Consider the following 144,179-nt stretch of genomic DNA (forward strand, 5'->3'; position numbering starts at 1 on the left):
ATGATGTCCAGTCTGGTGGTACCAAACTCTGCTGAAAGTTTCATGATGTCCAAATGATGTCCAGTCTGGTGGTACCAAACTCTGCTGAAAGTTTCATGATGTCCAAATGATGTCCAGTCTGGTGGTACCAAATTCTGCTGAAAGTTTCATGATGTCCAGATGATGTCCAGTCTGGTGGTACCAAACTCTGCTGAAAGTTTCATGATGTCCAAATGATGTCCAGTCTGGTGGTACCAAACTCTGCTGAAAGTTTCATGATGTCCAAATGATGTCCAGTCTGGTGGTACCAAATTCTGCTGAAAGTTTCATGATGTCCAGATGATGTCCAGTCTGGTGGTACCAAACTCTGCTGAAAGTTTCATGATGTCCAGATGATGTCCAGTCTGGTGGTACCAAATTCTGCTGAAAGTTTCATGATGTCCAGATGATGTCCAGTCTGGTGGTACCAAACTCTGCTGAAAGTTTCATGATGTCCAGATGATGTCCAGTCTGGTGGTACCAAACTCTGCTGAAAGTTTCATGATGTCCAAAAGATGTCCAGACTGGTGGTACCAAACTCTGCTGAAAGTTTCATGATGTCCAAATGATGTCCAGTCTGGTGGTACCAAACTCTGCTGAAAGTTTCATGATGTCCAGATGATGTCCAGTCTGGTGGTACCAAACTCTGCTGAAAGTTTCATGATGTCCAGATGATGTCCAGTCTGGTGGTACCAAACTCTGCTGAAAGTTTCATGATGTCCAAAAGATGTCCAGTCTGGTGGTACCAAACTCTGCTGAAAGTTTCATGATGTCCAGATGATGTCCAGTCTGGTGGTACCAAACTCTGCTGAAAGTTTCATGATGTCCAAATGATGTCCAGTCTGGTGGTACCAAACTCTGCTGAAAGTTTCATGATGTCCAGATGATGTCCAGTCTGGTGGTACCAAACACAATTGGAATTTTCATGAACTCCACGCCACTAGTTCATCCAACAAGATACCACAGATCCAGTTTGTCACCAGTCATGGCTCTAGAAATATTTTTAGGCCTGCACTGATTCCTCGTTTAGAAAATAAAGTGCCAATTTATGATCCGACGTAAAAGAATGGGAAATCCATTATAAAACCGCGGATAATGACTTCTGCGATTAACAGCATGAAAATTTAATTGGAGTATGACGCTAAGAAATTAACGGAAATTTTCTCCTCAGGTGCCAGAGTTTTTGGGCAAACAATTTCCTGGTCACGACGGAGGCGCCGTTTGTAAGGGGCGACACAGCATCGCAGACATACGATCTTCAATTAAAGAGTTATTTTTTAATTACTGCGAGAAGTGAACTCATGCAAAAGTAGGAGATGTTAGCGATGTTTTGATTGGATGTAAAATATTTGTAATACTTGTGTTTGTGCTGGTTGTGTGTGTTTATGATGCATATAGCTCTTATAGTTGTTTGCGCTTGTTGTTGAAAAAAAAAACAACATAATGGCATTTTATCCGACACAGTAACATTTGCTAGTAAAATCTCTTAGGGAAATTAAATATAATTTGCTTTAAAATATTGATACAACTAAAACTTAGTAAATAATTATCTCAGACTAATAACAGTCAAGTAAACGTCTAAGATTTATGTCAGACAGTTAGATGCATATGTCGTACAGATAATCAGAGGTAATTAAGTTTAATTAAAAACTTATTATCTCGTTTAGTTTGACAACTGGTGTGCTTCTTAAACAATCGGCTATAAGATTTGTGTCCACGCCCCCTATTAGTGTAATGATTACATTATTACAGCCTACACGGCTGTATGTTAAGCTATTACATTATGCCAGCTGCCGTCATTTCACACGGCTGTAGAACTATGACTGCTCACACAAGGGGAGCCACCACTACAAGCAGTAGCGTAGCGAGGGGGGGGGGGGCGGGATGGGGGGACATATGTCCCAAAATGGGTTGGAAAAATAAATTGAAAGGTTGAGGACGGTTCAAATCGAAAGTTTGTCCCCAGGCGCCGGGAAGGGTCGCTACGCCTCTGACTGCAAGGGGAGCCACCCTACAAGGGGAGCCACCACTACAAGGTGAGCCACCACTACAAGGGGGGCCACCACTACAAGGGGAGCCACCACTACAAGGGGGGGGGGCACCACTACAAGGAGTCTTGAAAAAATAGAAGTTGGTATATGATTAAGAAGGAACAGTGTGGTCGAACGGTAGAGCGTTCGACTGTTAGCCAAAAGGTTTTGAGTTCGGATCTCGGGCTAGAGTCTGTACGAAGTACTCGAGTTTACCCGCGTCTAATGGGTACCTGACTCACGTTAGGGGAGTTAAAGCCTGTTGTACATAGTGATGACCACACTATCAGATGAAATGCTAGGGCACTGACACAGGTCAACTCTACTTCACCTGCCCCATAAACCGTAAGGTGCGAAAGGGTAATTTACTCTACGTATATGAATTAGAACTTTGTTACGATTAAGAAATTTTTTTTTAGTAAAATGTTTGTTGAGACACCGAAAGGTGAGCATGCGCAGAGGCAGGTCACGTGGGACGCTCGCGCACGTGCATCGATCTAGTTTATATTTCAACATGGGTGAGTTGTGCAAACTCTGGGGGGGGGAGGGGGGACTTGTCATGTGGGGTGGTTTTTGGCTTGTGGGGTGGGACGAGGAGGCTAATGGTATGGGGCGGAGGAAGCTAAAGGGGGGGGGGGATTGGCGTATGGGGTGGTTCTTGTCATGTGGGGTGGTTCTCGCCTTGTGGGGTGGTTTGTGGCTTGTGGGATGGGTCGAGGAGGCTAATGATATGGGGCGGAGGAAGCGAAAGGGGGGGAGGGGCTGACTAAAACAATGGGTAGCTATTTTAAGTCATTCACTGATGTTCGATGTTGTAAGTCAACATGATGTTTCAAGTTAACATTATGTTTCAAGTTAACGTTGATGTTTTAAGTCCTCAACCGATTTCGTAAGTCAACATTGATACTTGATGTTTGAAGTGACATCAAGTGATGTTTAATTATGTAAGCCAACACCAATGTTTGTAGACGTACAAACACAACACCAATGTTCGTAGACGTACAAACACAAACTCCCCTCTCGGGTTTGTATTTGCAGACGTCGTAAGTTTGTTGTCCCCAGCATCCGACACCACGTGACACCACGTGACACCACGTGACGACTCGAAGAAAAACCTGCGCGCGACTTTCTGGATCGACGCCAATTGAAGAGCGGGTGCTGGTGCCAGATCGAGGCTGAGACTCGGCTAGTCGTCTTCTGATTGGCTTAGCCCCGGGGTGTTCCCGGCGTTCTGACTTCCCTCCCGCGCGCTCTATAAAATTGTCGCGCGGGGCCACGGGAAAATATTCCCAGCGTACCCCTGCCACGGTAGAACTCTGAAGAACTTTCGAATTTCTGGCTGGCTTTTTTTAAATTTTGGAACTTTTAAATTTTGGAACAACCGTACAAAAAGGTAACTGCACGCATTTTTATTTAAACTATTTTTTATTGCCTGTTTGTTTTTGTTTTTACTTGTATATGCGCGATGTTGAAATCTTTGAAAAATTTATGACACTAGAAGTTTCTAAACATTACTGAGCGAGTCAGATTAAGATTACGCTGTTTAAACTTTAGATTAATTTTGTAGTTGTCTCCCTTGGTCATGTGAAAATTTATATAGCTAGCTTAAATTAACAGCTATTTTCGAATATATGAATCAAAACGATGTTTTATGAAGCTATTGAGAGAAATATTTCGCGTGAGAAAAATCTGGCTCATCAAAGTTAGCATTGTAACATGTATTCATGTAATCACGCCGGCACAAAATTCACGTTAGTTTACATACATAGTGTTAAAAGTTTTGTGCTTTGAAAACTTGTCATATTTTTTATAGTTTGGTTCATTGAGAAATTTCACAACAAAAACCTAATACAGGCTCGTCAGTGTTTCTTTCAGACATTTTTCTCCGGGGTGGGGGCGGATTCAAATTTCCTGGGGTTGAGGTTAACTTTTGTATTATTTTTCTTTCGTTCGCGGGGATGTCTGAAAGAAACTTCGCTGCACGTGTATTGTGAAACAATCTTGCAAATGTTGGGATACATTTTCTTTTCCCGTTCGTACCCGATACATGGGGCAGATGAAGTAGAGTTTATATGTTTCTTTGACCTCTACTTACATGGGGATAGTGTGGTCAACACTGTGCCCTGCCACCTTTGTTTCCCTAACGTGGGTCAGGAACCAGTTAGAGCTGGGTGGGCTCAGGGATGACTTACAGACCGGGGTCCGAACTCCAGACTTTCATGTTAGCAGTCTACCTCTCTACCGCTAGGCCACGCCTTCCCCAATTATGTTATTTCTAAATGTAACCGTTTCTTGTACTCCATTGACACATTCAGTAAAAACCTTTTAAACGGGAAACATTACAATACAAACAAAGTATATCTACGTGCGCAGTGGTGGTCGGGTAATTGAACGCTCGATTGTTTACCCTAAAGTCTCGAGTTCGGAGACGCCTTAGTTCACCTAAAGTGAGTCAGGTACTAATCATAGCTTGGTGGACTACAGACCCGAGCCAGGAATCTGAATTCCAGACACTCTGGTTTGCTGTTCTGATCTCTACCATCTGAACACGCTGTCCATAGCAACAAGTTATTCTCATGGACTAACTTCTACCTCTCCACACCGCCGTCTGCTTTAACCCGAACACTGGACATAAACGTCTGCTTTAACCCGAACACTGGACATAAACGTCTGCTTTAACCCGAACACTGGCCATAAACGTCTGCTTTAACCCGAACACTGGCCATAAACGTCTGCTTTAACCCGAACACTGGCCATAAACGTCTGCTTTAACCCGAACACTGGCCATAAACGTCTGCTTTAACCCGAACACTGGCCATAAACGTCTGCTTTAACCCGAACACTGGCCATAAACGTCTGCTTTAACCCGAACACTGGCCATAAACGTCTGCTTTAACCCGAACACTGGCCATAAACGTCTGCTTTAACCCGAACACTGGCCATAAACGTCTGCTTTAACCCGAACACTGGCCATAAACGTCTGCTTTAACCCGAACACTGGCCATAAACGTCTGCTTTAACCCGAACACTGGCCATAAACGTCTGCTTTAACCCGAACACTGGCCATAAACGTCTGCTTTAACCCGAACACTGGCCATAAACGTCTGCTTTAACCCGAACACTGGCCATAAACGTCTGCTTTAACCCGAACACTGGCCATAAACGTCTGCTTTAACCCGAACACTGGCCATAAACGTCTGCTTTAACCCGAACACTGGCCATAAACGTCTGCTTTAACCCGAACACTGGCCATAAACGTCTGCTTTAACCCGAACACTGGCCATAAACGTCTGCTTTAACCCGAACACTGGCCATAAACGTCTGCTTTAACCCGAACACTGGCCATAAACGTCTGCTTTAACCCGAACACTGGCCATAAACGTCTGCTTTAACCCGAACACTGGCCATAAACGTCTGCTTTAACCCGAACACTGGCCATAAACGTCTGCTTTAACCCGAACACTGGCCATAAACGTCTGCTTTAACCCGAACACTGGCCATAAACGTCTGCTTTAACCCGAACACTGGCCATAAACGTCTGCTTTAACCCGAACACTGGCCATAAACGTCTGCTTTAACCCGAACACTGGCCATAAACGTCTGCTTTAACCCGAACACTGGCCATAAACGTCTGCTTTAACCCGAACACTGGCCATAAACGTCTGCTTTAACCCGAACACTGGCCATAAACGTCTGCTTTAACCCGAACACTGGCCATAAACGTCTGCTTTAACCCGAACACCGGCTACAAACAATGACGCTAGGGGGCGTTGGTGCCCATTGGGATCCGGCTAAATGGCGTTGGTGCCCATTGGGATCCGGCTAAATGGCGTTGGTACCTATTGGGATCCGGCTAAATGGCGTTGGTACCTATTGGGATCCGGCTAAATGGCGTTGGTACCTATTGGGATCCGGCTAAATGGCGTTGGTACCTATTGGGATCCGGCTAAATGGCGTTGGTACCTATTGGGATCCGGCTAAATGGCGTTGGTACCTATTGGGATCCGGCTAAATGGCGTTGGTACCTATTGGGATCCGGCTAAATGGCGTTGGTACCTATTGGGATCCGGCTAAATGGCGTTGGTACCTATTGGGATCCGGCTAAATGGCGTTGGTACCTATTGGAGTCCTGAAAAGGGTTGATGTACCCTTCGGGGTCCGACTTTTGGTTAACTTTGTTATCAGCTCTTTGCTGGATGACATTTGCTTACGATCATACCCAGTGGTTTAACTAAGATATGAAGGGGGGGGGGGGGGAGCGTTTAGCCTGGGGTAGTAACTTTGTCCTGAAAATGTATTTCATGTAAATCCATCACATATTTATCTACAGCTATTTATTTTTAGAAACTCTGGTAAAACTTACCAGCTGTAAAGTACTTACCCGTTAAGACCCTCAATGTTAACACATTAAGACGGGTCTAATGAGGCCCCAGCACAAAACACAATGTCTTTGGGGAGACGCTCAAAGGACCAACACACAACTACCCAAAACCTCCGAAAAACCACCCGAAACCACCATACCCACACTCATACATACACACACACATAACTATCTAAAACCGCCCAAAACCATCTGTACACTTTGAACAATTAGAACACTTCAAGAAACATTCCCAGAAAACAAAAGACCCGTAAGCACACCAACATTCAACAATCAACATTCCCATCTCCCCTTCTACATACTCGCAAGAAAAAAAGACCCACCCCCACTCGTCCGTGTCTGAAAGCATCCACCCACACAAGACCGTATACAATGAGACCAACCTACACATAACTGATCCACTGAAACCAACCTACACAAAACTAATCCACTAAGCCCAACCCTTAAAAGACTGATCCACTAAGACCAACCCACACAAGGCTTATCCACTAAGAACCTTTCTTACAAAACAAAGTAACCTGCCACACAAAATAACAATAAGGCAGGATATTTACACACACACACACATACGCACACACACACACACACACCAATACACACATACATACACTCATACAATATACTAAGACGCCAACAAAATTCTAAGAACCCCCACCAACCTTCCCCCACCCTCCCCACACACCCACTAACCACACGCCCCTACACCGAACGACCGCTCTACCGCACACGTCACCCACGCCCCTGGTCTCTAGCATCCGGTCACAACAAACCACGACAACATCACCACTCGAACCACACGACCTCCACACGTGAACAACTCTCTGAAAGCGCCCCCACACTGCAACCCCTCAACACAATACCACTAATCTTGAGCCCCATGTAAGTCATCTGTTTCATTTAAATAAATCTGCATAAGCTGTCAGGGAATTTTAAACGTAGACCCTCGTGGGGGCGGGAACATTTCAATAAGAACAAATGATCCGAGAAAACAGCCATCGACTGGCACTTGATCTGCAGACGTCACGGTGTCACGTGATCAATATGGACGTACCTGTCAAGTACCTTTTTGGACCTGGCGGTCAATAGGGCAGAGGCAGTAGAGTTCGCCTGTTTCCTTTACCGCTGCATTTGATAGGACTCATTAGTTCTTTAGCCGCCATTACTTTTGCTAACGTGGGACGGTTTCCCATCACAGATCGCGATCCGAACCTTAGACTTTCGAGTTAGAAGTCGTAGCTTTGTCCAACCAAGAACAAACTATAAGGCAGCAGTTGTTTGATTTTGGAGTTGTCTCTCCTAGAAGAGTCCCATCTAACGAGCCTCATCTGCCCGAGTGTTCGAACTCGAGACTTATCCTGAACGACATCAGTGAATTCAAGGCCGATATCCCTGCGCACTACCACACGTCGCAATATCCTGTTTAGACGACCACGTCCGGTTTAGTTGACGGAGCGGCGTGGTCCAGGGGTAGAGCGCACAATCACGGACTGTCTTGTCAGATCAAATCCTGGTGACAGTCTTGGTCCACTCTAATGTCTTTCAGGCCACCTAGCGCGGCTACATTCCAAGAAAAAGTAACGTTAGTTAGTGTGTAGGATATTACCGCCCCTTAATATGGAAATACAGCCTAAAATTATCGATATTATTTAATGTTGTTTTGTTTTGTTTTTTATTTATCTTTAGATATTTTTCTTTAATTTTTTTTTTCAAATACCATCTGTCTCTGTGTCTTTCAGTATCTGGACAACTAGTTAAACATAGACGCTGTAGGGACAACAAAGCAGCTTGACCATCCTTTGAATTGCAGACAGACAATAGAAGAGATAGAGACAGAAAACAGACCAATCACATCACTGAAACACCAACCCGTCAAGATGGCCGCTCTGTGGACAACCGTCATGTTGATCATCCTTACGTCATCAGTTCTGGGGTGAGTACCACGTCACTGTCTATGTGAAATGCAGTGTATCTTTCCAGTATCTACCCTCCCCTTCTCACCCCCCCCCCCAACCATTCTATTGAAAGAAATAGACGACATAAACAATTTAACAAGAAAATATTTACTTTAACCAGTGTCCACACACCCCACGCGTAAGCTTCAAGCCCCCACTTCTCTAGAGAAAATTGTCCGAAAGAAACCCCTATGAAATGTAAGTAAACGTAAACCTGTACCTCTGATTTATCCGAGTAAAACATTTCCTTTCGATGTTTGGAACTACTCTTGATCTTGTCTTTAATTATTTCTGGTGTTTGGCCTTCTATCGTTGACATATAAAATTGTTGTTTTCACTTGTACTACAATTGCCTTAAAAGTCTATGTAATCATACTCATTTATTTAATCTTTAAAAGGATTCTTGGCAAGCGATAAAATTATACTTAAATTTTTATAAATATTAAAGCTGTTTGGGAACCATCGATTACACTCTTATTAATTTTTTTGTATCGAATATAAGCCGTTGAAAATAATGTTTATTTTTATCAAAATATATATTTTGAAAAAAAAAAGACCTCTACCCCTCCTTGAGTCAACCGGAGTGGCCAGGGAAAGTAAAACAATGAAAGTCACAACAATTGTTTTCCATGGTAAAATACACAATAGCGGTCAATGGGGTATAGCCTAGTAGTTTATTTATATTAAATGATATAACATCCCCTATCACCACAACACCCTGACTCTACTAATCCAAAATATAATTAGTAATTATTTGTTTGAAAATTTCTAGCCTTAATAAAACCGGGATTCAATTTTCGCTTATATCTCAAGTGTTATAAAATATTCAATTTTGGTTAAAAAAAAAAAAATTCCTGCAACAACTATTTGAAACCATTTGGAACTTGTAACAGTGCTAAAGTGTTTGTTACAATTTTCTAGTGGGTGCGGGATATCACAATGACGGCAACACTTCTTTTTTTTTATGGGAGGATGTTGCAGTTTTCTTGCCAAAGGTTAACATTCCATTGGTTGCGAGTCTAAATATTTTGGGACCTGCCCATTTACGCGCACTAACGCGTGGATTATCAAACTGCACCGAATGACATTTGCTCCGTTTAAATCCAAATAGCTTTGAAAATATCACAAGTAAAAAACCTTCACCGGAATTGAATATCACCAAAAACATGATATCCGGATTTAGCTGCCAATCAAAATTTGTATTTTAAAAATAGACACGGCATCGATTGTGATGAAGTATTTCTGTGTACAAAAAAATTTGGCCTCAATTTTATTTTTTTTAATTTGAAAAATATTAAATTTAAATTTTTTATCGCTACTTAAAAGACGAATTAGACGAAAACACGTTTCTGTTGCTTTGCAGCGATAGTAAAATTGGAAAACTTTTCCAAACCGAGGAAAGATGCGGTATCGTGGATTTCTTCTTGATTAGCTTCCACTGTATGGCTTTGTGCTGATCTCTTTTAATCCCCAGCCCATTCCCGAATGTAAACCATGTGAGTTGAGATCCTAATCCGCCTAGTTAATCCGCCATGTTTTAGGCCTATATATCTAAAAGTACTGGGCTGGTTTTGATGAAAGAAAAATTAGAATGGACGCAGCAAAATTTTTATTCATGTTAACTGGAGCAGGTACATGTACATGGATGAAGGGTTTCTTTCCGGCATGGATGTCCGGCATCCGGCTTGAAGTCGTTAAAGGGGTAAATATCCGGCTGCCGGTCATGCGTGACTTTGAAGACGACACGGATTAATGGTTAACTTGAGCGTGAGCAGTCACGTATCTGTGTGGGAAGTCACGTCATCAGATCACGTTTGTGAGATGCCATTCTGTGATGTCACGTCTGTGTTGTCACGCCAGTCAGATCACGTCAATAACATCACGAATCTGAGATCACGCCCTTTGACCCTCGACGTTAATCACGTGATGTTATCTGGTCATGATGACGGCTATAATTTGTTCTACCAAGTTGGCCATTCAAGAGAGCGGAAATGTATTTTAATAAACATCACATTTTTACAACTTAACAAATCAAATTTTTATCAACTAGTTAAAAATATTCCATATTTACCATCTAGTTAATATAGATAAAACTTTTGCAATCTGGTTTTAAAAAAAACATCCCATTTTTTACCATCTATTAAAAAACACATTCTTACCATTATTACAATTTTCTAATTGAATGTATTAGAAGCTTAACAAAACTTGATATTCTACTGGGCCAACATAAACATGAATGTATTGGAAACTTTCCAAGACTTGTCGAAATGTAAATACCACCCTTAAGAAACAAAAGCCATCAAATTAACAGGATGTAACTCACTAAATAAAGGTGACAACATACAAACATGGATTTACATTAGTTCAAATTTAAATTAAAAGATAATGACATTTTAAAATGTCAAAACTGTTGTTTTTTTTTCATAACTTACTTTAATCTCTTGAATATCAAATTACATGTGAATTGTGTAGCTCTTTTGCAACACGGCGCTTATGACTACAGCCGTGTTGGGCAGGGCAAGGATCGACAGGGTCGCTGTGCTTTTGTTGATGGTCGACCTGTTTTCCTTCAGGCAACCCACCCTCTTCTGCCGTCTGATGAGAATTAAACCGTACTTTTACATACACAATTCGACACACTAATCGAATTTAACCAACAATTCATCGGGGGGAGAGGGGGGGTGGGGTCCTGAACCAAACTGCAACAATCGGTCACTTCAATCACAAGGGAGGTGATCGAAATAAGGGGAGAGAACCAGAGCTGCCAGATATGGTGTCTGTCTGCCAAATTTCAGTCCCAATTTAATAGTTCGTTCACATCTGCTGGGTCGTAAGTCGAGGGGTGGGTGGAGGGGGAGGGGGGTCATAGGTGGAGTCAAGCACTGGTCCTAATTTACCCACCACCCCCTCCCTTTACTAAAAACAATGACTACCAGAATCTCACAGGGCTATGTAGAAGAGTCAAGTCTTTTATGCCTCATTAAAATTATACCTGACTTCGTAGTTGCAAACACAACAAGCGAATGGTTTATATATATATATATATATATATATATATATATATATATATATATATATATATATATATATATATATATATATATCTATATATATATATATATATATATATATATATATATATATGTATATATATATATATATATATATATATATATATATATATATATATATATATATATATATATATGTATATATATATATATATGTATATGTATATGTATATATATATATATATATATATATATATATATATATATATATATATATATATATATATATATATCGTGTGGAAAGTATTTTAAATATTCTTAAACTAGACAATCTATTTCTCCTGCCAGCTCACCAACTCAACATCCCTCCTCCCCCGTCCCTCCACCCGTGAAAAACAAATGCCTTGAACTTTTGAACTGACCTTGGGAGACCTGAAAATTTGAAAACCTTTTAATGAATCGCTACTAAACATTTTTTTTCTTAAGTAGCCGGACCACGTGATCCCGAGCTTAGCATATGAATGGGTTGTGTCATATTCGTTCCCCCCCCCCCAAACTGCCCCATTCCAGGGCGGGGTGGGTACATGACAGTTTTTGTTTCCAAGATGGAAATAAATTTCTTAAGCCTGGGGCTGAGAAGTTGTGTTGGTCGACTGTTGGCTGACGTTTCCTTCCGTGACGTGATTGGTGACGTGATTGGTGACGTGATTGGTGACGTGATTGGGGACGTGATTGGTGACGTGATTGGTGACATGATTGGTCACGTGATTGGTCACGTGATTGGTCACATGATTGGTGATTGATTATCGGTTAGTAGTAGATCTAGTGGATAAGTCTTGTCAAATATGCTGAGAGATGTTGGTATGTCACACTTCTGGTGGGGCTCATTGGCACACATCAGGTGTGGATGTCATTGGAGTGGTCATTGTCACATTTTTGCTGGCAGTTGTCACATCTCAGGTGGTAAATGTCACACCTCTGGTGGGGGGGGGGCACATCGTCACACATCTGGTGGGGGGCACATTGTCACACCTCTGGTGGGGGGGGGGGGCACATCGTCACACCTCTGGTGGGGGGTGGGCACATCGTCACACCTCTGGTGGGGGGGGGCTCATTGTCACACCTCTGGTGGGGGGGGGCACATCGTCACACCTCTGGTGGGGGGGCACATCGTCACACCTCTGGTGGGGGGGCACATCGTCACACCTCTGGTGGGGGGGGGGGGGGCACATCGTCACACCTCTGGTGGGGGGGGGGCTCATTGTCACACCTCTGGTGGGGGGGGGGCTCATTGTCACACCTCTGGTGGGGGGGCTCATTGTCACACCTCTGGTGGGGGGGGCTCATTGTCACACTTTTGGTGGGGGGGGGGGGGCTCATTGTCACACCTCTGGTGGGGGGGGGGGGGGCTCATTGTCACACCTCTGGTGGGGTGGTGATCATGAAATTTTTTGTAGGATGGTTATTCACAAACGTCAACTACGAGGGGTGGGGGGGAACGGTCGGAAAAGTCAGTCTCAGAGAAATTTTGCAATGACAAGTGAATATAGCTCAGTCGTGCGCGCGCGTGAGTGTGTGCGTATTTACGTGCATGTGAGTGGGAGTGGGTCTGTGTGTGTGTATGTGTGTGTGTGTCAGTTTGTGTGTGTGTGCAATGCAGCTCCTGATTACTAGGTGCGCGGCAGACGAGAGATGCATTCTCCTGACGAGTTGTCAGACGTGAGTGACGTCATACGACGGTGACACCAACCAATGATTTTTACCGGATCCAATTTTTCTGATGACGCGGCGAAAAGATCTGTGCAATTTTTTTTTTAATAATCGTCATAGGTACTGAACAAGACACGTAATCAAGGGGAGAAGGATTTCTGATATTTCTTGAGAACATCGTCGAAATATTTCTTATAGAATGTAGCAAATCAAGACTAAGATACCCAAATACCCTACAGTGTGTTGCCCTACTTTGTTATTATCATCATTATCATCATTACCATCATTATCATCAGTATCATCATCACCCTGCTCCTCTTTCGCTACATTGTTATCACTACTACAAAAACACCATCTTTATTACCACCCTTATTACCATCATCAACAACAGCCGTTCCCACAAAATCACCATCACAACAAGTCTACGACTACAATCAAATGAACTCAAAGTAAACAATAGCGTGGTGTAAAGAAGTGATACATTTAAAAAACTCATTAGTCTAATTAGTGTGTGAGTACTTCCTGTTCCACTCCACTCCATTCACCGCCCCCACCCTCGTACACACACACACGCACACACACGCACACACAACTCTATTCTAGATTTTTCCAAGCAGACCCACACAAGTTCTTCAAGTACAGTCCTACTGTTTTATTCTACTGACACAATTTGTTGTTTGGTAGTAATTTTGTTGTTTACCAAATTTCTGCCCCAAACTTAATTTTCACGTTTACCGCCCTTGACAATTAGTGGTTCTCTCCCTTCTCCCTAGCCAGTTCGATCCACTTCCGGTGTGGCCAATGTAGTCTACAGTGTCTGAATGAGTTCCGTGAGTTTTATGTTTTGTTTCCTACGTCTGCCTGCCGGAACTATGCCGGAACTCTGCCGGAACTCTGCCGTTCCTTTTGTCCCCGGTACCACTGACTTTAAACCACTCCTGACTTTTGTCAGCATTGCGCCAGGTGGGCCTAATCACTGACACCTTGCCATGTGGCAGCTTAAGATGGCGGCAGGTATTTCATCTCCCGCTCGATAACTTAAATACTTCCGGTTCGTGCATCGAAGTAAGTCTCAGGGTTGTTTCCCTTCGTTGTCGAATACGTTTAACAACGTTGACTCGCGTTAGTTGAGAGAATTATAGCCCTTGGCGGCGGCGAACGTTACTTGAAGTTGTTTTATTGCAGTGGATTGCTGTTGAACGAGTTTCGAAATTTTCGATTTTTTAAAACTTAATTGTTGCTAATTACTGTTAGGTGGTAGAACATGACTGTCAGTAACTCGGTAATTACTGTCTTAATTGTAGGGTCTTGAACTACGACGACTGTTGAAATTGTGAGTGTGTGTGTTTTTGTGCGTGCGTGTATCTAAAGCTGCTTGTTCGTATTGAAGGGTGTAATTTAATTGTGTGTGAGTGTATTTAGTTGCTACGTGAATGTTTAGAAATGTGGTGTGTGTGTGTGTGTGTGTACAACGGTGTGTTTAAAATGAGTTAATTACATGAAGGAGAATGGGGATGTACCAACGGCTATGAGTATCATTTATTTCACAAGCGCATTAAAATTGCGAAAGCTAAATATGACGACATGTCAGTGTCTTGGCTATAAACATCTCCCCCACACCCCCTCTCCCCACCCCATCCACCCCCACCTCACTCCCCTACAACACGCCTCTAATAACAATCATCACCGTTGACTTTTTCGACGGATGAAAATCAAAACAAATATTTGGCCGTTCAGGGGAAGTAATTAACATGTACGAAATGCCACTCATTCGATGTAATCTATTTTTAGAATAAGCTGCTTTACGGGAAATTCCGATGCTTATTTAAAAAGAAAAAAAACCTCCGTGGCCCCACTAAGACTCCGTGTGTTGCAACGTGTGATGTCACTTCCTGCCAGATGCCAGATGTCACTCGGACGGGTGGTCACGTGGTTGGACATGGTGAGCAGTCGAAAAGTTTTTTTTTAAACCCGCTCACACTTCACGTGATTCTACGCGTGTCGATATGGTGCAGGGTAAAAAGGACCAACCATAAATCAAGGAAACTCTACTTCACCTGCTACATTAACCACATAGAGCTGCAACCGTTTTAAAAGTGTATTTGGTCGAATCGTTAAGCTACAGATTTTATCCATCTTTTTCCCCTCTGTATTGCATGATTACATTTCATATTACGATCGCTTTTTATTTTATTTTGATTTAATTAAAGCATATTGTCTTTACAATGTTTTGTTTTAATTTAAAACACGTTTAACAACTCTACGAGTATTATATTGAGTTATATATCTTGATTTAAATATTTTGATTTATAAAGCGAGTTAAATATCTTTGACTCAAATATTTTGACGTAAAATCTTTGAGTGAAAGGGAGATTGAACAGAAAACATTCCGAGATGAATTATTTTTGTAATGTGACAAAAAGCAGCGTTTGACCTGATACCGTAAACACGTTAAAAAAAACACACGCTCAAAGACTTCCGGCCGTAGCAAAACGCTATCCCATTGTAACGCTGATCCCAACATATGACGTCATGTCTGGTTTGGAGGCCAATGCAAAAAGTGACGTAGTTACTAGGCTATGTATAAAAAAATGGTCGGGGGTGTTTTAATAGTATCATTCAAGAGGAGTGGATTACATTTTCCCATAACAACGTCACTACAGTAACGCCAAGTCCCAATAAGAAAGTGTGCAAGACCCCCCCCCCCTTCCCCCATCCCCCCACCTCGTTTTAGTAATTTAAAATAGAATTTAAAAGACTACATTTTTAAAGCAGAAAGGTCATTATTGTTAGCTGAGAGGCAACTATAGTGGCCCTCAACTCATCAAGGCTAGGGTGACCTTGACATGATTAAGGGTGGCCTTCAACTCATCTAAGTAGAGACATGTCTAGCCTAGCCGGTAAACGATCAGGCGACTGCAAATACAAACATAGTACCATCAACTACAGCAACAAGAAATATAGCACCATCAGCTACAACAACAGCTTTAGCACCACTAACACCGGTATCATCACTAACCTCAGCACTATCAACTACATCATCAATAATGCAATACGATCAACTACAGCAACAGCCGCAGTGAAATCAGCTGAATGGGAACAGCCGCTCACCAACGGAAGAAGTATTTTGTTCGTAAAGGGAGAGAGACTGTAAAACTATAAGACCAAAAACTTCTCATGGTTCTTTGTTTCTAATTGTATGGCCTGTTTTAAAAAGATGAGACCACCTTGATTATTTCAAGAGCCGCATAATTTCCTGAGCCGTCTGCTGGTTTGCCGCCAAAAAAGAGCTGAGTTATGCTAACCGCGGAGTCATGTCTTCATCTTCTGTGCCATATTCGTCATTTCCTTTTGCGCATGCGCCAAGTCAGCCCACCACCTAAAGTCCGACTACTTTACAAATCCAATTTTGATCTAATAAAAACTAAATTGCCTTTTGTAAACTTGGCGACTCACCCTGTTTCGCACGATATTAGCGAGTGCATTTTCATTCTGGATTCCCAGTAAGACTTTCAAATGAAATTAAGTTTTGATCCCCCAGCCCCACCCCCACCACGCCCCACCCCTTCTACACTGTACAGCCAGCAGAATGAATAACATGGCTGATAATTGTGCCCCTATAATGTCGTTAACACGATTACATTCTAGAACCTTCCACTGCGTCTTTGCATCTTATTTTATTCTAAGTTCCAGAAAAATTTATTTACATCTAAAGGTTGCAACATTTGCAGGAATATAATTACCATATAGATATGCGGATGCCGTTATTTCCCCCCCCCCCCCCCCCCCCCACCCGTTGTTTTCTAAGTAATAATGTTTTTATAGCAAAAGTGCATTATTTATAGAGAAGGAAGTGTTCGACTGTTGTGATCATTTTAAAATGAATAAAAATTTTGTTCTACGCGGAACTAAACATGCCAAATAAACATGTTGGCAAGTTTTTCGTGATGACAGCTTGAAAGTTTAACCTAAACGTTAAAGGTAAACCCATTTCCACCTCAGTTATACCGGACTGGTGGTGTTATATTGGGTAAAAAATGGGTTTCATCACTCTCAACTTATTTCAACATTACATACATTTAAATTGGTATTTACACATAGATCAGGATCAGATCACAATATTTTTGGCAAGGCGTATGTCCGACATTGGCAGTGTCATGATGTCATGATGCCATGGTGTCATGGTTTCAAAGTGTCATGGTGTCAAATACTGTACGCCACGCTTGTCACTTAATTTCGACAGCTGAAGGCCTCTCAGCCATACGTCATTTTCATGTGACAGTAGGCGGCGTGATTTTGACACTTGGCTGCATCATTTGTCACTTTATTTTAGCAGTTGATCTTCTCATTTGTCACTCAATTATGACAACTGCAGCATTTGTGTATTAATTTTGACAATTGCAGCATTTGTCAATTAATTTTGACAGTTGTCTTTCACACATGTCACATGGCTAAAGTTCCACGCGATTAAAACCAGGAAAAAAGTTTTGAACGTTTCCTCCTTTTGTCTTACGCTCATCCGACGGCCGAACACAAAAATCTGGACATGTTCCATATTTGACCCCTCTCCTGAATTGCCAATTAGGCAGCGTTAAACAAAGCCTGTCCGCCCTTCATATATTAATTGCCTACATTTTTTTCCTTAAGAATAAGATCCGATTGTAACCTTCATAAAAAATAAAATTTTCCTTTAAAAAAAAAAAAAAAATTAAACGAAAACTCTATAAACTCCCCAGAGTGCCAAATGTGGACGGTTGGTTATTTTGTTATTATTATTATTATTTAATATCTTATTTTACAAATATTCATACTTGTACCATAGAAATCGATACCCAATAAATACATATAAATGCAACATATGCCCCAACAGTCGTACGTTGCGAATCATATGCGCATACACACTGGATACGGAAGCAGATTTCAGCCAATGAGAACAGAGGTCTAATTAAATCCAGGGGCAGGTGCTGTTGTCTGTTTAAAAATAGAGTGTTCTCCCCTCCCGTTTGTTTTAAATTTAATATAGGCCAAACGTGTTTCATTCAGATGTGGAGATTTTAGATTCTTTGGATGCTGGGTGGGGATGGGGGTCAAAATCTAGGGTGTCTTTATATGTGTAAAGATATTCAGAATTAATTCTGAAGGCCGGAGAGTATGGGGTGGGGGAGGGGGTTGATTCGTAGATTGCATAAGAATTTTGTCTTGATAAATTTTTTAGCGATTGTTTCGTCCCTTGGAGGTAAGACGCGACGTGGGTTGTGATGAAGGTGTGACGAGTGTGTGACGATTTTGTGACGATTGTGTGACGATTTTGTGGCGAGTGTGTGACGATTTTGTGACGGGTGTGTGACGATTTTGTGACGAGTGTGTGACGATTTTGTGACGAGTGTGTGACGATTTTGTGACGAGTGTGTGACGATTTTGTGACGAGTGTGTGACGATTTTGTGACGAGTATGGGACGATTGTGTGAAAATTTTGTGACGCTTTATGAAGATGATACAAATTTGTTCTAGCTCTACACACTATGACTCCTACAAACCAAGATTTACTTGTAATACCTTAAGGCTCCTATCAAACCTTATATTCACATTACCACCTACAGATTCCGTGACCTCCATATTACCACCTACAGATTCCGTGACCTCCACATTACCACCTAATGACCTCGTGACCTTTAGACAACCGAGGCACTATCCGCCATTACAACATGACAAAAATGTCACTGACACATTCTGTTTAGAGATTATTTAGCACGTGCAGTCCGGAGATCACGTGTCACTATTAGATTATTTCATGTGACACTCGGTAGGCGTCTTGTCAGTTGTCATGTCCTGCAGTACTTATGTCCTGTCATGCCCTGCAGTACTTATGTCCTGGGAAGTTGCAAGCATGACTTATGCTTGACTCTACTTAAGATGTTTGCGATTCTAAAAGTGAAAACGTTCGGTGTGTGATGAGATGTTTTATGATGTTGGGGTGTAATATGAGGTGATGTGTTGTGTTGTGTTGTGTTGTGTTGTGTCATGTTGACATTGCACGCTACAGACTGACGCACAAAGTGACGTTACTGTCATTTTGCCTGTGATATACACTTATACACACATTCTCTATGTCGTATGCCCTTCTCTGACGTCAAACCAACACATGAAACCAAACATGTACACACCAAATGACAAAACCCATGAAACCAAAACTGGACACACCAAATGACAAAACACATGAAACCAAAACTGGACACACCAAATGACAAAACACATGAAACCAAACATGTACACACCAAATGACAAAACCCATGAAACCAAAACTGGACACACCAAATGACAAAACCCATGAAACCAAACATGGACACACCAAATGACAAAACACATGAAACCAAACATGGACACACCAAATGACAAAACCCATGAAACCAAAGATGGGCACACCAAATGACAAAACCAATGAAACCAAAGATGGGCACACCAAATGGAGACACACCTCCTATCGACGTGTTTGTGATCAAACAGCTTCAGCAGACGACAATTCCAGAACTCGGCCGTGTCAGAGTTTTGGCCTGCTGTGACCTTGACCCCCGAGAATCCGCGCGGTGAAATCTTTCCCTACAATCCCATAATTCCTGTACCGGATATTAAACAGTGAGCACAGTGTCAAAACGACCCCCTTACTTCCTAGCAATAAAAGAAAAAAAAACGACCAAATTTTATTTAAACAGCCTAGTTCATTGAAGGGAATTTATAAAAGCTGTTGTGTGGCTAATTAATTAGCAATTAACCAGCAATATGGTATGGATGTGGTCACTTAATAATTTGAACATAGCACAGTCTACTAGATGTTAAAAAACAGGGGACAATGTTGAAATAAAAGTGACTTTCCCTGGCAATGAATAGTGCAGATGAAGTAGAGTTTATCAGTCTCTACGAACTGGTCGATGGTCAAGACATTATGGTCAGCACCATGACATCTTCCTTTCCAACACAATATTGTAAACTTAAGAGTTCGTATGCTGGAGCTCTATTGATTAACCTCCATACTTTACACAATTTCACTATATATATACTAGCTGCATCCCGTGCTCCGCCACGGTAAATCTTTTTTAAATGTACCAACTTTGAAACAGAACAAAACAAACAAAAACAACACAAACACAAAAAACACAACCACAAACACAACACAACCACAACACAACCACAACACAACCACAACACAACCACAACACAACCACAACACAACCACAACACAAACACAACACAACACAACTACAACACAACCACAACAAAAACACAACCACAACAAAAACACAACCACAACACAGCCACAACACAACCACAACACAACCAAAAAACAACCACAATACAACCACAACACAACCACAACACAACCAAAAAAACAAAACAACACAACCACAACATTAGAATCACCACCAAACAACACGCTTTTTAGGCGTCCGCGCCCAAAGAGACCCTTTCCAACATTAAAAATTTAAGTCACATAAATAGATCCTACTCCATAACTTACAATAAAACAATGCGATGCAAATGAATGTACGGCAAGTGGTGTTTACTTTTATGGTTCTAAGAAAACACATTGGCAATGTAATTAGAATTACCACCGAAAAACACGCTTTTCCCTGGCGTCCGCGCCCAGAGAGAGTCTTTCCAGCATTCTCTATACTATAATTATAAAATTTCACCATCTGTTAACACCAAAAAACAAAAACAAAAAATAGTGATTTTGAGAAATCATAGACTAATTAGAAAATAATATAAATAATCTTAACATTTTTCTCTTTTAATTATGAACCTTAACATAGACTAATCAATGCGGTAGTAATAAAAAAAAAGATTAACTTAAATTATTGTTGAGTTAAATATATTTTCGAATTACCTCCCTTGAAAAAATTACCACAAAAAAAGTTGAATTAATTAGCTTTTTCGACCTACTTTTATGGAAATGTATCCATTTTTTCTAGGAATACAAACTAAACTGATATTTGACATTGATCTTTTTAATATGTTTTAGCAATGTGCAAATATTTAATATTTTCATAACGTTATGCAAAAAAATAAACACAGTGGCATTTATAAAATAGCTCTATGCCGTTATATAAACGAATCCTACTCTATTACTTATAATAAGACACTGCGGTGCACTGAAAAGCACAGCATGGTGCGAATGATTACTTTTATCGTTCCAAAAGCTATAGCGATGACGGACGGAAGGAAGGACAGACACAGCCCGCTTATATTATAGATATATATATATATATATATACATATATATGTGTGTGTGTGCGTGTGCGTGTGCGTGTGCGTGTGTGTTAGTGTATGCGTATGTCAACTAAACTTTATCTAATCCATTACGAACTAGTCTAAAAAATGGAATGGACCTACCTTTTCAAAATTAGCCAGATTTAATTTTTTTCGGTGCTAAGATCAAAATGACTCGGGAAAGAAATGTCCTTTTTCTATCCCATCTCGCAAGTGATATATTCGCCATCTTGACCTATTAACCTCATTACCGCCGTAAAGAGATTGCGGGACAGTCCTTTTGATGCTATTTAACCCTAACAAGGAACCGATACCGTGCTAAGTCCCCCCCACCCCCCCCCCCACCCCCTGCTGTCCAGGAACTGATTGTGACATCAAAGTGTTGCACGACAGTGGCCCAGTACTCACTCCGTGCACTCACCCTGCTCTTAATGAACAAAGCAGAATGGATGGAATCGAAATCAAGCCAGTATCGATATCTCGCGGATTCGATTCTCTTAAAATGGGATTAGACTTTTCTGTAATATGTGGAAGAGGGGGGGGGGGGGGTGGGGAACGAATATCTTTTTTTTTTTAAATCTTCTTGTATTTTTTTTAAGGTTAATCGGTTTTTCTTTTTTTTTTAACCTTTACATAACGTAGCGATCGAATCTGGTGTATTTATTTCCTGTAACTACCTACCGAAAGTGAAACAGGTGCTCACTTCAAAAGTCTTTGATTGTGTCCCCACCTGAATGGGACTGGTTTACCTGGATGATGCAATAGACTGGTTTACCTGTGAAATCTTTTCTACTGGAGCAATTGATTTCTTGAGCTAGCCGATAGATTATAGCTAATTCACCTAAAGATAGACTGGTCTATTCATTTACGATAGATTGGAATCTATTTACTGACGATAGATTGGAATCTATTTACTGACGATAGATTGGAATCTATTCACTGACTATAGACTATATTCACTGTCGGTACACTGGAGTCTATTTTTGACGATAGACTGGAGTCTATTCACTAATGATAGGCTGGAGTCTATTAGCTGAGGATAGACTCTAATCAATTTAATGACAATAGACTCTATTTACTGACAATAGCCTCTATTTGCTGGCGATAGGCTATATTCACTGACGCTACACTGGAGTCTATTCGTGACGATAGACTGGAGTCTATTAGCTGAGGGTAGACTAATCTATTTACTTATAATAGACTCTATTCACTGGCGATAGACTGGAATCTATTCTCTGACGTTTGGCCATTGCTGCACCTCCCACCATTCCTAAACCACTCACTCTCTGCTTCTCGTTAATTAAACAATTAAAATCATGTGACCACTTGATGGCCAGAACAATTTTTTAATAGCCGCATAGCTGAATGCCCACTTCATTAACCATTCATAACGATTTTGTTGAACTTCCCCGGAAAGTTTTCTTCAATTTGATAGAAATCACCACAGAGTGTGAAAAAAAAATGTCTGTTGTTTTGCTTCCGGGTGACACGTCATTTCCGGCCCTCTGTGATCGAGCGGAAGGGTCAGGTGACCGGAAGCTCGAGGCGGCCATGTTTTCAGATCATCTTTTGTCCTCGTTGACGGGATATCAAATTGTTTCTCGTGGTTAATCGTGTTTCTCGTGGTTAATCGTGTTTCTCGCGTACACACCCCGTACACCTCCCTGTACACCTCCCGCGTACACCCCCGCGTACACCACCGCGTACACCCCCGCGTACACTCCCGTGTACACCTCCCTGTACACTCCATGTACACCTCCCTGTACACTAGTACACGTACTCCTTACAATTTCCATTAGCTTAGCGAGCCATGTCACATTATTAATTTCGTAACATTTAGCTCCCAATGCCACTTTACTCACAAGCTTACGTCAATAAGCTCCAAAGTCATGACATTCAGTTCTTAAGGGCACATCATTCAGCTCCGAATGTTAAGTCATTAAGCTCACAGGATAGTGTCATTGAGCTTTAAATTTCATTTCGTGAAACCTTTGCATTGTGTCACATATTTGACGAGTCAAATTTGCACCCTCCCTCCCCATTAGCCCCCACCCCTCCTGATCACCTGCACCTATGGTAACGCCATCTATACCCCATGTGTGGCGGCACGGTGTGGATGCGAGAACCACGTAAAACCCAATCAAAGATGGCTTGACGCAAACATGTTGAGGACCGCTGTGATTTACCATCACGTACAGAATATACACAACACGCCGTTGCCAGGTTTTTTCTAACGTTGGCAGACTTGCCACGTGGCACATCTGAAGCGAAACAATTGGATGGGGGATTAAAGACGCTCCTGGTAAAAATTTCAAACAGATCGCATCAAAATTCGCTCGAGCGAAACTTGTTAGCGGCAAGTTTTTTTTTTCACTTGGACAAGTTGTTGAAAGCCATGCGTCTTGCTAAAGGGTTGTGAAATACGGGGGGGGGGGGGCACACTGTGCTATAAATAGATACACTCAGAGCTATTTATAGATACCGTTCCATGCACATATATCCACACTGCCCACACAGACCATAAGCCCCCTCAGACCCAAATTATACGGTACTTTACGGACCCACTTAGGGTCCCACATAGAGTCCCCATTTGGTCCCAAATTTGGTCCCGCAAGTCCAACACTAGTGATCCATTAAGGTCCCCAAATATAGTCTTATGCATTCACAACGGTCCCTAATATGGTCCCACATTTAGTCCAATATATGTACCCATATAACCTGAAATGCGGTCCCAAATATGGTCCCACATTTAGTCCAATATATGTACCCATATACTCTCGCATATACTCTCGCATATGGTCCCACATATGGTCCTACACTGGGCGATAGAGAGAATTTTCACATTTAAAAAAATATTTTTAATACCCAGCACAGCCAAAACTAGCGCACCAAGATGGCCGCGTGAAAGCGCAATAACTCGAGGTGGGAATAAAAAGTGTCCAGACCACGGGAGCCACGTGACAGAAGTGGCGCCTTGGTTTCAGTGAGACCCGGGACCCGTGTACTCCAGTAGCGAGACCGTCTTCGCCACGCCTCAATAATTCACGCCGGGACTGGGGGTGATATAGTAACAGATGGGGTGTTTAATTACCTCCCTTAGTGATATAGTAACAGAAGGGGTGTTTAATTACCTCCCTTAGTCGGCCGGGACACTGGTCTGTAATCCAGCAAATACCGGTGCTCGACAATAGGTTGTCCATGACGTACAGTACTTCCGGTTTAAAAATAGGTGTGGCAGTTGAGTCTAGTGACGCAAGTCTCAAGGTGTTGGTGTATGTGGTCTCATGTGTTGGTGTATGTGGTCTCATGTGTTGGTGTATGTGGTCTCATGTGTTGGTGTATGTGGTCTCATGTGTTGGTGTATGTGTTCTCATGTGTTGGTGTATGTGTTCTCATGTGTTGGTGTATGTGGTCTCATGTGTTGGTGTATGTGGTCTCATGTGTTGGTGTATGTGTTCTCATGTGTTGGTGTATGTGGTCTCATGTGTTGGTGTATGTGGTCTCGTGTGTTGGTGTATGTGTTCTCATGTGTTGGTGTATGTGTTCTCATGTGTTGGTGTATGTGTTCTCATGTGTTGGTGTATGTGTTCTCATGTGTTGGTGTATGTGTTCTCATGTGTTGGTGTATGTGGTCTCATGTGTTGGTGTATGTGTTCTCATGTGTTGGTGTATGTGGTCTCATGTGTTGGTGTATGTGTTCTCATGTGTTGGTGTATGTGTTCTCATGTGTTGGTGTATGTGGTCTCATGTGTTGGTGTATGTGTTCTCATGTGTTGGTGTATGTGTTCTCATGTGTTGGTGTATGTGGTCTCATGTGTTGGTGTATGTGGTTTCATTTATTTCTTGATTCTCAAACTTCAAAAGGCATGAAGTGACAGATTTACCGGGGGTGGGGGGGGGGGGGAGTTACATATGGTGAATGAAGATATATAGGGGAGTGGGAGTGGCTCATTTGGGATAATTGATGGATATAAATGGAGGGGATTGGGAAAATAATAGGTGTTGATTGGGGAAGTTTATGGATATAAATGGTGGGGCTTGTTGATATAATTGAAATTGAATGGAGAAGTTGTTGGGTATAGATGTGAAGAAACTACAAATGAAGGAGGTGTGAGATTATCAATGGGGCGGGGGGGGGGGGGTAAATGATGTATGCGAGAGGGAGATTTAACATGTGTTGGGGAGGGGGGGTATCTATGGAAATATGTGTTGAGATTATTCAGACCATAATTGGATTGGGGGGAAGAAAGGGGGGGGGGCAGGGAATGTTGTTAGAGGAATTTTTTTGAGGGGTGTGGGAGGAGGTTGGAGGGGGTGTAGTTAGAGGAACTTTTTTGAGGGGTGTGAGAGGGGGTGTGAGGGGGTGCTGGGTGGCGGTCTCATTGACGAGCAAGAACCGAAAGTTTAGAGGAGTCAGAGTGAGAGAACCGGAAGTGGAAAGTGTGATACAGACGGGTGTCCGCCATCTTCGATCTTGTTTCTTGAAAACGTTGTTTAATTATGTATGCATTGACGTCATAGCCTAATTAGATTGTACTATCTAATTAACAAGTACAATTCGACGGTAGCCAGAAGTTTTATTTCAATCTGTTCAATCAGACAAATAGGAGAGAAGTTTTTGTCTTTGTTTTATTTTTTTCAAACTTACCAAAAACAGAATCAATCAGAATATCAGGGGACTTCTCTGTATGACCCGACCAGGTACATTTCTACAAACAAAGGTTTTCAATTTTCGCGAGTCAGACACAAAACATTGGCCTAGGTATTGCGTGTTTATCTTTTTGTTTTGTTATTAATGCGGTTTAGTTTTGATATTAACTTACTGAAAACCTTACTCAAGTTATTATTTTCAAAAAGACATACACAGACATAGACATACAGACCTGATTGTAAAATTCGGCTCTCCGTTTCAGGAAGGTGAAAAAAAATGTCAAGATTTTTCAAAATCCTTGTATCGTTTTGATGCGGTGTTTCATCAGTTCGCGAGGAAGTAAAACAGTAACAGCTTGTTTCTGTGACCTGCAGTAGCTGACAAGTTCTAAAGTAAAATATATGGTCCTTTACCTAAACAACGACCACAGCCCACTTATAACTACTTGCCCCAAAATTATGTGGTCCTCTACCTAGAGAACAGCCACGCCCCATTTATCACGACAACTGCACCATAGTTTTTTATTAACCGTACCCACATGCAATGCAGTGAAGCAGAGAGACAGAGGCAGTGAGGGGGGGGGGAATAAAGAGCAGCGAAATCTAAATTAAATCTAAATAGCATGTGCATCACTCAATAATTAAGTTTACTGTTGTTGAGCTATATTCAACATTATCCTGTATTGTTCAGTGTACTGGTGATATTCAGCTTTATCCAACATTCTCCTGTATGTTTCTGTCTACTGCTTGATATGTTCAACATTCTCATGTATTGTTCCGTTTACCGCTCACATTGAGCTATATTCAACAAATTGCTCAGTCTACTGTTGATATTGATCTATATCCAACATTCTCCTGTTGTGTTCTGTATTGATGTATTCGGCCTCTGAAAACGAATGTACATGTCGTATCACACAAAGGTCACCCTGTTAAATTAAACCATTGGATGCTGAAATTGTGCATAAATAACTGGATTATTTTGCACCCCAGATGTTGTGGCAACGAGACAATGTTTATCCCCCACCCCCTCCCTCCCCCCCCCCCAACCCCCTCCTCCCATCCCCGTTTTAAAACAATTCTTTAGCTCGCTTCGGGGAAGTTGGAGTTTAATAAAACGCGAACTACAGACAAACGTATAAATATTTTATTGCTTTATATCAACTATACCTGGGCTGTTGAAAACAAACAAAAAATGTCTTGATATCAACAATTGAAAAATAGTTTATATTTGCACAATATTTTTATTTCTTCACAACATTTCGGACAGTAGAGGACTATTGAAGGCAAGATTTCGGAAACTAAATTGAGATGAAGACACACATTGTTAAATTGTACCGTACTAGCCCCATACATCAACAGCGGGTATCTTTAAGGTAAATAAAGTTACCATTTAGGTACCGGAACATGAGTCTATGGCAATGTGGGCGTGGTTTGGGGGGGGGGAGAGTTAGCTGTTGATACAAACCCTCCCCTACCCTCATTAAAACTTGTGTCTGCCCACACAACTCCCACAATACCCAGCAGCATGACGTAACAATGCGTCATCAGAACACTGAACTTAACCACTCGATAAATTGTAATATCCGACACTTCGGCAGATTTCGAAATCTCTTCCAACCACAACGCCATACTTTTAAAGTGAATTCAACTTGACAGAACCCTTGACAGAACCCACCCAACTTTTAAAGTGAATTCAACTTGACAGAACCCTTGACAGAACCCACCCAACTTTTAAAGTGAATTCAACTTGACAGAACCCTTGACAGAACCCACCCAACTTTTAAAGTGAATTCAACTTGACAAAACCCAACTTTTGAAACTAAAACTGTGTAAGTATGACAAGGGCTGACAAATTGTCTCCCGGCACGCGTTAAACGTTAAATTTCGTCCACCGGCAAAACTTGACAGAGGGAATTAACGTCAAAACGACAAGTTTTCCGCGCGTGGGTCGCACCTGCAGTTTGGCGCCCTAACCTTGTCAGACGACGGATGTGTTTTCCGCGGGTGACCTCTGACGCGGCTCTCGCGTGATCTCATTTGTAACGAGAGTAACTGACTATGAAATAACGAGGCTAATGACGTCATCGGGAGGTGTCTCCTGTGTGGCCACAGAAGAAAGGGTGTGAGCAACGAAAAGTGACAAAACTTATTTTCGCTCACTAAAGCCAGGATATGGGAGTGGTCCCCCTTTTAAATCTCGTATTTGGGAAATTGTCTTTGGGTGGCGGCCCTTGAAATGAGAACGTCGTTTTTTTTTATGACTTCACGAACTTCTCGTTATAAAAAATTATTCAGTTTTTGTTCTCAAATGGAGATATATTCATTATTTTACAGCGACGACAGATTCTAAAGAATAAGGAAAATTTTGGCTAGAGCAGGTGAAGTAGAGTATGCGAGTTAGAGTCGAATCACGTAAAGGGAACAGAGTGTAGTTACATACAGAGTAAAACTGGGTGGACTCTGGGATGTTGAGTACCCATTAGGGCTGGGTAAACTCCGGGTGGCAGGTACCCATTAGGGCTGGGTAGACTCAGGGTTGGCAGGTATCCATTAGAGCTGAGTAGGCTCAAGCCCACCGAATCATTTGGACTAGAAGTGTCCAGATTTTTCTGGCGTTCAATGTCACACAGCAGACTAATTAGTTAATTTTACATAAATCTCAGCCCTATTCCACCCCACCCCCTGCCTCCCACTCCTTTAAATTTATTTCAAGTTAATTTTTTAAAGTGAAATAGTTTATTGAATTGCGTCTAGGCATTTTAAATCTACGTCATTTATTTTTCAAATTATTTTTATTTTTCAATCGTTTGGATGAAATTTGCTAAAAAAAAATTCTATAACGGCTGGAGTTTGATGAATGAACTTCAAGAAAAATAGATTTTTTTTACAGATTTAATTACGCTCATGTGGTTTTTTTAATGTGATTTTTTTTTTACGTTTTTAGTGTGTTTTTTCCTGGCTAATTGTCTGATCAAATGGGGTACTCTACACTGGATATGGAGCGTGGGGTGGGGCTACACACGTGCGTGGGTGGGGCTGGGAGACCCACAGACCCACGCGTCAGTCTGACCATTTTAATGTTGCCTTCAGTGTTTATTTTTTTCACACGTGATTATCCCTGACCAGTTACCGGTATTAAAAACTCTCGACATAAACCAGAACTTTTCGACTTTTGGTCTTCGTTATTGATGGGGAAAAAATGCCAAACAATTTAGACTGATGATTTTTTTATGGACAAAGGCTATGGAAGCAATATCATAAGGAAAAGAAGGGTGAAATTGGAGTCAACGGCCCATGTGACACATAACGGACTAAAGCGGTATCGCGGGCTTCGACACAAAGTTTTAATCAAAGTAGCCAGTAAAATAATTTAGCATGATTATTAATTTTTATTAACTTAATCTATGTGTATATTTGGCTCTACGAGGATTTTTATGTCGAAAATAGCGCAAACGACTGTTGTTGAATTAATGGACGAGCCATAACATTTAATCATCAGGTTCAAAACCAGACCAGACCGACTTTAATCGCGTGGATGTCTTGGTGGTCCTCTCTTTTTAAAACAATTTTCACCCCCACCCTACCAATTTTCACAAGATGCCGGACACGCATCCATCCCTTAAATGACGTCATCCACCCCTCAGAATAGGGCTATTTTGTTATTTTTAAATGGTGATTCTTCTATAAAATATTAATTTAGCTCGTTCAACATTTAGCATATTGATCTATTTGTGTAACATTTTTTTAATGTATGTCTCTTTAATAAGGAAAATATCGGTTAGCATTAAGCCTCTAACGTTATTTGAGATGCCCCTCCCCACCCCTCGTCACTTAGAAGTGTGACGTCATTTATGAACGACGACTCCCCCCCCCCCCCCCATTTTTGGTGAGTCTTACTTCAAAGGTGTACGATGATAGCGCTTACATATTGGTGTAAGAATTTAAATACACTTACATTTAAGATGAATACACTAAAATTGACTCATTGTTTAAATCGTGCCTTAATCCTGACAAAAAAAAGCGGCCACTAAAATTGAATGTTTACTTGAGGAATTTAAAACATTGTCGGGCTAACAGTCGGCGGTGGTCGACGCGATTCTTTCTGTTGACTCTTTTAAAAAGTCGCACGTTTCAAAACACGGAAAACGAATTTTCGAAACGCCATCTGGTGAGTGTTTTCGCTGGCAACAAGCGGGGTTGACAAGGCGAGCTTGTCGCAGACACACACGCACACACGCGCGCACACACACAAACACACAAACGCTCGCGAAACATAATCTAGGGAACAAACGGCTTAAATTCGCCTGCATTTGGAATCGTGACGTCGCTGAGAATATCCGCGAATATAAAGTGCTTCGTCTGCAGTGTATATCAAACAGCGTGTGTCTGTGTGTATGTCTGTGTTTGTGGGTGTGTCTGTGTGTGCGTCTGTTTGTGTCTGTTGTCTTTTTGTGTGAGTGTTTTCTGTGTATCTAATCTACGTTATTCTTCCATTTATTTTAACGAGAAAAAAAATTCTCACATAATTGACCATTGAGGAGAAATCAAATAAATAAGATTACATAAAAATGTGATTTGCATATCCCCAGCAATGCGCCATTTGTCTGCATGTTTGTCTAGATTTGTTGGGGAGAGACGTGTGGATTAGCCCGAGTGTTGTGCATGTTTTATCGGTGAGCACGGCGAGGAAGGGGTGGAATTAGATGTATGATAATTTCACACAGAACAAAAGATGTGAAAGGTAAATATGTGTATTCAAATAATGAGTCAGGCTCCGTGAGTCATGGCAGAGTCAGGGAGTCATGGTCATGGAGTCATGATATAGTCTATGAGTCAGGTTCTCGACGACAGAGTCAGTGAGTCAGGGTCCCTCAGACTTTCTCCCTCAGACTTTCTCCCTCAGACTTTCTCCCTCAGACTTTCTCCCTCAGACTTTCTCCCACAGACTTCCTCCCACAGACTTCTCCCCCTGACCCCCCAGTGTGGGTCACCCCGCCCATCCTAAACTCACCACAACGTGTAGGTCGGGTACAGCCAAACGTGGCTTTCCGCTGTCTTCAGTAATTAATTAGCTCTAATTGGCGCCTTTAGGTTCGGCCAATCAATCTCCGCTGGTGCGAACAAAATGTGTTCAAGACTTTCTATGGAGCACGGGACGGTGGTTGGGCTGTTTTAAAGGTGTGTTAGCACTGACACTCATAATACACGCTTCATAACCGTGTAGCTGTTGTGTTTCAGTGACAGTGTTGAAACGTTTGTTTGTTTTTGTGTGATACACGTGTAGGTATTCATATATATATATATATACTTTGCTCTTATATATATGTAACGAGACTATTTGCCTGTAGTGCCAAATGTTAACGAGTTCTGCTCGACAACGCCAAATGTTACCGAGTCTAACCACTCATTCTACACAACATCGACCACAGTATAGATACTCGAAGATGCAGGTTCGCTATTGATCCTTTTATTACATGAATCAAAGAAATGCTTCACAATAATATAATAAATCAAAAGGAATGCTTCACAATAATAGTCTGAATCAACTGACCCCCAACAGTCCTCACTAGTCTTCACATAACTGAATGCACATGTCTATCGTCCTTCTTAACACAATACGGCTAACCCGTTCAATAACCAACTTGATACTGCCTCACTGACTGACTGGTCGAGAGAGAGACTGAGAGAGAGCGAGCTCAGCCGTCGCCTTCCTATATATCCCCTTCGTATCCGTAATCGTATTCGGTTCTATCATAATCGTAATCGTAATCGATTCTAATCGTTGCATCAGAATGTTAATTACGCCGCTTCTGTCGTACAGTCCGATTTAATAAGCCATCTGCATCCTGTCACATCAAAGTTGACAGACCGTATTGCGTTCTTATCGTATCGCTTCCCAAGATACTACGCCTTGGCTTTCTGATCGTTATCAGCCAACATCTGCGTTATTGCATCAGTCGTGTCAAAGTTGACAGCGCTGTACTGCGTTCTTATATCTCTGGTAACTTCCCCTAGTTACATCCACCCCTGCCTTTTTTTGTGTGTTATCAACCACAAACAACGCTTGGCAGGTGCAGTCCTTCAAAGTCAATCGCCCCACCGTAAAAAAAATGTATTGTTCCACTCACTGTCAATGTCGTCACATTCGTATAAGATTGACAGTTATCCCTATTTCACATATCAAATGTGTCTACATCATCTTCCTCAGACACAAAACAGTTCTAGAATTCACATCCACCCTTTTTCGTTTGGTGCCTTCACCAGTTCACTTTTATGACTTTTTGAACAGTCTGTTCTCATACCAGCGCGACCATGAAAGAATTGATGGTTGCTGACAAAAAATTTCGTATTCTTTCTGTTTCTCAAACTTCTCCGCGGACCACTTATCTGATGGTCTACTGTCTCTCTGCTTCTGGGAGGAACGGGATCCTCTTCGTTGCCGTTATCCTCCACTTGTGTATCGCTGTTGTTCTGTTGATGGTGACATGGTTCCGGGATGGGTATGTGAATTTCCGTTATAGTTTCCGGTTCCCTAATTGTCTTGGGTTTCCTTGTGTGTAACTGCTCTTCTTGACTATGACAATATTTCTTTAATTGAGCAATATTCGCCCACCGATCCGGTTTGGCGTGATCGATGGGTCTTATCTTAAAGGGGCCACCTGCTACTTTAGGCATCTCCACGACTTGCCATATCTCCTGTCCCCAGAGGTCGTGGATTTTGTTTCTGCCTAACGGGTGGCTACGCAGTAATACCCTGTCGTTCAGTTTGAGTGGCGGGTCCTTTGTCTGTACCGGCGGTTCCCTTCGCCGTGCTTCATGTTCTAGTCTTTCCTGTACTACCCTGTACATTTCTCTAATTCGTCTCATATGTTCATTCACATATTCCAGTGCAGTGTATGAGCCAGTCATACTCTCCTTTTTTCCTAGGAACAAGTCAAGAGGGAGTCGAGCCTCCCGTCCGAACAGCAACATGTGTGGCGAAAAGCCGGTTGTGGCATGGGGGGTGCAGTTGTATAGATATACCAACTCTGGGAGAAAATCAGGCCAACGTTTTTTCTGTTCAGGTTCTAGAGTACGCAGCAAATCATGCATGCTGCGGTTGAACCGCTCGCACTGTCCGTTTCCTTTCGGATTAAATGTGGTTGTTCTAGATTTGTTGATCCCGTAGTGGCTGCACAGTTGGTTAATTACTTCTGACTCAAAGGCCCTTCCTTGGTCAGAGTGTAATTGTCTTGGTATGCCATATTTGATGAACCAATGTTCTATTAAGACCTTTGCCACTGTTTTGGCAGTCTGATCTCGTGTGGGCACCGCCACAGTCCATTTGGTGAATACATCAGTCATTACCAACACATGTTCCGTCCCATCCGATGATTGCTCCAACGACGTAAAGTCCATAGCCACAATCTCTAGTGGTTTTGTCGCTAGTAGGTGTCCTGATGGCTGTCTCATTTTGACAACTGGCATTTTCGCATGCTGACACCTCACACAAGCCTCACAATGGCGTTTGACCTCCATTTCCATATTGGGCCAGTAACACCTCCGTCGTAATATTTTGTGCGTCCTGTCCTGACCCTGGTGTCCTGCCCTGTCATGTGCCAACCTTAGCACTTCTTCTCGTAATTGTCCAGGCACCACCACCTGGTGTATTGTCCCATCAATTTGGTCATGAATTCTCCGCATGAGAACACCATCCTTTATACTGAGACGGTCCCACTGACTCAGTGTTTTCTTTGTTTCTCGACCAAATTGTTCTCTTTCCCTTCTTCCTGGGAATTTTTGTTCCTGGACGTGTTTCAACAGCGGCTGTAAGCCACTATCCGTTCTCTTGGCATCTCTTATCTCTTTGTGATTAAGGCAATTAAAATCACTGATGTCCATATGTCCGGGCTCTGTGGATATGTGCTCCACCCCGGTCTGTCCGTTTTGCATCACTTGCACCCCGTGAGGGATATCTGTTGACGCTCTGACCTCACATATTCCTGTCAGCGTTTCTTCCTCATCGCCCGGTCTCTCGTACGGATTCCTTGATAAGGCGTCCGCATTGCCGTTGGACCGCCCCGGGCGATATTTTATCTCCAGGTCAAAGAGTGCCAATTCTGCTGCCCATCGCTGTTCGATGGATCCCAACTTTGCTGTCTTTAGGTGACTCAAGGGGTTATTGTCAGTGTATACCACACATTTAGCACCTAATAGATAGTCCCTGAATTTTTCAGTCACAGCCCATTTTAATGTCAAAAGTTCTAGTTTCATGGCGCTGTAATTTGTCATGTTCTTCTCTGATTCCTTCAGAGCTCGACTGGCATACGCAATAACCCTGAAACTTTGCTTTTGTTGTTGTGATAGCACAGCTCCCAGACCTTTAGAGCTGGCGTCAATTTCTAGCCGAAATGGTTTGTCAAAGTCCGCGTATCCTAATATCGGCGTCTCTGTCAAAGCCTTTTTCAAGAGCTTAAACGAGTTCAGGCATTCATCAGTCCATAATTCACCTATCAGTTGTGTTTTACCTTTCTTTTTCTCCTTACTGTGTTTCTTTGTCATTTTGTTTACCAAGTCATGCAACGGTGCGGCAATTTTTGCAAAACCAGGTACAAATTTTCTATAATAGGAAGCAAAGCCCAAGAATGATCTGACCTCTACTGTGGTTGTTGGCTGTTTCCATTCTTTAACAGCTGCAATTTTATCTGGGTCAGTGGCGATGCCATCCGACGAAATCACATTACCCAAAAAATGTACCGATTTCAGACCGAAGCCGCATTTGTCTGGGTTCAGCTTTACTCCTATCTCCCTAAGACGGAGAAACACTTGTTCTAATCTTTTTAGATGGTCCTCCCAAGTTTTTGAGTAAACCAGTATATCATCCAAGTACACCAACATTATTTGAAATAGAAAGTCACTCATAGCACTCTGCATTACTCGCTGGAATGTAGCAGGTGCATTAGTTAGACCAAACGGCATACGGGTCCACTCGTACAGTCCTAGTGGAGAAATAAATGCAGTCTTATGTTGATCGTTGGGGTGCATGGCCACTTGGTGGTAGCCGCTAGCCAAATCCAAGGTAGAAAAAAATCTTGCTCCCCCCAACGCATCAAGACATTCATCAATACGAGGCAAGGGGAATGCATCCCTTCTTGTGATATTGTTCAATTTCCGGTAATCACAACACAGTCTTATCTCCCCCGACTTCTTTTTTACCACTACTATCGGTGCCGCATACGGGCTAGTGCTGGTTGTAATAATTCCCTTTTTTAGTAGATCGTTCAGGTGTGCTTTCACCGCCGAGTAGTGACTTGGTGGTAATCTTCGATAAGGTTGCGCCACCGGCTTGTCTTGTAGTAAGGGTATCTGGTGTTTTATTACTTCCGTGTAACCCAAATCACCCTCGTACGAGGCAAATATATCCCTGTACTTATTCAGCAATTCATTTAGTTTTGGGTCCTCAGTTTCCGGGAATGTATATGATCGGCCATCCTCTTTCTTCACCTCGGCCGTCACATTGACCGACCTAATTGTTACTTCATTACTGCTGGTATTGCTCAGTTCGATGCACTGTGCCGACCTTAGTACCTCGACGTTCTGTGGTACTCCTACCAGAGTATTAGGCGGTATAAAAATTTCCTCATCCAAAACATTTGCCACTAATCCTTGAACTAGTCCCTTCTCCGCTGATGTGTATGTCCGCAGTAACACGACGCCTGCCCTCAGTGCGGCGCCACATGGTTCTATCATCACATCACCATTCACGCTTCTATCACCAATTTGTAATGTGATTGCCTTGACCGTGTTTGCCGGGACTGATATCCTTCCTCTGGTCTTGGCAAACCTGGCCAACTTGGATCCCCGACCTGGTGTGGTCGATCCGACAATATTTGTAAGAAATTCTGGCAACTGGCCAAGAATATTCATGCCCAACAGGCAAGGTATATTTGACACATTTGTCTCTAGGTTGTGTTTCGTAACGAACACCCCAACCTGCTTCAACCTATGTCCCGCCACCACGACATCCGCCAGAAAATAACCACAGTATGGAATGGTTAGTCCATTAGCTGCCGTCAGGCGCATGCATGTGTCAGACCTCAACCTATGGTCTTTTCCTTTCATCCATTTGGTGTAAAAAATTTCCGTAATTGTCGTCACCTGGGAGCCTGTATCCACAATTGCCTTCACCGCGATGTCCCCAATCGTAATCACCATTTCGGGACAGACTCCCATCATTTTGTTTCTTGGGCCATAACCTCGCCCCTCTGTAGCCTGGCCGTGCCTTACAGAGGACGACCGTTTCCCTGACAGTACCGTGCCATATGTCCGGGTTGTGAACAGGACAAGCAAATTGGTCGACCGTCAGCCGTCCACCGGAGCGATGGACCGGCGGGTCGCGGCCGTCCAACCTGTCTCTGTTTTGTCCCGTTCTTTTCCTGATTCTCAGCTGTTGACCTGCTTTCTAACCTCTCCAATCGTTGGTCAACCTTATCCAGGTGGGCCAACAGTTGAGCCATCATGGTTTCCACCGTGCCGGTCCCTGTGGGTGGGAATTGTTTCTGTTCCGGCACAGAGACTTTGTCCACCCAACAGTTCGATTGGTCCTCATCCTCGGACCTGCGGATCGCTGAGTTCCTGACCTGAAGGAAGGTCAACTGCGGGTCTTTGTGGACCTCCTCTTTCAACTCTCTCCTTAAGATCGGGGTTGCTAGCCCCTCGATGAAATGGTCCCTCAGTAGGCGCACATCAATGTCAGGTGTTTTGCCCTTTACCGAATCAAAGGCCCTGTTCATTCGGTGTGAATACTCCATCACACTCTCCGCCATTCTCTGCTTTAAGCCTACGAACCCCGATAGCAGTTGCGATCCCGACCGTCTCTCCCCAAAGGTCTCCATAATTAGATCCAGCACCTTATCTGGATCTGATTGGATGGTTTTATCGTGGCATTTGACCTCTGCCCTAACCGTCTCTCCTATACTGCCCATCAGCAGTCTTAATCTTTCATCTGGTGACATGTGTCTCGAGGCCCAGGCCGCTTTGACCTCTTCACTGAACCTGTTGGTTAAAGCTGGATCACCGTCCCCGTAAAATTTGTTAATGTGGGACTCTCTGGGCAGGACCACAATATGGGTCTGCTTCTCGTCCAGAGTAGACATTTTATTCCTTGAGTAAAAAAAAAAAAGTTCTTTCTTACCGTGTGTGTATGAAAAATTTTCCTCGTTCCTCAATTTTCACTGTTCCTGAATGTCCGAATTCACACACACACGAAACACAGTTATGAACAAGGTTGACTATGGGTGCCTCAAGCGGCAAGTCTAGTTGAATTCATCCTGTCCGCAGCGCCAAATGTAACGAGACTATTTGCCTGTAGTGCCAAATGTTAACGAGTTCTGCTCGACAACGCCAAATGTTACCGAGTCTAACCACTCATTCTACACAACATCGACCACAGTATAGATACTCGAAGATGCAGGTTCGCTATTGATCCTTTTATTACATGAATCAAAGAAATGCTTCACAATAATATAATAAATCAAAAGGAATGCTTCACAATAATAGTCTGAATCAACTGACCCCCAACAGTCCTCACTAGTCTTCACATAACTGAATGCACATGTCTATCGTCCTTCTTAACACAATACGGCTAACCCGTTCAATAACCAACTTGATACTGCCTCACTGACTGACTGGTCGAGAGAGAGACTGAGAGAGAGCGAGCTCAGCCGTCGCCTTCCTATATATCCCCTTCGTATCCGTAATCGTATTCGGTTCTATCATAATCGTAATCGTAATCGATTCTAATCGTTGCATCAGAATGTTAATTACGCCGCTTCTGTCGTACAGTCCGATTTAATAAGCCATCTGCATCCTGTCACATCAAAGTTGACAGACCGTATTGCGTTCTTATCGTATCGCTTCCCAAGATACTACGCCTTGGCTTTCTGATCGTTATCAGCCAACATCTGCGTTATTGCATCAGTCGTGTCAAAGTTGACAGCGCTGTACTGCGTTCTTATATCTCTGGTAACTTCCCCTAGTTACATATATATATATATATATATATATATATATATATATATATATATATATATATATATATATATATATATATATATATATATATATATATATATATATATTATGTATGCGCAATTTTCTCTTTCTGTGTTTTTCCGTTGCGCATCTTTCCGTTGCGCATTTTGCCGTTGCGCATTTTACCGTTGCGCATTTTACCATTGCGCATTTTTCCGTTGCGCATTTTGACGTTGCGCATTTTACCGTTGCGCATTTTGCCATTGCGCATTTTTCCGTTGCGCATTTTTCCGTTGCGCATTTTACCTTTGCGCATCTTTCTGATCACCATGTGAATCACTGCCTGTCATTACTTGCGAGTAATGTGAGAGAGATATTCCTGCCTTCTGCCGGGTGTCACTCACAAAATGTTATCATCGGCTTCGATCTCTCCGTTGATCGGAAATCATTTGATCAGCTTATCCCCGCACGTGCAGTATCGATGTGTTTACACGTCACGCGCGTCACCGCGGTAAGTGTTTAAATTGCAGCTGGAGTTGTTTCCCATATTGGCCGCGAGTTACGCCCCTTTTGTTGGCTGGTTTCCCCGCTAGGAGCCGAGTCTTTGTTGGCCGCAGGGATTCAGGGGGAGGTAATTAATGTGTACACTACAGGTTAATGCTACCATTGTGAGTAGCTTCCCCTGTGTAGGTCTTATACCCTGATCAATGGCGGCGATTGATTCCCGCGAGCTGAGTCGTGACATGGGATCTACAGGGGGGGGGGGGTGTTTAGGGTGGGTTGGGGTCTAGGTGAGATCTTTATGGGGTCAGTTTATGCGGGAATCTTGATAAAGGTTATGGCAATTCTTAATGGGGACTGGGAGGGTGTCTTTTCAGTGTTGTGGGTTTGGGGGAGGGGGGGGGGTTGTTTGTCATGATGGGCCTAGATGATAGGAAGGGAATTATGATGGACGGGGATTCATGAATAGTTCTTATTGGAGATATGACCACAGGCAGGGGTCTGGGTAGGATCTTGACGGGGGCCTTGATATCATAGAAATGTGTCAGGATATGAACCGTCGCCCTAATAGATTATAACCGTGTGCTCTTCCCCACGACCACACTATTCCACCACTCTATCCCAGTATGCACATTGAAGCAGGTCATCTATTTATATCCGCCACTCCATCTAAAGTTATGTTGAATGATTTCCACAATGCAGAAGTGTATACACATTTATTTTATTTTATTTTTTATTCGCCATTTTAAAACCGACACGATACAATTGCTGATTTGGCCCATGTAGATTTGGCTACATTGACTCAATCAATTAGTCAAATGGGACATGGCTAATCAAGACAATCTAATCAGACGTCATTAAAATGGCGCCAATACATGGTTGAACGGATGACGTAATCGAACTACATCTCCACAAAAACAGAGTTTTGTTTCCTGTTTAATTATGATGACGTATTACGTAACTAATCAGACAATATCTCATTTTATCAAGTTTGCCAGCCCCCCCCCCCCTCACCCCCGCCCCAACCCTTTTACGTAAAAAAAATCACATCCTGGAGTGAAATGTTTTCTATAAAAAGAAATTGATTATTGAGGAACTAATAAAATTTATATGACACTTGAGTATTGATGTAATATTCCACCTACCCCCCACCATCTCACCCCCCAATCCCTCAACTTTGTCTATACCCTGTACTTTAACCACTCCACTGAAATCACACTAACCCCCCCCCCCCCAATCCCTCAACCTCGTCTATACCCTGTACTTTAACCACTCCATTGAAATCACACTAAACCCCCCCCCCCTTACTGTAAACCCATCAACCACCCTTACTCCACCCCACTACTGTATTACCGCATAACCTTCCAACGGTGACAGGAAAAATGCGCAATGAAAAACTGCCCGACAGAAAAATGCGTACAAAAAGTGCGCAATGTCTTTTTTGTTTTCTTAAATCGAGCACTTATAGACATTAACAAAGAGTAGCTACATGTACATTGTAGCATAATTGAACATATATACACGAAATATGACAAAATTAATGAGTATTAGTATAATTAATTTGTATTGGCGCATATTTTCTTATTGTGCTTTTTTTCTGGGAAAATTATCCAACAACTCGCTCCCTCCGCTCCATATTACCAAACCCACACACACCCACCCCACCACTTTTACCTCCACTTCTTTTAAACTCTTTTTTTATCCTTTCAATTGTTGCCGTGAAATTCACTCCGCGAAAATGGCGACAGAAACAGCTTGACTCTGCTCCACCTACGAACATAAGGATAGCCACACGTTATTTCAGTTGAAAGAAATCTTTGACTAACCAAACATTCCCAGCATCGAGAAATCTCCGACATAAATATTTACGTAAAAAACAAATCAAATTAAAGGATTAAAAAATCTAACTATATTACCTGGACAAAAATAGAAATTGTGTACTAAATACTAGACTTCTGTCCCCGATTTGTCACCAGTACTGACCAGCTCAATGATTGGTCAGGTAGCCGAGACCACGCCCACAAGATGGAGTCCGGGCTCTTCACTCCATTTGGTACAACACTATTGTCATCTAATCAGTGTAATTAGTGAACCGTGTCATTAGTCCACCGTGTAATTAATGAACTGTAATTAACGCCGTCTGTGGTAGTGTGGGTTAGGACGTGTGGAAACTGGTCCCTGACTAATGTGGCAGTGGATCGGGTGGAGCAGACCAGCGGTGGATCATGTGACGACAATCGAAGGTGTGGAGTTGCCAGGAGTTATCGGACTTGGCTTTCTAGAGATGGTCGAATTCTCCGAGACGGTCGTGCAACGGTCGAGTTCGTTGGTTCTGGTGTAGGCTGGCATTGGTTTGGGTAACAGTCGTGTCTTCTCAAGTCTAACGTGGTTGCCATGGTAACAAGTATCAGCATTACCTAAGAGCACTGTTTGATACATCCATCGTCAACCCTCCCCCCCCCCCAACCCCCCTCCCATCCCCCCCACACACACATCCCTCCTCCCTTAGTTAACCAAATAATCTCGCTGCATTCAAGAAGCCATTTCCTTACGTTCATACACTTTCGTCGGTTTCGAGTTTTATATTTGTTTATCATTGTGCGTGTTTGTTTGTTTATTTATTTATTTAATCAGCGAGAGCAGACTTGGTTAAGATTTTGGGAGAAAACGACGACGACCAGTTAATTTTCTTTTTTAAAAGGATTGTAGAAGTACACTTTGACGGCCCTAACTGCAACTCCCACCCACCCCCATCCCATTCTCCCATCTCTGCCACCCATCCTTCTCTAACTACCCCCCTCCCCCATTCTCATATTCCTCCTACCCATCCCCCACCCACTCACCCCCCTCCACATCCTCCTATTCCTCATACCCATCCACCCAACTCGCCCCATCCCATTGTAAAGAGACACGTTCAACTCAAAAAGTGAGGAATCCATTTTGGTGAATAAACCCAGTGATGATGACGTCACTTCCGCTGCCGGGGGACATTTCTAGTCGGATGATGGAGAGTGGAGATTTAGTTTAGCCCATCAAAACTTTCCGGGAATTTTTTGGAAATTTTTCCCAGGGTTTCATCAAGTCTGCAGGTTGATTTAGTTTTGTTGGGTTGGTTTGTTGTTCTTTGATTTAAGTGTTATTTTATTGTGTGTGTGTGTGTGTTTACAGTGTGTTTGAACAGTGCTCACTGTGTGTTTATGTTTATTTTAATTGTATTTTCGTTTCGTTGAATCACTGCCTCAGTATGACATTTAGGATTTATTTCATCAAATATTTCTGCAATGGCTGTTTTTGGTTAAGGTTTAAGTTATGATTGGTTAGCCCTGGCAATGTTAGTTTACAGGGGGGGGGGGAGACCGGGGTGGGCGAATGCCAAGGTCGTGAGATGGATTTATCTTAGAGTAACTGTTTTAATGAGAATTGCAGGTTCCTGTGTGTTATGTTGCAAGTCTATATAGTCTATGTCTGTAAACTTTTTGGGTGAGTCACAATTGCCATCACAATCCCTTGGTGTGATTGAACGATTGGCGTGATTGAATGATTGGTGTGAGATGAATCTAGCCGGGGTGAAAACTGATCAGAGAGGTCATCACTTAATATGAGTCGCAGATACGCACACCATACTGCAGCTATATATACATACTGGATACGTACTGCATGCCAGAACGACATAGACTTACACTACACTTCAGCTACACAGAGGCGTAGCGAGGGAGGGGCGAGGGGTGCGAACCGCACCGGGTGACACCCGACCTAGCGACGCCACTGCTGAGCTACATATACTTACTGAATACTACAGCCACATATACATACTGCAAACTAGAACGACATAGACGTACTTCATACTACAGCTACATATATTCCCCTCTTCATTTTGGTGGCATGTTAGCTAGTGTCTAAGACTACCAGTCCCCATTAGACCTCGGTTCAAAGAAGTCACCAGCGAATTTATTATTTTTTTAAAAACAAACCTTACCTGTACATTATTATTTGAACATTTCTTTAGTCAAAATTTAATTTCCACGGTTCTTTATTTCTTAAATAAACCCGGAAAAACAAATATCCATTTTGTCTGATGTTTTGATTTTTTTAGCAAAAATGATTTTCTCGTTCTTTCCTCGTGTCCTTGTTTTTACGTTCTTACCGGAAGTGGAATGTTATATGAATGAATGACGTCAGATGAAGATCCACTTCAACTAGACCTGACGAAATTTGAAGTTGATTTTGTGGGTAGGCGTGATCGGTGAAGGAGAGTTCATCGTTGAATTATGAATCGATGGATGAACATAAATGTCAGATGTCAAATGTTTCTGTCATCTGACACACAAATGTCTCTGTCAGCTGGCAAATGTCTCCATCAGCTGACAAATCTCTCCATCAACTGGCAAATGTCTCCGTCAACGGACAAACAAATGTCGCCGTGTTTGTTCAGTTGTCTGCATCAAGCTGTCAAAAAAAATAATTAATTAATTGATTTTTCTCCCAAAGTCTCATTTATCCCACGGAGTTCTGACCCCCCCCCCCCCTCCCACCGAGTTCCGCCCCTACCCCCCCCCCCCCCCCAATCCCCCACTTAACATCAAGAGATGTCTTTCCCTGTCGTTTGAAGTCTCAAGAAGTCAAACGTGAGTAAACGTTGTCCGGAGAGAGATTAGATGCAGCCTAACTAAAACTCTAAGGCTAACCCTAAACCTGACTATTGAGGCTAACCAAACTCTAAGGCCAAGTCTAAACCTGACTATTGAGCCTAACCAAACTCTAAGGCCAAGTCTAAACCTGACTATTGAGGCTAACCAAACTCTAAGGCCAAGTCTAAACCTGACTATTGAGGCTAACCAAACTCTAAGGCTAACTCTAAAGCTGACATTTGAGCCTAACCAATTAGCTTAAGCAGTAACTGATATTAAACCTTAAGCTTATCACATTAACCCTAACTCTAAAACCTGAATATCGAGCCTAAGAATTTTATCCCAAACGTGTTGCAAATTTCTCATTTTCTCCAAAACTTTCCAGTCCTGATCATCCTCGCGTGATAATTAAAAAAAAAACCTAACCCATGCGCCGCATCTACCCTCACTTCAACCCCCCCCCCCCCGCCCCCAATCGTGAAAGCCCAACAAGGGGCTAATCACAACCGATTTAAAACATGGCCGCTAATTAACTTAGTATCCCGCTTGCTCCATTAGCAGCCGGAAGTGTTTCCAATAACACACCTGTTGTGAGGCGGCGCGCATGCGCAATGAATGATTCACACAACAATCCTCCCTCTTCCCCTCCATCAATCATTCACACCGTCCGGCCGATTGTGTACGTTCCGACCTCCCTCGTCAAACAAGTTTGCCTGGGAAGTTAATCACGATTAAGGGCACACAATCATTAATTATGCAAATTAGTTACGGCTGAAATTATCACCGCATTTTTTTATGTCGTAGAAAATGTTAAAAACAGAAAATCCCGAAATTTAAATTAGCAAGTCAAAAACACAAAAACAAAAACACAAATAAAACTGAAAACCCGATGGAAAAAAAACATGTGAAAATATAGTGATGTTCGACAAATTTGACGTCTACTCATTATACCTACTAGTTTCGCCTAGGGTTAGGGTTAGGGTTAGGGTTAGAGTTAGGGTTAGGGTTAGGGTTAGGGTTAGGGTTAGTGTGTACGTGTGTGTGTTTGTGTCTGTGTGTGTGTGTGTGTAAACACGATAACTTGAGTACCGTTATAGCTAGGTTGATGAAATTTCATATATAAGTATTATATCAAATTTGTAGATCCGTATCAACTTTTGAGCGATTTCCGATAAAAGTAAGTGGAACTTTTTCTACTTTGAATTGTTCAAAAGCCTATAACTTGAGAACTATTTCAGATTGATAAATAAAATTTCACATGTAAGTAAAAGATCTAATTCGCTGTCTTCTATCGAATTTTTAGTTATTTCCGTTGATGGAAGTAGTAATTTAGGCTATTTCCGATTTCTCAGAAAACGCATGTGAATTTATAAAGTACTAATAATATGGCGCACTATTATACACATTTTATTTGACGTTCACTTGGCGTGCAGTTCTTTTTTTTTCTAAGAGATTCTATTCTATTTTTAAAAGTTTAAGTAATTAAAAATCGATTAAAAATATTGTCTATATCACGACTTGCCATCCCCTGTAGTGTTATATAAGAATATTCGAGACAGTTTAGGGGAGATCAGGTTTATTTTCCTGAATATCTCAACACCTATCAAATGTCACTCGCCCACTTCTTCAAGTCATTACCATGTCAATTATTTCCTCGCCTACTAAACTCGATTTATCTTCGACCTAGCGGGCATAACTAGCCCCAAAATTGCCACCACCATCACCACCACCATCACCACCACCACCACCATCACGCCCACGACCATAACTACCGCCCACTCGTGACCTTTGTCACCTGGCACTCGCCCGTCCCCAGCAAGTCGCTCACGCGAGTCGTGTGAAGATGAGTCTAATGATTAGACAATCCCAGGTAATTGGCACGTGACTAACTTGGACAGTAAATATATGGTGGGTATTGACGACACGCTTTTGTTTTTGTAGCTAGACTATCCTGCCCAACGAACATAATCATTTTATAATTACTAGGCGAAAAAACCTAATTAAACAATTTATTATAGTTTTCAAAGAGAACGGCGGTGCTCTAATTATAAAACAGAATTAGAATCGGAAACAAGATATGCAAAACAAAAATAAAGGTGGTGTTTGTTACCTCGCTAGTAACAAGAAAAGTTGGTGTTTGTTACCATGCTAGTTTTTAAATTAAAAATACACTGTTGGTTTAGACAATAGGTCGCCGTCTACTTACAACAGAATGGTTAAAGGCTAAATCAAATTATTCACAAATTTTCAAGAACATCTAAAGGCTAACTTAGACAATCTTGCTTTAAACTAAAAACTAAAAAATAAATTTAAATAAACCGGGAGTGATCTCCCCTAAACTTTCTCGAATATTCTTATATAAAATAACAGGGGATGGGAACTCGGGCTATATACATGATTTTTAATCCATTTTAAATTCTTAAAGTTTTAAAAATAGAATAAAATCTCGTAGACAAATTAATTGCACACCAAGTGAACGCGAAATAAAAAAGCGCATAATAGTGCGCAATATTATTAGTACTTTTAAAATTTACATTAGTTTTTTGAGAAATCGGAAGTAGCGTAAATTACTACTTCCGGTCAACGGAAATTACTCAAAATTTGACAGAAGGTAGAGAATTAGATCTTTTACTTACATGTGAAATTTCATGTATCTATCTGAAATAGTACTCAAGTTATAGGCTTTTCAAAAATTCAAAGTAGAAAAAGTACCACTTCCGGTTGTCGGAAATCGCTCAAAAGTTTATACGGATCTACGATTTTGATATAATACTTATATATGAAATTTCATCAACCTAGCTGTAACGGTACTCAAGTTATCGTGTTTACACACAGACACACAGACACACAGACACACACACAGACATACGGACAAGATTGCAAAATTATGTTTTTCCGTATCAGTGAGGTGTAAAACGTCGAGATTTGTAAAAATCTCGATTTTTTTTTTTTTTTGCACGATTACAATACTTTCTCTATACTACGTATATACGAGAAAGTAAAAAAGAAGAAAAAGAAAAGATAAAAGAAAAACATTGGGGAAAAAAACACAAAATCGTTTCATACCATACCACAAAACTCTACACGAAAGAAACAACGCCCACTCTTTCTGCTAAATAAATTATCTAAATGTTTTAGTGCATGATGTTTTAGTGTAAGATGTTTTTTTGCATGATGTTTTAGTGGATGATGTTTTAGTGGATGATGTTTTAGTGGATGATGTTTTAGTGGATGATGTTTTAGTGGATGATGTTTTAGTGGATGATGTTTTAGTGGATGATGCTGATGCGACCAGTAATCGTGAAGAGACGCCCATCCCCACCCCCCCCCCCCCCCCCCACAGCCGAGAGACAAAACATCCGATAATCTCCATATAAAATCATCCCAGGCGTCATAATTCTAAATAAACTCATCTGTTATATCGTTAACATTTGCCCAAGTACTATACACCATGGCAACAAATTATCAACCAATGGCCACGTGCGCACAAACAGATAGATGCGTAAGACCATCTACTTGATAAATCTTGACACTTGGTCCATAGAATGAAAAAGAAATGGAATTGAAAAAAAAATGAATTTCACTTTAACAAACCTACTGATACTAAAATATGTACATGTAAAATGTGTATATTCACATGTTTATATGATATAGGATACAATAGTTTTCTAGTCTGTTTTACGAATGGCTTATCGTCAGTGCCCCCTCCCCCATCTACCCCGACCCCTGAGTGGTAAAACGTTAACCCACCACTGACCACCCGGGACTGTGCGGCTCACTGATGACGTCACCACGTAACTGATTCGATATTCGGGACTGACCCTTTTACACAGTGGCACACAACTCGCTGGCTTACTTGGCTTTGTGTTGTAAAAACGTTTCTGGCCACTTGTCTCAACAAAATGCCACCTTTTGATACCTGGCTATCCTTTAAATACCATACAAATTTATCGATATATATAGACTATACATTGGGTACAAAATCCAACATCTACTAATAGAATTATCTTTTCAAACTTAAAAGTAATTTTTTTTGTGTACCTGCCTACGATAAAAATATGAAATAATATAGTTTATTTAAAACTCTGGCCTTTTAATTTCACCCTACTAATTACCGCCCGAAGATTTATACAACCAATCAAATCGAGCGTGTACTAAAATGTAAACAACCAGACATGACCTTACCTTCTACATTAGACAGCACACCTCAACCGAGAGTGTAAAATATAAGAGATAAGACAACCCAGTTTGTAATTAAAGACAAACAAATGAGTAGCAAAAAGCAAGCAGAAGTTCAATAAATGTCTGTATATTTTCATTGAATTGTGTGGTCGACCCGACCCCTGTCCCCCCCCCCCCCCCCAACCACCTCTGGAAGACATGACCCACCAGCTGCCCAGCAAACAACACCGACGTAGCCACAAGCGGGTGACAGGGGAAGATAACCGCGGAATGAAGGCAGAAAGCGGAGTAATGGACCTTGAAAGACCCTTCCAGCCACTGGCTAAAATAAATACGAGCTCCAAAAACTTGGACCACTGCAGGCGAGAGTAAACCACACAAACCACAGGCGAACCACAAACCATAGGTGAACCACAAACCACAGGCGAACCACAAACCACAGGCGAACCACAAACCACAAGCGAACCACAAACCACAAGCGAACCACAAACCACAAGCGAACCACAAACCACAAGCGAACCACAAACCACAAGCGAACCACAAACCACATGCGAACAACAAACAAACCACAAACCATAGACGACCCACAACAGACCACATTTGAAACTACTTGGCGAACTAAGGTGCGATCTCCTTTTCCATTGTCTTTACAGCTCGTCTCACTTCATACTGTCATTATTTCAATTTAGCAGAATCTTTTCCCACACACAACCACACCACCCACTCACCACACCCACACACAACCACACCAACTGTTTTTTACTCAGCAGCAAGAAACACGTTCCGCTCCGTTAGCTCCAGCCCACCCCCTCAGCCTTACCCCACCCTCAGCCTTACCCCACCCTCAGCCTCGCCCCACCCCCACCTTAGCCTCACCCCACCCCCACCCCCAGCCGCATCAATTTAACTTCTCCCATTCACCACCTACCCCCTACGCTCCCCACCCCTCCCCACATTGCTCCTATGAGTTACCTATCGGTATTTAAACCTTTCAATTAACCAAACTGTCATCATGACGAGCGTAACAATACATAATGAAATAATGAGCAGATCCAATTAAGTGTTTAACTGTTTACACACCACTGTCGTTGCTCAAGTAATTATCTACAACAATCAAGACATTCATAGAACTGTCCCGCGGCTGGTAAATGTCATTTTTTGTCGTCAACCTTGGCTGGTAAATGACATTCTAATGTCATAAGCCAACTTAGCCTGTTGAATGACACACATGAAGTTTTGTTTAAAGTTGGCGGCGTGTAATGGCGAACTTTGTCTTGATAACGATTACAAAAATTATTTCGATGTTTAGAATTTTTTCTGGCAATTTTCATCCTGGTAAAAATTAAAGCATTTTATCCCTTTTTGTTTCTGTGTCATGTTTTTTTTAAAGTGATTACGGTAATAGTTTAAAATAATGGCAAATGAACTTTTAAATATTCAAATTTCGAACAAATAGTATTTATAACTAAGTGTATCATCCTTTAGATCATCAACTAGATAATTGTTAAAACTATCTAGTTTATCTTTACTTGATATAGGAAAATTAATGATAAATCATCATCAGACGGATTTGTATAAATGGTAAACCAGATACGTTATGTTTTAATGAGACTTAGAGGATTGTTGGCCTGATTAGGATACACTGGATAACCCGCCGCCCCGGGGGGGGGGGGAGATGACCGTACACGGTGGAAATACGTATAACTAAAACATCACCAATACAACAATTCAAAACTAAGGAAGTCTTTAACTTCAGTAAGATCAATTATCCTAGTAGCTAAAAAACCAAACTGTCCAAAATCCAATTAACATAACCCAGAACAGAACGCAACCTGATTGGGTAAAAGATGGGTCTGATGCCCAGTCGTAGGTGTTCAGGGTCTTCTGTCGTAAGCCTGACCCTGGGGTTAACGGTGATCTGAACAAATCCTCTGCCCCGGGGGTCAAGATTATTTCAAAGACATTCAAACAAATCTGCCCCAATTGATTTTTGAATTATTTCAGCAGCCTCTTGCGTTAGAAGAAATCTTGCTGGATACTTTACATTTCAAACGGCTCTAGCTTCGGCGCATGCGTAGGTTCAGGGCACGCGGCTCTAGCTTCGGCGCATGCGTAGGTTCAGGGCACGAGTGATCTAGCTCCCTTGACTTGGATCAGTCGTGATGTGGTTCCGGCATTTATCACCCTCAACCTTTTTGTTCCGGGATGCCGTGGTGCACCTCCCCCCCCCCCACTCCCCCCCCACACACACACACATGTAGTGCAGCATTTGCCTAATCCCCCACAAAAGTGTGAGGTAGTTTTTTTTTTGTTTATAACGACGTATTTTATCTCAACTATTTCAAACTTTGAGCTTCCATGAAACAGATGTGTCTTCTCGTCTTTAACGCTCAAGCTGATGTCTCCAAGTACGGGCCACTTGGCCATGGCCGTGTTGGCCATATTCAATGGATGTCGACACTTCAATGTATTTTTAGACACTCAGTCCAAAGGGGCAGGAGAAGCAGAGTTCAACAGTTGTTACCAGCAAGCTAGGCAGCCATTTTCACCCTCCGTGATACTCAGGGTTTCTTTCAGACTTTTATCTGGTGGCACCTGAAACTTTCGGGACTTCTGTAGAGTGCGGACACCGGTTCGGGTTGAAATATTTTCTACATAAGTTTTAGATTTTTTTCTATTTCGTTTTGGGGGACGGGTGAGTATGCCTGAAAGAAACTCTACCGGGAGGGACTGTACCAGGTTCGTGTAAGATTACCGTGAGAACTTGTGGCTTCGTCGAAATACTGGACTGATGACGTATTGTACCGGACTAATGACGTATTGTACCGGACTAATGACGTATTGTACCGGACTAATGACGTATTGTACCGGACTGATGACGTACTGTACCGTACTGATGACGTGCCGTACATTAACACTACGGTACAATTTATAAACACCTAACACATTGAAGTCAGACTTGTGCGGACTAAACTCACGAGTTGATGAATGTTCCAGCACCTCTCTGTGAGAGGTTTTGATGGCACTCGGGTCTCTAACAGCCCTCTAGCAGCGAGCGCCGGGATGGCTGAAGCTCACGGCAAACAAATCAGGGTCTTGTGGTGGTTGCTGCCTCTGTTCGGGGGGGGGGGGGGGGGGGCTATACGAGCATTCCATGTACTCGACCACTTCTGTCCTGCTCAGCTTACTTACTTCTGTCATAAATGTCATTTAGTTAGTTTCAGTGTCATATGTCAGTTGACATGGTGTACTATTTTTATCACAGTCGACACGGGCGGACATTTTGTCCTGTTTTTGTCGTCTGAGTAGCTTCATGCGTGTTAGAATAGTTTAAGGCTTAAATTTGGAATGTGACATATTACAGGGTTATTTTAAAACTTTGATCTAGCACCCAACCTTCACAACTACAAGTCTAAACCTCAAATCTAAAAGTCTGGACCTAACCCCACAGCTAATAAAAGTTTTATTAGCTGTGGGGTTTAGACTTTTAGATTTGAGGGTTAGATTTAAGTTATCTACGGTCTCAAAGTCCCTAGCCCTCCTAACCAAAAGCCTAGCACCTAAACGCCATTCTGAAAGTCTAGCAACAACAAAAAAGTGTATGTATTCATAAGCAACCACTTTGGAAATATTAATACGATCAATATCATTTTAACTTGTGTGCAAAATATTTCGTTGTGTTCCTCCTCACAATTATCTGTCTGTGCGAAATGCTAGTAATTACGTCATCAAATGATGTGTTGCCATAAGGGTACGATGCGGGTCGATTCGGTCCCGGCACTTAATGCTAGCTAATCATAGGTTGGGATAAATAGGAAAAAATAACACCCTCCCTATCACCCCACCCCACCCTTCCCATCACCCTACCCTCCCCATCTCCCCATCCCATCCCACCCCACCCTCCCCATCACCGCACCCTCCCCACCCTCCCCACATCACCCCACCCTACCTATCACCCCACTCCGTCTCCCCATCACCCCACCCCACCCATCCCCTCCCCAAAAAAGCTTTCCCTCAAAGTTTCTGGTGGTGAACGTTAATTAGGACCGATGACTTAATTGCTGACTACAGTGTTCAGAGACGACTTGAGCCCTGATGATCTTTGACTTACAATATTCGCTGGTTCTGTTGTTGGATGATGGACGATTTGTTGGATGGTTTGATGGATGTTGGGTGATAGATGTATGGATAGGTTTTTTTGCGATAATAACTTGTCTACAGCAATTAACTGTCTGTAGTAATTGATTGTCTGCAGTAATCCTACGTCTATAGTGATTAACTGCCTGCGGTAATGACCTCCCTGCAGTTTTACCCTGTCTTCAGTAATTCACGGTCTGCAGTAAAACCCTGTCTACAATAATACCTGTCGCAGTAATACCTGACGCAGTGCTACTCAGACAACGGCCAATCCGGCAGCTGACTGACCTGACCGCGCATGCGCCGTGACTCTAAAAAATCTGGCCGCTGATCATTTCAAACATGTTGACAAATTGGCAATCGAGGTTAAATGCGACCGAACAGCCGACAGGGCACGCGAGAACGTCGTTAGGGTCACGTGATTCCCGCCACTTGGAGCCCGGACATGGGATTAGAAAAAACAGGAGCACTCAATAGAAGACGTCGACGCTGGTGGGTCTCTGGATGTTGCTGTCGACATTTTTATCACAACCCTGCTCCAACTCGACGGGCAGTATCTACAACAACTTTGATGTTGGAACAGGGGGGGGGGGTGAGATGAAGTTTGGGGGGAAGAGAGGGGGAGTACCAACCGAAACTACAATATTTGTACCTTCATGTCAAATCTAGCTATTTATCTCCCCCCTCCCCCCTCCCCCACCAGCCTATCAAACAATCCACCCACATCATCGTCTACTTTGTGCTCCCGTTGTCAACATGATTCTAGCCACAGCCACAAATGTGGTTAAACCACACGGAACTGTGTGGGAGGGGAAAGCTGTGGATAACTGAAAGGCGGGTCAAAAAAAAGTTGCTTTTGTTGAGAAAACAATATTTATTATTGACAAATGTCACGCAATGAAAACAAAATTTATCATTGAATACTTTCGTCCAATGAAAGTATTCAAACTAAACAATGAATGTTAATGCCAAATGTCGGCCAATGAAAGTATTCTAACAAAACAATGCATGTTGACTTTAACCTGACAAGTGATTATTTAGAGTTCGATCACAGGAATCGATCACTTGAAGAGTATTGACTTGGTGTATTGGTATACGGGGACACATCGTATTAAAACTTTTGTTTGAAAGAACGTTTCTGATTGGCTGGTTCTGGCTAGGCAAAACAAGGCTGTCACGAGGGCGGCTCGCGGACGTGAGTTGGATTCAAATCGCGTGACTGTCACATTCGTGATCCACAAAAGAGACCAGTGTCACGTTCGTGATCAACAAAATATACCAGAGCCACGTTCGTGATCAACAAAATATGTTGCTATTACCTTAGTGTTTCAAATGTGATGATATCACGTTCGTGATCAGCAGAATATGGTCACACTTGCGATCAATTAACATGGTACTGTCACGTTTTTGAACAACAAAACGTGACGTTTTATATTATAGCGATGGTATTGTGTGATACCTATTTAAGGGATAATGTTATCTAGGTGTGTGGTTTTACAATAGTCGGGGTCAACCTAGTATTCGAGTCAGGCACTACGGTGAGTTTCGAGAAATTGAGCAGTTGGACAGCAGGGAGCCCCATCATTTTCAAATTGAGCAGTGGGACGCAGGGAGCCCCATCATTTTCAAATTGAGCAGTGGGACAGCAGGGAGCCCCATTATTTTCAAATTGAGCAGTTGGACAGCAGGGAGCCCCATCATTTTCAAATTGAGCAGTGGGACGCAGGGAGCCCCATCATTTTCAAATTGAGCAGTGGGACAGCAGGGAGCCCCATTATTTTCAAATTGAGCAGTTGGACAGCAGGGAGCCCCATCATTTTCAAATTGAGCAGTTGGACAGCAGGGAGCCCCATCATTTTCAAATTGAGCAGTGGGACAGCAGGGAGCCCCTTCATTTTCAAATTGAGCAGTGGGACAGCAGGGAGCCCCATTATTTTCAAATTGAGCAGTTGGACAGCAGGGAGCCCCATCATTTTCAAATTGAGCAGTGGGACGCAGGGAGCCCCATCATTTTCAAATTGAGCAGTGGGACAGCAGGGAGCCCCATTATTTTCAAATTGAGCAGTTGGACAGCAGGGAGCCCCATCATTTTCAAATTGAGCAGTTGGACAGCAGGGAGCCCCATCATTTTCAAATTGAGCAGTGGGACAGCAGGGAGCCCCTTCATTTTCAAATTGAGCAGTGGGACAGCAGGGAGCCCCATTATTTTCAAATTGAGCAGTTGGACAGCAGGGAGCCCCATCATTTTCAAATTGAGCAGTTGGACAGCAGGGAGCCCCATCATTTTCAAATTGAGCAGTTGGACAGCAGGGAGCCCCATCATTTTCAAATTGAGCAGTGGGACAGCAGGGAGCCCCATTATTTTCAAATTGAGCAGTTGGACAGCAGGGAGCCCCATCATTTTCAAATTGAGCAGTTGGACAGCAGGGAGCCCCATCATTTTCAAATTGAGCAGTTGGACAGCAGGGAGCCCCATTATTTTCAAATTGAGCAGTTGGACAGCAGGGAGCCCCATCATTTTCAAATTGAGCAGTTGGACAGCAGGGAGCCCCATTATTTTCAAATTGAGCAGTTGGACAGCAGGGAGCCCCATCATTTTCAAATTGAGCAGTTGGACAGCAGGGAGCCCCATCATTTTCAAATTGAGCAGTGGGACAGCAGGGAGCCCCATTATTTTCAAATTGAGCAGTTGGACAGCAGGGAGCCCCATCATTTTCAAATTGAGCCGTGGGACAGCAGGGAGCCCCATCATTTTCAAATTGAGCAGTGGGACAGCAGGGAGCCCCATCATTTTCAAATTGAGCAGTGGGACAGCAGGGAGCCCCATTATTTTCAAATTGAGCAGTTGGACAGCAGGGAGCCCCATCATTTTCAAATTGAGCAGTTGGACAGCAGGGAGCCCCATTATTTTCAAATTGAGCAGTTGGACAGCAGGGAGCCCCATTATTTTCAAATTGAGCAGTGGGACGCAGGGAGCCCCATCATTTTCAAATTGAGCAGTGGGACAGCAGGGAGCCCCATTATTTTCAAATTGAGCAGTTGGACAGCAGGGAGCCCCATCATTTTCAAATTGAGCAGTTGGACAGCAGGGAGCCCCATTATTTTCAAATTGAGCAGTTGGACAGCAGGGAGCCCCATTATTTTCAAATTGAGCAGTGGGACGCAGGGAGCCCCATCATTTTCAAATTGAGCAGTTGGACAGCAGGGAGCCCCATCATTTTCAAATTGAGCAGTGGGACAGCAGGGAGCCCCATTATTTTCAAATTAAGCAGTGGGACAGCAGGGAGCCCCATTATTTTCAAATTAAGCAGTGGGACAGCAGGGAGCCCCATTATTTTCAAATTAAGCAGTGGGACAGCAGGGAGCCCCATTATTTTCAAAATATTCCGGACGTCGCTGATTGGCTGATCTTGTCACGGGCTGGCGCGCTAGCAGACGTCACGTGGCAGCTAATCACAAAAGCATCGATCACAGTTTGGTAAAACACCAAGCGGTTATACTAAAAAATCTATCCCAATCTACCACGAAATAATTATCTCTACCCATACATCAACGTGTGCCCCATGCAAATATCGACCCCCGGAATTAAGATATTATGTTTAATTTCTCAGAACGATGAAAGTTCATGTTTATTTCCGGTGGGTTTTTAAATCTCCGCCAGAGGGCGGTTAGTATTCTGATCGACCGCCAATCAAATCATCTCTTTCAATTATCTGTGCCATCTGTAAATGTTAGCCTCGATTTAAATGGTTGCAAATGTTAGTCTCGATTTCAAAAGGTTGCAAATGTTAGTGAACGAAAGTTCAAACTTAAGCGAGGTTAAGACTGAGGTTTTCGTGTAGTGGTGTATACAGAGAGACTTAACATTAGTGATGTTCAGTCGATGATACATCTATTATATTATTTGTATGGGTGGATGTTCTAGAATAGCATCTACCCTAAAGGATGGGGGAATCATTAGGGAATGATGAGGGAATCATTAGGGAATAAGCGGTGATTGTATTTTAGAGTCACGGACCAACAGACAGCACAAAGAGATAATTACAGTAAACTCTCTGATTGTTGCAGGCGCTTGACGTCACGCAGACGTCCTTATTGTCTGGCGTCATTTAATTTTAGGGGTTTAACTTGCGATGCATGATGTGACTTGATTGGGCAATGTAATTGAATGGCGTTATGTCATTTGGTTGGGCAATGTCATTGAATGGCGTGATGTCATTTGGTTGGGCAATGTCATTGAATGGCGTGATGTCATTTGGTTGGGCAATGTCATTGAATGGCGTGATGTCATTTGGTTGGGCAATGTCATTGAGTGGCCTGATGTCATTTGGTTGGGCAATGTCATTGAATGGCCTGATGTCATTTGGTTGGGCAATGTCATTGAATAGCGTGATGTCATTTGGTTGGGCAATGTCATTGAATGGCGTGATGTCATTTGGTTGGGCAATGTCATTGAATGGCCTGATGTCATTTGGTTGGGCTATGTCACTAAATAGACGTGATGTCATTTGGTTGGGCTATGTCACTAAATAGACGTGATGTCATTTGATTGTTCTATGTCACTAAATAGACGTGATGTCATTTGGTTGGGCTATGTCACTAAATAGACTTGATGTCATTTGATTGGGCTATGTCACTAAATAGACGTGATGTCATTTAATTGGGCTATGTCACTAAATAGACTTGATGTCATTTGGTTGGGCTATGTCACTAAATAGACGTGATGTCATTTGGTTGGGCTATGTCACTAAATAGACGTGAGGTCATTTTGTTGGGCGACAAACTTGAATCGTTGTGACGTCTACTCGTGTTGCTATGTCCTTGAATAGTTTTCGAATCATTTGATTGGTTAATAACTTTGAATGTGTATGACGTCAATGAACGTGGCGGTGTCCTTGTGTGAAGACTCCGTGCCCCCCGGGGAACGTTATTCTAACCTGCCAGGTTTTGTACACTTTGTCACGTGATTACCGCAGTGTCACGTGTCATGACGACACGACAAAAATGTCGAAACACATTTGGTGAGCTGATTTTTTTATTTTTATTTTAATTATGTTTTGTTTTGTTCTAGACGCGGGCTAGCTGTGAGTACTAATTAAACTCATGTACGTGCATCAAGGGTCATACACGAGCACATATAGAAGCACAGCATCAAAGGGAGCCTGGGATAACTCACACTTCGCCTTCAGTAAAAATTGTGTTCTGGTGGGGGGGGGGGGGGGCTGATAGTTTTGTTTTTTACGTCGCTGTATGGAATATTAGGATCTTTGATCTTCTTTGTTGTTGTTTTTTTTTTATGCCACCGAATCAAATTTCTTAGATTCTAAAAGAAAAAAGAACACGTCCACTTTAATGTAACCTTGAAAAACGTTCTAATTTTATCCTGAAGAACTCGCATGACGACCCACCTCCACCAACTATTCTCCCCCCCCCCCCCCCCCACCCCAACCATAACCGAAGCTCAAATCTACGTTGAACAGAGCCGTGTTTAGCCCAGCCCCCCACCCCTCCAAGAGATGCCTGAAAGAAACTAACCCCGCTGTACATAAGTTTACTAGCACGCCACATCGCCATGGAGAGCAAGATATGTGCTGTGTGTGTGTGAACCAGTGTCGACTTCAAAGGGAAGCAATCGATATAATTTTTGTCACTACAAGAAATCTGGAGTGACTCCGGGCGAACGAGCTAGAAAATAAGAAGCGAGCTGAAGAGTTACTGGTTTCTCTGTAGTAGCCCCCCCCCCCCCCCCCCACACACACACACAACACACACTTCTATTTCACTGCCTCGTATCGTTATTTCTCTCTCTTTCTCTCTTTCTCTCTCTCTCTCTTTCTCTCTCTCTCTCTCTCTCTCTCTCTCTCTCTCTCTCTCTCTCTCTCTCTCTCCATGAAGTCCCTTACTACACGTCCTTTCTTGTAACTGACAAAAACATCTCACTCACGTGTCCAGACAACAACAAAATAAAACCGACAAACTAAAGGCCGATAGATTATAAAGCCGACAACCAATAATGCCGACAAAGAAAAGTAACTTTTGGTTACTGTGGCAATACGTTTAGATAATACGCAGACACGACGAATGCGCTAGAAATTATTTAGTTATTAAGCATATGTAACGAAAGAAAATAAAAATGTTACTGTAGAATTGTGTTTAGTTATCACAAGGTCACATAGAGGGAAACAAAAGTTACTGTGTAGACTGTGATCAACCACACATATAGAGGGAAACAAAAGTTACTGTGTAGAATGTGATCAACCACACATATAGAGGGAAACAAAAGTTACTGTGTAGAATGTTACCAACCACACATATAGAGGGAAACAAAAGTTGCTGTGTAGAATGTGATCAACCACACATATAGAGGAAAACAAAAGTTACTGTGTAGAATGTGATCAACCACACATGTAGAGGGAAACAAAAGTTACTGTGTAGAATGTTACCAACCACACATATAGAGGGAAACAAAAGTTACTGTGTAGAATGTGATCAACTACACATATAGAGGAAAACAAAAGTTACTGTGTAGAATGTGATCAACCACACATATAGAGGGAAACAAAAGTTACTGTGTAGAATGTGATCAACCACACATATAGAGGAAAACAAAAGTTACTGTGTAGAATGTGATCAACCACACATATAGAGGAAAACAAAAGTTACTGTGTAGAATGTGATCAACCACACATGTAGAGGGAAACAAAAGTTACTGTGTAGAATGTTACCAACCACACATATAGAGGAAAACAAAAGTTACTGTGTAGAATGTGATCAACCACACATATAGAGGGAAACAAAAGTTACTGTGTAAAATGTTACCAACCACACATGTAGAAGGAAAACAAAAGTTACTGTGTAGAATGTTAACACACACGTTTGGTGCCAGAGTTTAAGCCTCCACGAGTCCCGCCTTAAATCTCCATCTCGTCTGCAACTAAATTACACGCCCGTTGAGAGTCATAGATCTCGGATAATGACGTCATCGTTACATCAGCCTTATAATTTCCCAGCACACTCCCCCACATTAAAACAAGTTTGCTTTTTTTTTTTTAAATTATCGTATTACGCGCTTCGATATTTTTTATTCAAATTAAGTTTTAATTTTCTCACAGCGCAAGATCTATAAAAAAATTCTCTTTTCAGCGATTTTTTGTGTTGCAAATTTACAAGTAATTTTCGCGTCATTTTTTTTCTTGGTATTTAAGTGACGTCACGGAGCATGATCAGCGGACCAGCGAAGCGTGAACGATCCGGTCGAATCTCCTCTTGCGGCGGTGGGCCGTGAAATTACAATACTATCGAACTGTTGAGCGATCGTTTGTCGACCGCCGTCCGGCACACATCTAAGGTGTGAGGTCGACACGTCTGAGTGCTCAGCCAAATATTGTACCTGGCATTAGCTAACAAACTCATCCGCTTTTTGCGTCGGAAAATTGAAATGTTTACTGTATTTTAGATATGTAGGAATTTCCCCGTCATCTAAGACCTATAAAACTCAGTTACAATTTATCTCATGGTAGAAGTGTCATCACAGAAAGCTCCCTCCAATTTTTTTGGTATCCGGCAATTTTCTTGGCAGTCCCCCATGACAGTCCTGCCTCTGCCAGCTGCTTCCTTGCAGTCCTCCATGACAGTCCTGCCTCTGCCAGCTGCTTCCTGGCAGTCCCCCATGACAGTCCTGCCTCTGCTTCCTGGCAGTCCCCCATGACAGTCCTGCCTCTGCCAGCTGCTTCCTGGCAGTCCCCCATGACAGTCCTGCCTCTGCTTCCAGGCAGTCCCCCATGACAGTCCTGCCTCTGCTTCCAGGCAGTCCCCCATGACAGTCCTACCTCTGCTTCCTGGCAGTCCCCCATGACAGTCCTACCTCTGCCAGCTGCTTCCTGGCAGTCCCCCATGACAGTCCTGCCTCTGCTTCCTGGCAGTCCCCCATGACAGTCCTGCCTCTGCTTCCTGGCAGTCCCCCATGACAGTCCTGCCTCTGCTTCCTGGCAGTCCCCCATGACAGTCCTGCCTCTGCTTCCTGGCAGTCCCCCATGACAGTCCTGCCTCTGCTTCCTGGCAGTCCCCCATGACAGTCCTGCCTCTGCCAGCTGCTTCCTGGCAGTCCCCCATGACAGTTGTGCCTCTGCTTCCTGGCAGTCCCCCATGACAGTTGTGCCTCTGCTTCCTGGCAGTCCCCCATGACAGTCCTGCCTCTGCTTCCAGGCAGTCCCCCATGACAGTCCTACCTCTGCCAGCTGCTTCCTGGCAGTCCCCCATGACAGTCCTGCCTCTGCTTCCTGGCAGTCCCCCATGACAGTCCTGCCTCTGCTTCCTGGCAGTCCCCCATGACAGTCCTGCCTCTGCTTCCTGGCAGTCCCCCATGACAGTCCTGCCTCTGCTTCCTGGCAGTCCCCCATGACAGTCCTGCCTCTGCTTCCTGGCAGTCCCCCATGACAGTCCTGCCTCTGCCAGCTGCTTACTGGCAGTCCCCCATGACAGTCCTGCCTCTGCCTCTGCTTCCCTCTTGTGCGCCTCCACGTCTCCCTTGGCCTTACTGCTTTCTTTTTCCTTGAGGCGTCCAGTTTAGCGCCATCCTGCGATATCATCTGCATTCATTCTTAAGACGTGCCGCATCTTCTATTTCCGATTATTCTGAAAACTGCTTACATCCCACCTCGTAGTCTATCACTTGAGTGAGTGCTGGGCCAGTGGATGCCTTTTATCCTCCACATACACTTAGTTTGGACAGTCCAGTAATCTGCTGGTGGCGGTCCTTACTTTCTAGCATTCACTGCCATACAGTGGGGCGCTTGGAGAATTCTTTTGAAAAATCTCTATTTAGTCTTGGAGATCTCAATATGCGCGCATGAATAATAGCTCCATATTGGTAAAACGATGATTTCGTTAAGCTGTACCTGCAAGCAATCGTTTTCCTGCAGTCAAAACATTTTGTGTCGGAGATTATCAAAGACCTAACCCTACAACCGCAGTGCAGTCAAAACATTTTGTGTCGGAGATTATCAAAGACCTAATCCTACAACCGCAGTCAACTAAAATGTCAAACTGGAAGAAATCGAGAAACAATACATGCAGCGCGCGCCAGACGATCGTGCGCCAATTAGTCTCCCACTGCCTGATGCGCTAATTACAGTACCATGTAGGCATCCAGCAATAATTACCAGCCACATCAATCTATACCGTCATCCGCCGCGTAACCCGTGACTCGATCACGTGATAGTCCCTACAGAGAGACCACCTATCATTAAACTGGTTACATTCTGTGGATTTTAAACCCCCATCAACGGTTAAACTGGAACTTATTGACGAAAGAGAAAAATGTCAGTACCTGATCTATTCAATGAAAACAAATCGACGTGGATATAATTATGCTTTCAGTTTTGTACAGACAATGTATTACTAACGTGTAAGAATTTTTTTTTACACAGTTTAGTGTGATTTTGTGGAATCTTTTCTTTATTTTTACTTTTTCGTATATACGAAGTATAGAGAAAGTCTTGTAATCGTGCAAAAAAAAAACCAGATTTTTGGAAATCTCGACGTTTTACACCTCACTGATACGGAAAAACATAATTTTGCAATCTTGTCCGTATGTCTGTGTGTCTGTGTGTCTGTAAACACGAAAACTTGAGTACCGTTACAGCTAGGTTGATGAAATTTCATATATAAGTATTTTATCAAAATCGTAGATCCGTATCAACTTTTGAGCGATTTACAATAACCGGAAGTGGTACGTTTTTTACTTTGAATTTTTCAAAAGCCTATAACTTGAGTACTATTTAAGATAGATAAATAAAACTTCATATGTAAGTAAAAGATCTAATTCTCTACCTTCTATCAAATTTTGAGTAATTTCCGTTGACCGGAAGTAGTAATTTACGCTATTTCCAATTTCTCAAAAAACGCATGTAAATTAATAAAGTACTAGTAATATTCCGCACTATTATGCTCTTTTCATTTGGCGTTCCCTGGTGTGCAATTCTTTTAGTCTATTTTAAAAGTTTAAGTATTTAAAATGGATTAAAATTCATGTCTATATCCCGAGTTCCCATCCCCAGTTTTTTTATATAAGAATATTCGAGAAAGTTTAGGGGAGATTACTCCCGGTTTATTTTTTTCATATAAAATCTTTAGGAAATATTGAAGATATGGTTAGTTACTGGCGTCTCTTCTAATGGTAGGGTGAATCTTTAAAAGCTGCATGATTCGGCCTATCTAAATGTGGCTGTGGTTTATACCACGTGAATGTGGCAGTGTGGTCTACCACATACGTCTAGAAGTTTCTTTTAAAGGCAGACACGTCACGCGCAGGTTTACGGCACGACTGGTTTCATTTCCGGTGCATTATCACTTCCGCTGACTGCAGAAACTGTAAAGACGTTTTGATTGGCTGATTTTTGTTGCTAGCCGGCCCCCAGGGTCAGGCTGATAGCTCAAGTAAAGATAATGGTCATTTAGTGGGATAGGGATATTGGTCATTTAGTGGGATAAGGATGTTGGTCATTTAGTGGGATAAGGATGTTGGTCATTTAGTGGGATAAGGATAATGGTCATTTAGTGGGATAGGGATATTGGTCATTTAGTGGGATAAAGATGTTGGTCATTTAGTGGGATAAAGATGTTGGTCATTTAGTGGGATAAGGATAATGGTCATTTAGTGGGATAAAGATGTTGGTCATTTAGTGGGATAAAGATGTTGGTCATTTAGTGGGATAAAGGTGTTGGTCATTTAGTGGGATAAGGATGTTGGTCATTTAGTGGGATAAAGGTGTTGGTCATTTAGTGGGATAAAGATGTTGGTCATTTAGTGGGATAAAGGTGTTGGTCATTTAGTGGGATAAGGATGTTGGTCATTTAGTGGGATAAAGGTGTTGGTCATTTAGTGGGATAAGGATGTTGGTCATTTAGTGGGATAAGGATGTTGGTCATTTAGTGGGATAAAGGTGTTGGTCATTTAGTGGGATAAAGATGTTGGTCATTTAGTGGGATAAAGGTGTTGGTCATTTAGTGGGATAAGGATGTTGGTCATTTAGTGGGATAAAGGTGTTGGTCATTTAGTGGGATAAGGATGTTGGTCATTTAGTGGGATAAAGGTGTTGGTCATTTAGTGGGATAAGGATGTTGGTCATTTAGTGGGATAAAGGTGGTAGTCATTTAGTGGGATAAAGGTGTTGGTCATTTAGTGGGATAAGGATGTTGGTCATTTAGTGGGATAAAGGTGTTGGTCATTTAGTGGGATAAGGATGTTGGTCATTTAGTGGGATAAAGGTGTTGGTCATTTAGTGGGATAAAGATGTTGGTCATTTAGTGGGATAAAGGTGTTGGTCATTTAGTGGGATAAAGGTGTTGGTCATTTAGTGGGATAAAGGTGTTAGTCATTTAGTGGGATAAGGATGTTGGTCATTTAGTGGGATAAGGATGTTGGTCATTTAGTGGAATAAGGATGTTGGTCATTTAGTGGAATAAGGATGTTGGTCATTTAGTGGGATAAGGATATTGGTCATCTAGCGGGATAATGAAAATGGTCAGTTATTGGGATAATGTTGGTCATTTAGTGGGATAATGATGATGGTCAGTATTTAGGATAAGGATGTTAATCAGTGATTGGGCTGTTGTGGCTTGCATGAGCCCAACCACTTGGCGTGCTTTACTTTTTGGACAGGGTGGGAAAATTCGAATAGAGTTTTGTAATGTATGAAAACATGGTAACCATAGTAACAGACGTTGATTTTTTTTACCCCTCGTATTATATTTTACTAGTATAATAACACGATCGGTGTAGTATATGTTGGTTCAGTATCGTGAGATATAGTATCGTTAGATGTAGTATAACAACAGTTTTAAGCCGTATCGATCCTTAATCAGAGAAACCCATCCGGACTCGGAGCGATACTCGAAATTTCGACCGTGCCCTGCGGGCAGTATCGAAGTCAAGAGACCCAAGTATAGCTCTTGTGCACCGAGTACTCACTCCGAACCCAACCCCCCCCCCCTCCTATCTAGTCTATCTCTGGACGACCGCCACCCCCCCCCCCCCCCACCACCCTTGCCCTCCCCTCCATTCAGTTGCAGGGAGAGCCTAAATTCATATTGACATCCCGCCATACCACTCATAACCACCTCAGACGCATCTCTCGCTATTCAGGGACGACAAGTCTTGCGCAGCTCCACCTCGGGGAGATAACCCACTTGTACAATGAAAAGAGAATCGTCCACGACTAAAGGCTGTTTTATTTCGTCTTCGCTATGACACAAATCTAGCAGACGATCAGCGAAAAGTCGCAGCCAATCAAATCGCGGGACGCTCGTGTAGACTGTGTCAACACCGGCCGACGTGGCCAGGTGGAGATAGAGTGGCAGGGGAGACAATCGACTTGATTCAACCCTCGTTTTGGTGCGTGAGTAGCGCCCCTTGATTGTGCTGTTATCCAATTTATCTTGCCCGGCGTATGCCCTGAAAAGTTTGGAGTAATCTGGTCAGTAAATATGACAGCATTAACAGGCTGACGTCAGCATTTATCCGACGCAATAGCAGCCGGCAGTAATAACCTTGTGACGTAATCACTGTGCTATATTATGACGTAAACACGCCTTTATCTGCGGACACCCAGGGCATAGTCCGGGCTCATGTCGCAGGAAACTTTTCTATTTGGTCTCATGTCGAGGGTACTCGGGTAAATCTAGCGATAATGGTCAACGATATACATTCAAATAGTTTTCTATCATGTTGAGGGGAACTCGGGTAAAACTTAGAATGGTCAACGATATACATTCAAATAGTTTTGTCTCATGTCGAGGTGAACTTGGGTAAATCTCTAGCGATAATGGTCAACGATATACATTCAAATAGTTTTGTGTCATGTCGAGGGAACTCGGGTAAAACTTAGAGAGAATGGTCAACGATATACATTCAAATAGTTTTGTCTCATGTCGAAGAGAATTAAAATCAGCGAGAATAGTCACCGATATACATTCAAATGGTTTTGTTTAATATCGAGTGGAACTAAAACTAACAAGAATTGTCACCGATAAGTTAAACAAAAACTAAACTTAATTGAAAACTACAGCCCTAAAGAAAATGGCGTGTTCCCAAATCTGAATCACATTTTTTAAATTCCCATCTTTTGACTAATTAAGCTGATTGGTGAGGGAAGTGGGGGTTGTGAGGGTGTAAGAAGAGAATGTGTGTGTGTGTGTGAATGTGAAGAGGTGTATTTATAGTGATGTAGGCGTGTTAGTGTGTGGGCTAGCGCGCTCTCTACCCTCCCACCCCACCTCCCCCCCCCCACCCACCTCCCACACAAATCAACAACTAAAATATCTAAAATACTTCTCAGTACTTCACATTTTTTGTTTCAAAGTTTTTTTTAGTCCCAGAAAAAAAATGTCAGCAAAATGGTAAATCCCCATAAAGCACGTGATTCCGTTTTGCCCAATGGGCAAACGCCGGGTATTAAGTTAATTTCTCAGGGGCCGGATGGAATTTACTAGAACGTTCTTTACTTCCGGTTTCAGTCTACTTTCAGTCTTTGGTGTTTCAAGAGCTTTTCTTAGATTATGTTAGTTACACACAACCACACTACCCACACACTCACACATACTTACACACTAGTACTTGCACACACATACATACACACACTGCCATCTGACACTCTGAGAGAGTCCGACAACATATCTACACAATAACATTCACATATTCATATCCACACACTAACATTTCCTTTCACTTATCCAAAATATTCTACGTTTGCCCATATGTTCAACGATCGCCCAAAATATTTCATAACTAGCCGTCCCGGCCAGGCCCTGCTCTGGCTTCTGTGAAAAACCTTTCTGTTAAAGACCATTACCTATGTGTTTAGTAATCATCATAAACCCGGGATTGCCCACCCAAACCACAACCAACCAAAACAACAAAACGCAAACATAACGCTAACACAATTACAAATACAAACGAAAACAAAAACCTAACAACAAACCCAACCACAACCACAAACACCAATACGAACACAAAGAAAAAAAAACGAAAAAGCAAACGAAAACAAACCAAATCCAAACGCAAAACCAACCACAAACACAAACCCAAAGAAAAAAACACAAACGAAAACGAAAAAAGAAAGAACAAAAACGAACCAAATCAAAACGCAAACACTAACGCAAACCCAACCTAAACACAAAGAAAACACTAACGCGAACATAAACGCCAAGTGCTCACAGTCTAGCCCGGGGCAGAATCGCCTGTTTCAGCTTAATAATCGACTACTGTACCCCAACTTATGCATAGTCTTTTGCACTCACTTAAACGAACGTAGGTGCCAAACCAAACCAAATGAACAATTATAATACTCCAAGCTTATTCGTAAAATACCTACAACATTTGCACTTGATCAATCCCCGCTAATTATGTAATTATTTTTTTCCCAACACCAAAGCAAAGTAATAAAAAGTAAATTCTTTTCCACTAATGCAATGTTTTATAAAGGGAAGTAATTGTGTTTTCCTAATTTATCAAAGGGAAGTAAGTGCTAAAGGACTAAATATAAATAATTTTCAGACATAATTAGAATTTTTGTTATTTTTTTTAAATTGAGTTTAATGAACATGCCGACAATTATTACTATCAGTTTGAAAAATGAAATTTATTTCCCAACACTTTCAATAGTAATTTTTTAACTCATAAATTTAGACTATGAGCACGGTAATAGTCTAACACTTAAATCCATAGAAGTATGTCAACGACAAACAAACTTATTACATACAGAATTGAGCTTTATATATTAGATTGTAAAAAATAAACCCTAAAATTTACCAAATGTTTCTATAAGCCTAATTGTCTAAAATATCCTAAAATTTCCCAAAATAACCTTACAATTACCCAAAAAAGTCCTTTAATTTCCAATATATTATTCTTACGCTTTGCTAAAAATAACCTTACGCTTTGTCTACTATGTCGTTACACTTGTAGAATTCTTGTAAGTTAAAAAGCTGTTGTCTTGCCTTATGAGATAAAACCTAACAATTTAAAAAAAAAAAAATATTTTTAAAAAGTCTAACAACTGATAATTTTTTTTTATTGCAGAAGTGAAGTGCCAGACGGGGAGATCAAAAAGAAATCCGCAAGTCACATGACCAATGACATTGACCTTGAAAGAAGGCAAATCGATTCCATAGGAAGTGGTTTCATTAAAAGGCCTATCGATTCCATAGGAAGCAGTTTCATCAAGAAAAATATCGATTCCATTGGAAGTGGATTCATTAAGCGACCAATTGATTCTATTGGTAGTGGGTTTATTAAAAGGCAAATCGATTCCATAGGAAGTGGTTTCATCAAAAGGCCTATCGATTCCATTGGAAGCAGTTTCATCAAGAAAAATATCGATTCCATAGGAAGTGGTTTTATCAAAAGGCCTATTGATTCCATTGGAAGCAGTTTCATCAAGAAAAATATCGATTCCATTGGAAGTGGATTCATCAAAAGGCCTATCGATTCTATTGGAAGTGGATTTATTAAAAGGCAAATCGATTCCATAGGAAGTGGTTTTATCAAAAGGCCTATTGATTCCATTGGGAGTGGATTTATTAAAAAGAATATCGATTCCATTGGAAGTGGGTTCATTAAAAGGCCTATCGATTCCATAGGTAGTAGTTTCATCAAGAAAAATATCGATTCCATTGGAAGTGGATTCATCAAAAGGCCTATCGATTCCATTGGAAGCAGTTTTATCAAGAAAAATATCGATTCCATTGGAAGTGGATTCATTAAAAGACCTATCGATTCTATTGGTAGTGGGTTTATTAAAAGGCAAATTGATTCCATAGGAAGTGGTTTTATCAAAAGGCCTATTGATTCCATAGGAAGCAGTTTCATCAAGAAAAATATCGATTCCATTGGAAGTGGATTCATTAAAAGACCAATCGATTCTATTGGTAGTGGTTTTATTAAAAGGCAAATCGATTCCATAGGAAGTGGTTTCATTAAAAGGCCTATTGATTCCATTGGAAGCAGTTTCATCAAGAAAAATATCGATTCCATAGGAAGTGGTTTTATCAAAAGGCCTATCGATTCCATAGGAAGTAGTTTCATCAAGAAAAATATCGATTCCATAGGAAGTGGCTTCATCAAAAGGCCTATCGATTCCATAGGTAGTAGTTTCATCAAGAAAAATATCGATTCCATAGGAAGTGGTTTCATCAAAAGGCCTATCGATTCGATAGGAAGCGGATTTATTAAAAAGAGTATCGATTCTATTGGAAGTGGTTTCATTAAAAGACCAATCGACTCGATCGGCAGCAGTTTTATCAAACGACACGGAAACTACTACGATTACGATTCTGAGAACGAAACCAGTCGGCCATTTCAAGCCGTGAATTTCGACGATACCGAGCATGAGCTGAGGAAGAAAAGAAGCGCGCAGTTTCGATTACTGGATCGAATCCCACTCAATCAGATCATCAACAGCCTGTACCAGCACCAGACGACGGCCGGTGACGTCACATACGATGACGTCGTCCGGCTGATGGATCTGCTGGACGCCAGAGAAGAGGAAGAGAACATGCTGGAGAGCGGTCAAGGTCAGGATGACGTCATGCCGGGCTACCCAATGGAAAGCTACCCAGGCGAACCGTACGAGCCAGTGAGGAGTTAGGGAAACGTGTCAAGCTTACAGCGTTAGATGGAGTTTAAGCCTTAAACGTCATGCGTGTTAGTTACACGATTTTTAAACTTTGAAAACACAAGAACTTACTAAACCACGGGGAACAGTTTTATTCCAGCAGTCAGCAGTAAAAAATGTCAGTGACCCACTTTGGAGTCGCCTCTCACGAAGAGAGACCGACGACACCAAAACTTTTTTTTAAATTTTGTTTTGTTTCTGTACAGGCACCCCCACCCCCCTTCTGATTCCACGTCTGTCACATTCCTGACTAAAAAATTTACCCGGCACCCAGTTCTAATTTATTGTTTCGTTACGAAATAAAGTCACAAAGATTGTAATAACACAAGTCTTTCACGTTTTTTTTTTTGTTTTTTTTTTATGTTGTAAGTTTTAGTTAATAATCTGTTTCAATTTAATATTTGTAAATATTTTCATCTCACAAAGACAAAAATATACAGTACAGGCAGGGGCGGAACTACAGTGCCGCCAGACCCCGCAATGCGGGGGGGCCCACGCCATTTAGGGGCCCACAGCCGACCATAATAATTATTTTTAATAGTTAAAATTTTAAAAATGTTCTTGCATTTTTGACTTGATGGTTGTTTTGTAAAAAGATTACCGTAGCTGCGGTTGGATTATCTTTATTCTATAGACACCACCCCATTCTTAAATATTCTTTTTCCCTTTGTTTTTAAACCACCGTGAAAGCCGACTCCTCTTTCTCCTACAATTAAACTTAGCAAAGATGAACCAACGTTCAAACCACCTCCACGACTTATTTCCCCTTTTAAATAGTCAAATAGGGGTGCTCATAAGCTCCTTTTAAAAGATTTGTACTACACAAATTAACAAAACAATTACTTCTCTTAATTTTTTTTAAAAAGTACTTACTAAAGAATGACATTGTATAAAAAGGAAATGTATTTAAAACTAATAATATAAATACAAAAAAACATAAAAATAAACATAACACGAAACACCATTATTTATACAAAGCTTTCATGGTTTATATTCTTTTGACCGTCTCGAAGTTAAGAGGTCTTATACAGAGATAAAGTAAGACTGATTTTCACAAAGCACACTAATGCACTTACACACGACAAGATGTTGTAATTTGTTTTAATTGAACAAAAACCATTTTTCTTTCAAAACCCGAACAGGCCAGCAATAAGTATCCTTTGTTCGTATTTTGTGTTTGTATATATATATATATATATATATATATATATATATATATATATATATATATATATATATATATATATATATATATATATATATATATATATATATATATATATATATATATGAGGGGGGCCTAAACAATTTTTTGCGGGGTGGCCCTTTTTTTCTAGTTCCGCCACTGAGTACAGGTAAAAGAGAGTTCTTCTAAAACATAAGTTACGTTAAATTTCATTACAAGATATAAATCGGTTTAATATTATAATGTAGTCATTTTCAATCAAGAACAGTTATTTTCGAGTGCCCCGATCACCGCCAAAATGTTCACACCATCAACAGAACAACCACAGCTCGTGAGATATTCACAAAACTAGTGCTATTCCACAACATAGTGGTAGATTTTTAATAACGAAAACACACAAAGACGTTTGATTGGAGATGGTGGTATAGCTGTGTCAACGATCCCACACAAAAATTGACATTTGATCAGAAGAGATTTTAAAATATACAGCGGAAAACGAACAAAAAATACCATGTTAATCAAAACTATAGACTTAATAGAGACCTTACTACAAACACACCGGATGTTGACCACATCACCACAAGTGTTGACCACATCACCACAAACACACCGGATGTTGACCACATCACCACAAACAAACCGGATGTTGACCACATCACCACAAACACACCGGATATTGACCACATCACCACAAACACACCGGATGTTGACCACAACACCCAAAAAACGTTAGATAGTGAAATCCAAGAAATTCAAAAGAGATAAAGATGGAAAAAACATATCCCACCCATAATATACATCTTTAGAGTGGTAATATGGGAATTTGGAGGAGGGGGGTGGGGAGTGGGGGGGGGGGTTAAGGGGGGGGGGGGGGGGGCTATGGTTAACTCTATATAGCTATTACATAACATTCATTCAGGAGTGTGTACGTATGTGTGTTCTCGAGAGAAGGCAAGAATTTAGGTCACGTCAACTGTCAACAATGCCGGTCCACAGTGCCGGTCCACAGTGCCGGTCTCAAGAGCCGGTCCACAGTGCCGGTCTCAAGAGCCGGTCCACAGTGCCGGTCTCTAGAGCCGGTCCACAGTGCCGGTCTCAAGAGCCGGTCCACTCTGCCGGTCTCTAGAGCCGGTCCACAGTGCCGGTCTCAAGAGCCGGTCCACAGTGCCGGTCTCAAGAGCCGGTCCACAGTGCCGGTCTCAAGAGCCGGTCCACAGTGCCGGTCTCTAGAGCCGGTCCACAGTGCCGGTCTCAAGAGCCGGTCCACAGTGCCGGTCTCTAGAGCCGGTCCACAGTGCCGGTCTCTAGAGCCGGTCCACAGTGCCGGTCTCAAGAGCCGGTCCACAGTGCCGGTCTCAAGAGGCGGTCCACTCTGCCGGTCTCAAGAGCCGGTCCACAGTGCCGGTCTCACGAGCCGGTCCACAGTGCCGATCTCACGAGCCGGTCCACAGTGCCGGTCTCTAGAGCCGGTCCACAGTGCCGGTCTCTAGAGCCGGTCCACAGTGCCGGTCTCAAGAGCCGGTCCACAGTGCCGGTCTCAAGAGCCGGTCCACAGTGCCGGTCTCAAGAGGCGGTCCACTCTGCCGGTCTCAAGAGCCGGTCCACAGTGCCGGTCTCAAGAGGCGGTCCACTCTGCCGGTCTCAAGAGCCGGTCCACAGTGCCGGTCTCACGAGCCGGTCCACAGTGCCGATCTCACGAGCCGGTCCACAGTGCCGGTCTCTAGAGCCGGTCCACAGTGCCGGTCTCTAGAGCCGGTCCACAGTGCCGGTCTCAAGAGCCGGTCCACAGTGCCGGTCTCAAGAGCCGGTCCACAGTGCCGGTCTCTAGAGCCGGTCCACAGTGCCGGTCTCAAGAACCGGTCCACTCTGCCGGTCTCAAGAGCCGGTCCACAGTGCCGGTCTCAAGAGCCGGTCCACAGTGCCGGTCTCAAGAGCCGGTCCACAGTGCCGGTCTCTAGAGCCGGTCCACAGTGCCGGTCTCAAGAGCCGGTCCACAGTGCCGGTCTCTAGAGCCGGTCCACAGTGCCGGTCTCAAGAACCGGTCCACTCTGCCGGTCTCAAGAGCCGGTCCACAGTGCCGGTCTCAAGAGCCGGTCCACTCTGCCGGTCTCAAGAGCCGGTCCACAGTGCCGGTCTCAAGAGCCGGTCCACAATGCCGGTCTCAAGAACCGGTCCACTCTGCCGGTCTCAAGAGCCGGTCCACAGTGCCGGTCTCAAGAGCCGGTCCACAGTGCCGGTCTCAAGAGCCGGTCCACAGTGCCGCTCTCTAGAGGCGGTCCACAGTGCCGGTCTCAAGAGCCGGTCCACAGTGCCGGTCTCAAGAGCCGGTCCACAGTGCCGGTCTCAAGAGCCGGTCCACAGTGCCGGTCTCAAGAGCCGGTCCACAGTGCCGGTCTCAAGAGCCGGTCCACAGTGCCGGTCTCAAGAGCCGGTCCAAAGTGCCGGTCTCAAGAGCCGGTCCACAGTCACCAACAAGCCTGTCGTGAAACAAAAATTTTTACCGGCGGGCGCGGTCTGGGGGTGATGACGGCCATAAATCTGCACGGGTCCCCGACACTGCAGCTCAATTGGAGCCGCTCCCTGGGGTCTGACCCCCAGATTAAATTACCCCGGTCACTCCCCGGGCCCGCGGGACGTCGTTAGGGTACCGCTGGCGGTAAATTGCGGCCGCTGACGGACGATGTTGGTGATTATCCGCGGGGAGCTAATTCTGTCTTCACCGGTCAAATCGTCACTTCCGGTCTAGGTGACTTAAAAGCAGACGGCATTAAGAAGGTCGTCAGTTCCAGAGGACGGTCAGGCGACAGACCTGTTTTCGATGACTTCATCAGCGACATTAAATTAGGCACGCTTCAATGGTGCCAGTGTTTGTCGTCCTGAGTCGAATAAAATGTGCGGTTGTTCTGTTTGATGAAGACCGGTGGTCGAAACCTTCGTTTTGTTTTCCTTTTGTGGAATTAATTCTTTTTTTCTTTGTAAGGCTCGTCTGGGAACATCGAGACACAGATAGAGTTAGTGGGTACCTCCAATACAGATAAATGGGTACCTCCAACACAGATAAATGGGTACCTCCAATACAGATAAATGGGTACCTCCAACACAGATAAATGGGTACCTCCAATACAGATAAATGGGTACCTCCAACACAGATAAATGGGTACCTCCAACACAGATAGAGTTAGTGGGTACCTCCAATACAGATAAATGGGTACCTCCAATACAGATAAATGGGTACCTCCAACACAGATAAATGGGTACCTCCAATACAGATAAATGGGTACCTCCAACACAGATAAATGGGTACCTCCAATACAGATAAATGGGTACCTCCAACACAGATAAATGGGTACCTCCAACACAGATAGAGTTAGTGGGTACCTCCAAGACAGATAAATGGGTACCTCCAATACAGATAAATGGGTACCTCCAATACAGATAAATGGGTACCTCCAACACAGATAAATGGGTACCTACAACACAGATAAATGGGTACCTACAACACAGATAAATGGGTACCTCCAGCACAGATAAATGGGTACCTCCAACACAGATAAATGGGTACCTCCAATACAGATAAATGGGTACCTCCAAGACAGATAAATGGGTACCTCCAAGACAGATAAATGGGTACCTTCAACACAGATAAATGGGTACCTCCAATACAGATAAATGGGTACCTCCAGCACAGATAAATGGGTACCTCCAACACAGATAAATGGGTACCTCCAACACAGATAGAGTTAGTGGGTACCTCGACAACAGATAGACGAGAGTTAGTGGGTACCTGCAACAGATAGAGTTAAACGGTACATCCAGCACAGATAGAATTAATGGGTACCTCCGGCATATATAGCCGAGAGTTAGTGGGTACCTGCAACACCGATAGAGTTAATGGGTACCCCTAGCACAGATAGGCGAGAGTTTGTGAGTACCTGTAATATACGATAGCGTAGCCAGATGATTTTGTCCAATAGAACCAAGTAGTGGTCACTACAGGGGCACATAATCCTGAGTTTTTAATACGATGTCAAGATTTTGTAATCTTTTTCCTGGAAGTCATGTCAAACTAGGCCTGCGTTTGGGACCGATTAAGTAGTTTAAGTTAATGAACAAAGATTCTATTAATAAACACATATGGGTCGACTTTCAATCGGATTTCTAAAACAAGAAATATCATTTAGCGATGAAACAAAGGTATCGAGAACAATCACTAATCGATACCACATTTATGGAACAAAAGTTTCTCAACGAATACCCGAATCCTGAGCGGAAGTTCATGCAGATATCTCAAGATGGAATACTCGATAGTGTAAGAAAGACATGCTGGAAGTAGTGACATTAAGATGTCAATTTGACAAGTGACATCAAGATGACAAATGTGACATCAAGATGTGATTGACAGAAGTAAGATCAGAGTGGCTCTCAAGATGGTAAGTTCTGTGGGTGGGGCAGACAGGTTGTGGGTGGTGTAGACAGGTTGTGGGTGGTGTAGACAGGTTGTGGGTGGTGTAGACAGGTTGTGGGTGGTGTAGACAGGTTGTGGGTGGGGCAGACAGGTTGTGGGTGGGGCAGACAGGTTGTGGGTGGGGCAGACAGGTTGTGGGTGGGGCAGACAGGTTGTGGGTGGGGCAGGCAGGTTGTGGGTGGGGCAGGCAGGTTGTGGGTGGGGCAGACAGGTTGTGTGGGTGGGGCAGGCAGGTTTTGGGTGGGGCAGGCAGGTTGTGTGGGTGGGGCAGACAGGTTGTGAGTGGGGCAGATACCTAGATGACACGCCCACCCACCTGGATAACACACCCCACCCACCCTTTCACCTCTACTCTCACCACTCCCTACCACCATTTCTCTATTCCAGCTTGTTGTGGAGTCATTAAAGCGAAATGTGTCGTCAGTCCGCTGGGAGTCAATACGATGGGTGTCACTAATCTTGCTCAATCCAAATGCCGGTCTATCTACAATAATTATGAAAGCTTATTAACGAGTTTTCTAGCTGCTTGCAAATATGTGCTTGTCAGCATGCCCTAGGGCGGGATCGTTTAAATATACTCTGTAAGTCGTCTGCTTGACAATTAGCCGTCTGCACTAATCACCAGCCTGATTAGTTCTCACCGCCCACACCACACACGAACCCAGTTCCCTTATCAGGGACAGTAACCGTGTCAATATTCGTGCTAGGAATAAATGTTCGGTTGTCTCTCTTACTTCATCCCATTGGGTAGCGGTGATGAAAAGCTGTCATTTGTAAATGCTATAGGAAGGCGTTTTTTTTTTTTATATAACAAGGTTATTTGTAAAAAGTCAGTATTGTCAAGGATTATTTTGGCAAAATGTCTGCATCATCATCGGTTTAAAATATTTAGAGTAAACGTTATACACAATACATTAACATACGTTTAAAAATCTTGTATATTTATTCTCCACCATTATAACAAACGGACTGCAAAGCTAACATTTAGCAAGGAGGAGCCTGTTAACGGAATTGCTAATCCCCACCTGATCTAGAGAGAGTTGGGACTGTTGATCCACAGTGGTTGTGGGGGTTGTTGATCCCCTTTTGTTGTGGGGCCGCTATAAATCCATAACCTAGGCCTTATATAATCTCATGCACTTAGCAGACGGCCCAAGATAATCTCATGCACTTAGCAGACGGCCCAAGATAATCTCATACACTGAACACACGGCCCAAGATAATCTCATGCACTGAACACACGGCCTAAGATAATCTCATACACTGAATACACGGCCCAAGATAATCTCATACACTGAATACACGGCCCAAGATAATCTCATGCACTGAACACACGGCCCAAGATAATCTCATGCACTGAACACACGGCCCAAGATAATCCCAAGATAATCTCATGCACTGAACACACGGCCCAAGATAATCTCATGCACTGAACACACGGCCCAAGATAATCTCATGCACTGAACACACGGCCCAAGATAATCCCAAGATAATCTCATGCACTGAACACACGGCCCAAGATAATCCCAAGATAATCTCATGCACTGAACACACGGCCCAAGATAATCTCATGCACTGAACACACGGCCCAAGATAATCTCATGCACTGAACACACGGCCCAAGATAATCCCAAGATAATCTCATGCACTGAACACACGGCCCAAGATAATCCCAAGATAATCTCATGCACTGAACACACGGCCCAAGATAATCTCATGCACTGAACACACGGCCCAAGATAATCTCATTCACTGAACACACGGCCCAAGATAATCTCATGCACTGAACACACGGCCCAAGATAATCCCAAGATAATCTCATGCACTGAACACACGGCCCAAGATAATCTCATGCACTGAACACACGGCCCAAGATAATCTCATTCACTGAACACACGGCCCAAGATAATCTCATGCACTGAGCACACGGCCTAAGGCTGACAGGTGTTGAGGATATTTGACACAGGAGCTAAACCATGTGATGACACGTGATGCAGGGAGAGAGGGGGGGGGGGGGCTGGTATTTCAAGACTAGCATCACTGGCGCTATGGCGTAACTGCCCCCAGACACCCGCACACACTTCCGCCCATACATCCCCCCCCCCACACACACTCCCCCCCCCCCCCCCCCCATCTATCATTCCACAAACGTAGGAACGTCCTTGAAACCAGGTTCTAAAAATAGCCTGACAAGGACATCAACATGGACGCCTCAACATGGCGACACCCTGTACAAGTCATTCAGATTTATCTGCCCTTGATTCAACAGTGGGTCAGTTAGAGTTAATTGCCCTTGATTCAGAAGTTGATCAGTTGGAGTTACCTTCGCCTGCTGTCACGGGTGAGTTCTCTTGGAATTTTCACACATTTTTACTTCAAGTGGTTTATCATATTTTTAATGCCTAAATTTAATTATAGTTTTAATAATTAAATTAAATATTGCATTTAATTTTTTTTCTATTTACATTGTCAACTGATTATTTAATTACTGCCATTAACTTCTGACATTTGGTTTTATTTATGTTTTTAATTACGTATTGACTAGCGTGGCTGGTGTAAGTTGAATGAATGAACGAGAAATTAAATTATTTTGTTGTGTGCAGTAATTAAACTGCACAAATACTCGCCCGGGGTGAAGGTTAATTAAGCTAAATTAAATCGTACAAACGGCGCCTGGGCTAGCCACCCCCTCACACCCGCTACCAGCACCGCACGCTGTTTGTGTTGAAGGCTACCTGGTGTTGATTTTCTTATATCGGTCGGTCTTAAAGTCGCCTTTACACTTGCGACATGCATACTATACATGTCTAGAAAAAAACTTCACTGTAAGTTACTTTCATAAGAACATGTATGTTTACACTTGCGACATGTATACCATACATGTCTAGAAATAAAATTCACTGTAAGTTACTTTCATAAGAACATGTATGTTTACACTTGTGACATGTATACTATACTTGTCTAGAAAAACAAACACCAGTTAATTTTATTAGAATATGTATAGGGAGACCTACTCGCTTATTGCGAAGGTGTGTTTTTTTTCTAGACATATATGGTATACATATCGTAAGTGTAATCGCCGAGTTACGAAATGTGAGTTCTACTTAGCTCTTTTATTATGATATTCACCCCCTACACACGACATTCGAAAACATTCGAGAAGCCGGTGCTTGCCATTTTTGTCGCTGCTTTCATCAAACCTTTGCTCCAACTGTAGGTTATCTTACATGGTTTATTTCACTCTCAGATACCGTACGTCTACACAAACTTGTTCCCCCCTCCCAACCCTACCCCCGTCCTTACATGCTTGAGGAACTTTGATACGAGCCATTGTATTGTTTTTGGAGCGCCGCGGTCGTAATTTCCGGAGGGTGGTCAATGTTATAAGTATATATTTCTATATAAATTCCATTTCGTTCGGTCAGCCCGCTCCCCCCGAAGAGATGCCTGGAAGCAGTGGCGTAGCGAGGTCGGGTGTCACCCGGTGCGGCACTTAATGGTGTCACCCTCCAGAGGCGTAGAAACCCTTTCCGGGGACAAACTTTCAAACTTTACGATTTGCCCCCCCCCCCCCCTTCCCTTCCTCAGACTTTCGATTTGCACCCCCCCCCCTTCCTCAAACTTTCGATTTGCACCCCCCCCCCCCTTCAAACTTTCGATTTGCACTTCGATTTGCACCCCCCTCAAACTTTTAATTTGCACCCCCCCCCCCCTCAAGTTTTTCTCTATATATTTTGCTATTTTTTGCCTTGGTGTCACCCCACTAAATGGTGTCACACGGTGCGGTCCGCACCCCCCGCCCCCTCGCCACGCCCCTGCCTGGGAGAAACTCTGGATAGGACGACACTTGAATTTTCCCCACAAATACGTTTGAAGAAATTATCTTAAAATTTAGACAAGAAAGTTATAGACTGTTAGCCTCATTTTGCTTCAAAAGACGAAAATTTATTTGAAATATATTTCAAATATATTTGAAATATATTTGAAATATATTTGAAATATATTTCAAATATATTTGAAATATATTTGAAATATATTTGAAATATATTTGAAATGCGCCTGGGCTGAGAAGATACCTTTGATGCTATTAATAGCTTATTTCTGGTAGACTTTCCGTCATATTTGTTACCCTCTTAAATCCCCGAGTAGATAAAATTCTCGGCCAAACTGCAGTAAACATTTCTTTTTACAGAGCACCTTGCCCAATCCGGCATAAACATGACATGTGGCCAGATAAACATGATATGCGGCCAGATTTAGCTCGCGCCTGTTTTGTTCTCTGCTATTTTTAAATTTTATTCCCCCCCCCCCCCACCCTACCCCCACCACCTTCCTGCTGCCATTGCTAGACCCGTCAGTGTAGGTTTATATTTACATTTTTTTTTTTATTAATGAGAAGTACACATGTGTTTGGTAAACACGGGAGATGACAACACCACACATGACGGCAAAAAAAATGGCCTCCCACAATACAGATGGAAGACTTTCTGCAAGCTAAAGCATCTACATCTACATCTTACAATTAAAATTAATGTTTTTATGTTTCTTCAATTCGTTGTGAAATATTTAAATATTTATATATTTTTTAGTTTGGTCAGTATGCCTATTTAGCTATTATGCCAAATGTTTCTGTCGTGTTTTTTGTTCGGCCAAATGTTTTTCGTATTTTTTTTTCGTCAACAATTTCTCAACAGTTTTCTCAATTTATTTATTTTGGCTAACGTTTTCTCAATATTTTTTTTTTAAATTGGCCAACATTTTCTGTTAATTTTCTGTTTGGCCAACATTGATCTTTCAGTCACAATACATTCAGTAATGTTTCAAGTTTGAACTTCCGGGAAATGGATGTGACGTCATGGCTACTCTGGGTCGCTACACTGTCCACGCTGCCCAACATGGCCGCCGGATATTACGCAACGAGCCTCGACCTTGACTTTCTGTGTTCCCCACCAGCCGGTTCCCTTTACGTGAGGGATGTTCCCTGGGATTGTTCCAGCTACGTCATTTGTTCCAGCGGCAGGGTGAGTCACGTGATACGTGTAGTGTGTAGTGTAGTGTGTAGTGTGTAGTGTGTAGTGTGTAGTGTGTAGTGTGTAGTGTGTAGTGTGTAGTGTGTAGTGTGTAGTGTGTAGTGTGTAGTGTGTAGTGTGTAGTGTGTAGTGTGTAGTGTGTAGTGTGTAGTGTGTAGTGTGTAGTGTGTAGTGTGTAGTGTGTAGTGTGTAGTGTGTAGTGTGTAGTGTGTAGTGTGTAGTGTGTAGTGTGTAGTGTGTAGTGTGTAGTGTGTAGTGTGTAGTGTGTAGTGTGTAGTGTGTAGTGTGTAGTGTGTAGTGTGTAGTGTGTAGTGTGTAGTGTGTAGTGTGTAGTGTGTAGTGTGTAGTGTGTAGTGTGTAGTGTGTAGTGTGTAGTGTGTAGTGTGTAGTGTGTAGTGTGTAGTGTGTAGTGTGTAGTGTGTAGTGTGTAGTGTGTAGTGTGTAGTGTGTAGTGTGTAGTGTGTAGTGTGTAGTGTGTAGTGTGTAGTGTACAGTGTGTAGAGTGTAGTGTGTAGTGTGTAGTGTGTAGTGTGACAGTGTGTAGAGTGTAGTGTGTAGTGTGTAGTGTGTAGTGTGTAGTTTGTAGTGTGTAGTGTGTAGTGTGTAGTGTGTAGTGTGTAGTGTGTAGTGTGTAGTGTGTAGTGTGTAGTGTGTAGTGTGTAGTGTGTAGTGTGTAGTGTGTAGTGTGTAGTGTGTAGTGTGTAGTGTGTAGTGTGTAGTGTGTAGTGTGTAGTGTGTAGTGTGTAGTGTGTAGTGTGTAGTGTGTAGTGTGTAGTGTGTAGTGTGTAGTGTGTAGTGTGTAGTGTGTAGTGTGTAGTGTGTAGTGTGTAGTGTGTAGTGTGTAGTGTGTAGTGTGTAGTGTGTAGTGTGTAGTGTGTAGTGTGTAGTGTGTAGTGTGTAGTGTGTAGTGTGTAGTGTGTAGTGTGTAGTGTGTAGTGTGTAGTGTGTAGTGTGTAGTGTGTAGTGTGTAGTGTGTAGTGTGTAGTGTGTAGTGTGTAGTGTGTAGTGTGTAGTGTGTAGTGTGTAGTGTGTAGTGTGTAGTGTGTAGTGTGTAGTGTGTAGTGTGTAGTGTGTAGTGTGTAGTGTGTAGTGTGTAGTGTGTAGTGTGTAGTGTGTAGTGTGTAGTGTGTAGTGTGTAGTGTGTAGTGTGTAGTGTGTAGTGTGTAGTGTGTAGTGTGTAGTGTGTAGTGTGTAGTGTGTAGTGTGTAGTGTGTAGTGTGTAGTGTGTAGTGTGTAGTGTGTAGTGTGTAGTGTGTAGTGTAGTGTGTAGTGTGTAGTGTGTAGTGTGTAGTGTGTAGTGTGTAGTGTGTAGTGTGTAGTGTGTAGTGTGTAGTGTGTAGTGTGTAGTGTGTAGTGTGTAGTGTGTAGTGTGTAGTGTGTAGTGTGTAGTGTGTAGTGTGTAGTGTGTAGTGTGTAGTGTGTAGTGTGTAGTGTGTAGTGTGTAGTGTGTAGTGTGTAGTGTGTAGTGTGTAGTGTGTAGTGTGTAGTGTGTAGTGTGTAGTGTGTAGTGTGTAGTGTGTAGTGTGTAGTGTGTAGTGTGTAGTGTGTAGTGTGTAGTGTGTAGTGTGTAGTGTGTAGTGTGTAGTGTGTAGTGTGTAGTGTGTAGTGTGTAGTGTGTAGTGTGTAGTGTGTAGTGTGTAGTGTGTAGTGTGTAGTGTGTAGTGTGTAGTGTGTAGTGTGTAGTGTGTAGTGTGTAGTGTGTAGTGTGTAGTGTGTAGTGTGTAGTGTGTAGTGTGTAGTGTGTAGTGTGTAGTGTGTAGTGTGTAGTGTGTAGTGTGTAGTGTGTAGTGTGTAGTGTGTAGTGTGTAGTGTGTAGTGTGTAGTGTGTAGTGTGTAGTGTGTAGTGTGTAGTGTGTAGTGTGTAGTGTGTAGTGTGTAGTGTGTAGTGTGTAGTGTGTAGTGTGTAGTGTACAGTGTGTAGTGTGTAGAGTGTAGTGTGTAGTGTGTAGTGTGTAGTGTGTAGTGTGTAGTGTGTAGTGTGTAGTGTGTAGTGTGTAGTGTGTAGTGTGTAGTGTGTAGTGTGTAGTGTGTAGTGTGTAGTGTGTAGTGTGTAGTGTGTAGTGTCTAGTGTGTAGTGTGTAGTGTGTAGTATGCAGTGTGTAGTGTGTAGTGTCTGTTTGGGCGTGTTTCTAGAGGTTGTTCGCTACGAAACTTTTGAAACGTTTTCTCCCCCACCCCCCCCCCACCCCAGGCCATCCCCACGGCGTGTCCCAGAGGTCTACTATATGCCAACGCCAGCAGAAACAGCAGGTGTGTCGCCGCACAGGTGGCGGACAGCAGCAGGTGTCACGGTCAGGTCTGGGGTCAGTTGGCTAATCATCTGGGCTAATTATCTGGGCTAATTATCTTTGGTTAATTATCTCTGTTTGATTATCTTAGGTTAATTATTTGATTGTAATTATCTTTGGTTAATTATCATTAACCTCGTGCATGGCCTTCACGTCTTTGACCCTTGACCCATGACCACATCAGCACACGAAAACGTGCTTTTTCTTCCTGACCCTACTCTGTGACCTCCGTACCTACGACCTCTAAATTAATAACCTTCACCTTAATTAACTTCAGCCTACTAACCTTTGCAGTATTTATCTATTACATGATACATCGGGCAGATGAAGTAGAGTTCATCACTTTCAATTTCCTCGGCATAAGGGGGGATTGTGTGGTCAGAACTATGTATATCCGCCTTTAGTTTCCCTAGCGTGAGTCAGGTACCCATCAGAGCTGGGTGGACTCAGTGAGTCAGGTACCCATCAGAGCTGGGTGGACTCATTAAGTCAGGTAGCCATCAGAGCTGGGTGGACTCAGTCTCACACACAACCTTCACCCTAATGACATTTAACCTCGTGACCTTCACTCCCATGACCTTCGTCCACTAGTTCTTCCACTCCACCCCCACCACAACCATCCCCTGACGCTACAACTAGGTCAAAGGTCACGTCTCAACCACCTCTCCCACCAGATTACATCCGCGCCATCTGCCACCACAACCCCACCGCCACCGTGCCCTACGCTGAGCGCTGCAGCCAGTACATGGACTGTGGGGTGGAGCCCGGGGGTCACCAGTTCATGGACTACCTCCTCGAGTGCCCCTACCCCTCCTTGTATTCCACGCAGACCGGAAGTTGCCAGAATTATCATTACGTGACATGCGCAGAGAGGGAGGAGCCAAAAGCACCATGTAAGTACCCACTCCATACCTCACCTCCCCACCACCACTACACCCACTCCATGCCGCACCTCCCCACCACTACACCCACTCCATACCTCAACAACAAACTACCACTATTTTTCATGCATCCTTTTACATTTTATATTGTATTCACTTGGCCAAACTTTTAGAGATTTTGGCTCTTTAGCTAAATTTTTATAAATTTGGTCTAGTTTGTCCAATAAATACGGTGTAGCCGAAGCTTGAATGACTATGTCCTGCCTGTAGTTACTGCCATAGACCATGTCCTGCCTCTAATGACTGACTGTCATAGACCATGTCCTGCCTCTAGTGACTGCCATAGACCATGCCCTGCCTCTAGTGACTGCCATAGACCATGTCCTGCCTGTAGTGACTGCCATAGACCATGTCCCGCCTCTAGTGACTGTCATAGACAATGTCCTGCCTCTAGTGACTGCAATAGACCATGTCCTGCCTGTAGTGACTGTCATAGACCATGTCCTGCCTCTAGTGACTGCCATAGACCATGTCCTGCCTGTAGTGACTGCCATAGACCATGTCCTGCCTGTAGTGACTGCCATAGACCATGTCCTGCCTGTAGTGACTGCCATAGACCATGTCCTGCCTGTAGTGACTGCCATAGACCATGTCCTGCCTCTAGTGACTGCCATAGACCATGTCCTGCCTCTAGTGACTAGACCATGTCCTGCCTCTAGTGACTGCCATAGACCATGTCCTGCCTGTAGTGACTAGACCATGTCCTGCCTGTAGTGACTGCCATAGACCATGTCCTGCCTGTAGTGACTGCCATAGACCATGTCCTGCCTCTAGTGACTGCCATAGACCATGTCCTGCCTCTAGTGACTGCCATAGACCATGTCCTGCCTGTAGTGACTGTCATAGACCATGTCCTGCCTGTAGTGACTGTCATAGACCATGTCCTGCCTCTAGTGACTGTCATAGACCATGTCCTGCCTCTAGTGACTGCCATAGACCATGTCCTGCCTCTAGTGACTGCCATAGACCATGTCCTGCCTGTAGTGACTGCCATAGACCATGTCCTGCATCTAGTGACTGCCATAGACCATGTCCTGCCTGTAGTGACTGCCATAGACCATGTCCTGCCTCTAGTGACTGCCATAGACCACGTCTAGTGACTGCCATAGACCATGTCCTGCCTGTAGTGACTGCCATAGACCATGTCCTGCCTCTAGTGACTGCCATAGACCATGTCCTGCCTGTAGTGACTGTCATAGACCATGTCCTGCATCTAGTGACTGCCATAGACCATGTCCTGCCTGTAGTGACTGTCATAGACCATGTCCTGCATCTAGTGACTGCCATAGACCATGTCCTGCCTGTAGTGACTGTCATAGACCATGTCCTGCCTCTAGTGACTGTCATAGACCATGTCCTGCCTGTAGTGACTGTCATAGACCATGTCCTACCTCTAGTGACTGCCATAGACCATGTCCTGCCTGTAGTGACTGCCATAGACCATGTCCTGCCTCTAGTGACTGCCATAGACCATGTCCTGCCTCTAGTGACTGCCATAGACCATGTCCTGCCTGTAGTGACTGTCATAGACAATGTCCTGCCTGTAGTGACTGCCATAGACCATGTCCTGCCTCTAGTGACTGTCATAGACCATGTCCTGCCTGTAGTGACTGCCATAGACCATGTCCTGCCTGTAGTGACTGCCATAGACCATGTCCTGCCTCTAGTGACTGCCATAGACCATGTCCTGCCTCTAGTGACTGTCATAGACCATGTCCTGCCATAGACCATGTCCTGCCTGTAGTGACTGCCATAGACCATGTCCTGCCTGTAGTGACTGCCATAGACCACGTCTAGTGACTGCCATAGACCATGTCCTGCCTGTAGTGACTGCCATAGACCATGTCCTGCCTCTAGTGACTAGACCATGTCCTGCCTGTAGTGACTGCCATAGACCATGTCCTGCCTCTAGTGACTAGACCATGTCCTGCCTGTAGTGACTGCCATAGACCATGTCCTGCCTGTAGTGACTGCCATAGACCACGTCTAGTGACTGCCATAGACCATGTCCTGCCTCTAGTGACTGTCATAGACCATGTCCTGCCTCTAGTGACTGTCATAGACCATGTCCTGCCTCTAGTGACTGCCATAGACCATGTCCTGCCTCTAGTGACCATGTCCTGCCTCTATTGACTGTCATAGACCATGTCCTGCCTCTAGTGACTGTCATAGACCATGTCCTGCCTCTAGTGACTGCCATAGACCATGTCCTGCCTCTAGTGACTGCCATAGACCATGTCCTGCCTCTAATGACTGCCATAGACCATGTCCTGCCTCTAGTGACCATGTCCTGCCTCTATTGACTGTCATAGACCATGTCCTGCCTCTAGTGACTGCCATAGACCATGTCCTGCCTCTAGTGACTGTCATAGACCATGTCCTGCCTCTAGTGACTGCCATAGACCATGTCTAGTGACTGCCATAGACCATGTCTAGTGACTGTCATAGACCATGTCCTGCCTCTAGTGACTGTCATAGACCATGTCCTGCCTCTAGTGACCATGTCCTGCCTGTAGTGACTGCCATAGACCATGTCCTGCCTCTATTGACTGCCATAGACCATGTCCTGCCTCTAGTGACCATGTCCTGCCTGTAGTGACTGTCATAGACCATGTCCTGCCTCTAGTGACTGCCATAGACCATGTCCTGCCTCTAGTGACTGCCATAGACCATGTCCTGCCTGTAGTGACTGTCATAGACCATGTCCTGCCTCTAGTGACCATGTCCTGCCTGTAGTGACTGTCATAGACCATGTCCTGCCTCTAGTGACTGTCATAGACCATGTCCTGCCTCTAGTGACTGTCATAGACCATGTCCTGCCTCTAGTGACTGTCATAGACCATGTCCTGCCTCTAGTGACTGTCATAGACCATGTCCTGCCTCTAGTGACTGCCATAGACCATGTCCTGCCTCTAGTGACTGCCATAGACCATGTCCTGCCTCTAGTGACTGCCATAGACCATGTCCTGCCTCTAGTGACTGCCATAGACCATGTCCTGCCTCTAGTGACCATGTCCTGCCTCTATTGACTGTCATAGACCATGTCCTGCCTCTATTGACTGTCATAGACCATGTCCTGCCTCTAGTGACTGCCATAGACCATGTCCTGCCTCTAGTGACTGCCATAGACCATGTCCTGCCTCTAGTGACCATGTCCTGCCTCTATTGACTGTCATAGACCATGTCCTGCCTGTAGTGACTGCCATAGACCATGTCCTGCCTCTAGTGACTGCCATAGACCATGTCCTGCCTCTAGTGACCATGTCCTGCCTCTATTGACTGTCATAGACCATGTCCTGCCTCTATTGACTGTCATAGACCATGTCCTGCCTCTAGTGACTGCCATAGACCATGTCCTGCCTCTAGTGACTAGACAATGTCCTGCCTCTAGTGACTGCCATAGACCATGTCCTGCCTCTAGTGACTGCCATAGACCATGTCCTGCCTCTAGTGACTGCCATAGACCATGTCCTGCCTCTAGTGACTGCCATAGACCATGTCCTGCCTCTAGTGACTGCCATAGACCATGTCCTGCCTCTAGTGACTGCCATAGACCATGTCCTGCCTCTAGTGACTGTCATAGACCATGTCCTGCCTCTAGTGACTGTCATAGACCATGTCCTGCCTCTATTGACTGCCATAGACCATGTCCTAGCTCTAGTGACTGCCATAGACCATGTCCTGCCTCTAATGACCATGTCCTGCCTCTAGTGACTGCCATAGACCATGTCCTGCCTGTAGTGACTGTCATAGACCATGTCCTACCTGCAGGCGAATACCTGCAATACCTGCAGCTGTACAACTGCTCCAGCCCCCACTGCTGGGAGTGTGGACGTCATCACCCTAGCTGCGTCGGACTGCCCAACGGACGTCACCGGGTGACGTCACGAGATGACGTCATCATGGAGTGCGACACGGAGCGGACGTTGAACATCCTGACCGTACCAGCAGCCACGCTCGAGTCCAACGCTCCACTGCAAGCCGGGATCTCTGTCATTTAATTTCAACAAATTTAACATTCTTTTATTTATGAACCTTTACATTTCGTTACCATGAAACTTTATATTTCGTTATCATATGCATTAAAATCTTGTAAAAATGTAAATAAATATAGATTTATATATTTTCCAAAAAGTGCTTTTGGTGTTTTTATTGTTCTTAATTGAGAAAAGTGACGCAGTGTATGACGTCATAGCGAAAGAGAAACGGTCACGTGGTTTGTCTGGTTAAGACGGGAAATCCGCTGATGTCTAATTAGCATGAAAACAACAATTAAATTATGCAGCTTTAACGTTATGATTTATGTGCGACGTTAATTGGTATGCAGCAGCGTGCTTCTTAATGAGTTGTTATGTAATGGCTGGAACACGTGACCAGAGAAAGACCCGTGGGGTTCTCTGTATAGGCTGCGTGTGGGGGGGGGGGCTACTATAGTGCTAATGTGGGTGTGATTGGGGGCGGCGTTTATACAGCTGATGTGGGGCAGTTTGATGATTTGGGGGTGTATGGGGGAGGTACAGTGCTGTGTGGGTGTAGGTGGGTGCGGGGGCTATTGTGCGAATATGGATATCGGGGGGGGGCTGTTTGAGGATGCGGATATCTATTGGAGGTGGGTCAGTTCGTTGTGCTGATGTGTAGGGGTGTGGTAATGATGTGTGGGGGAGTGTGGTGATGATGAGTGGGGGAGTGGGGTGTTGATGTGTGGAGGAGTGTGGTGATGATGTGTGGGGGAGTGGTGATGATGAGTGGGGGAGTGTGGTGATGATGTGTGGGGGAGTGGTGATGATGAGTGGGGGAGTGGGGTGTTGATGTGTGGAGGAGTGTGGTGATGATGTGTGGGGGAGTGGTGATGATGAGTGGGGGAGTGTGGTGATGATGTGTAGGGGAGTGGTGATGATGAGTGGGGGAGTGTGGTGATGATGAGTGGGGGAGTGGGGTGTTGATGTGTGGAGGAGTGTGGTGATGATGAGTGGGGGAGTGGGGTGTTGATGTGTGGGGGAGTAAGGTGATGATGTGTGGGGGAGTGGGGTGATGATGTTTGGGGGAGTGTGGTGATGATGAGTGGGGGAGTGGTGATGTGTGGGGGAGTGTGGTGATGATGTGTGATGGAGTGGGGTGATGATGTATGGGGGAGGGGTGATGTGTGGGGGAGTGTGGTGATGATGTGTGGGGGAGTGTGGTGATGATGAGTGGGGGAGTGGTGATGTGTGGGGGAGTGTGGTGATGATGAGTGGGGGAGTGTGGTTATGATGTTTGGGGGAGTGTGGTGATGATGAGTGGGGGAGTGGTGATGTGTGGGGGTGTGGTGATGATGTGTGAGAGTGGGAAAGTTTTAAATGAGATCGTGTGTGATTAAAGGTGGATTCACTGTGACGGAATAATCTCAAGTCAAACAAAATTTACCGTGGACATGTCAATGTAAAGGTCTAGATACCTCAACCCACCTAGTCAACTCGACACACCCCACACACAACCTCCACACAAACCCCACACACACCCCACACACAACCACCACACACACCCACACACACAAAATCACACAACCACCACACACACCCCACAAACAACCACCACACACACCACACAAACAATCACCACACACACCCAACACACAACCACCGCACACACACAACCACCACACACAACCACCTTACCCCCCACACAACCACCACACACACCCCACACAACCACCACACACACCCACACACAACAATCACACAACCACCACACACACCCCACAAACAACCACCACACACACCCCACAAACAATCACCACACACCCCACACACAACCACCACACAACCACCACACCCCCACACAACCACCACACACACCACACACACACCATACACACAACCACCACACACACAACCACCACACACACAATCACCACACACACAACCACCACACACACACAACCACCACACCCCATAAACTACCACACACCCCACAACCACCACACACACAACCACCACACACACACAACCACTACACACAACCACGACACCCCATAAATAACTACCACACACCCCACAAACACCCCACACACAACCACCACACACACAACCCATACACAACAACCACACAAACATCCCGACTAAATGAGACCATCGATAGACTTTATGTTTGCACACATGCCGCTGAGCAGCTCGCGGTATAAGGGACATTATCCATGTAATTATTCATCAAAATATTTAGAATTGGGTTACCTCCCTTGGTTATCTTTTTTTTTTGTCGCTGATTATTAAATTAATAATAATTTAAATAAAGCGGGAGTGATCTTCCCTACTTTCTCGAATATACTTACATAATACTACGGGTCATCAATTTTAAACTACTTAAACTTTCAAAATACAATAGAATCTCGTAGAAAAAAAATGTTTTAATAACAAGCTTTTATGTAATAATGCACTAAAAAGTAGAAAAAGTACTTTTCTATTTAAATAACTATAAAGAAAAGCGTGGGTCACTTTATTATCTAGTGGATATACTTTGCTTATATTTAGGAAGAGACCAATGCATTTGTTTAAAGTTATTTAAATAGAGGTGTATTTTTATATATTTAAAGAAAATAATTATTTCTACTTTTTAGTGCATTATTACATAAAATCTAGCAAAACATTTTTTTTTTATGATTTTTTTTTTAATAATTTAAAATGTATTATTTACAAAGCAAAGAAATAGCTATATAGCTAAAAATCCGACACATTTAAGATAACATAGGCTACCAATTTAAACCAAATTATGTACATTATTAATCAACAGAACACCATATTAAATGGACACACTGATTAAGAGACTTAAAATTATTCCGCTAAAAATCCGGCTGTTCAATGGTCATTATGTTGTTTTTTTAAGTTATTTGTTTTAGTTTTACCGAGAAAATGTTAGACATTTCATAGCGTACGTCTTGACAAGTACACCTATAGGGCTGGTAAGTAGTTCACCAACCAGTTCTACGGCTCAATAAAACCTGCATGAGCCATAGAACTGGTTGATGACCTACTTACCAGCCCTATTGTTATAAATCAAATTTGAATGAATTAGTTCATTTCTTCATTTTCTAAAATTGGAAGATGACGTCATTAGTTTTGTGTACTTTCCGTACTTCAAACATGTGACATGTAACGTCATTGTTTTTTGCTTTCTTGTCACAACCATAAACACTTCTCCGGCTGCATAATTAAAAATGTGTTTCTACATTCGCACATGCCTTTTTTTTTTACTTTCCTTCTTTAGTTTATAGGCCTACCTTCCAACACACATAAAATGTCCATATATCTACCTCAACCAACAAATAAAATGTCCTTATACCTTGCAACACTAATAAAATGTCCATATAATATGCGCCCCCCACAACTAAAATGCCCCACTTAGATCACACCCAACTCTCCATATCAATTGTGTTTTTGTATAACAAATAAAATCAACGATTGTTGAGCTGACTACGATGATTGATGAGCAGCGAGCTAAAAATAAAAACTTTTCTCATTAACTTTTGAAACGACGGGAACTTTGTCAGCTCTTTTCCGCCCGCCCGCCCATCAGTCCGTCTGTCTGTTCGTCCGTCCGTCAGTGGCGTAGCCAGGATCGTCTCATGGGGCTGTCGGTTCTGGCGGTCTGTCGGTGTGTATGTCTGTACGTGAACACGATATCTTGATTATCAGCTAGGTTGAAGAAATTACTTATAAATCAGTTTTATATCAAATTTTTAGCGATTTTCGGTAAACGGAAATGGTACTTATTGTACTTTTTTTTTTTTTTTAAAGCCTATAACTTTATTATCTTTCATTTAGTTAGACGAATTTTTCGTATTAAAGGTCTTATTCTCTAGGTTCTGTCACATTTTGAGTAATTTCAGGTGACCGGAAATAGTATTCTACGCTGTTTCGCAAAACCATAAGTATTTACTTAACTTTAAAAATTGCCCTAACTACAACAAACCAAAACATAAACTAAAACGCAAACGTTACGCAAACAAAAAAGCAATCTCAAACGCAAACTTAAACGTTAACACGAATGCAAGCACAAACGCAAACCAAAATACAAACGTAAACACAAATGCAAACAGCAGAAGAATTTTTTTTAAATTATTATATAATAGAAATGTTTAATTGGCTCAAAGGGATGTAATTTGTATAATTTTTTTTCCAAATTTTTGTAAAGTTTCACGTTACGCCAATCAAAATAATAAATTGTAAAAATGAAAATTAAATTTGAAAATATCAATATTGAGTTATTTTAATAATCAATTTAGACTTAAGTACTAAAATAAACACTCTAAAAATATTACACTATTGCATGTATTCCACAATTCCGTCAGCAACAGAGACACAGCCCATTTCATCTTAATATTAGACTAGTTTTCCGCACTATTATACATACATTGTTTGCTGTTCATTTGGAGTGCAATTCTTTTTTCTGCACGATTCTTTTTTCAAAATAAAATTTAAATATTTCTAATTTGTTTAAAAAAAACAAAAACAAGTCCACGTTGCCATCCACCTTCGTGTTCTATACGAATATTCGAGAAAGGTTTGGGGAGATCACGCCAGCTTTATTATTATATAAAATTAAACCCCAAAAAATTGAAACGTGAGAAACATGGCGGCATATTCTGCATAGCTCTGAGACGTTAGGCTGAGTTATATCCCCTGCAAGTGTCAAACCATAGAGTTATCGTTCATATTTTACCAGGGGACGTAAGAAAGTGTTAGAGTAGTGTCAGGAGTTAGGGGTGGTCGGGTGGGTGCAGGTGGGTGAGATTTGACGGGCCTTTGGGGGGGGGGGGGTATACGGGGATTTCTTATATGGCGTTGGGGTTGGGGGTGGTACCACGAAAGGGGAGGTAATAAAAACCAAATCAAATGAAGTTTCAAACTGATACAATGGTAGGAACGGTGTTATAGATCGGAATGGGCGTAGTTTTTTTTCCAAGGTGAAGTTCTGTTTTGAGTCAGCCAGAGTCAGAAGCAGAGTCAGTGGCCTCACAATATCGCTAACAATATCGGGAGTCACCCGGTGCGTTAAATGAGGGTGTCAACCCCCCCCCCCCCCTTCACCCCAACCCTCGTTCAATAACTATGATGTTTCGGTTTGGTGTCACCCCTCTCTCCATACTATTTTGTTATCTGGATAAACCACTGTTTTGACTGTAAATTTTACACATTTTCGTCCTGGTGTCATCTGACGCACCGAACCCCAGGGGTTCGATCGAACCCACGTTAAGAACCACTGCCTTGGTACGAACCACACTTCCAACCCCCCGCCCCCCCCCCCCCGGAAAGGCCTTGTGACGCCACTGAGCACTTACCTAGAGGAAGAGGTAGAGGCACCCAGAGGTAGAGGCACCCTGAGGTAGAGGCAGAGGCACCAAGAGGTAGTGTTACACAGAGGTAAAGTTACCCAAAGGTAGAATTACGCAGAGGTAGAGGCACCAAGAGTTAGAGTCAGAGGCACCAAGAAGTAGAGTTACCTAGAGGTATGTGGAGTAATTTTAAAAATGTGTAACAAACTCGCTCAGATACTAACTCCCCCACCACACCACGAACACACCACAACAACGCACACACCATCACCACCTTCAACACGTTGTCAAGTTGTCGAGATTAGCAGTGTTTCTTTTTTTCTCCATGGGGGGGGGGGCAATTGATATTTACGGGAGCGGACGGGGGGCGGAAACTGGTAAAAGTATATGTTTTCTATATAAATTCCATATCGTTCGGGGGGCGGTAGAATTTATTTGAAAGGGGGGGGGGGGCGCCTGGAAGAAACTCTGGAGATAAGTTAGTAGAAAAAATAAAGCGGGAGTGATTTCCCCTAACACAGCCGGGGATGGCAACTCGGGATATAGAAATGATTTTTATCAGTTTTTCATGTAGACCATAGTGTTGACGAGAGTCCTTCCATCATATTGTTGACATGGATTAAAAACGTGCTTTTCTAGCTTTAGCGATCAAACGACCATAAAAATAAAGAAATAAAATAAATAAACTTAAGCCTAAAAATAATTCAGAAATTTTAATATTTTTAAAATCCATGTTATAAAAATTTCAAATCCAGAGAACTTGAAAATAATTTTTTGAGTTTAAGGCTACATGTCTATTTATTTTCATTAAGCCTAAGTTATAACCCGATGTTTACTTTCGTAAGACAAATATTGATTGGCTGTTAGGAACCCTGTGATCGATAGTGATCTGCTTACAAAACTTTGCAGATAAAGTTTTAAAACAACATAATGCTGTTTTAAACCAAATGACCTAGTTCAGCCAGTTTTGTTTACATTTTGTATAATAAAATGTATACTAGCCTATAGAAATGTAGGATGTCATTTTTTATGTCGCCATTACCACGTGAAAACCAAATTGCTTTTGAATTTTTTTAAAGTTGTGTAAACAAATAATTATCGATCACGGAGTTCCTGTACAGCCAATCAATGATTAAGGCGAGGTGAGATATGGGCTACATGATTAAGGCGAGGTGAGATATGGGCTACAGGATTAAGGCGAGGTGAGATATGGGCTACATGATTAAGGCGAGGTGATATATGGGCTACATGATTAAGGCGAGGTGAGATATGGGCTACATGATTAAGGCGAGGTGAGATATGGGTTACATGATTAAGGCGAGGTAAGATATGGGCTACATGATTAAGGCGAGGTGAGATATGGGCTACATAATTAAGACGAGGTGAGATATGGTTACATGATTAAGGCGAGGTGAGATATGGGCTACATAATTAAGACGAGGTGAGATATGGCTACATGATTAAGGCGAGGTGAGATATGGCTACATGATTAAGGCGAGGTGAGATATGGGCTACATAATTAAGACGAGGTGAGATATGGCTACATGATTAAGGCGAGGTGAGATATGGGCTACATGATATATGGGCAGTGACTGAGCTGTGTTCTACATCACTATTATGTAGGTTGATTAACTGAAGACGTTCATACAACACGCCCAGGGGGGGGGGGTGTGAACACACTAGCAGCAGCTAATATCTTATTTAGCGCTGGCGCTGTATATATTTAAATAACAGTTTTAGAAAACAAGCTCACGCGTTTAAGAATACTCTATTGGTAGCGCATTGATGATTTTCTCTTAAAATATTGCGTCAGCCTTCAGCAAAGCGCGGGACGGGTACGCTAGTAGTCTTATATCAGGAGGTGATAAGATTTTGTACTTTAAAGATTGGGATTGTTACTTTATTTGGTTCTCCTAGATTGTTTCAGTGGGGTTTTTTTTCTTCAATATGGTCTCACGTGTAAGCAGATCTTGTAAGAGCTGCCAGACCCTTTGATGGGTAATTTACACGTAACAAATTATCCAACAGTTCAACCCGGTTAGTAGCTGGGTGACAGGCCATCCCCCACCTTCCCTACACACTCCCACCCCATCTCCCCCCCCCCCCCCCACCAGCGGAAACTACACGGACCAAATCGTGTATCTGTTAGGCGATATAATTACTCTACTACAAAAACTAAACCTCCTTGCAATCCCCCCTCCCCCACTATCTACCCCTCTCTTTTCTCTCTCCATACAGTAGGTCTCCACTCCAGCCCCTCCCCCGCCCAGGTAAAAAAACATATTGTGCGGGTCATTGTCACGGTTCATTAATTTAATTGACACAAAAGCCGACCGTCACGCGTGACTGATCTCACCCTAGCGGTTAGAGAAATTGTACCGCCCACCCCGACCTTTGACCCCGAGCTCCCATTAAAAAAGTTGTTTACATTTTTTTCCCTGCCATCCATCACCTACACCAGACTCACCCGCGGCGGGGGGGGGGGGGGGACACCGGAAGTTGAAGGTTTACATCTGTAAGGTAAGAACCTTGACCTTGACTGGGAAGATAAATGATGGGTGTAGTGATAAATGTTGGACATAAACAACACACTACACAGACACGGCGAAGTGCTACACAGACCCACAAAGACCCACCTTACTGCTGCACAGACCCACCTGACTGCTACACAGACCCACCTTACTAACACACAGACCTACGAGACTACTACACAGACCTACGAGACTACTACACAGACCTACGAGACTACTACACAGACCTACGTGACTACTACACAGACCTACGTGACTACTACACAGACCTACGAGACTACTACACAGACCTACGAGACTACTACACAGACCTACGTGACTACTACACAGACCTACGTGACTACTACACAGACCTACGAGACTACTACACAGACCTACGAGACTACTACACAGACCTACGTGACTACTACACAGACCTACGTGACTACTACACAGACCTACGTGACTACTACACAGACCTACGAGACTACTACACAGACCCACCTACGAGACTACTACACAGACCTACGTGACTACTACACAGACCTACGAGACTACTACACAGACCTACGTGACTACTACACAGACCCACCTACGAGACTACTACACAGACCCACCTACGTGACTACTACACAGACCTACGTGACTACTACACAGACCTACGAGACTACTACACAGACCTACGTGACTACTACACAGACCTACGTGACTACTACACAGACCCACCTACGAGACTACTACACAGACCCACCTACGTGACTACTACACAGACCTACGTGACTACTACACAGACCTACGAGACTACTACACAGACCCACCTACGAGACTACTACACAGACCCACCTACGTGACTACTACACAGACCTACGAGACTACTACACAGACCTACGTGACTACTACACAGACCCACACAGACCCACGAAACTACCACACCGACCCGTGTGATTACTTTTTAGACCCGCCCTCTGCCCCCGCCTGTAGTCACAACATGGCGGATCTAGCCCAGCCAATGGGTGTGCGAATAAATTCCAGTTTGTGTTTCAGTACGGGGACATTGACCTATTTATATCACATCTATAACTTGCAAGAATTGTTTTAAATACCTGGCCCCGCGCTACATGTTGCCTGAATTCACGGACACGCACTCAACTCACGCCTGAATTCACGGACACGCACTCAACTCACGCAAGCAGAAGGTAAAAAAAGTTGCCATTGTGAGCAGCTGTGTGCTGTATACAGGTGAGTACGTTTTTTGTGTGCACGTGCATATGTTGATATGCGTAAAACTCGTGCGTTAATTGAGGAATGTCGTTTATTTCTGCGTGTTAATTTGTATTTTGTTTTAACGTTCAGTTTTTAAAATGTCTTAGTTTTACAGTTTAGCTTCAAAGTCTTGGGACTTTGTTGCATAACTTAAATTTTTGTTTTGATACGAGTTTTTCTTTATGTTCTTGGGCTGCCTGAAATTTAACGAGTGTTAATTATTGCCGAGTGTCCACAAAACTAGCTGACGTTAATTTTCTAAATTAATTAATTCACGAGATTCAAAAGGAATTTTAATTCTTGAGTAACGTGCAGTTAAAAAACAACACGATCTTCGCTGCTAATGTAAAAGTGCAGACATAACATAATACAGTTGATTCTATCGGGACACCTTAGGGCGTTTAGTCTGTCGCGTTGTGGGAAGTTTTAAAATATTTGTATGTGGTGACATATAAAGATAGTAGCTACAGAACGACATAAATTGTCATGTACTTTTTAAAACTTTTGATGTGAGTATTAAATTATCAGAGTATAAAAATAACGAGTCAAAACTTTGAAATGCAGATAGGAATGCATTAAATTGTAGGTGAGGTTTCTATCAAAGTCTGCATCTTTGCCTGTTTATGCCTGAATATTTCTTGCAGTTGGGAGTTGTGTTTGGCAGCGTGAGGTTTATAAAGGGATGATTCGATTTTAAAAAAAAATTGAAATGTTTACATTAATAATGGGGGGGGGGTGGAAGGTAAACAACACGTCACTCAGAGAAGGGAGCTCACTTTTTTATTCCATCACGTGAATTTTTTCTACCACCGGATGTTGGTACTTTGTTGGCTAAGGTGGCTACACTCAGAGGGCAAGAAAGTTGAGCAGCTAAATCACGAGATTCTGCAATCGTGGGCTACCCGGGGGGTGGGGGGGAAGGGTGGTGACGAGGGCCTTTATCTTTAGCTGATATGTGTGACTCTTGACTCTTATCTCTAGCTACGAAATGTGCGACTCTTGACTCTTGGTAACCCGAATTGCATGGGCGGCTAACCGTCTGAGTCAATGGCTATTTGGATGGTTAGCCGCTTGAGCGTATTGCTATTTGGAAGACTAACCGTTTGCGCTAATGGCTATTTTCACGACTAACAGTGTGAGCCACTGGTTATTTGGACGGGTAACCGCTTGAGCCAATGGTTATTTAACCACTTTAGCCAATGTCTATGTGCACGGCTAACCGCTTTAGCAAATGGCTATTTGCACGACTAACCGCTTTAGCCAATGGCTATTTGCACGACTAACCGAGTGAGACAATGGTTATTTGGACGGCTAACCACTTGAACCAATGTCTATTTGCACGGCTAGTTGCTTGAGCGAATGTCTATTTGCACGGCTAACCACTGAGCGTACGGCTATGTGTGCGGTCTGCCGATCGGTCGTTCGACTATCTTGCACTATGATGAACCCACCCAGAAGGATGAATAAAGGAACCCTTTATTTTCTGGCACCGCGTCCAATGTGGACTGGATGTCATCTCAACTTTACCAGATGACAACAAAGCCACGCCCACCTTGTCACTGTCGAATTTGGCATTGACCTCTGACCTGACAGCACTGACAAGCGGCTAATTAACACTGGCACGTGCTAGATTTACGTAATTTTAATTAGCTGGATAGTTTATGGCTTTAATCTCCTTGTACAACCTGGCCAGATATTACTCGAGTAAGTTAAACTGGTCCAACTAATGCACTGGGAGAACTATCTGTAGATGTGGTGTCTTATGGGATATTTCACATAACAAAATTGACTAGCTATTACGTATAGTAGTGTAATGTGTATTATTTCACATCACAAAATTGACTAGTCATCGAGTTTTAGTAGTGTCTTATGGGATATTTCACATAACAAAATTTGACCATCGATTACATTTTAGATGACTATTGTTTACAGACTAATTTGTTATCAGATAGTTTCCAGTTTTTAATTAACTATTTTTTTCTAATTTTAATCGTGTAACAGATCAAGATTTTATTTTTAAATACTTCAATAATCTTTTGAAAAATGTAGATCTTAAAGATGATTATAAAAACTTTTTTTTTCAAATGAAATATCAGAATGTTTTGCTAAGTCTTAAGGCCGATACATGAAACTCTTTGGTTTATTAGAGAACAGGTCTAACAGGACAGACGTTTAGAGACGTAACGGTTATAGAAATGATTAGAAGTAGAATTGTGTCTATAGTCTAGGTACCCTATAAATAACCCGCCTACTTAGCTTAGTTAATAGCACGCGCGTCGCTCATCAATGTACACGCTGAGCAGAATGTCAAGTGTACAGTACTCGCCATGTTTCTATGAATAAATTATGTAAACATGAACACAGCACGTGTTGATAATGTGACCGTCGCTTTATGGTTAATGTGGAGTGACGTCATTAACTGCCGCGGTTGGTTAAAGCTGCTGATTGGCTGTGTTACGTCATCAGCGGAGTGATCTAATTAATTAATTTAGTCTCACGCCTCGTCATCACGGTAAATGGCGGGGGGGGGGGGTTAAAGTGCTGACATCACGCCTTACCCACACCGGTAACCTGCGCCCCCCCCCACCCACAACTAACCTGCGCCCCCCACCTACACCGGTAACCTGCGCCCCTTATGTTCGCCGCTAACAGTTAGTGCCTCCTACAAGATAAGCAAATGACTACCCACATCCAATATTTTGGCCCCCCCAACCCACCCCCTCCCACACACACACACACACAAGATACACTTGACAACACATCGCGACATATCTAAGGGACCCACCTGGTAAAATACGGATGTAGGCCACATTATGAAAGTAGAGATGTAGGTCACATTATGAAATTAAAGATGTAGGGCACATTATGAAAGTAAAGATGTAGGGCACATTATGAAAGTAGAGATGTAGGGCACATTATGAAAGTAGAGGTTTAGGGCACATTATGAAATTAAAGATGTAGGACACATTATAAAAGTATAGATGTAGGGCACATTATAAAAGTATAGATGTAGGGCACATTATGAAAGTATAGATGTAGGGCACATTATAAAAGTATAGATGTAGGGCACATTATGAAAGTAGAGATGTAGGGCACATTATGAAAGTATAGATGTAGGACACATTATAAAAGTATAGATGTAGGGCACATTATAAAAGTATAGATGTAGGGCACATTATGAAAGTAGAGATGTAGGGCACATTATGAAAGTAGAGATGTAGGGCACATTATGCGGGGATTATGTCGATTATTGAAGCATACTGTGTGTTGAATGGATGTCTTGTCCCGACTCTAAATGATTTGCGACATACCCGTCTCTTGTATGACCCGAGAACAGACCCATCTCGTTTGGATTTTAGATCCACAGTTGTTACTTTTTGGCTAAAAAATTATTTAACCCCTGACCCTTATTACAGTTTGACCTTTATATCAGCAGGTGACACTGTCCTTGACCTACAATGAAGGTCAGAGTGCTGCCATTGCTGTTGCTGGTGACGTGGATTGACCAGGCCGTGACCGTGACCCCGCTGTTGAACCACATGACCTATTCACAGATTGAAGGTCAGTGTCTTTACTTAATTGCCAGCCCATTTTAAAATAGCCATGAATCACATGACCTATTCGCAGATACCAATATTCTTAATCAGTTATCTCTAATCTTTGTGATGTAAAATATATAGTTCATGTATGCAATAGGGCTTGTAATTCTCGGTCTCTCTCGCTAAGAATTCGAGATCTCGTTAGCTTGGGCGAGTTATAAATTTTTGAACTAATACCCAAACATATGGCGACTACTTTTTTTTTGGATTTTAAAATACCTAGAGTACCCAAAATACAACAATAGATTTGAAAAGCTGGTTCCTAATGGTTCCAAGTTATTTCATATTTTTCAACCAATATTACAAATTTTATAACATTTGTGTAATAAGTACAAAATTACTTCCGGTTTCATTAAGGCTAGAAATAGTCAAAGAAATTATTGCTAGTAATATTATTGTAATTTAGCAATCACTTTTTTATTTGGATAATTAGAGTCATGGTGTTGTGGTGATTGGGGATGTTATATTATTTAATATAAATTCAATACTACGCTATACACCATAGATCACTATGTGTATTTGTATCATGGAAACAGTGGCGTAGCTACCGTAAAGCTAGCGTAAGCCAGGCATAGGGGCCCAAGGCAAATAGGGGCCCTTTTTCGAAAGTTTGAGGGGGGGGGTTGCAAATCGAAAGTCTGAGAGGGGATGCAAATCGAAAGTTTGTCCCCGGTCGCCGGGAAGGGTCGCTACGCCTCTGAGGGGCCCACTAACACTTTTTGAATAGGGGCCCAAAAATCCTAGCTACGCCACTGCATGGAAAACAGTTGTTTTAACTTTTATTGTTTTAGGCCTACTCTCACTGGCCATTCCGGTTGACATTAAAAAGAGGTTGAGTGCAGTTTTTGAAAAAATAATTCTAAACGGCTTTTCAGTGGCTTATATTCGGTACAAAAATCTATAATAATAGTTTCGCTGTCTGTCTATCTATCTATCTATCTATCTATCTATCTATCTATCTATCTATCTATCTATCTATCTATCTATCTATCTATCTATCTATCTATCTATCTATCTATCTATCTATCTATCTATCTATCTATCTATCTATCTATCTATCTATCTATCTATCTATCTGTCTGACAAGAACGCTCTAGAGAAAAGACAAGCAATTTAAAAACATGCATAGTAATTCGAAAAACGAAGTATGACGTCGACACATTTAGCGCACAGAGTAGAAAATAATCTCACAGTAATATAATGACGTCATTGATTCTGGCGTAAACATTGAATTAAGAGGAAATGTTGTCTAATCTAAGTGGTTTGCGTGAAGAGTTTCTTGCATACAATTCTTCGGGTAGGGGCGAAGCCCCACCCCCCGCGTAAGAACGTCTGAGCCCCTCCCCCTCCCCAACTCAAAAGAAATTTCTTCATCGATACTCTATAATAAAATTACCGCCTAATTAATGTGTCTAATCTCAAAAGTGGTTTTCTTGCAATTTCTTTAATGCAATTCTTCGGGTAGTGGCTAAGCGCGACACCAGTGTTTCTTTCAGACTTTTTCCTCCCCGGAAAGGGGTGGGGGTAATTGAAATTTTCGGGGGCGGGGGTAGAATTTTCGGGGAGGGGGGCGGACACTGGAAAAAGTATATAATTATATTTCGTTGAATGGGACGGTAGACATGTTTTTTTTTTGAGAGTGGGGGGTGGGGGGGTGGGGTGGGGGGGTGGGGTGGGGTGGTTTCCTCATCGATACTCTATAATAAAATTACCGCCTAATTAATGTGTCTAATCTAAAAAGTGGTTTTCTCGCAATTTCTTTAATGCAATTCTTCGCGTAGTGGCTAAGCGCGACACCAGTGTTTCTTTCAGACTTTTTCCTCCCCGGAGAGGTGTGGGGTACTTGAAATTTTCGGGGGCGGGGGTAGAATTTTCGGGGAGGGGGCGGACACTGGAAAAAGTATATAATTATATTTCGCTGAATGGGACGGTAGACATGTTTTTTTGGGGGGTGGGGGTGGGGGTGGGTGGGGGGTGGGGGTGGGGGTGGGGGTGGTGTGTGTGTGGGGGGGGGGGTGGGTTGGTTTTAGTTTAGAGAAAAGAGACAGCACTATCAACCTAGCGCCCGGTGTATCCTTCCTCAACGGGCCATTTTTCTCGTATAAAAATAAGTGTAATCGATGGTTCCCAAACGGCTTTAATTTAAAATAATGCAACTATAATTTTATCGCATGTCGTATGTTTTAAAAGATTTTTTCAAATATTTAGTTTTATTACATAGACTTTTCCTATTATAACATTTTTACCGATAAAAGAATCCAGTGACGACTATTAATATGATATCAAAATTGTAACAACGTTTAGGACAAGTTGTTACGAAGTACGGAGTAGATATAATAATAACTGCAGCTTATTTATTTTTTTAAATCACAATTTTACGTAGGCTATATTTTCTTGGAGCTAGCGTACATCTAATAGTCTATCATTATTTTTGTTTACGACTATAAATAACTTAACTACAGTGTAAGCAACTTTTCTAGTTAATCTTTATCTATTTCATTAAAATATTCACTTTTGGTTTGAAAAATATTAGCTGGCAAGTACGAGAAGTTTGTGACCTACTTACAAGCCCTATTAATTATTCTGACACTATACATGGTTTAGCATTCACCCAGGCACTATAGTGTTTCAGCTTAACATTTCTCATTGAATACGGTTTCATTGGTACACTTAGGTTAGATATAGTTATCCTTTCATCTGACTCCACACAACTTCTCTCTGTTTATCTGACTCCACACAACTTCTCCCTGTTTATCTGACTCCACACAACTTCTCCCTATCTGACTCCACACAACTTCTCCCTATCTGACTCCACACAACTTCTCCCTGTTTATCTGACTCCACACAACTTCTCCCTGTTTATCTGACTCCACACAACTTCTCCCTATTTATCTGACTCCACACAACTTCTCCCTGTTTATCTGACTCCACACAACTTCTCCCTATTTATCTGACTCCACACAACTTCTCCCTGTTTATCTGACTCCACACAACTTCTCCCTGTTTATCTGACTCCACACAACTTCTCCCTGTTTATCTGACTCCACACAACTTCTCCCTATTTATCTGACTCCACACAACTTCTCCCTGTTTATCTGACTCCACACAACTTCTCCCTGTTTATCTGACTCCACACAACTTCTCCCTGTTTATCTGACTCCACACAACTTCTCCCTGTTTATCTGACTCCACACAACTTCTCCCTATTTATCTGACTCCACACAACTTCTCCCTATCTGACTCCACACAACTTCTCCCTGTTTATCTGACTCCACACAACTTCACCCTGTTTATCTGACTCCACACAACTTCTCCCTATCTGACTCCACACAACTTCTCCCTGTTTATCTGACTCCACACAACTTCACCCTGTTTATCTGACTCCACACAACTTCTCTGACTCCACACAACTTCTCCCTGTTTATCTGACTCCACACAACTTCTCCCTGTTTATCTGACTCCACACAACTTCTCCCTATCTGACTCCACAAAACTCTCTGTTTATCTGACTCCACACAACTTCTCCCTATTTATCTGACTCCACACAACTCACTGTTTATCTGACTCCACACAACTTCTCCCTGTTTATCTGACTCCACACAACTTCTCCCTGTTTATCTGACTCCACACAACTTCTCCCTATTTATCTGACTCCACACAACTCTCTGTTTATCTGACTCCACACAACTCTCTGTTTATCTGACTCCACACAACTCTCTGTTTATCTGACTCCACACAACTCTCTGTTTATCTGACTCCACACAACTCCCTGTTTATCTGACTCCACACAACTCTCTGTTTATCTGACTCCACACAACTCTCTGTTTATCTGACTCCACACAACTCTCTGTTTATCTGACTCCACACAACTCCCTGTTTATCTGACTCCACACAACTCTCTGTTTATCTGACCACACAACTCTCTGTTTATCTGACTCCACACAACTCTCTGTTTATCTGACTCCACACAACTCTCTGTTTATCTGACTCCACACAACTCTCTGTTTATCTGACTCCACACAACTTCTCCCTGTTTATCTGACTCCACACAACTTCTCCCTGTTTATCTGACTCCACACAACTTTCTGTTTATCTGACTCCACACAACTCCCTGCTTCTCTAAGATAACGCGTTACACTAATGGAAACTAAAGGAAACTCATACCGTTTACTTATGACTTCTATTGTTTTCCTCGAACTCTTCCATGTTTTTCACGATTTCCTCTGACTCCTCCCAATTTCCACACTCTCCTCTTGCCCCTCCCCTGCAGATTACAAGAACCACCCCTGTACACGCAGCTGTACTGACGACGGTCAACCAATGACCTGTGACTACAACTTTCTAGTTGAGCATTACCACACTCTGACCAAGGCTTGTTGGAAGTGAGTCTTTTTTTTGCCCGGGGGGGGGGGCATTTTTTGTATATGTCCAGGGTAGGTGACACGTGTTCAGAAAGTCGTTAAGTGCAGTAGAGTATGTCAACAAACTGGAGGTCAACGGGGTGGAGGTTACATAAGTCACCTTGCCTAAAGTTGGTCGGTGCTGTTTGAGATTATGCGGCTAAAAAAAGTTATTTTTGTCAGGGGCCCTTTTGTCGGATCAATAACGCGTCTCGCTCGTTGCTTCTGTGTGTGGGAACGTTCGAAGATACGGAGCGGTGATTTCATAATCTTTTTAGATGTTTATCTTCTTCTCCACTTCCTTTGTCCAGCAAGGTGTTGAAATATTTTCTCTTTATGTCATCCAATAATAAACCGAGGTGCGCTGTGCATCACCACCCCCTCCCCTCCATCCCCTGCTCTTGTAGCTTATCCTAAAATCAACCCGAGCCAGTTGGCTTACATTTTTAGTGCTAATTCTTACAAAATCCTGGCCTGACATTAGATCTTCAATGTGATATAAATCAAGAAACTTACAGGACCCAAACTTGACTGTATTGGGCTACCCTCGGCTACCGTGCGTCACGCTTGGTTAGATTACCTTGTTGCTGGAAGTTTGTTTATGTCTGGTTCACTGCTCCTCTGATACGCATCAGTGAATTCCTTGATCAAAGATATGTTTTTGTCCTGTCACCTGAAGTGTATTCAAACTTTCTGAAAGGTAGATCGGCCTATATTCAAGGTGTTGTAGCGACCGCTAACTTACGCAACCTACCGCGACTGTCACTGTTGTAGCGGCCGCTAACTTACGCAACCTACCGCGACTGTCACTGTTGTAGCGGCCGCTAACTTACGCGACCTACCGCGACTGTCACTGACGGTGGCTGCAGCCAGGCCTGTTATGGCTGGCAGCCAAACCAGATTGACAGCTAGACCAGGTTAAAGTGGTTGCTACGATGTAGGGTGGGAACACCTGAGGTTTAGCCTCGACCAACATTGGCTAAAGTGCGTGAAAGGTAATTTGGAACCAGGGGTAGGGTGGGGGTGATAGGGGTGTTAACCCACTCCCCCCCTCCCCCCCCCCCAACAAATAACTCTCCAAAATAACAGCTGTCCTATTTTAAGATACACCTTCATTGGCTCATGTAGGACGCAACACTTTGAATTTCATGTTTACATGTGTGTGTGTGTGTTTGTATGTGTGTGTTTGTATGTGTGCGTTTAAGACATTGCACAGATACTACCCCCGGCCATTTCTAGCTACCCTTCATCGTCCCCCGCAGCAATTATCCCCACCCCTATCGATTACCCCCACCCCACGTTGGAAACTTACACCTTCCCCTCCCTTGTCAAAATTCAAGAATGTTATTTACAACAAAATCCAACTTCACAAACAGGAGTAACAAAAAAAAACATTTTAGGGTCAATCCGTGACCCTATCCCTACCCGTAAATCTATCCCTTACCTTATCGCCATCGCCAACACTATCCTTATCCCTATCCATATTCTTATCCCAACCCTATTGTAATGAAGTCATTCGTATAGTTGGTACTATGGTTAGATGTTAATGACTGCAGTGAGAGGTTAAACAGTTGTGTGGTGAATTAGACACATCAACAGTAGATTACTTGATTGTTAAAGAAGACACCAAAACTATCTCAATTCAGCAACTTTAATTTAATGGATAGTGAAACTTAACACTACATGATAGTCTTAGTATGGTCTAAAGAAGACACCAACACTATCTCAACTCAGCAACTTTAATTTAATGGATGGTGAAACTTAACACTACATGATAGTCTTAGTATGGTCTAAAGAAGACACCAACACTATCTCAACTCAGCAACTTTAATTTAATGGATGGTGAAACTTAACACTACATGATAGTCTTAGTATGGTCTAAAGAAGACACCAACACTATCTCAATTCAGCAACTTTAATTTAATGGATGGTGAAACTTAACACTACATGATAGTCTTAGTATGGTCTAAAGAAGACACCAACACTATCTCAACTCAGCAACTTTAATTTAATGGATGGTGAAACTTAACACTACATGATAGTCTTAGTATGGTCTAAAGAAGACACCAACACTATCTCAACTCAGCAACTTTAATTTAATGGATGGTGAAACTTAACACTACATGATAGTCTTAGTATGGTCTAAAGAAGACACCAACACTATCTCAACTCAGCAACTTTAATTTAATGGATGGTGAAACTTAACACTACATGATAGTCTTAGTATGGTCTAAAGAAGACACCAACACTATCTCAACTCAGCAACTTTAATTTAATGGATGGTGAAACTTAACACTACATGATAGTCTTAGTATGGTCTAAAGAAGACACCAACACTATCTCAACTCAGCAACTTTAATTTAATGGATGGTGAAACTTAACACTACATGATAGTCTTAGTATGGTCTAAAGAAGACACCAACACTATCTCAACTCAGCAACTTTAATTTAATGGATGGTGAAACTTAACACTACATGATAGTCTTAGTATGGTCTAAAGAAGACACCAACACTATCTCAACTCAGCAACTTTAATTTAATGGATGGTGAAACTTAACACTACATGATAGTCTTAGTATGGTCTAAAGAAGACACCAACACTATCTCAACTCAGCAACTTTAATTTAATGGATGGTGAAACTTAACACTACATGATAGTCTTAGTATGGTCTAAAGAAGACACCAACACTATCTCAACTCAGCAACTTTAATTTAATGGATGGTGAAACTTAACACTACATGATAGTCTTAGTATGGTCTAAAGAAGACACCAACACTATCTCAACTCAGCAACTTTAATTTAATGGATGGTGAAACTTAACACTACATGATAGTCTTAGTATGGTCTAAAGAAGACACCAACACTATCTCAACTCAGCAACTTTAATTTAATGGATGGTGAAACTTAACACTACATGATAGTCTTAGTATGGTCTAAAGAAGACACCAACACTATCTCAACTCAGCAACTTTAATTTAATGGATGGTGAAACTTAACACTACATGATAGTCTTAGTATGGTCTAAAGAAGACACCAACACTATCTCAACTCAGCAACTTTAATTTAATGGATGGTGAAACTTAACACTACATGATAGTCTTAGTATGGTCTAAAGAAGACACCAACACTATCTCAACTCAGCAACTTTAATTTAATGGATGGTGAAACTTAACACTACACGATAGTCTTAGTATGGTCTAAAGAAGACACCAACACTATCTCAACTCAGCAACTTTAATTTAATGGATGGTGAAACTTAACACTACATGATAGTCTTAGTATGGTCTAAAGGAGACACCAACACTATCTCAACTCAGCAACTTTAATTTAATGGATGGTGAAACTTAACACTACATGATAGCATTAGTATGGTCTAAAGAAGACACCAACACTATCTCAACTCAGCAACTTTAATTTAATGGATGGTGAAACTTAACACTACATGATAGTCTTAGTATGGTCTAAAGAAGAGGGAAAACTTGTTCATCAATAGCGGCCAGCCTTAGGGTCCAGCCCTACCACACTTCACAAAACAAACCACGTCTACATCCTCACAAGGCTGACGTTCAACTCTACTAATTCATTCTCATGGCCTCACCCTCAGGAACCCTGACCCCAACCCTGACCCCTGCCTGACCCCTAGCCCTTACATAGCTCTCAGCTTCACCCTCAGGAACCCTGACCCCCAGCCCGCACATAGCTAGGTGGGACGAGGATACCTACCTTCCTATCAGCTTACGGCCTGTCCCAATTCAGGTGAGGGACGGGAGACGGGGGGGGGGGGGGACAACCCACTAGCATCAACAATTGACTCAGTTATAACACCTTAACCATAAACCTAGCGTATTAAGCCATTCCTGTTATCTGTCTCTTTTACCTGTATTTATCACCTATGGAGTTCCAGGGTCACCCCATGGGTCATGGAACCAGTAAGCCACGCCCTGAAGTTCCCCAAAAACAAATTGGGTAACCTGCATGTTAAAGATTAGATTCCTTTTGAGAACCACTTGATCTACATCACAATTTGCTACAATGTACACAACTTTTGCCCCGCCCCACATCCACCCCCGGGCTAAAGTTTGCACTGGGTGTGTGTGTGTGGTGGGAGGGGAGGGTTGCACATCGGTGCACTCTAGCGTGTATCGTCCACATGAGACGTAACTAAGTTGTTTATAGCACCCCACTCTAGCGTGTCGCGTTACGTAGGACGCTAGCCCCGGATCGTGGGAATATGTTTAGAGAACATTTGTATGGAACATTTGTATAGGATACTTGTATTGCACATTTGTATTGACTACCTAGCCACAATAATTCCCACTTACCTGTCGTAATGCCCACCTGATTCCCACCAATCTGCTCTACTTAAATAATGTCCACCTACCTATCCTAATGCCCACCTACTCGTCCCAATGCCCATCTACCTTCCCAGTGTCCACCTACCTGTCCTTATGCCCCAATCTGCCCTAATGCCAACCTACCTGTCCTTATGCCCCAATCTGCCCTAATGCCAACCTACCTGTCCTTATGCCCCAATCTGCCCTAATGCCCACCTATCTGTCCTTATGCCCCAATCTGCCCTAATGCTCACTTACCTGTAGTAATACCCCAATCTGCCCTAATGCCTACCTACCAGTCCTTATGCCCCAATCTGCCCTAATGCCCATCAACCTGTCCTTATGCCACAATCTGCCCTAATGCCCTCCTACCCGTCCTTATGTCCCAATCTGCCCTAATGCTCACTTACCTGTAGTAATGCCCCAATCTGCCCTAATGCCTATCGTGTCCTTCCAGCTGCCCAATCACACCAGACGACTGTTACAGACCCCACTGTGTGTATGCAGACGGCGGTCAGCGCGGGATTATCACGGTCAACCGTATGATGCCAGGCCCATCTATACAGGTAGGTTAGTACAGGTAGATACAGGTGGATATGGGTAGATAGTGGTAGATACAGGTGAATATAGGTAGATATAGGTAGGCTGGTACAGGTAGATACAGGTAGATACAGGTAGATACAGGTAGGTTGGTACAGGTAGATACATGTAGATACAGGTAGGTTGGTACAGGTTTGTACAGGTAGATACAGGTAGGTTGGTACAGGTAGATACATGTAGATACAGGTAGGTTGGTACAGGTAGATACATGTAGATACAGGTAGATACAGGTAGATACAGGTAAATACAGGTAGATACAGGTAGATACAGGTGGATACAGGTGGATACAGGTAGGTTGGTACAGGTAGATACAGGTAGATACAAATAGATACAGGTAGATACAGGTGGATACAGGTAGGTTGGTACAGGTTTGTACAGGTAGATACAGGTAGGTTGGTACAGGTAGATACAGGTAGATACAGGTAGGTTGGTACAGGTAGATACATGTAGATACAGGTAGATACAGGTAAATACAGGTAGATACAGGTAGATACAGGTGGATACAGGTGGATACAGGTAGGTTGGTACAGGTAGATACAGGTAGATACAAATAGATACAGGTAGATACAGGTGGATACAGGTAGGTTGGTACAGGTTGGTACAGGTAGGTACGGGTATGTACAGGCGGTCAGCGCGGGATTATCACGGTCAACCGTATGATGCCAGGCCCGTCTATACAGGTAGATACAGGTAGATACAGGTAGATACAGGTAGATACAGGTAGATACAGGTGAATATAGGCAGATACAGGTGGATACAGGTAGATACAGGTGGATACAGGTAGATACAGTCAGATACAGGTAGGTTGGTACAGGTTGGTACAGGTAGATACAGGTAGATACAGGTAGATACAGGTAGATACAGATAGACTGGTACAGATATATACAGGTAGATACAGGTGGATACAGGTAGGTTGGTATAGGTAGATACAGGTGGATATAGGTAGATACAGGTGGATACAGGTAGGTTGGTACAGGTTTGTACAGGTAGATATAGGTAGGTACAGGTAGATACAGGTAGATAAAGGTGGATACAGGTAGATACAGGTAGATACAGGTAGATACAGGTAGATACAGGTAGATACAGGTAGATACAGGTGGATATAGGTAGATACAGGTGGATATAGGTAGATACAAGTAGATAGTGGTAGATACAGGTGGATATAGGTAGATACATGTGGATACAGGTAGATACAGGTAAGTATAGGTAGGTTGATACAAGTAGATAAAGTAGATGCAGCAGCGACAAAACCCTGCCCTATGCCCTGTGCGTCCCCCTGGGTTAATGCCAGATTTGTTTGTGGTCAGCACTTCTTCCATCTCTCTCCTCCACATTACCTGCCTTCCATAGACTCCATCTCAGTGCTATTTTTGTTTGTTTGTCTGTTTGTTTGTTTGTTTGTTTGTTTGTTTGTTTGTTTGTTTGTTTTTTTGTTTGTTTGTTTGTTTGTTTGTTTGTTTGTTTGTTTGTTTGTTTGTTTGTTTGTTTGGTATTCACAAGACAAGACCCAGCCAACGCATTCTCCTTATTTCTCACACATTAACCTTTAAGCTGGTCCTCTTATTCGAAAATTATGGGATATCTTTTATAGCAGGGGAAGGAAATATTTGTAGTAGGATATCTTTAGCAAAACGCATCAAGTTACTCCAGAGATTATGGGATACATTTCACATTCAAATATGTTGGTCACAAGTGCACAATAAGGACAACGGAATTTAGATGAAAAATATACACAACACCACTCACAACATCACCACCATCAATACAGCACAACTCTCAACATCACCACCATTAACACAACACCACTTTCAACATCACCACCATCAATACAACACAACTCTCAACATCACCATCATCAACACCACTCTCAACACCACTCCCAACATCATCACCATCAATACAGCACCACTCTCAACATCACCACCATCAACACAACTCTCAACATCACCATCATCAACACCATTAACACCACTCTCAACATCGCCACCATCAACACCACTCTCAACATCACCACCATCAACACCACTCTCAACATCACCACCATCAACACCACTCTCAACATCACCACCATCAACACAACACCACTCTCAACATCACCACCATCTACACCACTCTCAACATCACCACCATCAACACAACACCACTCTCAACATCACCACCATCAACACCACTCTCAACATCACCACCATCAACACAACACCACTCTCAACATCACCATCATCAACACCACTCTCAACATCACCACCATCAACACCACTCTCAACATCACCACCATCAACACAACACCACTCTCAACATCACCACCATCAATACAGCACCACTCTCAACATCACCACCATCAACACAACACCACTCTCAACATCACCACCATCAACACCACTCTCAACATCACCACCATCAACACAACACCACTCTCTACATCACCAGCCTCAACACAACACCATCATCAACACAACACCAGCCTCAACACCACTCTCAACATCACCATCATCAACACCACTCTCAACATCACCACCATCAACACCACTCTCTACATCACCAGCCTCAACACAACACCACCATCAACACAACACCACCATCAACACAACACCAGCCTCAACACCACTCTCAACATCACCATCATCAACACCATCAACACCACTCTCAACATCACCACCATCAACACCACTCTCAACATCACCACCATCAACACAACACCACTCTCTACATCACCAGCCTCAACACAACACCACCATCAACACAACACCACCATCAACACAACACCAGCCTCAACACCACTCTCAACATCACCATCATCAACACCATCAACACCACTCTCAACATCACCACCATCAACACCACTCTCAACATCACCACCATCAACACAACACCACTCTCTACATCACCAGCCTCAACACAACACCACCATCAACACAACACCAGCCTCAACACCACTCTCAACATCACCACCATCAACACAACACCACTCTCTACATCACCAGCCTCAACACAACACCACCATCAACACAACATCAGCCTCAACACCACTCTCAACATCACCATCATCAACACCACCATCAACACAACATCAGCCTCAACACCACTCTCAACATCACCACCATCAACACCACTCTCAACATCACCACCATCAACACCACTCTCAACATCACCACCATCAACACCACTCTCAACATCACCACCATCAACACAACTCTCAACATCACCACCATCAACACAACACCACTCTCAACATCACCACCATCAACACCACTCTCAACATCACCACCATCAACACAACTCTCAACATCACCACCATCAACACAACACCACTCTCAACATCACCACCATCAACACCACTCTCAACATCACCACCATCAACACAACACCACTCTCAACATCACCACCACCAACACCACTCTCAACATCACCACCATCAACACAACACCACTCTCAACATCACCATCATCAACACCACTCTCAACATCACCACCATCAACACCACTCTCAACATCACCACCATCAACACAACACCACTCTCAACATCACCACCATCAATACAGCACCACTCTCAACATCACCACCATCAACACAACACCACTCTCAACATCACCACCATCAACACCACTCTCAACATCACCACCATCAACACCACTCTCAACATCACCACCATCAACACCACTCTCAACATCACCACCATCAACACAACACCACTCTCTACATCACCAGCCTCAACACAACACCACCATCAACACAACACCAGCCTCAACACCACTCTCAACATCACCATCATCAACACCACTCTCAACATCACCACCATCAACACCACTCTCTACATCACCAGCCTCAACACAACACCACCATCAACACAACACCACCATCAACACAACACCAGCCTCAACACCACTCTCAACATCACCATCATCAACACCATCAACACCACTCTCAACATCACCACCATTAACACCACTCTCAACATCACCACCATCAACACCACTCTCAACATCACCACCTTCAACACCACTCTCAACATCACCACCATCAACACAACACCACTCTCTACATCACCAGCCTCAACACAACACCACCATCAACACAACACCAGCCTCAACACCGCTCTCAACATCACCACCATCAACACCACTCTCAACATCACCACCATCAACACCACTCTCAACATCACCACCATCAACACAACACCACTCTCTACATCACCAGCCTCAACACAACACCACCATCAACACAACATCAGCCTCAACACCATTCTCAACATCACCATCATCAACACCACTCTCAACATCACCACCATCAACACCACTCTCAACATCACCACCATCAACACCACTCTCAACATCACCACCATCAACACCACTCTCAACATCACCACCATCAACACCACTCTCAACATCACCACCATCAACACAACTCTCAACATCACCACCATCAACACAACACCACTCTCAACATCACCACCATCAACACCACTCTCAACATCACCACCATCAACACAACTCTCAACATCACCACCATCAACACAACACAACTCTCAACATCACCACCATCAACACCACTTTCAACATTACCACCATCAACACCACTCTCAACATCACCACCATCAACACAACACAACTCTCAACATCACCACCATCTACACCACTTTCAACATTACCACCATCAACACCACTCTCAACATCACCACCATCAACACCATAAGCATTACCGGCCCCAAGTTTACATGAACCTCTCCCGATGTGCTGATTATAAAAACTAATTAATTATGCGAGCAGTGTGGCGCAACAGACAGCAAGACATTGACACCTGACAGGTGGTGTAGATCTGTTTCATCATAGTAAACTACAGCTGACTTTCAACAACCAGCAGATGTTAACTAAACGACGCTATAAGGGCACGATGCTTATATAAATATATATAAATATATATATAAATATATGTAAATTTATATATATATATATATATATATATATATATATATATATATATATATATATATATAAAAATTTATATGTATATATATATATATATATATAAATTTATATGTATATATATATATATATATATATATATATATATATATATATATATATATATATATATATATATATATATATATATATATATATAAATTTATATATATATATATATATTTATATATTTATGTATATATATATATATATATATATATATATATATATATATATATATATATATATATATATATATATATATATATATATATATATAACCCCATAGTATCTGTATTCTCCAATGGTCGCACCTGTGGCCCACCTTTAAACAGGGGCCCACCGTTAGACAGGGGCCCACCTTTATGGCCGTCACTGCTGGGAAGAAAAAAAATAATGTTTATGGTTGAAGGCTAATTCTGATAAGCATGAATGAGTTTCATGACTAGCGTTGTTTTGTCAAACACCTGAGAGGTGGGTTAATGGGTCGCCAGATGAATCACAAACTTGTTTGACCTCAAGGTAGTTCGCGGGGCTCAAGTTTTCCTTACACCAGGTCCCTAACTAAGTGATCGGTGGAAGGTTCTCAATCTATGGCCAGCCATAAGTTACGTCAGACTTTTTACGTCACATTTGTTACGTCAGACTTGTTACGTCAGACTTGTTACGTCAGACTTGTTATGCAAGCGGTCTGATAGGCTTGAGATTTTTTTTTCTGTGGGGGGGGGGGGGGTAATTTAAACTTCTAAAATGACTCATACAAACTTACCCGTAAACACACCCACACACACGAAATTAATTTTTTATCACTATCCTGAGAGTTAATCGATTGAGTTTAGTTTTAAAAAATTATTTATTGGTCCAAAATTTTGTTTTGTTTTTCACCAAATGAACAACATCCTTCTCCCATTCTGTCAACGAACTAACCCCCCCCCCCTTGTTGACTTGACCCCCCAGGTGTGTGAGAACGACACGATCAGGGTTCGAGTCCACAACAAGATGGAGCAGTCCGAGGGCACGTCCATACACTGGCACGGGGTCCTCCAGCACGGCACCCCCTACATGGACGGCGTCGCCATGGTGACGCAGTGCCCCATCCCCGCACACTCCTCCTTCACATACGTGTGAGTAGTTCTCCGTCACGTGATCCATTGGACAGGAGTCTGGTCTTGTGACATCATCAATCGTGTGACGTCAGTAAATGATCTGATGTATTATTGTGATGTGATGTCGTCTTTGAGGAGAGTTCTAGTGACGTCAATTTAGTGATTTTTTTTTTCCATTTATTATGCGTTTTATTATATCCACACCATGACCACACGCTGCAAACATGCGCAACATCATTAAACATTATCATCACCATACATACCTTCTACATTTCCACATCAACGTGCGATGTTAACATCCACACCATGACCACACTGTGTACACATCCACACCATCACCACACTGTGTACACATCCACACCATCACCACACGATGTACACATCCACACCATCACCATACGATGTAAACATCCACACCATGACCACACTGTGTACACATCCACACCATCACCACACTGTGTACACATCCACACCATCACCACACTGTGTACACATCCACACCATCACCACACGATGTAAACATCCACACCATCACCACACTGTGTAAACATCCACACCATCACCACACGATGTAAACATCCACACCATCACCACACTATGTACACATCCACGCCATCACCACATGATGTAAACATCCACACCATCACCACACGATGTACACATCCACACCATCACCACACGATGTAAACATCCACACCATCACCACACGATGTAAACATCCACACCATCACCACACTGTGTACACATCCACACCATCACCACACGATGTAAACATCCACACCATGACCACACGTTGTACACATCCACACCATCACCACACGATGTAGATATCCACACCATCACCACACGATGTAAACATCCACACCATCACCACACTGTGTAAACATCCACACCATCACCACACGATGTAAACATCCACACCATCACCACACGATGTAAACATCCACACCATCACCACACGATGTAAACATCCACACCATCACCACACGATGTAAACATCCACACCATCACCACACGATGTAAACATCCACACCATCACCACACTGTGTACACATCCACACCATCACCACACTTTGTACACATCCACACCATCACCACACTGTGTACACGTCACCAGGTTCAAGGCCAGCACCCCCGGCACCCACTTCTGGCACGCCCACTCGGGTCTACAGCGAGCAGACGGCGTGTTCGGTCACCTGATCATCCGGCAGACGCCCAGCCGCGAGCTGCACAACGGCTTCTACGACCTTGACCTTCCCGAACATGCGATCCTCGTCACGGACTGGTGGCAGCTGGACAGCCCGCCCAGCTTTGCCAGACATCACCATAGCAACGGGACCAACAAGCCCACCACTGTACTCATCAACGGTCAGTTAACTCCCCTCGCTAATGCTCGACATTCTAGAGAGTTCCATCTGTATCAGTGACCTCGGCATAAGGGATGTTGTGGTCAGCACTAAGCCCATCCGCCCTCAGCATATGGATGGTGTGGTCAGAACTCGAGACTTTCGTGTTGTCAGTCGTATGCGCTACCATCCGACCACCACGTCCCTCATTTAAGATTGGTAGGGATATTTGAATCAACGACATTTAGCTTATTTTATTCAATGACTTCATAGTTTAGCTCCAAACCAAATCAAGCTGGAAAGAATGTAGGCCTATATGTGTAACTTTTGTAGAAAACAATGCTACGATTGCCGTGTCCTCAGCTCGCAACATTTTCTTCCAGGGAAGGGGAGGCTGGAGTCACCCTCGGGCCCAATCACCAAGACACCCCTCGAGGTGTTCCGTGTGACCCCGGGCAAGAGGTATCGCTTCAGGGTTGCGAGCAACGGCATCTTGAACTGTCCACTCACCGTCTCAGTCGACGGTCACGTGTTAGAGGTCATCGCCAGTGACGGTCAGCCGGTCAAGCCGGTCGCTGTTAAGGCTTTTGTGATCTTCGCGGGTGAAAGGTCAGTGGCCATGTTGGGGAGAGGTCGATAGTTGAAAGGTTAGAGGTTGTGTGGGGCAGAGGTTAAAATGGCGCGTGGGTCAGAAGTCAAATGGCGGTTCATATTGTATACTGTGGTCTTTTTGTCTTGTGGTCCTATAGATCTGTGGTCTTGTGGTCCTGTAGACCAATACTCCTAAGGTCCTATCGACATGTAGTCTTGTGGTCCTCCAGACCTGTGGTCCTACAAACATATGGTCTCCCATGGCCTTCTGCAGAAACCTCTGACCAAAAAATCTCTTCAGGTACGACTTCGTGTTGACAGCCAATCAGAGCGTTGGTCAGTATTTGCTGCGCGTGCAAGGACAGCTGGACTGTGGGCCGGCATTCAACAACGCCACGCAGACGGCCATTGTCATATACGATGGGGCTGAGGATAACAAGACAGTGGCTAACCCACCCCCCGTGGAGGGGAAGGTCAGTCAGACGGTCGTCTGTGTGAATGTGTGAGTTTGTGTATGTGTGAGTGTGAGTGTGAGTGTGAGTGAGAGAGAGCGAGTGTGTGTGTATGTGTGTGGGAGTTCGTGTATATGTGAGTGTTTGTGTAACTGTGAGTGTGCATGTGTGTGTATGTGTATGTCTATAAATGTGTGTGTATGTGTGTTTGTCCCGTTAGGTCGTATAGCAAGCCTAGACAACTTCTATCAGTGACAGTGTATTTCAACCTGCTACCTGTGACCTACTTTCTTTAGCTTTCGTCTGGAACCTCTGACCTACTGTCTCTACCCTACAAGTGATGACCTACTGGCCATGACCTACTACTACTAACTATGTCCTACAACCTATAGCCACGACCTACAAACTTTGACCTAGCTATGACCTACTGTTAACAAGCTTGTCCCAGCTTGACCTTGACGACCAGTTTTGACCTTGCAGCTGTTGAACCCGGTCAACTCAGGCCCCACCAACACCACCATCCTAGTCAGCGAGCTGCGGTCAATGCGGGACGATGACGTGGCACTGACGCGGGCACCGGATGTCACCTTCGTTCTGGCCATGGATTTCAAGGCCATCGACAACCCCAGGTTTCACAACCCTGTGTATTATAACACGCGCGACGTGAGTAGTCGAGAGTGCGTGTGGAAGTGTCTGTGGGTGTAGGTGTGAGTGTAGATTGTGTGTGTATAAATGTAGATGTGGGGGACAGGTGTGTGGAGGACTTCGGTGTGTGTGGATGGTCATTAATATAATGAATGTGGTCATTAATATAATGAGTGTGGTCATTAATAAAATGAGTGTGGTCATTAATAAAATTAGTGTGGTCATTAATATAATGAGTGTGGTCATTAATATAATGAGTGTTGTCATTAATATCACGAGTGTGGTCATTAATATCATGAGTGTGGTCATTAATATAATGAGTGTGGTCATTATTGTAATGAGTGTGGTCATTAATATAATGAGTGTGGTCATTATCATAATGAGTGTGGTCATTAACATAATGAGTGTGGTCATTAATATAATGAGTGTAACCCACCAACCTCATTCCAAAAGCATGTCTGTGACAGGATGAATATGACAGTGTGAATGTGACACTGTGGTTGTGACAATGTGACAAAACAGTGTGATAGTGTTACCACATGACTGTGACATTGTGACTTTGTGACTTTGATATTATGAATGTGACAGCGTCACACCATAAAAGTGTCAATTATTCCCCCCCCCCTTCCTCCCGTCCCCTTCTCCTCTAGTTTCCTCAAGGCAAGCGCCAACTCCAGACCCCCCAGATCAACGATATCAGCAACATGCTGCCCCCCGTCCCGGCCCTCCCACAGTACAGCCAGGTGCCTCAGGTAATGACGTCACTCACACAAAAGTAATTATAAACTGAAAACGTGTATTTTTATCCATTCATAACATTTCGAAAGTTATTTCGGAAATCATGCTAAGGGGAGCAACCAAGTAAAAACAAATAAACACATTGTATTGCCACGATTACCTCCGTTTTTAGAAAATTGTAAGGGAAGCAACCGAATAAAAAGATTATTCTGAACATTTAGTAACGATAACCTCCCTTTGTTGGTGGAAGCCATTAGGTTTTTTTTTTATTATTTAAAATTGTTTTATCACGAAATGTGAATGGAAGTACCGTTATAAAATGGACATTGAAAAAGTTTTCCCGATTACCCCCCTCCCCCCTACAGGACATGTTATGTAGTGAAGTGACCAAGGGCAAGAACTGTTCTGTCGAGTACTGTGAATGTCTACATCTGCTGAAGGTGCAACTGGGTCAGGTCGTGGAGATGTTCCTCATCGACCAAGGTCACATCTGGAATGCCAGTCACCCCACCCACCTGCACGGTCATGGGTTCAGGGTACTAGCCATGGATAGGGTGAGTTCATCTTGCTGACTGTGTGGTCACATTCCTTCTTTCCTACTGAGTAGGCCTTTGTGTGCGGATTTAGCTAAGGGTATGTGTAGCCCTTTATATTTGTGTAGCCCTTTGTGGTATTTGATTAGCCCTTTTGTTCCAGCTGGATGCATCCATCTACGCCAAGTACGTAATGGATCTGGATAAAGCAGGGAACATAACCAGGAACTTGCGGCAAGCCCCAATCAAAGACACAGTTACCATCCCTGACGGCGGATACACACTAGTTCGTTTTGTAGCGGACAACCCAGGTAGGGGAATAGGGCAGTGGGCTAATAGTGGGTTAATTGTCTACCAGGTGGTAGAATAGGGCAGTGGGCTAATTACTAGACGGGTGAGTAGGGCAGTGGGTTAATTGTCTACCAGGTGGTAGAATAGGGCAGTGGGCTAATTACTAGATGGGTGAGTAGGGCAGTGGGCTAATTACTAGGCCGGTGAATAGGGCAGTGATTGGTGTGAGTTATTTCTTGTTCAAACTGTGGTGCGAGTGAGTGTTACCATATTATTCTCCACCACTCTACTGACCTAATGTTCCCTGACTAACCAATCTACTGACCTAATGTTCCCTGTCTAACCACTCTACTGACCTAATGTTCCCTGTCTAACCACTCTACTGACCTAATGTTCCCTGTCTAACCACTCTACTGACCTAATGTTCCCTGTCTAACCACTCTACTGACCTAATGTTCCCTGTCTAACCACTCTAATGACCTAATGCTCCCTGTCTAACCACTCTACTGACCTAATGTTCCCTGTCTAACCACTCTACTGACCTAATGTTCCTTGTCTAACCACTCTACTGACCTAATGTTCCCTGTCTAACCACTCTACTGACCTAATGTTCCCTGTCTAACCACTCTACTGACCTAATGTTCCCTGTCTAACCACTTTACTGACCTAATGTTCCCTGTCTAATCACTCTACTGACCTAATGTTCCCTGTCTAACCACTCTACTGACCAATTGTTCCCTGTCTAACCACTCTACTGACCTAATGTTCCCCGTCTAACCACTATACTGACCTAATGTTCCCTGTCTAACCACTCTACTGACCTAATGTTCCCTGTCTAACCACTCTACTTACCTAATGTTCCCTGTCTAACCACTCTACTGACCTAATGTTCCCTGTCTAACCACACTGACCTAATGTTCCCTGTCTAGCCACTCTACTGACCTAATGTTCCCTGTCTAACCACTCTACTGACCTAATGTTCCCTGTCTAACCACACTGACCTAATGTTCCCTGTCTAGCCACTCTACTGACCTAATGTTCCCTGTCTAACCACTCTACTGACCTAATGTTCCCTGTCTAACCACACTGACCTAATGTTCCCTGTCTAACCACTCTACTGACCTAATGTTCCCTGTCTAACCACACTGACCTAATGTTCCCTGTTCCCCAGGTATGTGGTTCCTGCACTGCCACATTGAGTATCACGTCGAGATAGGGATGGGTGTCCTAATCCAGGTCGGTGAGCCATCGGAGTTCCCTCCAGTTCCCAAGGGGTTCCCCACCTGCGGCAGCTGGGAACCAGAGGAACCAGAGGAACCTGGACCTAAGAGCAGTTCCCCTGCTGTGACACACCTGACATTCGCCTGTTTGCTGTTGCTTCTATGCTGTATAGGTTTAATATTGTAACTTTAGACGAAGCTTCCACATTGGAACTGCTATCACCCTATACCAGTATAATTCTGATTATGACTGTTCTAAGATCACCATAAGTGTAATGGTGACTTTAATAAGCCATGACGTTGTATAAAAATTCACTTCCCCCAAATGTATTTCCATTGGCAGTTATTTCCACCAGTTGTTGTTTCCCCGTGGTTGTTACCTATCCTTATTACTTCCCCTTACCTTTTATGTCCAAACTTTTGTTTCCCTTGACTTTTCCCCCACTAGTTGTTATTCCTATGTAGTTATATCCCCTTAGCTGCTAATCCCCAAAGTTGTTATTTCCCTGTGCTCATTTTACTTAATGATTACATATCATTTATGATGACTTAAATTTTGATAAAAGCACAATTTGTTTTATACTCATATGTAAATTTTAAATATTTGTACATATATTTTTCTACAATTAAATCAATTTTTTAATTTTTAACCCATTGTTTTTTAGTTTTTTATATTACTTTCTGACTTGGTAAGACATATGACATTCTCAAACAAAATTTCAACCAAACTTTTTAATTTCTCTAACGAATCTCCCATGCATTGCAGCATAAAAACAGATATTAATTAGCTAGGAGCATAAACAAACAAAAGACTTAAACAACTAGCAGATAATTTATATGAATAAACAGCATATATATATATATATATATATATATATATATATATATATATATATATATATATATATATATATATATATATATATATATATATAAACCCCAACATACATAAACAGCACACAATCAAAAACAAACATACATAAAATAAACAGCACATAAACCTACACATACAAAAAAAGCATACACGCATAAACTAAATTTTAGTTAAACACTGGATGCTTTAGAGTCACTCTTCCATTAGCAGTACCAAGATGTATAAGACAATAATTGTTGCTGTTAACCAAAAAAAAGCTAACATGCAGAGGTACCTGCTACACTTTTTGAATAAAGTGGTACAGAAATATGAATGTCCTCAAATGCTGATGTTTTATAACAGGACAGCAGGGCCGAACAAAAAATACCATGTTCATTAACTCTGATCGAAGCCACTAAGTTGCCGAGTGGGTTAGGGTTATTTGCTGTGTAAACTAGAACTGTAGGGAATTCGTTAACATGGTAAAAATGAATAATGCCTAAAACCACAAGTGGGGTCCCCACATCAGTTTTAGTTGAATTAAAATCAAATTTATTTTCTTTAATGTTTTGCAACAAGATGGAATCAAAAGCTACTTAAAAATATATTTAAATATTTTTAATATGTAATATTTATATAGGTAAATAAGCAACAAAAAGTAGTTAAAATAAATACTGGAATTAAACACTGAAAGTTAACACCCAAAAAATCACTAGCATTTGTAAATCAGTTTTATTCTCACTGAATGCAAATGTTAAAATTCACATGATATAATTAAATACTGCTTAATTAACATAGACAACACATGAGGGGGGGAAGAGGGAGGATGCAAGAGGTAGTAATTAGTCCAGTCAAATGAAAGGGAAATACTAAAACATTTGGAAAACAGATAAATACTGATGCTAGACAGGCTTTTTTTTAAAATACTATGGCTTTAGTTCTGCACCGGTTGTCAAGAAATAACAGACTTAACATGATTTAGGCAAAAATCTGAAAATAATTTGGATGAAAGTCGATGCAAAATTTTGTCTAAATAAACAAAACAAAATAAGTGAACAAAATTTTGACAAAAGCCTGAACAAACTCCAGAAAATGCCTAAATAAAAATTTTAAAAAAAAAGACCTAAACAAAATTTGGTCAAATATTGAATAGGCCTGGCAACAAATGCAGAAAAAAATTGGCATACATAATAGGACAAAAAAATTAGGCAGCATTTTATTTTTTCTTAAATCATAACAAGCTTGTAAAATATGCCCTGGTTAATATAAAATTAATATATTATTACAAGAACAAAAATTAAAAGTTTTTAAAATTACAGGTACAATAATTAAAAGTTTTTAACAAGGCTTAGTGTAACAACAAAAATATGCCCTGAATAAGTTCAATGGTCTGAAGTAAACAGCAATACATTAACAAACATAAACATACAGCAGACATTACCAAACTCAAACACAGAAGAAAAACATACAAGCATATAGTAGACAATAACAAACATACTGCAAACATACAATAGATATTTCAACCAGCAAACTGCAAACATACAGTAGATATTTAACTAGTAAATGAGTATTTGAGCAAATATTTTCTAACATTTAGTAAACTAGTGCTGCTTTCAACTATTTCAGCAACGTCCCACACAATAATGGGACGAATCAAATCAATACACTGCAACCAAAGAATATGTTCAGCAAAGTGTAAATAAATTCAATGACAACTTCCCAGCGTAACAAAGTTTGAACTCTTCTGTCCTGTGGTTGCTGTGGTCTACACCACACGTCACACCCACTGCCACATGTAACAAAGTTTGAACTTTCCTGTGGTTGCTGTGGTTGCTGTGGTCTACACCACACGTCACACCCACTGCCCCACGGAACAAAGTTTTAAATTTACTGTGGTTGCTGTGGTCTACACCACATGTCACACCCAAAATTAACACATTTCAGCATCAACCGGTCAGATCAATGAACATAGGAAACAAATAATTTAAACACAGAATCACCAGGCATGAAAACATTATACAATTGTCAGATATATTTAGACAGTAAAGATTCAAATACAAGTGATGTAGAATACTCTCTAAAACAAAAATGTATATTGATAAAATTAAATTGTTTTTTAAAAAATTCTAAAATTCTAACTCTAATTAACAAAAGAGTGTAAAAAATCCTCGAAAACTTCCTCTTAAACTTCTCACATATTTTAGTTTAAATGCCACTCTACACCCACTTCACACAAGATTTAAAAATAATCAACAATCATTTAATAATACTTGATAAAAATATACTGTATACGCTCTGCACAACAATTAGTAAAACACTTCCTACACTGACTCCCCTATAGAAAAGTAAAACACTTCCTATGCTGACTCCCCTACACAACAGTAAAACAGTTCCTATTCTGACTCCCCTACACAACAGTAAAACAGTTCCTATGCTGACTCCCCTACACAACAGTTTGTAAAACAGTTCCTATGCTGACTCCCCTATACAACAGTAAAACACTTCCTATGCTGACTCAGCTGCGTCTTTCATTAGAACGTTAAGACTGGTGTCGTCCACAACAACAAACTTGCGCATGGAGGGGCTGAACATGTAGACATTGCCGGTGTAGACGTCAAACCACATGGCATGGATGTGGAGCTCCCCGGATTCAACAAACGGCTTCAGCATCGGATACGTCTTTACGTGGCTGGCTTGTTCCAGACAGTGGAGCTAAAGAATGTTTTTTAATTTAGTCAGGCATACACCAAAAACATGTGACACCTTTTTTTTTATGTTTTTTAATTTAGTCAGGCATACACCAAAAACATGTGACACCTTTTTTTTATGTTTTTTAATTTAGTCAGGCATACACCAAAAATATGTGACACCTCTTTTTTATGTTTTTAAATTTAGTCAGGCGTACACCAAAAATATGTGACACCTTTTTTTTGTAAACTACCTAATTAAATTTAGTCAGGCATACACCAAAAATATGTGACACCTTTTTTTTTAAACTACCTAATTAAATTTAGTCAGGCATACACCAAAAATATGTGACACCTTTTTTTTTAAACTACCTAATTGAATAATGAATACAAACATCATTTATAGAAGACAAAATATTTTAGGATACAATTTTAAAAATTATTATGTTAAAGCTGAACAAATTATTAAAATGATTTATTTACCCTAAAATATAAAAGCTTATTCCTGGAAACAAACTTGAACACAAAACTCACCTGTGAATACTTACCTTCATTGTAAACTTAACAAGGAAAATTTACCTTCATTCTGGATTATGTGTATACACTAAACTTCCCTGTAAAAATGTACCATATACACTAACTTCCCTTTGTAAATTTATCCTGTGTACTGAACTGCCCTTTGAAAAATTATCAACTGACCTGTGAAAATGTATCCTGTATACTGACCTGTGAAAATTTATCCTGTATACTGACCTGTGAAAATTTATCCTGTATACTGACCTGTGAAAATTTATCCTGTATACTGAACTGACCTGTGAAAATTTATCCTGTATACTGACCTTTGAAAATTTATCCTGTATACTGACCTGTGAAAATTTATCCTGTATACTGAACTGACCTGAGAAAATTTATCCTGTATACTGACCTGTGAAAATGTATCCTGTATACTGACCTGTGAAAATTTATCCTGTATACTGAACTGACCTGTGAAAATGTATCCTGTATACTGACCTGTGAAAACTTATCCTGTATACTGAAGTGGTTGTCCGGATCTATCCTGTATACTGACCTGTGAAAATGTATCCTGTATACTGACCTGTGAAAACTTATCCTGTATACTGAAGTGGTTGTCCGGATCTATCCTGTATACTGACCTGTGAAAACTTATCCTGTATACTGAAGTGGTTGTCCGGATCTATCCTGTATACTGACCTGTGAAAACTTATCCTGTATACTGACCTGTGAAAATTTATCCTGTATACTGAAGTGGTTGTCCGGATCTATCCTGTATACTGACCTGTGAAAATGTATCCTGTATACTGACCTGTGAAAATTTATCCTGTATACTGAAGTGGTTGTCCGGATCTATCCTGTATACTGACCTGTGAAAATTTATCCTGTATACTGAAGTGGTTGTCCGGATCTATCCTGTATACTGACCTGTGAAAATTTATCCTGTATACTGAAGTGGTTGTCCGGATCTATCCTGTATACTGACCTGTGAAAATTTATCCTGTATACTGAAGTGGTTGTCCGGATCTATCCTGTATACTGACCTGTGAAAATTTATCCTGTATACTGAAGTGGTTGTCCGGATCTATCCTGTATACTGACCTGTGAAAATTTATCCTGTATACTGAAGTGGTTGTCCGGATCTATCCTGTATACTGACCTGTGAAAATTTATCCTGTATACTGAAGTGGTTGTCCGGATCTATCCTGTATACTGACCTGTGAAAATTTATCCTGTATACTGAAGTGGTTGTCCGGATCTATCCTGTATACTGACCTGTGAAAATTTATCCTGTATACTGAAGTGGTTGTCCGGATCTATCCTGTATACTGACCTGTGAAAATTTATCCTGTATACTGAAGTGGTTGTCTGGATCTATCCTGTCTACTGACCTGTGAAAACTTATCCTGTATACTGAAGTGGTTGTCCGGATCTATCCTGGCGCTGATGTCCTGTATACTGACCTGAGAAAACTTATCCTGTATACTAAAGTGGTTGTCCGGATCTATCCTGTATACTGACCTGAGAAAACTTATCCTGTATACTGAAGTGGTTGTCCGGATCTATCCTGTATACTGACCTGTGAAAATTTATCCTGTATACTGAAGTGGTTGTCCGGATCTATCCTGTATACTGACCTGTGAAAATTTATCCTGTATACTGAAGTGGTTGTCCGGATCTATCCTGTATACTGACCTGTGAAAATTTATCCTGTATACTGAAGTGGTTGTCTGGATCTATCCTGTCTACTGACCTGTGAAAACTTATCCTGTATACTGAAGTGGTTGTCCGGATCTATCCTGGCGCTGATGTCCTGTATACTGACCTGAGAAAACTTATCCTGTATACTAAAGTGGTTGTCCGGATCTATCCTGGCGCTGATGTCCTGACCCCCCAGGTTGACAGGAAACACCATCGGCTCCTTCAGCTCGGCCGGACTCAGCCGGTCCTCTGGAAACACCTGGAAGAACTTCTCCACTGTCCTTGACCCATGTAGGGCGACCCAAGTCCTCAGGGGTGAGTCCATCAGGTAGTGCATGTGGTCACACTTGTGTCGGATCTCATACAGTGCATGGGCTGCCTGGGGAGGTGAAAGGTCAAGGTTACACAACTACAGCAACAGTTGCTGGCAGTGCATGGGCTGTCTGGGGAGGTGAAAGGTCAAGGTTACACAACTACAGCAACAGTTGCTGGCAGTGCATGGGCTGCCTGGGGAGGTGAAAGGTCAAGGTTACACAACTACAGCAACAGTTGCTGGCAGTGCATGGGCTGCCTGGGGAGGTGAAAGGTCAAGGTTACACAACTACAGCAACAGTTGCTGGCAGTGCATGGGCTGTCTGGGGAGGTGAAAGGTCAAGGTTACACAACTACAGCAACAGTTGCTGGCAGTGCATGGGCTGTCTGCGGAGGTGAAAGGTCAAGGTTACACAACTACAGCAACAGTTGCTGGCAGTGCATGGGCTGCCTGGGGAGGTGAAAGGTCAAGGTTACACAACTACAGCAACAGTTGCTGGTAGAGATAATTAAGGAAGTATGTACAATGCAGTTATATGGGTGGTAAAGATCTGTAAGTGGTGTGGGTAAAGATCTGTAAGTGGTGTGGGTAAAGATCTGTAAGTGGTGTGGGTAAAGATCTGTACTGAAAGTGGTAGGCAAGTCCACTAAATATAAAAAAAATTAAGTTGATTAAAGTAAAATGTTATTAACATTATGCTAATTGGCCATGGCAAATGAAAATGTGGCCTTGTGGATAACATGACACCTGGGTTACCACTGGGGACAGTTCAAGGTCATGGCAAATCTTACTACAAGTTTCAGTAAATGGACTGGCTAACTATTACCTTTGTGTAAGACCCATTCATTACAGTTTAAAGAATATACTGACAAGATTGGGTCCTGGGCTTGGTTCACCCAGCTGGACAGGTACCTGACTCACAGTACAGAAACAAAGACAGCTAGGCATAGTGCTGACCACACTATTCCTCATATGATGAGATCAGAGAATAAAACGAACTTTACTTCATCTGCCACACCTCTTGGACACAAATAAGAAAAGATGATGATGTTAAGAAAAAAAAAACAATTGTAAATGTGTATAAAAATTATTAAGTTGCAAAGTACAGCATTTATTCTCAAAAACTTCCACTAAGTGCAGAATCTACAGCTATCATAAAGTGACTAACATTACAATTTGAATGACCACACCAACCTTACAATCTGAATGACCACACACAACACCAACCTTACAATCTGAATGACCACACACAACAACACCAACCTTACAATCTGAATGACCACACACAACACCAACCTTACAATCTGAATGACCACACACAACAACACCAACCTTACAATCTGAATGACCACACACAACAACACCAACCTTACAATCTGAATGACCACACACAACACCAACCTTACAATCTGAATGACACCAGCAACAACACCAACCTTACAATCTGAATGACCACACACAACACCAACCTTACAATCTGAATGACCACACACAACACCAACCTTACAATCTGAATGACCACACACAACAGCACCAACCTTACAATCTGAATGACCACACACAACAACACCAACCTTACAATCTGAATGACCACACACAACAACACCAACCTTACAATCTGAATGACCACACACAACACCAACCTTACAATCTGAATGACACCAGCAACAACACCAACCTTACAATCTGAATGACCAAACACAACAACACCAACCTTACAATCTGAATGACCACACACAATGACACCAACCTTACAATCTGAATGACCACACACAACAACACCAACCTTACAATCTGAATGACCACACAGCACCAACCTTACAATCTGAATGACCACACACAACACCACCAACCTTACAATCTGAATGACCACACACAACAGCACCAACCTTACAATCTGAATGACCACACACAACACCACCAACCTTACAATCTGAATGACCACACACAACACCACCAACCTTACAATCTGAATGACCACACACAACACCACCAACCTTACAATCTGAATGACCACACACAACACCACCAACCTTACAATCTGAATGACCACACACAACAACATTGCGAATCTTGTTGGTGATACAGCCCAGTTCCAGACCTCCGCCCTCTGTGCTGATACTACCAGCCTTGTAGGCGTCAAAATGTGGGACCATGTTCCCAGCATTCCTCAGGAAATAAATCTCCCCGATTGTGGAGCTGATAAACTTGGAGGGCAGGACTCTGCAATCCATGCAGCTGACAAATACTGTTAGAGGCTGAAAATGAGGAAATGTCCAGACATTAGTTAATTACACTTAGGCCACAGTAATTTAGACAACTGTATGTGAAAAGCAGTAGCTGTTTTGTCTATTAAGTGCCATCATTGCAGTTACACTTTCCCCCCCCCCCTTCAACCCCACTATATCCTCTACTGTGAATGATTAATTCATCTCATTTGCATCGTTATTTCTATAAAAACTGTTTTATAAAATATTTGCTCTCTGTTTAATGTAACAAAATTTATGCTGATATGCTCAAAGGTAGTGCGTAAAAATGACACTCCTTGGAGTAAGGGGTGTTTGGACTTAAGCATTGTAAAATTTTGTATTTTTAAAAATAACTTTTCAAACTTATTTTATTAATTATTTGACATTTTTTAATACTAAATTGAAAATTGTCAATAGTAATAAAATCTGATCAAGATAGCTAACTGTGATAAGACTTAATTTATATTTTAAAATAAAAATGAGGACATTTTATAAGGGTGACTGTGTGACAAAGTGGGGGGAAGGGTAATTTGCTATACAAATGTTGTAACATTTAAGAACAACCTCTAACCTGTACTAGTTGTCTTGTAACTTTGTCTATATCTGCAACAAATTTTGCCTTGTCCATAACATTTTGATTGTAGCGAATGACACCCTTTAAAATTCTATTCATCTTACAACCTCTGAAAATAGAATTGGCTAAGTAATTTTAAATCACATGGCGGATATCATATACAGTAACACAGTATGTATAACTTTAGTTAGTTAGTCCAAAGAAAGCAATCGTTAGCCAAACTTTTTTATTATTTTTAAAACTAAAATTACTAAAACCTCTCAAGTTTCAAGAGTTTGGTAATCTATCGTTTGAGTGCGTAAAATCGCCCGCGACTAGTAATGTAGTAGCCATCTTGTTTAAGTTTTATTTTGTTAAAGTTATAGCGGGAGATTCAGGGGAAGCCACTCTATTTTACTGTTGTTTATATGGAGTGGTCTAGCGGTAGAGAGCTGGATTGTTAACCTGTAAGTCTCGAGTTCGAATCCGGGTTCAAATCAGTAGACCGTCCCTGTCCACCCAACTCTGATGGGTACCTAACTCACATTAGGGAAAGTAAAGGCGGCTGGGCATAGTGCTGACCACACTATCTCGTCATATGCCGAGGTCACAGAAACAAGTGAACTCTACTTCACTTGCCCCATAGACCGTCAGATTTGAAAGGGAAACTTTACTTTTTTATATAGCAAATCTTGCTTGCAAACACTGCTGTTTAAAGTTAATTTCTGGCCTTAATATTTTTAGCCATTTATTTTGGTTTATTATTCATTTATCTATAATATTTGACACAAATATATCACAATATAGATCTACTTCTCTTAAAGTTTAAAGTTAATTAAAGCCTTGACAATGAGGTAACTTTTTCGTACATTACTAGCCGAGGGAGATTTTACGTGGGAGATTTTACGTACCTAAAACTAAAGCGATAGATTACCCAAGAGATGTAACGATGTAATGTTATAGTTGAACTTAATATTTAATATAATAATTAGGCTAGATCTAGTTAATGTTAAGGTAAGTTAGTAGTACCGATGAGCCTGAAAATACTAGACAAAAATAATAATATGAGCAGAAAATATTTGAAAATAATATTTAAAAAATAATTATAGGCTTATCCTAGATTAGAAAAATTAGAAAAGCAATGTGAATCAAAAAAAAAATTGAACTAGATCTAGACTAGATCTAGCGTTAGTGCAGCTGTAGACGTTTTACCAAAGTTTTGCTGACTGACTGTTGTAATTTGTAACTTATTTCTTTTATTTACAGCAAAACATTTTTTATTAAGAGTAGTTTCCCTTGATAGCAGAAGTGAATTCTCTAAAAACGAAAACGTGTGTAAATTCTAAAATATGCTGCAGTTTGCAGGAACCTAGATTCTAGATAGATTTAAACATTAATGGTTGGAAATATAGATCTTATATTGAGAGAAAAATATATCGAGTCTTGGCCTGTAGCATAGTTTTTTTGGATTGTAGCCATACACTACAAATAAATTTTAATTAATATACAGGCGCGAAGTAAGAAACAGGAAAAATGCATTCTAAAACAGCCGCCCAACAGGCAACAGAGGACCGCATGTGGCTCACGTGTGATTGCTCATTATTGCTGACCAGGCCATGACTATTTCAACCATCAAAACCGGACTTTAGATGGAAGGCCGACAGGCCCACAGCAAAAGTTTTTAAACAAGTCGGTCAAAAATTAACAGAAGACATGCGATAAACTAATGAATTAATGTTGCAAATGCTGTGCTGTGTAACTCGCATAATGAACTATCATCGTGTATTGCTTCTAGTAGGCTAATAAAGACCTTGTGGTAGGTTAATAAAGGCGTTGTCAGGTTAATAAAGATTTGAGAGATTCCGCCATGCTCTATACTGTACTGAGCAGCTATACACTAGGCCTAAACATTCTAGTGGAATGACGCATTTTGTTTGGTAGGACCCATCATCTACCACTGTGAGTTCTGCTTCAGCACGATTGTCTAGCGACAACCCATAACGTTCTACAAAATGTGTAGACCTAGCTCTTGTATCCATTAAATGTATCTGGGGTTGTTTTGTCTGTGGTGGGGGGGGGGGGAGAGATCTAGATAGTTATTGCCCAGGCGAGGTGCTTTGGTCATGGGTCATCCATAAGTGACCACGCTTTTCAATAGCTTTCTACCCCCACCGTCACAACAAGTCTCCCCCACAATACTACAATGACGTCACATGTCTGCCTAATACTTCTGGCTACTTGACAGGTCATGGTGTACCCCAGGTCCTGGTCCAGCGATTTGTGCTGTTGACCTTGACCTTGAACTGCGAAACCCGTGTTTTTGTAACCTGTAGGGTGGGAAAGTCCAATCGCTCTGCTACTCCCCCCCCCACCCCCTTGGTATGAGTGGTGGTACGGGCATTGTTCTCCGCATAAGGAGAGATAATTTGAAAATGTATCTCCCTGACACTAAATACAATTTGGTCCCTGACAATATGACACTGAATAAAATTTGGCCCTGACAATATTTAAAACACATCCACGACTAAAGCTAATACAAACTGGCAACCTGATCTCCATGCTAACCACAAGCCACCTGGCGCATATTGGCCAGCTGGTGTTGAAACGTCGCCAAAACAATTTGCTTAGAGGCTACGTGACTAACACCGCCATGCTGAATTTTAAATGGTGCGGCGATGACGTCATCAAATTATGCACGCAATGTTTTTGTTTTTAAAGCGTTGTTGACAGTTAATGTGGTGTAAATGTTAAGTCGGACGACAGTCCGTGTGATCACAGTGGCATAACACACATAAACTGTTTATAAGGTATGTGACATTGGTGTTAAGTTTGTTTTTCAGTTGTGAATTTTATAATGGTAAGTTTGTGGTATATGTATTTCTGAGTGGTGAATTATGTAATGGTAAGTTTGTGTTGCGTGTATTTTTCTATGATGAATTATGTAATGGTACACTTGTGTTATAGACTATGTATTTTTCTATGATGAATTATGTAATGGTACACTTGTGTTATAGACTATGTATTTTTCTATGATGAATTATGTAATGGTACACTTGTGTTATAGACTCTATGTGTTTTTCAATACAATGTCAAGTGCTTGATGGGTTTGTCGTTTTGTCGTTTTGTCGTTTTGTCGTTTTGTCGTTTTGTCGTTTTGTCGTTTTGTCGTTTTGTCATACTATTTTTGATGTGACAAAACTGTGATTTCCTCAACATAACATTTTAAAACTCAAAAATGTTTTAGTACCAAGTTATGTCGCGATTAGAGGAGAGGGGAGGGGGGGTCATCTAATGAAATGTATATATATATATATATATATATATATATATATATATATATATATATATATATATATATATATATATATATATATATATATATATATATATATATATAGTGTTATATGGGGTAGGAGTTTGGTACAAATGAATGTTAACTTAACCCTTACCTTAACTACATCCCCAACTTAATCTTAAGCTATTCTTAGCGTATTTCCAAATGATTCTGCTCCAGGGTAGCTCCAATCTAATTTCCTCGTGTGTGTACGGTCTTCCTAACTAGTATTAACGAATAACGTATTATTTATATGTCATTTATATTACAATCTATAAATAGATCCAGCAAGGTGCCAGTGTTTCGCCTCTGACGGGATGGAGAACTCGGTGACCTATGTGGTATCGCACAGATTCACACTGCATGGTAAGAAAGAATCGAATACAAAGCCGTGCCTTCAAGCTGGCGACAAGCACCCCGTTTTGGAATCGAGTTTGAAAGGTATCGAAAACAAAGCATTCAGCGACGCAGACGAGGCGATACCAGACGACACTGCACCCAAACAACACGTGCGGCTGGCCGTTAAATAGTAATGAGACATTTTCAAACTTAACAAGCATGTCACCCTTTCCCCCCCTCCTACACCCCCACCCCCCCCCCCCCCCCATCCTGCACACATTCAGTTAAGATTTTTAAATTTTCGCATGAACAGCTGTGTAGGAAAGTATTCTAAAAATTTTGTTCCATCACATAAACTGTATTTCACAAGCGTGTTGTATTTCTAAGGCGCCTGCTGATGAATGTCTATGACGCCTGTTGGAATTTCATGACGCTTCTTGATCTCCATGACGCGTGTAGTACTACATTGACCTCTTGTCTACGACTATGTCGATAAAAAAGACAAAAGCCAAACCAATGAAAGCAGACAAACCTATTGTCTACAGTAACATAGGCCAAGCAGACAAACCTATTGTCTACAGTAACATAGGCCAAGCAGACAAACATATTGTCTACAGTAACATAGGTCCAGCAGACAAACCTATTGTCTACAGTAACATAGGTCAAGCAGACAAACCTATTGTCTACAGTAACATAGGCCAAGCAGACAAACATATTGTCTACAGTAACATAGGTCCAGCAGACAAACCTATTGTCTACAGTAACATAGGCCAAGCAGACAAACCTATTGTCTACAGTAACATAGGTCAAGCAGACAAACATATTGTCTACAGTAACATGGGCCAAGCAGACAAACATATTGTCTACAGTAACATAGGTCAAGCAGACAAACATATTGTCTACAGTAACATGGGCCAAGCAGACAAACCTATTGTCTACAGTAACATAGGCCAAGCAGACAAACCTATTGTCTACAGTAACATAGGCCAAGCAGACAAACCTATTGTCTACAGTAACATAGGCCAAGCAGACAAACCTATTGTCTACAGTAACATAGGCCAAGCAGACAAACCTATTGTCTACAGTAACATAGGTCAAGCAGACAAACATATTGTCTACAGTAACATAGGTCCAGCAGACAAACATATTGTCTACAGTAACATAGGTCAAGCAGACAAACATATTGTCTACAGTAACATGGGCCAAGCAGACAAACCTATTGTCTACAGTAACATAGGCCAAGCAGACAAACATATTGTCTACAGTAACATAGGCCAAGCAGACAAACCTATTGTCTACAGTAACATGGGCCAAGCAGACAAACATATTGTATACAGTAACATAGGCCAAGCAGACAAACCTATTGTCTACAGTAACATAGGCCAAGCAGACAAACCTATTGTCTACAGTAACATAGGCCAAGCAGACAAACCTATTGTCTACAGTAACATAGGCCAAGCAGACAAACATATTGTCTACAGTAACATAGGCCAAGCAGACAAACCTATTGTCTACAGTAACATGGGCCAAGCAGACAAACATATTGTATACAGTAACATAGGCCAAGCAGACAAACCTATTGTCTACAGTAACATAGGTCAAGCAGACAAACATATTGTCTACAGTAACATAGGTCAAGCAGACAAACCTATTGTCTACAGTAACATAGGCCAGATTCACGAGACTTTAAACCGTGGAGAAATCCGACAGACGTCTCTGCGGCGTGTTCTGCAGACCGGAAGTGCTGCCTACTTCAGGATAGGGGCTGGTTCCACTGTCAGGGGCTCAACATTTGGAGCGGAAACTCTTGCAGATGAGGGTGGAGAATGTGCTCCGTCCTCGGGTATAGAGCGGCAGCTTTCCAGCCATCACGGGAGTCACGTGACTATTGGTGAAGAATGTGCTCCGTCCTCGGGTATAGAGCGGCAGCTTTCCAGCCATCACGGGAGTCACGTGACTATTGGTGGAGAATGTGCTCCGTCCTCGGGTCTAGAGCCGCAGCTTTCCAGCCAGCACGGGAGTCATGTGACTGAGGATTGGGTAAAATTGACCGTTTTACTGAACTTGGTGCGGAAAAGTTTCAGACAAGATGAGGCTCGGTATTCAGCTAGGGCGGGATTGGAACCTGGGTTTTCCGGAGACTGGGAGTTGCTTCCATCTCAAGATGGAATGACGTCATTGACGACGGTCGTGCCTCTAACTACTCTAAGGGGTAGACACTTAACGTCACTGTCTACACGTGCGAAGAAAAAGGACATCTTTTCGTGGGAACCAGCGGTTACCAAGGTGACAGAAAAGATGGCGTTTTTGCGGGGCCGGGACGAAATAAAAACAAGGTAAGATTTTTTTTTTTTTTTGACATACGGGAATTGAGTGACCCACTAATAAGAAAGATAATCAGAACAACACCGCGTGACACCAAGGTGGCACTTAATCGCGATGGTGTCAGTGTTTAGCCAAGGTTTTGAATGGAACATTGCGGCCTACTCGCCGAGTTATTTAAAACAACAGCCGGCAGATTGAACTGCAATGGGGTCGACTATAGGGCTGGTAAGTAGGTCAATAAACAGTTCTATGGCTCATGCAGGTTTTTTTGTGACAATGTGTGACGTGGGGGAGGGAATGTTACGAAAGTGTTACGTAAAAAAATATTTGATAATTATTCAGCATGATTACAATACTTCCTTTATTATACTTTATACTCTGTATACGAGAAAGTTAAAAGGTGTAAATGTTAAAAATGTTTTCATTTTCTTTATTGTTTTAATGGTTATTGCAAAGAGAATGTGGGTAAAGTGGAACATAAAGACGTCTGGCTTTTTGCGATCATCGATGTTTCTTTCAGGCAACTGTTCCGATGCTGGAATAGCACAAACGCATTTTTTTTATCAGCACACACACGGAAACGTGTTGGAGTTTTTGTCGCTGTGGTTACAAGAATTAATAGATCTAGAGATGCAGACCTACTCCGCTTTTTTAATCTTTTATTTTTAGTTCAATATTTTAAAATTATTACAATCACAAACGGGGGTTATATTTTGTTCTACATTCTGATTTTTTATCTGTATATTTGCAGACGTTGAACGATAGTTGCTGCAACTTTTTAAATGACTTTGATGAAGGACTGAAAGCACTTTCACTTTGCCCCTACAGTTTTCTGAAACGTAAAAACTATCTTAATGAAGAAGGCCCTAATTAGTCTTGACACTGATTGCTAGCCTCAATAAAATGAATTGTAAAGTGTGAAATAAAAGTCTTTTTTTTTTTTTGTTTGCGAATTGAATCAGAGTCGTTTGGTTATTGAACTATCTTCAACTTTAGATAGATTATTTAGAAGATAATGCTTCTGACGAAAATCATCAGGGGTTTTCCCGAAGATTGCACCATGCACTTGTTTTTGTTGAAAGGAAATCTTCTGGGGTTTGGTCTCCACTATAAGTTACAGAATTCAAAGACACAGAGGTAGATCTAAGTATTCATGATAAATCTAGTTGAAAAAGTCCATCGCTAGTCTGAATATATATCTAGTTGTATTTTCATACCCAAGTAGTATTTCTATATGTTGGCTTTTATTTTTATTGAGTGGATTTCCGTTAGGCATGTACCCTACTCTTGTTTATTATTAGCTAGAATGATGAAGATAAGCTGCACTATAGTTTGTCTATCTATTCTATAGATCTAGTAATGATCATGATGACAATGTAGATGGTATGAATGAATGCTAAGATTAAGATTACTGTAGGCCTACTTCTAAAGGCGCCACTTCATCACGTGCTGAAGTATCTTCAGCATCTATTTCTTACGCTAAAGAAGTAAGCGTAAAGTCTATATTCGTGTGGGTGAAAGGAGTCGGCGTGGTCGAGTCGGTAAAGCTCAAGAGGCTCTTCTGTCCGAGGGTTCGAACTCGAGACATTTCTGGGGACAGCCACTCTTCTAGGAGAGACAACTCCAAAATCAAACAACTGCTGCCTTGTAGTTTGTTCTTGGTTGGGCAAAGGCTATGGAAACAAACCCAAAAAGAAAAGCAGGCTGAAATCTGAGACAATAGCCTCAATAGCGCATAACCAGTTGATATGTGTTATATGTATTTTTCAATACAATGTCAAGTACCCGGTGGGGTGACGGTTTGCTAAGAACGAATCATACGGGTAAGTATGGGTAAAAATAAAGGAAGTTGGCTCAATCAAGTACCCGGGCGCCATACGATGTGATGCGGGAACAAGGCAAGAAATACTTGCAAGATGTGCACTAACAACAACAGCACTCAGTAAATTAAGCAGCATTTGGCGTGACAACAACACTTCTATTAGCACTTGGGCAGTGGTATACGAGGGTGGGGCAGGGGGTGCGGACCGCACTGGGTGACACTATTTACGGGGGTGACACCAAGGCAAAAAATTGCAAAATGTACAGACTATAGATAAACATCGTTACTATTAAATCTGTTGAGTACTCGTATGTATGTGGCATATATTTAAATTATGCCGATACACACTATATATATATATATATATATATATATATATATATATATATATATATATATATATATATATATATATAGTTTGTTTCTTGGAGGGGAGGGGGGTGACACCGCGAAGTGCCCTACTGGTTGACACCCGACCTAGCGACGCCACTGCTTTAGGTTAAGCTCATGCGGTCACTGGTCATGTCTGTCTTCCTTTACGGATGCGAGACATGGACTCACAACGCAGACCTCCGGAGAAGAATCCAGGCGTTGGGGATACGATTTTTACGACGTGTGACCGTCAGAAACACTAGATTTAATGACCCAAAATTCCCCAAAAGTTAGTGTTTTTACCTGATCCAAAATTTGAAAATTCATAAGAAATTAGTTTGAAGATCTACACTTAAAATTTTTAGTTGAGTACCCCAAAATATGGTAGAAGATTATGAATTCATTGCTTATTGGACTTAAAATGTAATATTATATGAATGGTGGAAATCATACGAAGAGTTTAATTTTCATCAACTTTGTGTTTTTTCGTGAATAATTAGTCTTGTTGTGTTAATAAATATATTCGTTGCATTCTGATCTGCAGCCAATACGAGAACAGGGTCTGGCATCGACTAAGAGAAGAGACATGAGAAGGTGGAGGTGGTGGTTATACTGGCTTGCATTCGTCGCCAGGAGCCAAGTGGTCAACAAAATTTTCCTAGCGGCCATCTTGATTGTTTTGTTCTCAGAGCTTTCTCTGATTAGACGAAGTATGTTCTATGTGTGCGTGTGTGCGTGTGTGTTATGAGAGTAGGGTATAATATGTGGAGGGCATATGTGTGAGTGGGGGAAGTATGTGTGGTTATGTGTATGTGCATGGCGAGTATGCGAGCGCATGAAGACATGTACGTATGCCTATGTGTGCATGTATGTGTTTGTATGTGTTTGTGCATGTTAGTAATTTGTAAAGCATGCACGTGTATTTGTTGAGAGTGTGTGTTGAGGTCTGACAAAGTACACAACACAGCTACGACCACTCGTTGACGCTTACACAGCTACACGTGTTGCACACACACACACAATGAATGCTACACACACATTGTGCTAGAGATCTATATACACACATGGATTTTCTTTCGGAATGTGTTACATTTAAATTTCAGTGTTTTAGGCCTAATAATGGCGCAGTAGTGGTAGTAGCAGTAATGGTAGTAGCCTTAGTGGCAGTAGTGGTAGTAGCAGTAGTGTTGTAAAAGTAAATATTTGAAGCTAAAATTATGTTGTTTGTCTCAGCGAATGAGCCAGAAACGACAACAACGACAGCAGCCTTGACCTCCCCCTTTTTCAAGTGAGTACTGCAACAAAGAACTCACATTACTAAAACACAAAGAACACCCATTACTAGAACTAGAAAACGAAGAACTCACATTACTAGAACACAAAGAACTCACATTACTAGAACTAGAAAACGAAGAACTCACATTACTAGAACACAAAGAACTCCCATTACTAGAACTAGAAAACGAAGAACTCACATTACTAGAACACAAAGAACTCACATTACTAGAACACAAAGAACTCACATTACTAGAACACAAAGAACTCACATTACTAGAACACAAAGAACACCCATTACTAGAACTAGAAAACGAAGAACTCACATTACTAGAACACAAAGAACTCCCATTACTAGAACACAAAGAACTCACATTACTAGAACACAAAGAACTCACATTACTAGAACACAAAGAACTCCCATTACTAGAACACAAAGAACTCACATTACTAGAACACAAAGAACTCACATTACTAGAACTAGAAAACGAAGAACTCACATTACTAGAACACAAAGAACTCAGATTACTAGAACACGAAGAACTCACATTACTAGAACACAAAGAACTCACATTACTAGAACACGAAGAACTCACATTACTAGAACACAAAGAACTCACATTACTAGAACACAAAGAACTCACATTACTAGAACACAAAGAACTCACATTACTAGAACACAAAGAACTCACATTACTAGAACACAAAGAACACCCATTACTAGAACTAGAAAACGAAGAACTCACATTACTAGAACACAAAGAACTCCCATTACTAGAACACAAAGAACTCACATTACTAGAACACAAAGAACTCACATGTGAAGGGGACACTAAAATTAAATGTTAGATTTTTGTGAAAATGGTTGACACACTGAGTTCCCGCATCAAGTAACACCTGACCTACTGCTGACCTATTGACACCGCTGTCTATTTGTAGTGTGACAAAAAGTCACTTTAATCTTGTAGGAATCATGACTCTTTTATATTCATATAAGTGTCTACAATATTTCTATGTAGAGAAATTCATCAATTCTGTCCATTTTTTTTCCTAACTCATAGTATCACCAATCTGGAATATTCCAATGTCGAACGACGTCACAAGCTTATTGCATACAGGTGTTACTCATCCAAAAACGAGATTCATACCACGCGCAGGAAGCCCATCAGACAAATCTGGAGGAAGAAATTTAATACCAGCATACGCTTGCTCAGCGCAATCATCACCACACACTTCAAGCCAAACATTTTATTTTGCCCAGTTGGCAAGGTTGCCTCGACTTTCTTAACCAGGTGATGTTAGCAATGCTTCTGTATTTTGTGTGTATCTATGTATGTCTATGTGTGTATATATATATATAACTATATATATATATATATATGTGTGTATAATATAAATATGTATGTGTATAATATAAGTATAAGTATGTGTGAGTGTATATAAATATGTGTGTGTGTATAAGTATAAGTATGTATGTATGTGTGTGTATGTATGTATGTATGTGTGTGTGTATATATATATATATATATATATATATATATATATATATATATATATATATATATATATATATATATATATACATATATATACATGTATATATATACATACATATATATAACCTTGTCTCTTATAGATAAACCAAAGTTAAACCTGAATCCTTTTTCTGTAGATATATCATAACCCTAGTAAACCACAGTAGCTACACAACTCCATATGATGTTCCAATCAAACAATCCAAGCGCTCTATGCTGCAATCTCTCATGTCAATCAAAAGAGAACAACGCCCCCGTTTTATCAAAGAATCTTTCAAATTTTTCTTCACAAGAAACCCATTTTCTCGCATCTTTTCCGCCTACATAGACAAAATTTTCACCCCAAACCCATTTTACTGGACTAAATGGGGCAAAAAGATTGTTACTTCATTCAAGCTTTCATCAAAAAATTATGTATGTGGTTCAAATATCCCGTTCAGATATTTTGTGAAATATGTCTTGATTAAGTTACACAAAGAGGACACCCACGTGATGCCAGTTCACAACCACTGCCCGCCGTGTCAGTTTGAGTGGAACATGGTGGGCCGGCTGGAGGACGTGGACCAGGACCTTCACTACCTCTCCCAGCAACTCAATGTTAGCTCAAGCTACATGAACAGCTCTGATTACAAGCTGCAAGCTTTAAAGGACATCATTAAGGACTCGTCTACTGAGGTGCTGGGCCCCTGGATGGTAAAGATCTCAAAGTGTGTCAGCCGGTACAATGCTGGCAGAATGATCTGGAGAAAGTTACAAATCAGGGGCATCATTGACAAACATTTTCCCCTGCCAGTTTCTGAGGCGGAGATGAAACAAATTTCTGTGCATAAGTTCCAGGAGATCTGCTTGTCAGCAGCATTAAGGTCTAATCAATCCAACTTGAGGTTGCAGAAACAGGAGGCTATACAGGAAGCGTATAGGACAATTGACATTCACGATATGGTGCAGTTACAAACTATTTACGAGAAAGATTTTTTTTACTTTGGTTACAAAAACACATTGGAAAACTATGATCCTAAAAGAAATTTAACTGAAAAGGGTATCTTAGACTGGAGAAAACCATGGATTTTGTGAGTCTGTGAACCAATGGAAGTATAGCTTAGGTTCTAAGTTTTATTTAATTTGATAGCTTTTTTAATTGCCTGGAAATACATGATCTTGCATACAGAAATTTAGATGCCATATTTAAAAGTGATAGAATTATTATTTGGGAACTGTTATTTATTAAAATTAGAAAAGAATAATAAACAAAACATTATTGCACAGTATGTGTGACAGTCAATCATTAACGTCAATCATTGTACCAAACATCACAGACATTAATCATTGTACCAAACATCACTGACATCAATCATTGTACCAAACATCACTGACATCAATCATTGTACTAAACATCACAGACATTAATCATTGTACCAAACATCACTGACATCAATCATTGTACCAAACATCACTGACATCAATCATTGTACCAAACATCACTGACATCAATCATTGTACCAAACTTCACTGGCATCAATCATTGTACCAAACATCACAGACATTAATCATTGTACCAAACATCACTGACATCAATCATTGTACCAAACATCACTGACATTAATCATTGTACCAAACATCACTCACATCAATCATTGTACCAAACATCACAGACATTAATCATTGTACTAAACATCATGACATGAATTATTGTACCAAACATCACTGACATCAATCATTTAACCTAACATCACTGGCATAAATCATTGCACCAAACATGACATCAATCATTGTACCTAACATCTTTGGCATCAATCATTGTACTAAACATCTTTGGCATCAATCATTGTACCAAACATCTTTGGCATCAATCATTGTACCAAACATCTTTGGCATCAATCATTGTACCAAACATCACTGACATCAGTCATTGTACCAAACATCATTGACATCAATCATTGCACCAAACATCACTGACATCAATCATTGTACCTAACATCTTTGGCATCAATCATTGTACTAAACATCACAGAGAGAGATCAAACTGACATAATTGTCCCATCTACAAGAGAAGATTTTTCTTCTCCTGAGCTTCTCTAATTTTTTGTTTGTTGTTCCATCTACAAGAGAAGATTTTTCTTCTCCTGAGCTTCTCTAATTTTTTGTTTGTTGTGCCATCTACAAGAGAAGATTTTTCTTTTCCTGAGCTTCTCTAATTTTTTGTTTGTTGTGCCATCTACAAGAGGAGATTTTTCTTTTCCTGAGCTTCCCTAATTTTTTGTTTGTTGTCCCATCTACAAGAGGAGATTTTTCTTTTCCTGAGCTTCCCTAATTTTTTGTTTGTTGTGCCATCTACAAGAGGAGATTTTTCTTTTCCTGAGCTTCTCTAATTTTTTGTTTGAGCTCATCTTTGAGTTGTGTCAGTTGTTGGATTCGAATTTTGTTAGCTTTGAGTCGACTCTCCAGGGTGTGTAGAAGTGGGCCGCTGACAACCTCTAGAACGTGGCACACTGACTTGGTGTACACTGGGAAATTGGGATTTAAAAAAAGATTGTGCATTTTTTTTTCAGATTAAGTAACTGTAAATGTGTACTCTGCCTTGCGGTATACTAGAAAAAAATAGAATTTTTATTTTTTTACAGATTAGCTTAAATCACTTTAAATTTGTTGTGTTCTCATTTTACTTAATCAGTATTTTTAAATGAAGATTACTCTAGATTCAACTACTATAGATGTATCTAAACTAAAGAAAAAAAAGTCTTGAACTAAGGGTAGATAAGTGAACCTATTCTTAAAGCTTGAAATAGGATGGATTGAAACATGCATACTACACAGCCACTTTTCACCTCCACACCCACTCATGCATGTTGCAGTTTACACCCAACACAACCATGCAAATAACCTCTTTAAAGTACATCTGTTGAACATGAACATACTTAATATGTTATTTTACTACTAGTACTACAAATATATTTAAAAGCATTGCATAGTTTTTACAATGCAGACAAGCTGAATCAGAGATATTATTATTTTTATGTTAATTTCCTGATCAAACCAAATGGAGAATCTGACCTGAGGTATTGTGTATGCGGGTGAGCAGTAATTCCCTGATCAAACCAAATGGAGAATCTGACTTGAAGTATTGTGTATGCAGGTGAGCAGGTCTTGTTCCTCTGAGGTAACTTACCTGAGGTGTTGTGTATGCGGGTGAGCAAGTCTTGTTCCTCTGAGGTAACTTACCTGAGGTGTTGTGTATGCGGGTGAGCAAGTCTTGTTCCTCTGAGGTAACTTACCTGAGGTGTTGTGTATGCGGGTGAGCAAGTCTTGTTCCTCTGAGGTAACTTACCTGAGGTGTTGTGTATGCGGGTGAGCAAGTCTTGTTCCTCTGAGGTAACTTACCTGAGGTGTTGTGTATGCGGGTGAGCAAGTCTTGTTCCTCTGAGGTAACTTACCTGAGGTGTTGTGTATGCGGGTGAGCAAGTCTTGTTCCTCTGAGGTAACTTACCTGAGGTGTTGTGTATGCGGGTGAGCAGATCTTGTTCCTCTGAGGTAACTTACCTGAGGTGTTGTGTATGCGGGTGAGCAGATCTTGTTCCTCTGAGGTAACTTACCTGAGGTGTTGTGTATGCGGGTGAGCAGATCTTGTTCCTCTGAGGTAACTTACCTGAGGTGTTGTGAATGCGGGTGAGCAAGTCTTGTTCCTCGGAGGTGACCTGCTCATACGCCTCGTCCTCCTCTTGCAGCAAAATCTGGGGCAGGTCCAGCATGGTCTTCAGACAGTGTGCACTGATGCTGTAGCGGGGGCTGATGAACAGCGGGACTTCTAGTCTCTGGAACCTGTGGTCATGACAGGGGCTTGGTGAAACCTGAACAGTGTTATAGGGGCTTGGTGAAACCTGAACAGTCTTATAGGGGCTTGGTGAAACCTGAACAGTATTATAGGGGCTTGGTGAAACCTGAACAGTCTTATGGGGGCTTGGTGAAACCTGAACAGTCATATAGGGGCTTGGTGAAACCTGAACAGTCATATAGGGGCTTGGTGAAACCTGTGGTCATGACAGGGGCTTGGTGAAACCTGAACAGTCTTATAGGGGCTTGGGGAAACCTGAACAGTGTTATAGGGGCTTGGGGAAACCTGAACAGTAACTTATATGGGCTTGGTGAAACCTGAACAGTGTTATAGGGGCTTGGGGAAACCTGAACAGTGCTATAGGGGCTTGGGGAAACCTGAACAGTCTTATAGGGGCTTGGGGAAACCTGAACAGTCTTATAGGGGCTTGGTGAAACCTGAACAGTGTTATAGGGGCTTGGTGAAACCTGAACAGTAACTTATATGGGCTTGGTGAAACCTGAACAGTAACTTATATGGGCTTGG

General features: G+C 42.1%; 7 protein-coding genes across 9 annotated transcripts in view; 5 read left to right on the plus strand and 2 right to left on the minus strand.

Annotated features, from left to right (window-relative positions):
- Nucleotides 1-3,267: 3,267 nt before the first annotated feature.
- On the plus strand, nucleotides 3,268-68,480 carry LOC131939448 (uncharacterized). Its single transcript, XM_059297740.1, has 3 exons — nucleotides 3,268-3,441; nucleotides 8,166-8,359; nucleotides 66,557-68,480. The coding sequence occupies exons 2-3, from the start codon at nucleotides 8,304-8,306 to the stop codon at nucleotides 68,121-68,123; spliced, it is 1,623 nt and encodes a 540-aa protein (XP_059153723.1). The 5' UTR covers nucleotides 3,268-3,441; nucleotides 8,166-8,303; the 3' UTR covers nucleotides 68,124-68,480.
- Nucleotides 68,481-76,004: 7,524 nt separating this feature from the next.
- Nucleotides 76,005-86,123, plus strand: LOC131939449 (uncharacterized). 2 transcript variants are annotated; one of them, XM_059297742.1, is made up of 5 exons: nucleotides 76,005-76,142; nucleotides 78,600-78,822; nucleotides 81,023-81,134; nucleotides 81,794-82,012; nucleotides 85,832-86,123. In XM_059297742.1, the coding sequence occupies exons 2-5, from the start codon at nucleotides 78,643-78,645 to the stop codon at nucleotides 86,059-86,061; spliced, it is 741 nt and encodes a 246-aa protein (XP_059153725.1). In that variant the 5' UTR covers nucleotides 76,005-76,142; nucleotides 78,600-78,642; the 3' UTR covers nucleotides 86,062-86,123. The 2 variants fall into 2 exon arrangements, with proteins under 2 accessions (XP_059153725.1, XP_059153724.1); XM_059297741.1 differs by lacking the exon at nucleotides 76,005-76,142 and having other exon boundaries at nucleotides 78,550-78,822.
- Nucleotides 86,124-94,889: 8,766 nt separating this feature from the next.
- On the plus strand, nucleotides 94,890-120,585 carry LOC131939461 (uncharacterized). The gene is made up of 13 exons (XM_059297763.1): nucleotides 94,890-95,116; nucleotides 98,577-98,701; nucleotides 103,010-103,121; nucleotides 107,932-108,040; nucleotides 113,990-114,156; nucleotides 115,256-115,506; nucleotides 115,868-116,093; nucleotides 116,377-116,548; nucleotides 117,008-117,190; nucleotides 117,823-117,924; nucleotides 118,276-118,464; nucleotides 118,607-118,754; nucleotides 119,906-120,585. Exons 2-13 carry the CDS (start codon nucleotides 98,599-98,601, stop codon nucleotides 120,139-120,141), a joined length of 1,998 nt encoding a protein of 665 aa, XP_059153746.1. The 5' UTR covers nucleotides 94,890-95,116; nucleotides 98,577-98,598; the 3' UTR covers nucleotides 120,142-120,585.
- Nucleotides 120,586-121,516: 931 nt separating this feature from the next.
- LOC131939462 (beta carbonic anhydrase 1-like) lies at nucleotides 121,517-130,118 on the minus strand. The gene is made up of 5 exons (XM_059297764.1): nucleotides 130,036-130,118; nucleotides 128,842-128,953; nucleotides 128,055-128,279; nucleotides 125,833-126,087; nucleotides 121,517-123,519 (listed from the first exon to the last, which is right to left on the minus strand). Exons 2-5 carry the CDS (start codon nucleotides 128,941-128,943, stop codon nucleotides 123,313-123,315), a joined length of 789 nt encoding a protein of 262 aa, XP_059153747.1. The 5' UTR covers nucleotides 128,944-128,953; nucleotides 130,036-130,118; the 3' UTR covers nucleotides 121,517-123,312.
- A 2,651-nt stretch (nucleotides 130,119-132,769) lies between these two features.
- LOC131939440 (repetin-like) lies at nucleotides 132,770-135,758 on the plus strand. Its single transcript, XM_059297731.1, has 2 exons — nucleotides 132,770-134,832; nucleotides 135,573-135,758. The coding sequence occupies exons 1-2, from the start codon at nucleotides 132,983-132,985 to the stop codon at nucleotides 135,577-135,579; spliced, it is 1,857 nt and encodes a 618-aa protein (XP_059153714.1). The 5' UTR covers nucleotides 132,770-132,982; the 3' UTR covers nucleotides 135,580-135,758.
- A 1,610-nt stretch (nucleotides 135,759-137,368) lies between these two features.
- Nucleotides 137,369-141,168, plus strand: LOC131939452 (uncharacterized). Of its 2 annotated transcripts, none has more exons than XM_059297746.1 (4): nucleotides 137,369-137,725; nucleotides 138,246-138,303; nucleotides 139,352-139,582; nucleotides 139,963-141,168. In XM_059297746.1, the coding sequence occupies exons 1-4, from the start codon at nucleotides 137,602-137,604 to the stop codon at nucleotides 140,897-140,899; spliced, it is 1,350 nt and encodes a 449-aa protein (XP_059153729.1). In that variant the 5' UTR covers nucleotides 137,369-137,601; the 3' UTR covers nucleotides 140,900-141,168. The 2 variants fall into 2 exon arrangements, with proteins under 2 accessions (XP_059153729.1, XP_059153730.1); XM_059297747.1 differs by having other exon boundaries at nucleotides 138,249-138,303.
- A 7-nt stretch (nucleotides 141,169-141,175) lies between these two features.
- The window catches only part of LOC131939454 (lys-63-specific deubiquitinase BRCC36), a 7,607-nt gene continuing 4,603 nt past the window's right edge, over nucleotides 141,176-144,179 (minus strand). Inside the window, exons 6-7 of the mRNA XM_059297748.1 lie at nucleotides 143,469-143,641; nucleotides 141,176-142,329 (exon numbers count right to left, since the gene is read on the minus strand). Coding sequence (XP_059153731.1) covers nucleotides 142,157-142,329; nucleotides 143,469-143,641 — 346 coding nt within the window. The 3' untranslated portion in view covers nucleotides 141,176-142,156. The remainder of the gene's footprint in view (nucleotides 142,330-143,468; nucleotides 143,642-144,179) is intronic.

Source organism: Physella acuta, unplaced genomic scaffold (genome assembly GCF_028476545.2).
Source record: "Physella acuta isolate Inbredline_101_S28 unplaced genomic scaffold, ASM2847654v3 ptg000280l, whole genome shotgun sequence".
Taxonomy (NCBI): Eukaryota; Metazoa; Mollusca; class Gastropoda; family Physidae; genus Physella; species Physella acuta.

Coding starts and splice junctions, on each gene's coding strand:
- LOC131939452 (XM_059297746.1), top strand. CDS start 137,602: ATGAGAAGGTGGAGGTGGTGGTTATACTGGCTTGCATTCGTCGCCAGG. Junction 138,304..139,351: donor TTGACCTCCCCCTTTTTCAA/GTGAGTACTGCA, acceptor CCTAACTCATAG/TATCACCAATCTGGAATATT. Junction 139,583..139,962: donor GCCTCGACTTTCTTAACCAG/GTGATGTTAGCA, acceptor CTTTTTCTGTAG/ATATATCATAACCCTAGTAA.
- LOC131939462 (XM_059297764.1), bottom strand. CDS start 128,943: ATGAATAGAATTTTAAAGGGTGTCATTCGCTACAATCAAAATGTTATG. Junction 126,088..128,054: donor GTGGTCATTCAGATTGTAAG/GTTGGTGGTGTT, acceptor TCACCTCCCCAG/GCAGCCCATGCACTGTATGA. Junction 123,520..125,832: donor TACAGGATAAGTTTTCTCAG/GTCAGTATACAG, acceptor AACATTCTTTAG/CTCCACTGTCTGGAACAAGC.
- LOC131939440 (XM_059297731.1), top strand. CDS start 132,983: ATGTCGATAAAAAAGACAAAAGCCAAACCAATGAAAGCAGACAAACCT.
- LOC131939461 (XM_059297763.1), top strand. CDS start 98,599: ATGAAGGTCAGAGTGCTGCCATTGCTGTTGCTGGTGACGTGGATTGAC. Junction 114,157..115,255: donor CACTCCTCCTTCACATACGT/GTGAGTAGTTCT, acceptor ACACGTCACCAG/GTTCAAGGCCAGCACCCCCG. Junction 115,507..115,867: donor CACCACTGTACTCATCAACG/GTCAGTTAACTC, acceptor ATTTTCTTCCAG/GGAAGGGGAGGCTGGAGTCA.
- LOC131939449 (XM_059297742.1), top strand. CDS start 78,643: ATGGATGTGACGTCATGGCTACTCTGGGTCGCTACACTGTCCACGCTG. Junction 78,823..81,022: donor TCATTTGTTCCAGCGGCAGG/GTGAGTCACGTG, acceptor CCCCCACCCCAG/GCCATCCCCACGGCGTGTCC. Junction 82,013..85,831: donor GGAGGAGCCAAAAGCACCAT/GTAAGTACCCAC, acceptor TCCTACCTGCAG/GCGAATACCTGCAATACCTG.
- LOC131939448 (XM_059297740.1), top strand. CDS start 8,304: ATGGCCGCTCTGTGGACAACCGTCATGTTGATCATCCTTACGTCATCA. Junction 8,360..66,556: donor CTTACGTCATCAGTTCTGGG/GTGAGTACCACG, acceptor TTTTTATTGCAG/AAGTGAAGTGCCAGACGGGG.